Source organism: Plectropomus leopardus, chromosome 21 (genome assembly GCF_008729295.1).
Source record: "Plectropomus leopardus isolate mb chromosome 21, YSFRI_Pleo_2.0, whole genome shotgun sequence".
In the NCBI taxonomy this organism is placed as follows: Eukaryota; Metazoa; Chordata; class Actinopteri; order Perciformes; family Serranidae; genus Plectropomus; species Plectropomus leopardus.
In genome coordinates, this window is record NC_056483.1 from 11,699,110 (window position 1) to 11,843,288 (window position 144,179).

The 144,179-nt window shown below is 40.8% G+C and overlaps 4 protein-coding genes across 6 annotated transcripts; 1 reads left to right on the plus strand and 3 right to left on the minus strand.

Moving 5' to 3' along the window:
- Positions 1 to 10,228: 10,228 nt before the first annotated feature.
- On the minus strand, positions 10,229 to 15,688 carry prdm14 (PR domain containing 14). The gene is made up of 8 exons (XM_042510029.1): positions 15,079 to 15,688; positions 14,211 to 14,264; positions 13,928 to 14,088; positions 12,995 to 13,265; positions 12,703 to 12,905; positions 12,172 to 12,273; positions 10,902 to 11,121; positions 10,229 to 10,398 (listed from the first exon to the last, which is right to left on the minus strand). Exons 1-8 carry the CDS (start codon positions 15,686 to 15,688, stop codon positions 10,229 to 10,231), a joined length of 1,791 nt encoding a protein of 596 aa, XP_042365963.1.
- Positions 15,689 to 20,132: 4,444 nt separating this feature from the next.
- On the minus strand, positions 20,133 to 89,388 carry ncoa2 (nuclear receptor coactivator 2). 3 transcript variants are annotated; one of them, XM_042510086.1, is made up of 22 exons: positions 89,265 to 89,388; positions 71,788 to 71,873; positions 60,403 to 60,510; positions 58,721 to 58,893; positions 53,291 to 53,394; positions 48,895 to 49,072; positions 47,168 to 47,356; positions 44,238 to 44,339; positions 42,282 to 42,422; positions 41,404 to 41,551; positions 39,193 to 40,549; positions 32,665 to 32,863; positions 31,779 to 31,985; positions 30,952 to 31,155; positions 29,588 to 29,717; positions 29,117 to 29,291; positions 28,730 to 29,026; positions 28,236 to 28,313; positions 26,679 to 26,907; positions 24,443 to 24,620; positions 23,445 to 23,649; positions 20,133 to 21,707 (listed from the first exon to the last, which is right to left on the minus strand). In XM_042510086.1, the coding sequence occupies exons 3-22, from the start codon at positions 60,489 to 60,491 to the stop codon at positions 21,696 to 21,698; spliced, it is 4,395 nt and encodes a 1,464-aa protein (XP_042366020.1). In that variant the 5' UTR covers positions 60,492 to 60,510; positions 71,788 to 71,873; positions 89,265 to 89,388; the 3' UTR covers positions 20,133 to 21,695. The 3 variants fall into 3 exon arrangements, with proteins under 3 accessions (XP_042366020.1, XP_042366018.1, XP_042366019.1); XM_042510084.1 differs by having other exon boundaries at positions 26,436 to 26,907; XM_042510085.1 differs by lacking the exon at positions 71,788 to 71,873 and having other exon boundaries at positions 26,436 to 26,907.
- A 1,931-nt stretch (positions 89,389 to 91,319) lies between these two features.
- On the minus strand, positions 91,320 to 100,157 carry tram1 (translocation associated membrane protein 1). Its single transcript, XM_042510401.1, has 11 exons — positions 99,874 to 100,157; positions 97,563 to 97,626; positions 96,449 to 96,567; positions 96,246 to 96,362; positions 96,089 to 96,147; positions 95,363 to 95,447; positions 95,121 to 95,191; positions 94,833 to 94,937; positions 94,589 to 94,732; positions 92,983 to 93,134; positions 91,320 to 92,829 (listed from the first exon to the last, which is right to left on the minus strand). Exons 1-11 carry the CDS (start codon positions 99,994 to 99,996, stop codon positions 92,759 to 92,761), a joined length of 1,110 nt encoding a protein of 369 aa, XP_042366335.1. The 5' UTR covers positions 99,997 to 100,157; the 3' UTR covers positions 91,320 to 92,758.
- A 1,250-nt stretch (positions 100,158 to 101,407) lies between these two features.
- On the plus strand, positions 101,408 to 104,035 carry xkr9 (XK, Kell blood group complex subunit-related family, member 9). The gene is made up of 4 exons (XM_042510674.1): positions 101,408 to 101,496; positions 102,177 to 102,584; positions 102,852 to 103,069; positions 103,146 to 104,035. Exons 2-4 carry the CDS (start codon positions 102,283 to 102,285, stop codon positions 103,772 to 103,774), a joined length of 1,149 nt encoding a protein of 382 aa, XP_042366608.1. The 5' UTR covers positions 101,408 to 101,496; positions 102,177 to 102,282; the 3' UTR covers positions 103,775 to 104,035.
- Positions 104,036 to 144,179: the final 40,144 nt, after the last annotated feature.

Consider the following 144,179-nt stretch of genomic DNA (forward strand, 5'->3'; position numbering starts at 1 on the left):
ATTCTGCCAACTCTTCATCTCCTAATGTTATTATTATCACTACAGCTGCTGCAAGGATCCAGAGTTAGAATTGAACATCTTTCATTTACAACAATAATCCAAGGAAATGTTTGACATTAGAGGACCTTTTCAGCCCTCTTCATGCACTTTAAACAACAAAAATTTGCCACTTTTATCAGAGAGACTCATTTGTTTTTTTAGTTAGAGACATATCTTAATGTGATGCTTCAAGGTATCTCTCACATTGGATTTCATATTCTGCAGAAATATGGATCATTTTTTTATAAACAGCTTTTTTTCAAATATTTTACACAACAGAGACGATACAGATCAACATTGTTAAATACGTTAGTAATGCATATACTGTATAATGGATTCCATAGCTCTCTGTTTTTTTTGTAAATCACAGGTGAACTGAAAACTTAAAATTGTTTGCATGTATTTTAAGAATTCCTTGTTTCATGCCAAACTGTGTGTCTCAATTTTATGGTATAATGTTGTTTTCAATGAAATGATTTAGCATGTTTAAAGTGAAATAGGTTGACATGTAAAGGAATCTTTTTTTTTACAAAATACATTAAAAAAAAAAGCCACGTATATGTGTTATATCCAGACTGTGGACACTTAGCAGGCACCACTAAATCCTAAAGTGAAGAAAATACTTGCAGAGCTCTGCAGTTTTCCTCTGATGAATGTACATTAACAGAAATATAGACTGACTCTTACCGTATCTTGAGTCTGAGCCATTCTCAGTGAATTCTATTACCTCAGTCAATAAGGACATTGTCAATAAGTAGTCTGGAAAGTGTAGTTTGTATTAGTGAGGGTTTGCATCTTTTTCAAGTATTGAATATTTAGTAAAAATCAAGATGTATTTATAAAGTTGCATTATTGCATTTTTGAAATGTTACAAAGGTATAATAATAATAATAATTATGTTTGACTACAAAAAGCAGCAATGATTGCCACCACTAATTAATTGGCCTGGTGTTACCAGATGAATCAATGACCATCAGAAGATTGTCTGTGGCCGAGATGAATCTCATGTGTTGGAGATTGTTAAAAAAGCATAAACAGATCAATGCAGCTCCACTTTATAGGCTTGGATATGGCTTAGATATCCGTTCTGCTTGATGTTGGAGTGTGTGTGTGGGGCAGACGGAGCGTTTGGTAACCAAAGCTGTAACACAAGTCCATTTAGCATATGGCATTTTTACCACGGAGAGGTAAACACAGTGGGGAGGCCAGGAGAATAGTAAAACACACTGCTTAGGCCAGATCTCCCTGTGGACCCACACAGGGTGGACACACACAGAGGACACAGTGTCCAGTCCCAATGACAACCTGAGGTCACTCTGCTCAATACAGGAGGCTTTACTTTGTTTCTTTCCTAGAGTTTCAGTCTTTTCCTTCTCACTTTAATCTTGTGTCAGGCTCGTTAAAGGATAACTTCACGTCTAAAATAATCACCCAATAAAGATAGCTTTTTTTCCTTGCATGCTTCCATGTTGACCGAATAATCCAAAAACTGAGAAACTCTTGTTTGGGAAGCACTGAGCATATGACTAGATAAATGAGATTATACGGCATGAGTTGTGTGAGAATTTATAATCTTTTTTAATTTTTTGCTGTCGTCAAACATGGACCCCTATGACCTAAATATAACATGAATTTTCTCCGTTTTTGGATTCTTCGTTTACCAGAGGCATGCAAGAAAAACAAAGTATTCTTCACAAATTGTATGTTACACAGGGTGAATACTTGATATAGTAATTGTTATTTGGGGGGTGATGTAAACTTTAAAAAAGTAAAATAACCCACCTAATCACACTTTCTCCACCCACTATCTTAAACTTTCTTGTCCACAGTCCTTCATTCCTTCCTCTCTTTGGGTCACGGTGCATTTAAACGTGTCACAACACTAAAGGATGTTGATATCAACTGTCAAACCTTCAACCCTAATGGGGCTTTTTGAAAGTGACAATCTTAACAGATCAATGCACCCCTTAGGACTCCGATTACAAAGACTGTCAATGACCACACGAGGAGGAGAGGGGGAAAAGAAAACATGACACTAGAAGCATACGACAAAGTCAGCCGAGACATACCAACCACATACCTGCAGCTTGATTTACTGGATGTCTCAGGGTAACTTTGCTGCAGCCATCCTTTGTCAGCTCAGGAAACTCACAGGGCGAGGCTTCTGCTGAAAGAGCGTAAAAGACCAGTGGTGGCAGGGTGTTAAGAAGTTAGATGCCGGGAAGCAGCACTAAGGTGACGCTAGGCTAGAGAGAAGCCATAAAGGCCTGTTAGGGTACATTAGGTGGAGGAGAGGGTCATAAGGCTTCATGAATGTTTCAGCAGGACGGGGGGCATTTGTCTTCCAGCTCTACTGTCAAAAAGCCATCATGACTCAGTGTTGGGGGTGGGTGGCAGGTTGGGCTGCGGCTCCAGGGCCGAGACACTCTATTTCGCTGCGGCAGAGCACGCATACACAATCACAGAAATGCACCGAGAACACTCACACGCAGCATGACAAACCAACAGAAGAACATATACTCTTAGCTGCGGTAATGCACTCAGCGCCCGCCTCATCCTTCACAGTTTTCATCCCCATCACTGTCAACACACTTGCTGTTGAATCATTGCCTCTTTTCTCCTGGACGAGCAGCTTTAAGACCTTTCAGCATTACACTCGCTAATGTTTGGCACCATCGCAAAGCATCAGGTGCTTAAACAGTCACTCCAGCCCTGAGGTGGCTGCTAAACATCCACACCCCAGGGCCTTTCAGCCGCTTCTCCCCTTTGACCTATGCGGGCCTTTGGGAGCTGCCTGGGGTCACGGTCAATTGTCCCGTGAACAATAGAAGTGTAGCTGTGATAGCAACAGAGACTATAAAACCTGGTTGGTGAAGTGTGTTTTTTTAAAAGGCAGAGGAAGGAAGACGTAGACCCTGGAAGAGGAAAATCTGACCCTGACATCAACGTGCTAGCATAAAAATGTCAGCACTCCTGGTGGTTTCATACATGCCACGGCACACGTTGAAATAACCACAGGACATGATTATATTTTAAGTTTGGCCTCTGTTTAACACAGACAGCACACAATGCAAACTCTGAGCCGAATCATCACTGTCCCACGTAGGTTACGTTAACATTAACTGAAAGGCCTCACATGCAATGCTAATAATAGCACGCATATGAACGTTGAAACAAAAACAATAAAAAAATCACATTTGAAAGGCATTTGGGAAAATGCAAGCAATAATCTCCCAAATTATTTGCTGCAAAATCAGATGACAAGTTGTCTTATGTTGGGGATGAAGGTGAGAAGACGAAGGAACGCAAAGGCCAAAGCTACAGCCAGTGGTGGAAGAAGTTCCTGAGAGCCATATGGGCTACATGAGTAAAAGTACAGATATCTCATCAGAAAATGACTTTGGTAGAGGTTACGGTCACCTGTTGTGTCAGAATCACACGCACACACAAGTCTGAAATTATATGATGTTTACTGTACTGAAGAATCAAAAGAAATTTTACAATATTAAATTTATTGAAAGTAAAAATACATTTAATACATTTACGATTAATTACACTTGAAGAAACAAATGGTAATTTTTAGACTTTTAAAAACCAAAATCCTTTTTTTTTTATATCCCTCCCATTCCTTCAGTAGTCAGTCCATCCCTTTCTTCCTTCCTTCCATATTTTATAATAAATGCCTTGGAGGGAAATGTAGTAGAGTACAGATACTCCCAAAAAAATACATAATATAATAACATTACAACAAGTATGATTACTTAATAACAGCACACTACTGTGCTGCTGGTAGTAGTTCTGAGAGAGAGGTGACTGAAAGAAATGAGTCAGGAGTAATGGGGCTGAAACTTTGGGATGTCCAGCCCTAAATTACAATATCTTCCTCAGAGCCTCATGACAACACAGTCACAGCAGGACTCAAAATAAAAGCAAATAATCCCTGTCTGGAAGTAGGGCTCTATTGGCAGGTGACACTGCAGTGATAGAGCCACAGAGGCATTCTTTAATTTCAACGGACCACTCTGACACTATATGGTGGATGATCTGCGCCTTCACAGTGAGGTACGATGTGGAAAAACCACATCATGATATGTGAAGGAGATGTCTGAGGGAAGAGGCCTGAGAGAGATCTCAAAGAGCTTGCTCGCAGCAGGTGCTACAAATCAGCTGATAGTAGCAGGGGGCGTTCAAGATCACCTACAAACCACCATGGGTTTCACAGGAAGTAACACTCAACTTTTTCTGTATTTTTTTTTAGCTGTTAGCTCCCGAAATCAGTATTACAGTGATCAGAGAGGCTGAGGTGAAGCAGAGGAGGTGATAAGAGGAGGAGGGAACTAACTAGCTGATAAAGCAGTTGTGCTCTCTTGTCTCTGCGCTGTTAGCTTTGTTCATTGTGACTGATAGATATTGATGGATATGTGGCTGACCTCCCCCTTCTATCCATCACTCCATGTTCACTTGTGTGTTCAGATGCATATATGGGCATGCATGTGCAGATTTTTGTGCATTTGCTATATGCCCACACATACACCCCATGTGCATTTGAGGGCTCGGTTTGCAGGGTTTTGGTGCACTGTGCGGCTCACTCCTGTACTCTCATGATGGCCCGTGGGGAAATCAATCATCAGCTGTCCTGTGTGGCTGGTGACTTGTGCATTGTCCAGGAAAAAGAGATGAAGGGAACAAGGGAGGTGAGGAAAAGACAAGAGTGCTAATTAGCTAATCCACTTCAAGAGGGTTGAAATCTACCACTTCCTTCAATATGTCATACTCTGTCTGTTTCGGGCAGGCCACAATGTACTAAAGCAGAAGATTCTCTCTTTTTCTTCCATAACACACTCCGTACTCTTTTCCTCCCCCTCCCTGACAGTACACAGAGAAAGCAAACAGATCTCTATTTGATAGTGCGGAGTCGATGTCCTGCCATACGTGAGTCTTGTCCTCTAAGTGTTGGTCTAAATGGACAGCTTAGTTCGGATTAGTTGGACTAACAGCAAACATCTTTAGAGGCAGGGAGGTCACCTCTCCTGTGCATGGATGTGCATGTGGAAGGAGTACAGTGTCCATATGTTGTAAATCCTTCCCTCGAGGACAACACATGCTTCTTCCAGAAAGTACACACTCTTTGGCTTTTTAACATTTAAATCCCCCTCTGATCTATGTTTTATGAAATATCAACCAAACTGCTCGCAGAAAACTACAAGAAATAGATTTCTTGGGGTTACTCAGCGCTGCACTTTCACATCAGTGGATGTATGTAAGCAGCGTGTCTTTGCTCTGGCCAATAGTGTCGTAGCAGCATGTGGCCTGACTGTCCTAAAGTACCATTTTAAGACAGCCTTTCAACACCTCTACCCCACCGAGAGAAACATTCGCTTGAGAATAGACCCTGGCACAACAGGGGCAGCCAAAACCATGAGGCAACTGTCACACGGGAATTGCATGGCCACAAAGCATAACATACGAAATTTGCATTTGGTTCTTCTTAGCTGGGAAGACTGAATCTGGCTGCAATTTCTAGAAAATTATCTACTGAAAAATGCAAACATAAGGACAGAGGAAGAAGAAGAAAATGTAAGGGTGATTCTGCGTGTGAGGCAAGTAGTGTAACAGTTACTTCGCTCCTCGCAACCAAACTTCCAGCTTCATCACCCACTGGAATAACAGTTAGGTACATACAATAGCCTTGCGCATAAAGACACACAAATAGCACACTGAGAACTATTGTAAAGCGCAACGCATGGGGAGAAGAACCCTATAACACTTTCTAACATCCCGAATGACAATGCCAGATGTCAACCTACAAGCAGATTTACTCCTTTCAGCACCGTTGCATATGAATCGGCCGAAAAGAAGGGCTCGGCAGTCCGTCAGGGGTTAAATAGTTCAAACAGGAGCAAACAAATAGGTTTTTCTACAAGCATGATAGATAGATGGAAGCTCAGGTATACAGTAGATTCATGATGGGTTACTTTGAGAGTTGCTGGGGGTTATGTGGTGTGTGTGTGTGTGTGTGTGTGTGTGTGAGTGAGTGTGTGTGAGTGTGTGTGTGTGTGTGTGTGTCGGGGGGCGGTAGGACAAAATATGTTGCCCCATGGGACCACAGTGGAACCTCACACCAGCCCCCACAGAGAAGGATAAGGCCATCTGCCCTCCTCACTCATCAATCCCACCTAGAAGACACACACACACACACACACACACACACACACACACACACACACACACATACACACAGTGTCGGGCAGCAATATGGAGAGGCTTTGCAGACAGTGTTTGATCTGCCTTTCATCCAGGCAGCAGCATGCAGGCCGCTGAGCCTCTCTGTGTGTCTCGTGATGTACTGTCCTCTGTCCCAGTGGAAATCACTGGCGTATAACAACAGCTCCAACCTGAGGCATGAATGGCAGGACACAAGCTGATCAGCCTCACGTCTTAACTGGGGGAACAGGAGGGGGTGGGCACAGCTCAGTGGATCCATTCAAACTTAAATGACTTAACTCAAATGTTTCTTTAAAGGCAGAATCACACAGAAAACTCGCCATTGTGACACAAGCGAGTTAAAACTCACATCCAGAGTGGACGCAGCAAAGCTAAACCAGGTGAGAAAAGTATAGCCAGTTTTCTTCCCTAACCACTGCATTTACTGTCAGTGCACTCCTGCCTCATGAACAAAATAAAACCCAAAGAAACCAAGTCAGGTTTATATGCAAAGCACCTTTAAGACAAAAGCAACTTTTTAGTATTTTAATTCAGAGTGAAGAAAGTCATCAGGACATAAAAAGGCATGATTTAATGTAATTCAAACAAAAAATGACAATAATAGACCAGATATACGGTTAATAAGCATCTCGTGTAAGAGGTATGTCCACTACAACAAGCACCAAAAATAAGGAAGGGAATATTTATGTGAGCACCTCTGCAAAGATGGTACTTTGACATATTTTCAAACAGTTCACCTTCTTGGAGCATGGGCAGTTTATAAGACAATGGGCCACTAGGGACAGATATGCAAAAGGTCCCACCATCTCTCCTACATTGTAGATGCTGTATGTGTCTGTGCAGTTATTTTATGTCTTTTGAGGACAGTTTGTGTGTCTTTGTAGTCAATTTGTGTCTCTTTGTAGTGGGTTTATGTCTCTTTGTTGTCTGTGTGTGTCTCTTTGTTGTTGCTTTGCATCACTTTGTCGTCATTTTGTGTCTCTGTGGTTGTTTTATGTCTCTGTTGTTATTTTGTGTCTCTTTGTAGTCGGTTTGACATAAAAAAAAAAAAAAATTGAGAGCCACGGGAAGATAAATAGTACGAAAACGCCTAAGTGTGAATTCAGTGTCAAGACATGAGTCAGCTGAGCCTAAATGCCCCAAAAAACATCATAAGTATATGTTTTGGGACGGCATATAGGGACAGAGAGGAGCCAGGTGTCACATTTACTGTAAGATTTAACCTATTGTGCCAAAAAGTAGCAAGTTTTCAGAATTGCCCTTCATCAGTTTTCATGTGGTTTGAGGCAGACTGAGAGCTGGTGTGGTTATAGTTTATGAGTCCACTCAGCTGAGAGTCTGAGGCCTGTCTGGAACCAGAGGCTGGCCTCAACATCAGCCAGACAACAGCACACACACATACACACACACACACACTACACTGACAGCTATTAGGCAATCAATAGAAGCTAATACATCAGAGCATTTGACCACTCAGCTCCACTAGCTTAGCAGACAGAGAGGAAGAGAAGAAATCTATCAATCTTTCTGTATGACGAAATGCATTTTACAAGCATGAAGCACACAGGTGGTAAACCCATCCCTGCAGCAGCAATATCCTCCTCATATCAGCAGACATTCCTAATTGATCACAAAAACAAATTCACGTTTACGGGGTGACGTCATGCATTGTTTTGGAGAGAGTTATGGCCGTCTACTTCGACCTCAGAGGGAATTAACCTCCGCAAAGCCATAAAACTCATATCATTAATATCACATTAATATAGAGATTAATCTGATGGATAGCCCTCCAGAGGCTCTGTTAACGTGCCAGGAGGTTAAGTGTGAAATCAATCCATATAAACGACCTGGATAAAAATTCTTCCATGCCGGAGCTGTCCTAAATCAGCCAATCAGAGAGGCGCTAGTAAAACCACTCTTTTAGCACGGCTCGCTAACAATCTCACTATTTCAGCTCTGGCAGCTCATTCTCCTCTTTTCTCCTTCTGTCTTTCTTTTTGTCTTTGTGTCTCGTCCCATCCTTCTCCTCCACCCCTCTGCTCCTAGAAGGCCACAAAGGGGAGTATCCTCTCTTTTCACAACAGGCCTCTTACAGAGGCTCGGGGGGTGTATACATGGGAGGTGCAGGGTGATCTGCACTTGTTCAAGGATCCATATTTTGTCTATTTGAAGGGAGAGGGAGGCTGTTAAACATTCAGTGAGGAGGCGACCCCTGACCCTGAAGGCTGCTGTCCGTCCGTTACAGTAAATAAACAGAGAGGCTGGGCAGAGCTCTGAAGAAGAGCGAGACAAAACAAGAAGAAGAAGAAGCAGGCTGAAAAATCTGCTTTATCTTTTATCTTTCTTTTTTCAATCTTGCTTTATTTTTCTCCAGTGCTTGAATCTGTGTCGTAGCTCTTACTTAGCGCTGTCACACCACTGTCGTGTGGGACTGCATGCCCTCAGTGTGAAGTGTGGTGACCCCGAGGTTAAAGGTGACATAACAGAGCACTGAGACAAAGGCTGGACACTGTTTCTGCAGTCAGACCCCATGCTGCTTCCACCAACAGAACCAACTGAGGCTTTCCTCAAATTAACAGAATCTCACACACACACACACACACACACACACACACATCTATCTATCTATCTCGGGACAACACATGTGGGACAGTTGGTGACAGTGTGAGGGCAGATGTCAGTCACGGCGAGCTCCTTTGTGTGTGGAGCAATAGACCACCTCACTGCTGCACTCTATTGTCATTCATTTGGTCCAGAGGGGTTTGTTCATTTTGTTTTACTGTGAGCATGCAGCCTCCAATCCATCACTGGGCTCCTTAGAAACACAGCAGACAGAGAACGCACACACAAGGACACATGCACTGATTGGACTGATGGCGATAAGCGCACAGGGTCCATATTAAAACGCACGCACACACATACACACACACAGATGTGCATGCAACTGACTGCAAAATGTTAATCATGGCACCATCCATGGAGCATTATTTGAATTATTTAACAAGACTGATGAACGCTATTAACACTTTCAGAAAAATTTCAAAACAAAATGTAAAAAAATATGATGTGATATTATAGAGTGAATAAAATCCTCTGTCCCATTTATGATGATCTTATTTGTTACATTTCTAACAAAAAAAAATCATCAAATCTTACAGCAAAATATAATTACCTATAAAAACATTTTGTCAATTATAATAGACACTAAAAGGTCATGCAGTCCAAGGAGAACCGTTTTTTAACCAATTTATTTCTTCTCAACTGAGATTTTAATGGAAGACCTGCTCACCAAGCAAAACCAACAACCTTGTTCCCATGCGCTGATTTTTTTTATTTATTAGTCATGAAAAAGCAGACGCTCATAGAGAACAAACAAGGACACTTTGCCTTTGCAGCCTTACATTACAGTAAAAAATGCTAGAAATAAAGAGAGGGTGTAACATTGATTTTATACACAAATAGACTCAAATCTACACTGATAAAAATAGCTTTGCTTTTCAAGCGTTTTGTTGATGCAAGAAAACCCAATGCAATAATACTAATAATAATAATGATAATAATAATAACAATAATAACATTTTTTTTTAGTGTTTTAGGGAGTCACATTGGGTTCACAATACAATTGCAGTGTGAAAGCTTTAAGCCACAAAACAGACAACATATTTTAACATATTATAAATATATTTAGACACATTTTGCCAACAATTTAAATTATGATGAGCCTAAGTAAACAGGCCTATTATAGAACAACTTCTTTTTCTTAAGCAGCATTTACATAAAGAGAAAGCACGAGATCTTACCTCACTGGAGGCCTGATATAGTAAGCCTATTTTCGTGCTGTCACCAATGTGTTCCTGGAGTATTTCGTGATATCTGTACCACCTAAAGTCCTCTACGCATTACAAAACCCTTAGACTGCTTGTCTCTGTCAGGATTTACTGGAGTACAGTTTAGCTCAGATGGACTAGTTCCAGGGCCGATATTCTGGATTTAAAACTGTTAAACCGGCGTACTGACAGTTTTGTCCGGCGTTTTTCGGTGTTTTTGGATTGTCTTTCACCGGAAATACGGGTTCCTCCTGTAATCCACCCACTGAAGGAGACGGAAGAACTGTGCTGTCCAAGAGTTGCCTCTCTGCAAAACAAGAAAACAACTCAATAAATTAAGTTTTCCATGCGGAAACAATGCAATATTTTCCTGTTGCAGTCAAAATATTTATCTGTTTTGACAAGCTAAAGACAAAAAAAACTTACAAAACAAATTATACTGAAGAAACTAACAAAATAGCGTGCAACCACAATTACAAAAAACAAACAAAAAAAATTACACACATTAAAAGAAACTAGTCCCACATATCTGGCAATTATACATTAGGAGATTTATATTATTATGAGGTAATATTTGTCAAAATTGTATTTTACTTACTTTGCTGTTAAAATTCAATTGTGTAAATTACGCGCAGCCTTTTGTATGTTTCTCATATGACTTCAAATAACCACCTTTGAATTCTATCCATAAAATTAAACGGTAAAAAAGAAACTGTTCCCTGATAATAATGGTAAACTGAGAGGGGATCCCATAACTCCTATAATTATATCCGGGGGAAATCCAACCAAAAAAAAACCAGATTGTCTTACTTTTGTGACTTTTCATGTGATACTTCAGCTCCTGTTCCTCTTGAAAAGAGGCTCCGCACAGGTCGCAGGGATGGGGCTTGTCCTTGGCGTGGGTCCGCCGGACGTGACTATCGTGTGCGGCGTGAGAGGCGAAGGCCTTCCCGCAGTGCTTACACTTAAAGGGCCTCTCTCCGGAGTGCTGGCGGATGTGAGTTCGCAGAATACTGGAGGCAGTGAAGGCCTGGAGGAGAGGAAAAAGCATCCAGTGAGAACAATATATTTTTTAAATACTGAATTCACATTTTTGATGGCAATAACGGTGGCAGGCTTTTAACCACAGTTTATACAACATTAAGGCCCTGGTCGTTTATTTTTTATTTTTTTGTTTCCCAACTAGTTCAAAATATATCTGTATTTCTGTTTTTATTTTGTACTTTATTTTATTTTTAATTATCCCTACTTAATATACCTAATAACGATAATTTGGCAGAAGCCTAACATCTCATCGTTTAATGTCTTTCTGTAGGCCTAATTATTTCCGTTTTCTTATCTGCCGTGCCAAACCTCAAGCTCTTACTGTAACCATCAGGTCTCGTGCTTTATTGCCTAAATTGCCCAGATAAGGAGACGCAGGATCAGGTTAAACAAAAACCTTCTCCGGGTGCGTAAAAAGGGGAGGATATCGAGAAGAAAGGACAAAGAAACTTCAGCTCATTCCAGGGCCGTGAATTAAAAGTATAATCTCGGCAGACAAAGGGGTGGGTGTACATCTGGCGATAATTAGCATGTAAGTGTCTCGCGGAGCGTGCCCGTCCACGCAAACAATGATGAGGGGCTCGCGCCAAATGCACCATGAAACGAGGGCGAGCTGAATGCGCAGCGCTACTGAAAAGAAGAAGAGGAGTGAGGAGGAGTACAAGAAGGCCTGCAGGTCCTGCACTGAGAACCAGAGCAGGAACTAAAATCATTACTATCATAAAAAGCTATAATTAAAGCCTAATACTTATATTAGGGGGAGTTTCGGACACATGGAGACTTATGACTCTTCTGTTCAGCAGCATCAACAATGCAATATTTTTTGATTATATATTTATGTATTTATTTGTTTTACAATGCAACAAATTCAAATTTTACTGAATATCTTAAGACATTTTTGTTTAAAAGGGTACACAGCATAACATAACTCAAAGTTTCTTCTGATAATTTTAAAGGCCTTTACTTTTAAATTCGTAGCTAAAGCCCCAAATAGTAACGTTGTTTTGGAAAAAGGGATGAATAAATGATTGCTCACCTTATTGCAGTAGACACATTTGTATGGCCGCTCTCCAGAGTGCACGCGCATGTGTTTGTTGAGACTGGACGACTGGGAAAAACTCTTTCCACACACTGAGCACTGCGGATCAGACAAATATAAAATATTAGACAGAGTAAAAGTTTTGTCATTTAAATGTCATATTTTTGTAAGATAGGTGTTTTGCAAGATAAGCTCTCCAAAACTCCTTTAATTTTGTGAAAGATTTTATCCATATTATAATTGAATTTGGTTTTAGAAATATTTTTAAAATATATTATTATGCATGATTTTTTTTTAAAAAAATGAGTAATTTTGTTAAAACTATTCAGTTGTGATGCTGATTGAAGTTTAAGTGTTGCCACCACCTCTTACAGTAATGTGTCTTTAAAAGAGGCCTAATAAAACGTGAGGCTGCGGGGAGCTGTTCTTTCAGCACCACACAAACTTCAGCACGCGCCACTTTACTGGATGACGCACGGCTGTAATGATGTAATGGTCAACAGACACACACGCGCACTGCCCCAGTACCTTGTGAGGCCTGTGTTTTTCGTGAACGTGCAAAATGTGGATCCTCAATCTGTCTCTCTTCTCGAAAGATCTGTTGCAGAGGTGACAGGGGAACTTCCTGTCGCCCTGGTCCACGCAGCGCGTGTACTTCAGATGTTTGTCTCTGTAGTATTTGTATGCAAACACCTTCCCGCATCTGTCACACTTGAAACCCTCGCCGGTATCTGGAGGAAACAAAGAAAAAGTATATTTAGTATGGCGGTAAAATCGGTGATTATTAAAGAGTCAAACAAACAGGAGTTTAGATTCTGACCTTCAGCGGGAGGAACCACGTTGTTGTCCTCTCTGGGGTCTTTGAGGGTGAGAGGGATGCCCAGAAACTGCATGTAGCAGTCTCCATACCACACCAGCAGCTCCTGTCCGGGCCGGATCTCTTTGCAGGCCTCGTAGAAGATCTGACCCTGGATCTGCACAGCGATTAAGTTCTGCTCCTCCGGGAAACGAGCACACTTCACCAAAGACATCCAGTTTCCTGAGCCTCCCCTGCCGTCAACAAAATGACTCAACCGGCCGTTTTCAAACACCTGAAGGGGTAAAAGGTGTTTTTTCAGTATGCTGTAAAATCTGACAAGTTGATTTTACTTTAAAAAAAATCTAGGAAACTGATTGCCTTGAAAAATGAAAGTAACTATAGTTATTAATCTTAATTTTTCTATTAAATTTAAGTATAATTGTTAAGTTTACTTAAAATGTATGTTTACTTAATTTTGTGAATTTGTTGAAAATTAAAAATGACAAACTCAACCATTTTTTAAACGACGTCAGTAAACCAAGTTTACTGTGCTATATATGTATTCTGCTGGTTGCAAACTAGTCAGTCATATTTGTATATTCTTGCTTATATGTTGTATATATGTTCAGAAAACAGACTTTGCAAATCTCCTAACTTCACTATTGGCCAAATCCTCTTTGTTATGATAAAGTCAAGTCAGACTAACTCAGTTAACTGAAGTTGCTACACTTAGAAAGTAGAAGGAACAAAGTGATTTCACTTGTCATTTCAAGTTCCAACAACTTCACAAAATTACATTTCAAGTAAACTTATCACTTAAATATAAGCATGAATTAAGATTTAAAGTTACATTTACTTTACTTTCTCAAGGCAATCTGTTTCCAAGATTATTTTAAGTAGGATCAAATGATTAGAATTTGAAGCAAAATTTTGGGAATGATATCAACACATTACCTCCCACATCAGAGTGTTGTCATCATATGTTTTAATCTCGCTGGTGTTCACCAGTTTGCCTTGGAAAGGTCCGAAGCGTGTCCCTTTGGGGATGCTGCTTTTTTCTGTGAAAACTCCACAGTGTGAGACGTTTCCCCAAGCTGCCTGGATGATGGTCAACCCTGCAACATTGTGTCAAAACAGCGTCAAATCTCAACAGCGCCATCAGGAATTCAGATAAACAGGATTGAGGATGATTTATAAAAAAAAAAAAAAAACAAAAGAAGAAATTGTCAGGTGTTACCTTCTGGAAGTTCAAGTGTTTCTTTGTCCAGTGGGAGGATGTGAGAGTCAGACACTGAAAAAGAAAGAGATATTAGGAATTTTGGAATGAAATTAATGGATTTGTTTATTAAATTTCTGTGAGAATTTTAGCAGACAAATTGAATAGTATAATTTGATGAAAATGATGAGGAATTTTTGACTCATAACTGTAAAATCGGACAAGTTGATTTTACTTAAAATAATCTAGGAAACTGATTGTCTTAAAGTAAATATAACTATTAATCTTAATGTATACATTCATTAATTAAATGTTAATTGTTATGTTTACTCAACATGTAGTTATAACTACTTAATTTTTTGAAGTTGTTGCAACTTAAAACATGACAAGTGGAATTATGTTGTTCTCTGTTAGCAAAACCACCTTAGACTGACTTAAATTGATCATGACAAAGAGGATTTAGCCAGTGATGAAGTTAGGGAGATCTGCCTGTTCTGTTTTGCAAACATATTTAAGAAAATGCAAATATGACTGACTACTTTGCAACCAGCAGAATACAGACAGTATAAAACTCAGTTAAGTTGGAAGTTGCTGAAACTTGGAAAGAGTGATTATATTAAAGTTGCCATTTTTATTACTTACTTTTACTTTTATTTAAAGTTATCTGAACAACTGATGTAAAGTAAATATAAATTAAGACTAGTTGTATTTATTCCCATTTTTCAAGGCAATCGATTTATTTATTTTAAGTAAAATCAACTTGTTAGATTTCACAGGGAACATTTCTGGACATTTTTGCTTGCAGGATTTTAGTACAACAAAGGCCAAATGCTGTTTTACCTTTTCATACAAATTTAAATGAACATCCAGATTTAAGCAGAAGTCTCACCTGACTTTTCGGGCAGGGCCAGTCCGGATATAGCGTGACCCGAGCTGCGCTCCTGGCCGCCGGAATAACCGTACAGCACCATGAACAAGTCATCCTCAGTGAAATTAAAAGAGGTTTTTACTGGCGACATGTCTGCGCACCGGTGGCGAAACAAAGCGTCTTTGGGCGGCGATGAAGACGCAGATGAAGATCTGTCACTGGACGGGCTGCTGAAGTCTGAGGACAGCGGACCGGCGGCGTGCTCCGTCACCACCGCAGCCAGCTCCTCCGGTTTGGAGCACAGCGGGTGTCCGGGCAGCATCTGGCTCAGGTAGGAGACACCGGAGGCGCTCAACATGTGCTCGTGCAGGACCGAGGCGTGATGTGGGAACGGAGGGGCTCCGCCGGGCAGGCTGAGCGGCAGGGACGCCTGAGTGTCCGACACCAGGCGACCGAGGGACTTGAGCGGGTGAAGGAGACTGTGCGTCCGCGGGAAGAAGTCCATGTAGGGGTGAGGACCGGGGAGGGGGGCAGGGTAGAAGCCACGAGCCGGGCTGCCCTTCAGCATGCCGGCTGGGTAGCAGCTCTTGTCCTTCAGCACTACAGGGATGCTGGACAGGGACACCGACATGACAGCGGAGATGTGGAGATGTTTCCTTCACGAGAGAGAAAGAGAGGGAGGAGGGGTGAGTTATAAAAGTTTAATGCAAGAAATCTAAAAAAGGAAACATGACATCAGGAGAGGTTGACCACACCTGAATTGATTTTTTAAAATGTGAGCAGTAATCCAACCAGTGTAATTTACCCTTTAAAATAATAATAATAATAATAAGAAGAAGAAACTGTATCTTTTTTGGCACTAAGAATTTCTGGGCATTTACAAATTCATAATATCTGTAAAGACTTTACATTATTTTGGGAAAATGTGGTGTTTTCAATCACCCAAGAAAAGAATACAAATCTTTTTTTTTTTTTAGTAACGAATTTGAAATGATTTTAGCAAAGTACTTCATACATAAATGTAGCAACAGAAACCTTGTACTGTCGCTTTTCTGAAAGATAATGCACATTACAGGAAACTACTCACTGATTTTACATTTTGTTGTGTATGTAAAGTATGGAAGGAAAAAACGTAGTATATTTGATAATCCTCTAAATTAGTCCCACAGATCCTGACAGGAAATGAAGATATAATACCATGAAACTTAACAATAAGCTGTAAATGTATTATTGAGAACCACCCTTTCCCCTCATTGACAATATTTTCAATTAATCTACACTTTATAAAACCACAATTTCCGTTTCAAAACTAAAACCTTGCTCAAAATCTGGACTGCTGCAAATGAATATATCGAACAAAGCTCTTGCGTAAGTGAAAGCAGTCCACAGTGAAATTGGACAGCCGATTTTGCAATATTTCCAGCTGAGAGGACACACAGCAGACACACATCAGGTGCTCATCAGCGGCTGGAATATGCCGTGCTCTTTTTAGGAAGTGTTCACCAACCAGCCAGTAAATAGAGGGACAAACCAGGGTCATGACACTAATTAAAGAACAGGCGGCCAGAGCAGAGGTCAACATTAATGAAGCTTTTTATGGACTTTATAATTACCGTCACAGCAAAAATACAATAAATAACATAAAGACGTTGCACTAATATGCTGGCTGAAATAGCTATTTGTTTTATGATTAAGAAAAAAAGGAGTAATTTAACAGGAGAGGAAATAAAAGGTATAATTATTATACTCTGTGCGTAATTTCAAGCCTATGGAGTGAAAAAAACAACAATTTGACCATGTTCATCTTTTTTTCTTTCTTTTTTTTTTTTTTTTTTTTAAAAAAAAAACAATACTCAATTTGACATAAATCACAAAACAATGCGCCAGAATTAACTGAGTATATACAAAAGACTGTAATCCCCTAAATAAATGTGTTACAATAACTTAGGGAAAAAAAAGCTTACCTTGTGAAATAAATGAAAAATGATTCAAAGGGAACCTGTCTCACATGTCCACAAGCTTCCGTTTTATCAAAATCAAACGACAAAATCTCCAAACAGTGCGGGTATAATGCAGCTTCTCTAAACTTCAGTGATGCTCTGCAGGAACGTGTCTCTCTAGTTGGCTCGTGGTCATCTGAGGGCACCGACACTGTTCACACTCAGGTCTGCTGAAGATGCTCCTCAGCACCTTCTTCCTATTGGCCAGCAATCAGCTCGACCTCATGCATCTCAATGTCCCCAGAAGAATACATTTTCTCAGGGACAGCCCACCCCGTTAACCTCTAAACACCAGTCTGCTGCCACAATAAGGCCGATTGAGAGAGGGTTCCCAAACATTTCCATATGAGGACCACCACCCCAACACACACACACACACACACACACACACACACACACACACACACACACACACACACTGTGAGATCGTATCTGAGGGACCCCCTGTGGAGTGGAGATATGTGTTGTTATGACTTGGATGTGGTGAATTAGGAGGAGAGAACAGGAAGATCTGTTTATCAGATTCATCTCTCTACCACTGTTCCAAACTTCATTAAGAAAATAAGTAAAATAGAAATGATAATAATATGTAAAATGTAAAATGATAATTTGGTATATTTAGAAGGCCTATTTGTCGGCCTCTTCAACGTAATTCTATTGCATCGTTTGTGTTTGACTTGAATGTTATTTCTATAAAATCTCATATAGATGGGGGCGTTGCAAATTCGCGCAGTCACTGATAAATAATAAACACATAGGTCCACGCGCTAACTCGTGTGTATGTGACACTATTTTTTGAATGTATAGCGTGAACTTATTAAACATTTCTGAGGAAATGTGTAGCAAGTCTTTAGAAATTCCCAAGAAAGTAATTTCTACTTGTGCAATTTCTTGAGTATTATTAATATTTTATTTTTTCAATAGCCTACTATTCGTTTTGATATTGAGGGGGCACATATGGGGTGGGCAACAAAAAATAATTTTCTGCACTCTGTTGAATTTTTAAGCACCAAATTCACATCTTTTCTGCATCAATTTGTGGTGCAAGTGTCTTTAAATTGATCAAAACAAAAGGCCTCTGCTACTTTTCTGTTTCGATATGGGTTTATATTCGTTGTATTTCATGCTGTTTTAGTCTATAAATCAAAAATAGTTGATACCTGGATGTAAGTCTAGTTCAATAATGGTGCCTCAGAGGAAATAAACCAACAGCGAAACCCATCAGAGAGCGAGCCAATTGCTTCGTCATACTTTTTTATATGTTGAAAATACAATGAAATGTACATGGAGGCCTTTAAAAATCCCTTGAACTCGAAGCTCCTCCTCTCACTTTCAATCACATGAAATAAGAGTCACTGGATTAAATACTGCAATAACAGAATTCTTTATTTACAAGGCAAATAGCATCAGCGAAGCCATATTAGTTCACAACTTGCATAACTGTGGTTTTAACTTCTCTTGTATATCTAGTTTTGCATAAAACGCTCACACACACTAGGGGTACAAAGGTGGATGCAGGTATACAGTGTGATTCCTGTGAACAATGCAGAAAAAAAATATCTGGGGGGAAAAACACAACAGTAAGCTTTCTTCAGAAAGTCCATATAATATATTACATATTGCTTCAATATCCCTATGTGTCATATTTTCCATACAAACAGTGAGGAGGGGAAATGAAATAACAAGAGTCTTCAACCCAACACAGAACAGAGAGCGATGAGGAGGGACAGTTCGACTGTGACCGAGTCTCCTGCAACTGCAAAGTGTTGAGCGATGATGCACCCATTCAATATTGTACACAAGTCATTATACAAATTTATACAGACAGCGGTGTAATGTACAAGAACGAGAACGGACGAAATCTAAGGCATTATGCTAGGGTTTTTAGCATTTCAAGGTTGCATCTTAGCTCTAAGAAATTGGCAGACAATACAAAAGGGCATTTAAAGTTCTTCGAAACCAAAAGTTAAAGAGAAAAAATATTTTTTTTATGTTTAGTGGCCTGGATATTTCTAAAGGGGCAAAATCATTTATTTGCACCTGTCCTCATTATAAATGCTAAAAAATGCATTGCTACCACATGGCTTTAAATCTTTTTCAAAATCTTGACAATCTTTGGAAATTTGCAAAGGGCTGTGAATCATTCTTTAAAATGGCTCAAAAAGGCTTGTTCTGCACGACTGTATGATACAATCACAACAGCATTTATCAAAAAGGTGTGAAGGCCGACAGCGAGGCGACTGCGGGGCATCTGCGTTTGATGACAACCGAAACATTAAAGCAGACTTGTTCTCCGGAAGTTGACTCGCTGCGGCTTCAAATTCCATTTACACATGAGAGCAAAAAGAAGCAACAATGGGCGACTTCCTGTCTAAATGCTGAGAAGAGCATGGTGTAACTGCACAACACCACGTGGTCAACATGTCGAGATAAAACACCATCAATCACATCCTTAGGCCTTTAATGACAATACATTCAGAATGATTCTCTTCCTGCTTTACGCTGCAACGTCTACATTAGGACCCTGTTAAGTGACATCATCAGAAATTTCTTTTTTTTTTTTCCCCGTGGGCCTCAAAACATGCTAACCAACAGGTCGTTTCTCACTATGAAAATAAAAGCTGGTAGAATTCAGAAATCCAATTGAAAGGTGAGGATTATTTGGCTTGCTCCAAGTCTGTCCTGGGTTAAAATAGTTATAAAAAGTTTAGTTTTTTTTGAGGAAAATGTACTTTTGAGGTTAGAGACGATGACTTGCTTCAATCTTGTGAAGGTCAAACCAAACCCCGACCAGGGCACAAGAATAGCATGTCATTACGGAACACTTTATAGTCGAACTAACTGCCTGAGGTCATAAAATATGGCTAAGTGTCTGTCAGAGCAGGTCTGGTGAACCGTGCAGTCTTAACTCTGACCTCTGCGATAGAAGAGTGGCTGGAGGCTGAGAGGGCGTGTGTCAACAAGGGGATCACAAACTACTTCCCTCTCCAGGCCTCAGCCAGTGCTGCATAATCTAATAGGAACGCTGTGTGTGGATGTAGACTTTCTTGGTACAAACTGCAATAAAAAACTGTGTTTAATACTGCATCCAAACGTGGAGCAAAAATGTATCCTTTTTATTCAGGAAACTGTACAAAAATTACAAAAACAAAAACACAAAAAAACCCCAAGAGATTCTCAAGTAATCGTTATTGCTTGTTTACATCACACCAGGACAGTTTGCACCTAGCAGCTTGTATGAAGCATTTTTCACTCCAGACAACATAGAAAGCACACTTCTGTTATTTTTTTGAGTTATCGTATGGCTGTGTTGAATTTGTTTTTTGTTTTTTCATTTTTTGTGGTGTTCTATGCTAAAGGCAGAGAAGCAAGCGATAATCTGTACACTGTATACACAGCACACCCCCTTACGACCCCCTCCCTTCCTCCCGCCCCTGTCTGCATCGTACCAGAACGTCAGAAGGCTCCCAATCCACTTCCCAAAAACAAAAAATACTCTGCTTCAAGAGGCAGTTGTGACCAGACGGGGGAACCAAACCCTAAAGGAATAAAATAAATAGGAAAGAAATTGTTTTACTTATTGGTATGTACAATCTCTGTAATTCATTTTTAAACCATATATGATTTTGACATCTTCTTCTGAAACTACAGGACCAAAGTATAATCCATTATTCAGGTTAATAGAAGAATCTTCTCAGAAAGAATACAACCATTACTGTTAAAATTATAAAAAAAAGTGCCTCTTTCACACTTTTAGAAATCTTTTTTTTCTCTTGCTGCTACTAGGATAAACAATCATCTACAATAATTAAAATGAATCTATACAGAAAAATAAAACTTAATTTAATACACTATATAAACCTCTTGACTAGATTAGTCTAATCATACAAATCACCATTCCACTCAAACCATTCTTCTGCAGTGTTTTTCAAGATCAGTTTTTTCAACCATATCTTCATTCTACATCTTAATTCTCACAACAAGAAAAAAAAAAAAGAAAAAAAAACAACAACAACTAAAATAATAATAAAATAAAGAACAGCAAAAAGGCAAAACCGGCTAAGTGTTTGAGCTCCATCCGTGAATCTGAACATAACTTGGAGTCTTTGCTGCCATTTTGGAACTATGTGGAAATGTCACAAACGTGTGAGAAAAGAAAAAAAAAAATCAGTGTACGTCTTTTTTTTTTTTGAGATGAGATTGTAAATGGCCGCTGTCCACTGAGAGGAATACATTCATCAGAACAAGGGATCCCACCCACTGCTGCCCCCCTTGGGTCAGTGTCCCCCACCAGGAGGCCTACAGTAAGTCACACTACGGTGAATGCAGCTGGACAGGCAGACAGACTGGCTCATCACAAGGCTCTCCTCCAGGAGGGTTAGGCATGTTGGACAGAGATCCGCCATCCCTCCCCAGCACCTCTTCACTCTCCGGTGTCTGTTCGGGCCGGCCGGGCTCCTCCGGGACCGGCGAGGAGGCCCAGCTGGGACAGACGGCAAACTCGGGGCTGGGGAGACGGGGGGTCAGGGCACGGCCTGGCTGGTTCAAGGGGCAGTCGGTTGGTTACATGTACAATTTTTAAAGGGCCGACGCGCTCCTTGCACCAGCTGATCACTGAGGTTACAAACTCCATGAGGGTCAACAGTATTTCTGCGGAGACACAACACATATTCACTCACAACGTTTAATAAACACGCATTCAACAGCACACTTGAACTTGCAGAACTTGCTGTGCGAAAAAACTGCTAACAATTAGAAACTGTCTTAGAACAAGTCCGTAAATCTGAAAAGCCTGCGCTAATGGCCAAACGGTAAATAATTGAAATAATCTGAGTGCCAATATATTTCTATAATCCTGGAAGGAGGATAAATCAAGTGACAGATATACTGGGATGTTACAACAGTCTGAAGTGCAGACAATCAAACAGCAGCACCTTGGTTAAATATTCATGGCCCTTTATTGGGCTTAAAAGCATCACGGACAACAACAGTGCATTTCACATACCAAGCTAACAATACCGGAGAGACAAAGGATGAAGGATTAACTTGGTTGACATTAAATAATCACCAGGAACACAGTTCTGACAAAGAGAAAATATCGGTACTTCTACCCGATTTTCTCCGATGTCAGTTATCTATGTGTAAAAGTGATTTGTCATCTTGCCAAATCACATTTTATTATTCTTGTGTGTGTGACAGTTTGACAAATCTGTGACTCAAGTTTTACACGTCAAGCGAACCAGCTCAAGTCCAGACAGAGCAGCCTGTGAGCATCATACAGTAACGTCTACACGGTCTAAATGGTCTGGCTCTAAAGTGCCCGCTGCTAATTACATCATTGTCCTCTAAGTTCAAGTGAAGTATCAGAACTCAGGAGTTACGTAAACTACTGAGTAAATTATTCACGAGCGCGGCTGTTCAATAAGTGTACCCAAACACTTAGGGTCTTACGATAAGACAAACACACACACAGGCAGCCGGGAGTGCGGACAGAAAGAAAGGCGAACCTTTTAGTTTTCTTGGTCCCTCGATTACTGTGTAAAACTGTAAAGGGTCCACTTTGTTAACCTCTAAGGCTTAAACTCTGAAAGTGTCCGACTTCCTCCAAAGGGCTAATGTAAAGGAACACCCTGAGGGTATTACTGGGCCACTCCAAAACCTCTAATTCCATCTGGCCATGCTTAACAAAGTCCAACTGAGAAAAGCAATAGCCATTTCTCTAAAATTTAATTGTGGGTAATTTTTACTCCCACCTTTAAAAAACAAAGTGTTTGAATTTAGTGGGCTGAGACCAAGTTACATCGCAAACTCTCTTGTTCCCTGTGATCATCTGCACCTGGTTTAGAAGGTAGAGGGTAGATTTATTTACTGGAGGTTGCCAAAAGAAAATTGGGGATGCAGCTTTTGTCCGTTATGCCCCAAAGCTCTGGAACACACTGATATGATATCAGAGAAGCCACCTCGATAAATATTTTTTTAAAAAGTAAACTAAAAACTCATCTCTTCACTTTAGCCTTTAACTGCCGCTGAATTTTGCTTTGCACCTGCAGCTCTTTAAAATGTTCTATTTTTGGCTTTATTTTTATAAATATTATCTCAGTGGGTTTTATTTTCCATCTTGTGTTATGCACTCTGTGCATTCTACTTTTATCCTTTCTTTTACTTGTATTATGAAGTGGGTTTTATCCATGTGGAGATGCATTCTATGTGTTCTACTCTTATCTTATATTTACATTCAGATTTTATTATGTCTTCTCATGTGACGCATTTGGTGGATGCAATTTCTTTGTCGTGAAGCATAATGGGCTCCATTTCCTGTATAAAAGGTGCTATGCAAATAAGTTTAATAATCTTTCCCCACTGTGAGAATTATTGCCTGGTATTTACCTGTTCTTGCCCCATGGAGGGCAAGCCGGGTGAGGGCCCTGAGGCCATGGACGTGACACTCATCTGTCCAGCCATCTGGCCCATGCTGCTGGTTGCCATGTTGCTGGCCATGGAGACATTGTTGAGGTTCATGCCGTTGCCGTTGTACATGTTGCTGTTACTCTGCTGGGTGAACTGCGGTGACGCCTGCTGCTGTGAGAACATGCTGCAGAGAGGGAAGGAGACGAGAAAGACGATGAAGACGGGTGAGTCAAACATTTTACAGCTTTCTTTAAGAGCACTGAGGACAGTTAATGTGTGGATGGAATTCTTCTTAACCCTTAGTGCATTATTCAAGTCTGACATTTCCAAGAACATGTATATGGATCAGAGCAATTTTCAATGCTGAAATTTAACAGAAAATCTATTCTCAAATAATTTGCATTGGGCTTTGAGCTTTAACCCTTGGGGGATGCAAACAGGAAGTGTAAGCTACAACACGAAGCCTCTTTTTTGTTTACATTTCAGCAAAAAGGTGCTGTTAGTAGTATGCCAAATTAGAAATAAGCAGTTCCTGTTTACACTTTACTTACTGTTTACACTACAATTAGTGAACCAAAAAAAAAGAAGAAAAGAAAAACATGACGTTTCTATGTTTCTTAGGCAAGTTCTGCAGTTGGAGAGAATGTCTTTTTCTATGATTGTATATGCGTAAATATTTATTTCTATATTCTGTACATTTTCAGACTCAGATTTCCAGAATTCTCAGATTTTTCACTGAGTTTTATATTTTGGAGAAAAGAATAGGAGCAATAGTCCTGAAGCACACATATGTTTCCAGATTATCTTTTCCATACTTACCTGGATGTGGAAATTACTAAAATCAATTCCTTACTATGCAGGAACCCTGTATATAAATCCACAAGGGTTATCAGAGATATTAATATCCCTTACACCGTATATAAGGGTCTAATTCGACACTAAAGGTTTACTTGGAAGGAGGTTCCATCCATCTTTACCTGTTGCCTGCCATGTTGCCCTGTGGCCAGCCGTTCATGTCAGGGGAGCCCTGGAAAGCAGCGTTTCCTTGGCCCTGCTGCATCATTGGGGACTGTGTGTGGGCCATGCGGGGGGAAAGCAGGGGGCTCTGCGGTGCGCCGGGACCTCCAAAACCTCCATCTGCCTGTTGGCTCATACCTGTGGTGGATGCAGCGAGACAGGTCAACCCCACTGCACCTGCAGAGACTCAACTTCAAACCAGTTTAGTGGAGGAGTAACTGATAACATTCAATGTCATTTACACAAACATGCAACATGAAGGTGAACATTTTGGCGGAGGATGAGCAACTGAGCAAGCATGATGATTAATGTGACTGAAGACCGTCCATTCCCGTCTGCATTCAGGATTATTGACAGTAAAGTTAATATGTCCTACATGCATGTAAGCAGTGAACATGCAAGGGGCTAGAAAGAAAGGGAGGAAGGAAATGGCTTAGGAGAAAAGGGAAAGAGAGAAGTGATATCTAGTAGAAGTTATTGCTCTGTACAAACCCACCAGCCACAATCAGTTTAAGCAGTGAGAGATAAATTAAACATGTCATTAAACAAATCAGTATTACACTAGATTATCAGATTATATCCAGATTACACGCCACACTGCGAGACTGACAGGTGCAGCTTTGATTATTGCTCTGCCTGATCACAATCTTGAAAGAGTCCGGCATCAGTGTGTTTCCTCCGTTACACTTTGATTATTGTGCGCTTGGTGCCCTCTGGTGATGCAAGAGTGTAAAGCCAGGACACCATTTTGGACAGTGGACAGAAGTGTGACATTGTTTACATGCACAAAATATTCTGTTTTCTGCCCTTTCTCTAAAAAAGACAATATTCCTACAGGGCTGTTCAAAAGGCAAATGAAAATTAATATATTTCACTAACATTCCTATTCCATGCAGCCATGCATACTCTGATTAATTTGCCTGATGTCTTTTATCATGTCAAAATACATGAGAGTGGAACGGCTGGAGCTGTTTGGGGCCATTTTTCTTCTTTGTGTGAAAAAAGTTAGATTTTTTTCAAAGTTTTTCCCCGGTGGTGGACTTCTTCGAATGTGCAAACACAGCCTCCCTTTCCTAATTACTTCAACCTCTTCCTTTAAAAGATCAGTGTTGCAATATTTGTCCCATTCCTACTCTTGATCAGCGATAAATTCTGTGAAGAGGCAGCTACAGAGCCACCCTGCCTGTTTTTGGGTGCAGTGACCACACGGCCTTCTCGTTGGGGTCAGGATGTGGGGATGGACTACGACGCATGCTCCAGTGACCTGAGAGACGGAGCATATCAGTGTCTGGTGGACGTCCCAGCACACCACCGTCTATGTCACCGATCACATTAATGAATTCAGTGAGTCTGTGGCTGATTTCGTCAAACAACAAAAACACCTGCATCTCCATCTGCAAACTGGTTTGCTTGACAAGAACACACAGGGCTGACCGTAAACAGACAAGAGGCCGTGTGTTGCAAACTGCAGTAAAAACCACAGCTGAGATGCAAAATCTGAATACGCTGCATAAATGTCCAAAGAATCTCCTAAAACCAGAATAATAGCGTCATATCCCACGTCTTATTCAAAAATCTACATTCGGAAAAAGGCCAAATATCTAAACTGAATAACTGTTTACATCATCCCTATCAACTTAGGAATACTGTCATTATCTGAATAATAGTGTGCATGTAAAGATAGTTAATAGGAGTACATGATCACACTTCCTGACAACTACTCATTTGTTATGAAATATCTGAAGAGTAAAATATGTCGTATGACTCGGATCATTTGGTAGCAGCTGATTAAAGCAGTCATCAGTGCAGAACGTTACAAATCAGATGATTGCCGCTACTAAAAAGCATGAGATGCTGTGCAACTAGAGTCACATCAACGCACAGACACAATGGCACACACACACACAGGTTGTCGGGTGAAGTGTGTGTTAGGCTGGGGTGTGGGAGCGGTACCTGAGTTGGGAAACTGAAAGGCACTGTGCTGCATTTGGGGGCTGAGTACGGCCCCGTACTGTCCGCCCATCATGTTTGTGTTTCCCATCATCATCTGTGAGGAGGAGGAGGAGGTGGAGGAAGAGGAGGAGGTGCCATGCATGTGGAGCTGAGGGTTGGGGGGGAGAGAGGGCAGGCTGGGGGAGAGAGGGGAGGAGAAAGGGCTGGTAGGGGGAGGTGGCGAGGCCAGGCCTGTACTGGTACCGTAGCTGGGCGGGTAGGGGAACTGCTGGGGGTTGGCCTGGGGGATCCGGGGATTACTCATGCCTCCGGCGGCCATGTTGGGAGGCAGGTTGAGGCCCTGGGCCCTCATGGCCATGCTCCTCTGCTGCTGGACCTGCTGGGCCTGCTGCTGCTGCTGCTGCCTCTGTCTCAGGTGATTACTCAGCAGCTCCCGCTGACGCTGTGCCAACATCTGAGCGTTGATGGTCCCCTGCAGGTAGGAGGGCAACGAAGTGTGAGAATAGAGGAACAAAAGAAACAAAAACAGTGCCACGGAGCTACCTTAAAGATATACTATGCAGGATATTTCCAAAAATTACAATGAGTAGATCAGACTCATTATAGCAGTAACCTCTCTAAATCATCACGTACAACCCACTAGAAGTATGTGATGGTGTAGTTTTCTACAGAGACTCTGCTCTCTGCCTATATTTTTTTACTTCTTAATTTTTGTGTGTGGGACATTTATGGGTGTGTACCCATACCTTACCTTAGTGCCAAGGTAGTACTACTACTATGACTACGACTATTACTATGGCTACCTTTGTTTATATAGCACCCTTAAAAAACAAGTTTACAAAGTACTTTGACAAGAAAGAAAAGTTGAAGCAAGAAGGGTTTTTTTGCTTTGGCAATATAACAAGGTAACTACCAATAAAACTTAATGCAATTAAAAGAATAAAAGCAGTAAACACAAATTATTATTATTATTATTAATGATATTACTATCATTAATCAGTATCAAGTAGATAGGAAGATCAAAATCAAACGACTAATTCAAATAGCAACCAGGTGCCAGACTGTAGGCAGCAGTCATCGCCTGTATATAGTACGGCAAATTGATGAAAGTGAATCTGGGGTCGGCTTTTACTTTCACTTTTGCTTGTGAGCTTGTTTACAAACAGTAACTGACAATCCTGCAGAGTACACCTCTCAGTCAGTCTACAACACAACAAACAGAAATCAGGGCCTTAAAATTTATTCAAGACATCACAGGGTTCACACACATTTTCATGGATAGGATTTCAAAACTTTTCAATGACTTTTCAAGGATTCTTAATATTTTTTTCTCTTCTTGTCCTATTTGTCTGGCATTTTTCAAACATAGCACATTCAAACTCTATGCAAATAGAATTTCAGGCATGGTATACATGAAGAGAAAGATGGAACCGAAAAATGGAGAATTGTCACATGTTGATAAGCATTAGAGCGACGTTACGTCAGCAGCTACAGTAAGTAAGTACAAGTAAATTTGCCATTATGTTACATTACATGGTGGTTTATCCACAAAAGAGTACTGTAAAAATTTCAGTACACGCAACAATATTGCCATGACTTCTCCAAAACTTTTGATTACTTTTAATTCCATGACTTTACCAGGTCTGGAAAACGCAAATGTAAAATTTCTTGACTTTTCCGGGTTTTGCATGATCTCAGGAAACCTTGTCATCAACAAACTAAATACATATATTTATGTATTATTATACATAATGACATGTCTGTGCATGTACAGATTACGTGACAGCAGCGGTGACCTACCTGGTTTGGAGCACTGGCTCTAAGAGGTAGGTTCACATTTGACACACTACTCATCTGAGTCATCATGGGCTGACGGTTCTGGTGGGACAAGAGACAGAAAAAAAGAGGTTGAGACAAACTCAAGTGAGTTGAAATATCTTTAAAATCCTTAATTCCTGAAAATCTTAAAGACATACTTCTGACTTACAGCAAGCAAATTGTTAAACAAAAATACAAACAAATCACAAGAAAAATCCAACAACAAACGTGAGTTTAAATTATTTTCCAGTCAATGACTTCAAAGACCTGCAGACCTGCAGGTAGACCTACATGTCCCATCTATGTCCTATGTGCTCAGACAGAGAACCTGCCAAAATGTCAACCTCAAGGATAATTACTCAACTCCTATCTGCACACAGCTACAGATCAAACAGTGGCGTTACATCAGAAAGACTCGAGAATCAAAGGACAGGATCACTTCCAGCACTGTCATGCCGGTCTACATGCACGTGTACCTGCTGTGACTGTAGCCGGTGCTGAAGCTGTAGTCGTAGTGCGTTGGGCTGGTTGGGGACGACCCCAGTGGGCCTGAGACCGGGCCGGGCCTGCATCCTCATCATGGGGTAACCCGGGCGTGGACCTATCTGGCCAGACATGGGGTGGAAGCCTGGCTCTTGCATGGGGGCACCAGGGTAGCCCCTTTGGGCCATGTGGGATGGCGGGGGACCAAATTGCTGGGTGTACATGGGAGGCTTTTGGTCTATCATCATGGAGGGGTCCTGGGGGAACTGGTCTGGCTCCAGTGTTTGATTCTGAGACAGGCAGGCACAGAAACAGATATAAAAATGCAAAACTATAAAAGATAATAAAAAGTTACAAAGAAACAGTAACAATTATCTCACTTGTTCTACCAGAGCTGGGATCCCCAGAGCACGATCAATCTCCTCCAGACCATCAAAATCTTTTAGTGCGGTGTACAGCTGGGACATTAGGGCCCCCTCGTCTACTGCACTGCCATCACCTGAGGCGAGTCCCGTGCTACACAGCAACTCATCCTGGGGCGCAGAGTGCACCGGCCTGAGCAGAGAACAGACAGACAAGGTGCTTAACATATTATCAGAAAGACAAATTTCAGTCCAGTATTAGTTTATAGTAACATCTTGAGACCTAGAAGTATCAGTATCTTGTCCCCCACAGAGGACAAATCTTATTTTCTGGGCTCAGGAGGTTTAAAGTCTTTGAATAGAGATCTAATTACAACAAAAATACACATATAAGGAAGTTTGATTTCAAGAAAAATCTTGAGTAGTGAGGCCAGTCAGAGATATTTTAGCATTATTTCTATCATGGTAATTTGCATGTGAGTATCTTACCTGGTCTGATTTACAAAAGCTGTCTGGTCGATGGGCATCATGCTGTCTGGCCAGGGGGCTGTCTGGTTGGGTGGAGCCTGTTGTTGGGAGAAATGGTGGCTGACCATACCAATGTCCATATCAGGTTGAGCTAATTATGGAGAGAAAACAATATAGATTAAAGCATGCTATGAGATAATCTGGCAATCCAGATGGTCAATATTCACTTTTATAACACATTTTTTTTATAATTAAATTCAGGATCACGCATTAAAACAGGGTTCCTATAGCTTAAGGCAAGTTACATTCAAGACTTTTTTAATGCCACTTGGAATGAAATTTAAGACAAATTTCACAATGCTCAAAATTGAAGAAAAAAAACATGACCCATTACAATAACTTAAAATTTGCCTAACTTTTTGTTGTAACATAAAAATTAACTTTTTTGGTACTGTCAATGTGAAGGGAAAATTCATAAAATCCTACTTCCCATGTCTGAGACATTTTAATACCAATTAAGGCCTTCGATTAATGAATTCAATGCATTTTAAGACTTTTTAGGACCTTTGGGAACCCTGTTCAAACACACAAACTTAAAAAAATATTAATAAGAATATAAAATAAACAAAAAGGAAAATAAAATCATAGATAAAACAAAGTACAGTAGACATAGTCGAATAGTAATATAAAAGTAGACAACAGTTCAAAAATTATATAGGATCAGGCATAATTATACTCCTCATCTGCAAGTGAGTCTCTGCAAGACATGAGTGATCTTTTCCATACAGTACAATTAAAAAAGATAAGTGTTTGCCTGTCCTTCAATGTGTCACTCCAATGATTACATATATATGTGTGTGTGTGTGTGTGTATATATATACACACACACACACACACACACACAAATATTTATATATATGTGGCCTAATAGGTCTTCAGCCAGAACAACCAGCACACAGTGTCGCATTAGATATTACATTCATTCCTTGAGTGCTATGCTATATTTAGCCACTGGGTGGCAACCTTTTACACTCAAAGGCAATAATAAAAAATGGGTGAGCTGAGGTCTTTTCATTTGTGCCTCACCAGTCCCTCTGCACCATAGAGTTTTAGAGGTACTGAAGCTCATGATTCAGTTTTACTGTGAATCTGTAAAATGTCATTTTTTTTCTTGAGGTTTCTGTATTAAAGTACTTTAACAATCAAATTTCTCTCTCATTAAAGGCTTATCTTTTCTTTAGCGCCGTCATATTCTTATAACAGATTAGATGAAGAAACAGGGATTATTATTATGGGTCAGTTTGAAATCTACTTTATAATGTCATCTAGTTCCTGCATTTAAAACTCCATGTGAACTGTGTTTTTAGGGCACACTGAGCTCTCACCGTTTGCCATCATTGGGGATTGGAGCATCTGCCGGGGCCCTGGCTGGCTGTTGGGCCTCATAGGCGCACCGTTCGGCCCCATCCTGCCCTGCATGGGACCTTGCTGCCCGGGGCCGGACGCTCCCAGAGGAGGTGCAGAGGCTGAACCCACCCAACCCTCCTGCTGCTGCATGCCTGGCCTCGGACCACCTGGAGCCATCAATCCTGGAGGAGCAAACACACAAATGGAGACATGAGAAATGCCTCAGGATGGACCTCAATGAATGTCCTCTGTCCCTGTGATGTAGCGGTCTAATATGCCAAAAAGCCATCTACAGGGGGATGTTTGAGGAGCGCTGATATGTAGGAGTGACAGTGAGAGAAACTTTATGCCAGTGCGGGTGACTGAATATTTCCTGTCACAGGAAGTGAGTCACCTTGCCATGACATGGTATGTAACAGGCTGAAAGCAACATAGAGGGGAAAAAGGTCTTTCTGCAGTAATCTGAAAAAAAAAGCAGTGTTGACAAAATCATTCATTGTGATGTAACTGTGATAAATACATGTGATTTTGCCATTGGAAGATTGCCAAGTGGGTATCACGCATCAGAAAATGAATTTCTTAAATGAATTTTAGTATTTTATACCAAGTTCTTCATCAGTTTAGTGTTTGTTTTCTAAATTTGGTGTTTACACATTCTTCTGTATGTTTTAAGTCCATTAATCTTATACAAGTGTGACTATAAGGAAGCCCGTCGCTCTGTGGGTACCAGAGGCACCAGTTCAGTGTTTCATTTTGTTAACAAGGCGCATCACTGTGACCACAAAAGCACGAATGTCACACCCACCTGTGTTGACCAAACCGGCCTGATTAGCCATCATGCCGTGACTTCCCACCATGCCTTGCTGCTGTTGCTGCTGCATAATCGTGTATGGGCTAGTGGCCCTTATGGGGTACTGTAAAGAGGGCTGCTGGGGGGACACATTCATGTCCAGAGACACGCTCCTCACAGGTAGACCCCGGCCGGGCTGACTCGGTCGGACACCTGTAAAGTCTAAAGGTAGAAAAAAATGGTTTTAGCAACCCATGAAACACTGGAAAATTTAATAAAAAAACCCATTAGTTCTTTCTCATTTGCATTACTGTCTAGTAGAGTGGTCGAGTGCATCAAATAAAGACTTAGCAAAACTACAGTAAGTCCAAAACATTGCAAGGCAATTCAGAGGACTTACATTTGGAGCAACTGAGCAACTGACATTTAACAAGTACATTGGTTTTTAAAAAGAGGTTGAAGAAATACCTGATGGTACAGAACACCAGCTCCTCTCAAACAGGACATGTTTTGTTAAATAATGCCTGACTATATCATCATTAATAAGGAACTCTGCTTTTTATTTTCTCAGTCACTGTATGTGCGGTTTTTAGTAGTGCTGCAATTACTGTAGAGCTTTATCAAATGAATTTTTAGACAGTGAGGATATTTGATGTCATTGTTGGAACTAGCTCATTTTTTTCACTGTTATTCTTTTTTTTCTTTCGTTTTCCTGTTTTCTTGTTATTTGTTCCTTTTTGCTTTGGGTAATGCTAATGGGGGATCAAATAAATAAAATAAATAAATAAAAATAGTCCAAATGATTTCAAGTCTACATATTTACAACGTTATGACCTCATTATGGCAGTATTTTCTGCAAAGATTTAATATCATGTGGACTTCTAAGTAAGTGTGGACTCACTCGCTGGGCTCATACCAGTCCCGATGCCCCTGTGTTGCTGCTGTGCGGCCATGGCAGGATTGGTCTCGGACATCTGCAGAATGTCATTGATGATGTTCTGTTTGTCCATGGGACTGGGCAACGAAACGGGCCGTGGCTCACAGAAAAGCTGCGGCTGAGCATTCTGCAGGTCGTTCAGGATGTCATCCAGTTCCGACGACTGGCGAGAACAAAACACACACACACACACACACACACACACACAGAGAAAGAGAGAAGAAGGAAGTGTGAAAACAAGGAACAGATGAACCACTTAGGCCTCCATTTAGAAACCAATTGCTGCTTTACCTGCAGACAAACAAACACAAATATATGTGTGATAAAGGCCATACGCATATACCGAGAGCACACCCAGTCTGTAAACACTACTACACTTGGCATGAGGAGTCTTTATCTGCGAGATGGGAACAGCAGGATTGGCCTTGTTTATAATACAGCACTAACCCCGGGATAAAATGGACCACTTTCCATCAAATCTAGGCCACACTTCACTTTGACTTAGCTTATCAGACACATACTACTCCTCGCACACCGGCTGGTGTCCTCGAAATGTACAACTGCTGCTCTTTTTCTACAGTCTTTAAACACATATTTAAGAATGACGTATTTATAAGAACACTATTTTTGTCTCCACTGTGAAAAAACACAGCAAAGATGAAAAGATGTGCCTCCTGGAGCTGATTTCTATTGAGTAAAGTGAGATTTATAACTCTGTGTTGAACAGATGCCGTAGTTATGGTGACATGCACCTCCGCAGAAACGGTGATGCAGACCTTCGTTTATTTTTGTAAGCTGGGAATCATTTCCCTCAGTGGAAAAAAAGCTTTTATTAACTTTTATTTCACAAAGAAACCATACATTGCGAAGACAATAAAGCTGCCACAAATGGCATTTTATGTCTTGTCTGTGATTTATCCTGGGTTTGTATGTGCAGAAGAAAGACCTCTAGCCACTAGGCTAATTTATGCAATGTAAAATGTCATAGGCTAATGCTAATAATGTTAGCATGTTGTATTTGTGCATGGTGACTAATATAATGTTGAAAACAGCTAAAGTTATGTATAACTCAATATGGTCAGCCTCCTTATCAATCATGTCCTAAACATATGTACTAGCTACAGTAAGACAGCAAGTTTACGACCTATGTGACTAACCATCCTATTTATTTATGTATTTTCTTTCTTAATTAAACACCCATTTATCTATTTGTTTGCCTTCTTCTTTGTAGGTGCTGTTGTTGCTATTTTTGCTTTAGTTGCTTTTGTTTGGCTGTTGTTTTTTGTTTCTTGCTAGTTTGTCTACTGGCTTTTTGAAATTGCTTGATGGGTTGCATAAGTTGCAGGCTATTGTTGTACTGATTTTCATTTTACTTGTAAATAAAAATAAAAAGAGCATGTTGTATTTGTGGGGAAAATGTGAGCAAAAAGCAATTGTTTTGTCTGTGAATCTTGAGTTATAATAAAGCTGATTTGTGTACTTGTGTAAATGTTTAATGTGTGTTACGAATCAATCAAACTTTACAGTACTTCATAAAAACCCCACCGCTGACGGGTGTTTTGGTGGTGTAACAGCAGAGTGACACAGACACACCACCACACAAGTATAAACGCTCACAACACCATAGGCCACTTGTGTAGAGCCGATGCGCAGCTATGAATCCGCCTTAACATGTGAGAGCAGCATGAGGCGACAGATTGGTTGGTGCTACGGTCTGAACTGCTCTCTGCCCCCCTACTGTAAACAGCTGGACTGAGCCTGCCCAAAACAGCCCAAGGCTGCATTCATACACAGCTGGGCTTTGGACTATCTGGCTCATTTTTGTTTAGTTTTTCACACAACTATCTTAAACAAAGACAAAGCCATACTGGGATCTGCTTTCACTTGCTGAACTAAAGATCTGCTGCAACTATGACTAAAGATCCAAAGTCTTGAACATTTTTTTTTTGTTTTAGGACAATACCACAGTGTCCTCTCTCAAAATAACAGAAACACCTGAATAATGCAGTCTGATAAAACATGTCAACACTCAAAAAAAAAAAAAGAAAAAAGGCTGCAGTCAAACTGGAACAGAAACATCAACATTTCTGATCATATTGCTTCTTAGAGAGATCTGAGGGACTTTAAGTAAATAAGCTGCACTGGCTGTAACTATCCAGGAGAGTGCAGCACACTTGGAACCACTGACAGCTCCTGATCGTGACATACTGTACAGCAGGAAAACGGCACACCAGCCACTGTTTCAACCCTGTACTTCAATGTTCTAAACAATTGCACGTATCTGTAAGGCATTTAAATGCTACTACAGATTACATGGCTGCCAAAAATGCCTGACAGAGTGGTTATCTTAGGTGGCCAAGGACTAATGGACTGCATATTGTAAGATGTGGGAGAGCTAGAGAGAGTAGCAGAGTAGTGAGGGGTGGAGGGGGGGGGTTTGGCGGTGGTGGGAGAGAGAAAAGCCCTAATGAGGTCAGGAATGATGTAATGCTCCTGTACGCTCTCGGTTTGCTCTTTTCCTCCTCCTCTTCGATTCTCTCTCCTCCCACTTTCTATTCTCTCGTCTTCTCTAGTTGCTTTTACCCTTAATGGGTCCCATTTCTATCAATCCCTGTTACTCTCTTCTTTGAATGCATGTTAGCGCATGCATGGCAGTCCTGTCTCTGCTGCATCTCTACTGTCTTTGGTTAAAACTGCGGGGACTGGTAAAACCAAACCACCATTATTAAATATTTTGTAAAATCTGCAGATAATTAGTTAGATTATTGACATTAGAACATTACTCACGCTGAAAGAGTAGCTAAGGACACAAACTGTACATTACGTTTTTGCTTCAGGCATTAACTCTTTATTTATCCCCACGCCCAACACAAAATTAAGCATCGTTAATTGGGAAAAAAATAAGTGATAAGTTTTTTTGGTCCTCTTTAATTGGGGTTGCTTACTATACTTACAGAATAAAGATGCAATTATCAGCAACACTTTCACGTAAAGGGAACATTTTATGGTGCTTTGACAATGCCTTATACATTTCAAGCATGTGCGATACAAAGGGGGACTCACTGTGCACAGAGTTGCGTGCTTAGGAACAGCAGAGGCTGACTGTCTCACAGCAGGGTGGCGATGAGGCTCTGCCAAATGTGTACTCTTTTTTTTTTTTTAAACTTGAATCTAGGGCTCAACTTAAAGCGATCACGTCTGTAAATGAGCAAGTTCTATTCATTACAACTTCCTGATCCCAGTATGTACCCTAATGCCAATGTGGACTTAAGGGCAGAGCCTCTCTGACCTAGCCCATGCCATTTCATAGGAAAAGGAACTGAGAATGAGGGTAAGTAAAGCAGAACTGCCTCTGTCAAGTAAGGCAAAAGCAAAAGTCATTTCACTCCAGAATCATGCTGGCCTTTTGTCAACAGAAACTCGGCAAAAATCCATTTGCCGTCTGAAAGAGCTGAAATGGCAATTTTTAGGATGACTGCAACATTACCTGCAATCCTTACATACTGCAATATCTGAAGGTTGTAACTGGATAGTACTTCTTGTTTCTTCTTTGCTGCTGGTATTTATTATGAGATGAATATCATTACATAATTTGCATTAACTGATTTGTGCTGATATCTAGGGGTTTTAAAAAAGGGAAAGTTACACCGCTAAGGGAAGTTAAAGAGCAAATCAACTTATGTTGCAACACACTGTTTGATTATGTGTTTTGCAAGACTTGTAATAATAGTTCTAATAAATCTAATTTTTTAATGGTCACATATTCCCTGATATATCCAGTGTAACATGCTTTCATTGTGTTCTGATTGGCAGCGCCTACTCCCTAAGTAATGATAGGGGGGCATTTATTTTAATAGACCAGTTTTTAAATAGACTCTTGACATATACTGTACATGTAAGGACCTGCGTGATGTCTGATACAGTAGGTGTACAGTAGGTGTGCCTACTACTAGCCTTTGAGTGAATGGAAATGACATTTCGGCATGCAGCTTGAAATTACAGGGCTTAACAGTAAGGATTGGCAAATTGTCCAGGGCAGGTAAAATGCTATTTCAGGCTAGTAAATCTAACAATGGAAGGAACAATGGATGTACTAAATGGATGTATTAAATTAGAAGACCTGACTGTATTGGAAAAGATATATATATATATATATACCAACTTACTCCTATTGAGGATCACTGAGGAGCTGTAGCTTTTGTGATCTACATCTGGAAAATGTTTTTTTAATAAAAGAAATACTCAATATTGAAGTAAGCTGCAGTGATTTCACATGTTAAAGTAATGAACAAGTCATGCTACTCTGATGATTGATGATAATTTCACAGATGTTACTGATGTGATAATGAAGAAAATAAGTTTCCTGTTGAGTCATGATACATTGTAGATTAACGTGAAAATGAAACATGAACTCAACCATTAACATTCATTAAAATAAGGATAATACTGTTGTGGAACTAGGTTTAGTTTTAGTAGGCAGTATGTCTACAAGACTCTACTGTCTGCAGGAACCACAGGAGCAACACAAGTAAATCACACAGATGATCCTGCCTGCCATAGGGCCTTGATCAGACTAGATGAGCATACCTATAGTTCCTTCAGCCATCAGCTGAGCCACTACTACGGAGATCTGCTCTGATTTCTCATTTAGCTCTGCTCCAGCCATCAATTATTCAGCCCTCAAACAATCATGAGGAGGAGGAGGGAGGGAGAGGCAGCGAGAAAACAGTGGGTGAGGTTAGTAGAGAGAAGGATGAGTGGACTTTTTAACTAGTACAGTCAGCTTTCGCACATGGCCGAGCAGCAATTCACCAGTAAGAAAGAGAAACCCACTTGCACACATGTAACGGCTCTAATGAAGTCTTAGTTCACATCCAACAAATGCTCTTGTTCTGGATTGAAAACCACATTTAAACTTGAATAAGCCATCACTGTTTGAAACCCCAAGTGCTTTAATCACTGTCTAACTGTGCAACCCAGATTTCACCAATTTCATTTGTACTGTCAACAAAAGGCAGGAATTAACCCATTTACTATGCAATTTAATTTTGTTGTACAATAGCTATTTCTGGAGAAAAAATAAAGCCTTCAGGATCATGGCATACATATTAAATCTCTAAATTTCTTTTTCCCTCTATTGTTTCTGGTACGTTGCTTGTTCTACAAACACACCACTCCCTCTCCCCTCTATCTCCATGGTAGCAGAGAGGACATGCAGGAGCATATGGCTCATCATTTTCACTCTGCCTGCCGAGGCTGGGCTCTCCTGGGGGTATCTACACCTCTCTCATCTCTCCTTCTTTGTTCAGTTCAACAGCAGCTCTTATTATCCATCCAATCACCTTTTTCTCTTCTCCATGTGTACCCAAGTGGCAGAGCACATACTGTACATACACAACTAGCATGCATAGCTGGCTGACACCGCTGTCCCTCTGTCTGCATGAGAAAAAAACGGAAAAAAAACCCCAACACACTGTTTCTATAGAAATGTGCCACAAAGAAAATGCGAGACACATTGATTTTTGCATGCTTCTCAAGCATGATTTCTACAAAAAAATCTGACTTTTGTTAACATTACTGATGCACAAATGGTATGAATGTCAGTTTAAGAAGAGGGAGGTTATGAGAGAAACACAGACAGCAAAGCATGCAAGAGCATTTATGTACTTTTGTGCAATTCTATGTAATTCTGTGGTTACACAGCGATGTGTGTGACAGAACTACATATGTGTCTTGAACCTGTGTTTAGCAGAGCGCATCATAAGCAGGTTTCTTGTATGAAAGGTTATGAGTCTCATCAAACACTGGCTTTCTTTCCTGCATTAGAGAACCAGCAGGCGGAAACCTCTGCTACGCAGAACTTTTTACCAGCAACACTCTCCCTGCTCACTCCCCTTTTAATCTTTCCTCCTCTTCTCTCTTTCAGTGCCAGGCCTGACCTGAGCTCATTGCCAAACCTGAGGATTCTGGCCAAACGCAACCAGGATCAAATGGCTGGAGAACCACAGGGGTTCCTTCCAAATGTCACAGTTGTTTGAAGCTGGCGGATAGCCTCCCTCAGCTTGTACTGCCAACACATAGGCAGTGAAAAGACCAGATGTGTTTATATCCGTGAATAAAAAACATGCGTGGTGTCTTTAAGTGTATATGACAAGACTGTAAATCTTAATTGGACTATATATAAGCCACGAACGGTCTGTCTGACCTCTACACTGCCAGACCGTTGTGTGTGTTTAGCTGTAGCATCCTGTGTGGACATGGGACTTGGAGGAGCCAACATCTGCTACCTAACCCAGATTAACGCTCAGACAGAGAGGGGAGGCAAGTGGAGCAGTGCAGGGCGAAAAACTTTTCGCAATGGGCTAAAGAGAAGGAGGTTACAAAATCAGTTTTAGGGCAGATCTGTTTTTTTCATCATTTCAAAGCTGCAATGAAGCATTCAGTAAGCTATTTTTTAGTGAGACAGTGAGAGAACTTTTTGTAAAGACTAACCTGTTCAGCCCTGTCGTATCCTGTGTCTTGTTTCTCCGTCTTGACAAGAGGGTGTTTGCCCCCTTCCACCTTCACCTCCCCAGGCTCCAGTTTAGGGACCTTGTCCTTCATTACAGTGTCATCCTTATCCAGTAGGTAGCGTAGCAGGGCATTGTCCTTCTTTTTGGGGCTCAAGGGCTCCTGCTTTGTAGCAATTTCTCCTCCAGAAGCTGTACTTCCCGTGCCCTGGGCTTGATCTTGGCCCAGCTCTTTGCCTGTTGCCTCTGCAGTGAGTTTGGCCAGGTCTACTGGAGACGTACTGTTCTGAAGCAGTTGGTGGAGGATCTTGTGTTTTTCCTTGAGGGATGTAGCATGAGTGTTACCCCCAGTGTGCCCACCTCGGACCCCAGTCCCAGCCTGGTCCTTGCCCTCACCTCCTGCGCCAGGTGACAGGGGCGTCTCCAGAGGCTCTGGCTTGGTGGTGAGCAGTTGCAGTAGCTTGGTGTGGCCCTTGTTGTCATACAGACGATTGTGAGCGTCATGGCCCTCTGTGGGCCCTTCCCTCTCCTCCTTGGGCTCAGCTAAGTTGCTCTCTGCCTGGCCCTGGGTGTGCCCCTGACCCACCTCGGTGTGAGGTCCAAATGAGTCCCCTGCACCACTGGCAGTACCACTGCCTCCGAGTTTTGACATCAGATGAGTGTTCACCCCTGACCCTGGTGTCACACCAGCTGGGGAGCCTATCTTTCGATCAGGAGACCCCAGTGTGTGTGCATGAGGGGGCCCATGCCCGTGTCCGACACCGTGGCACTCACTAAGGGCCTGTAGAGCTGACAGAGAACTGCTAGTGTAGCTGTTAGCATGGGTGCTAGTTGTGCTGCTACTACCTGCACCTCCAGGCCCTGCACTACACATCCCTACTGGGGAGGGTGAGTGCAAGCCTCCAGCTACACGAGGGCTGCCTGCCCCCCCAGGACTACCGCGGTGCCTGGGCGACAGCATAGAGTTCTGTTGAGGTGGATGGGGCCCACCAGCTGGGCTGGGGCTAGCGCGAGAGGGGCTGTTCATCCTCCAGTTGGGGCCCTGCTGTGGCGGCTGCATGCCCCCAGTATGGTTGTGTGGTGGGGGACAGCCAAAACGGTAGCCCTGCATATGACCCCCCATGGCTGCTGGTTCTCTGGGGCCAGCCGGGCCTGGAGAGGAAAAAGGCGTGCTGTTGCTGCTGATGGTAGTGTCTTGGCCCTGAGGCCCTGAGCCTGGCAAACTGCCTGGGGTAGGAGGAGTCATGGAGGGAGTGGAGGAGTTCATTGGTTTGGGAGCCATCCCTGTGGCCTGACTGCCAGGACCCATGTCCTGGCCCATTCCACATACTGTCTGCTCCCTAGAGGTTAAAAACAGACACACAAACAATACAGCTGATTAGTTCAACAGTTTTCATTACCAGAAATTTTCTGTAGAAGATAACAAATACAAAAAATTGGCCGCTGCGAGCAAGGTTCCCACAAGCTTAAGGCAAATTAGATTTAATACTTAAGAATTAATTTTTTTTTTAAATGCCACCCAGGATGTAATTTAGGACAAATTTTACAAAAACCAAAAATGAAGAAGAAAAAAAAAGAACACATATTTTTTACTTAAGGGTTAAGGTAATTTTTGTCCAAGTGTTTGGTACAAATACCATTCCAGTCAAGTGAAAAAGTTATATCGGTCAGAACTGGGAAATACCATTTGTTGTCAAGTTTTGCAGACAATTTTGGTCTGTTCTCACTCTGCATGTTGGATTCCAATGACTTAATTCCCGTCATGACGAGTTCAAAAAGAGGATTTGGTCAATAATTATTTTTTCTTAAAATAGATGTTACCATTTATTTTGACATTTTACAATTCAAAAGACAAAAGACAGGGCTATTCCTGCTGTTTTTTTTATTTTAAATATTATCCTTTTTTTTTTGGAAACTAATTAACTATCTGTACATACCACAGGGGGGAGGCGTGACAATTTGTTTAATTTGTCTTTTTTTTATTAAGTAACCTTTATGTATGATTTTACCGTGACCCTATTCCCTGAGACCCAGACCAGTATCAGGCATGAATTGACATTATATCACATCCACACGGAGAACATGAAGCCATCAGGTTGTGCTGCAGGGCATTAACAGGCTAAAACATGTAACCAAGTACATGCCGCAGATCTGTCTCTCTCTTCCTGACACAGGTGTAGGTAAGCAGACATACCTCTGAAGAATGTGCAGGGACATGTAGAGCTGGGGTTCATTGGTGGCTGGTGAGCGCACCAGTTTGCTCTTGGTGTGCGCTGACACGATGGTGCCGTCAGAGAGGGAGAAACGGTAGATGGGGCTGAATGCCTGGCCATGGCGCAGCACTAAGGACACATATGCACTTATAAGAGTAGATGGACAAACAAACCATTTCTTAACAAAATTATTAGATGTTGGTGATTCATGTGCATACAATAATAAACAACTTTCTCTGCAGGGTCCATACAGACAGGGCCAAGTGAAATTCAAGGACTTTCAAGAACATTTTCACTGCCAAATTACAATACAAAACTGGCGCTAACAGCTGACCCTTCTCCGGTGTTAGTGTTCTGCAGGCAGCAAAACATCCTGTTGTCCAATATTTACTGGAGTTTACAGCCCTGTTGGCACTCATATCACTGAAACAGCGTTACAAAATAATTGCAAGCACAGCTGTTCTTGCCTCCGTAGTTTGAAACATTTATCTGTTTGTTTTCCTCTCAGTTACACTCAAGTACTTTTTAAAGGACCAAATGAAAAAAAAAGTCAATGTATTCCAGGACTTACATTTCTGAGTGCCAAATTGAAGCACCTCAAGCGCCTTGTATTAACCCTGTCTCTGCCTATTAAGTTTTGCTCAGGTTCTGTTGTCCGTTTGTTATTGTAACTGGAGTGAAGGTCTCAAAGCAGAGGCCTGCATTTTACCATTAGCTTTGGTTAGAAGGGACCCATGTTTTGACCTATAATCAAATCTCCATTTGCGGTCGCCTGACAACCGCATCATGAGATGAAAAGAATTAACTATCAGGAGCCAATCATTAAACACGATATTTTTTGCAGTAAGTGGCAGATTACCTTCCTGCTGATGTCTCTTTGCAAAAGACATCTCTCCGTCATTCTGCAGGTGGAACCTCTGGATGCAGCGCCTCACCAGATCCTCCCAGCCCGGCTTCATGGACGCCCGCAGCAGACTTGTATCCAGGGATGTTATCTTACCTAAACACAGAGGACCGGATTAGCGAGGCCTTACACAGAGATGTAAGTAATGACTTCTATACACATATACAAACCCACACCAGATGGTCTGTTGGAGATTCAATGCCTCTCTCAAACATAAACAAGTGAAGCAGCTTGTTGATCAGAATATGCTCCTTGCTTGGCCACTCTGCTGCACAACAGCTCTGTGGTTTGATATTGATTGAAGAAATACTGAGGATTTACTCTATTTACAGTTTCATTACAACTTGGCAAAAGCCTCAGCTTTCTTCTGTGCCAGTAAGGCACTGAAATCAACTGTGGAGAAATTCCTGGCTACAAAAGATTAGATAGGCAAACACAAGTACAAATACTGTCAGTTCAAATTGTAAGATTGCCATTTAGGCATGACAGGTAGAGGGATATATTTTATAAGTCAGCAGGGGAAGTTAGACTCAACCATCCTTGGAGCTCAACAAATACATTCATGCTATGTGTGTAAACACGCACGCATACTCACTGGTATCAGTGTAACAGTTGTCCCTCACCATGTTGCAATTTAAATGGAGGCAGTGATGCATTTAAAAGGGCTGACAAGCAGACTGCAGCTTGAATGACAGCCACACGAACTGACTAAAGACTTGTCACACAAACAGTCATGACGGTAGCACAACACAATATCCAGCAAGGTCTTATTTTCCCAAAAAAAGAAAAACATCCTTCTCTGAATCTTGAATAGAAAATCAGGATGCGTATTTTATCCAGAATGTGCAGCCTCGACAAACAGGCAAACAAATGTAGGCATGCAAACATGCACGCCTACAGAAGTCTGGGTGGGGAGCTACTGTAAATTACTATATGTCACCAAGTAACTATGAGCGTGGGTTTGTGTATGTGTCTGTGTGTGTATGCCACACAAATGGTTCAAGCACATCAAAGACTAGGTCAAAACACAGACAGTCGTCTGCATCTACACACCGGTGATCAGACCAGTGCTACTACACCTCCCAGTGTGCAGACAGAGGTGCGAAGTGTCAGCTAATGTATTTGATCTTAAGGGCCTTTTCCAAGGATATAATAATCTTTAAATACCTTAACTGTCGTGTGAGGAGATTTATGGGCTGGTGACATCATGGGATAAGGTGGGGCTGAAGATGTGCCTCCATAAAAGCACTATATCATTTTTTGAAACGCAGGTCAAAAATGTTTTAGGGGACTCAGGGATTTAAAATTGTCACTATGATTGGTATGACCTATTAGCATTTACTGGACAGTGTCTTTCAGTGGGCTGAGATTTTTTTTTTTTTGTCAGTGGGAAAAGAAATCAAGTTTGCTCCACAATGACAAAACTGTAGTACAGAATTTAAATAAATTTGTATTTAGAATATTAAAAAATAACCTAATAACCTGCGCCCAGATGATTTATAAGCCTCAAACTCCTACACTGAATACATGGAAAGTTCAAATGATGGAAACTATTGCATGCGAAAAGATGTTGGGAAGACTGAACTGGAAAAATGAAGGAGCAGTTAAGGAGCAGTGGGACAGATTCAGTGGATTCATGTCTGAAAGGGAACAATCTGACACTGATGACGGGGTATAGCACACTTGTGATTGATGCGTTGCAGTAATACCTGGCACATTACTGTGGTATTAATGTGTGTCAATACCTGTTAGTTTACCTGCCTGTTTGTTTGATTTTTTAGATGTTGTTGCCTCAATCTGTTTCTGGTTTTCTTAATAAAAAGTCAATAAAAATGTTGATTGTTAAACTTGCTGTGAATGTTTTTCGCTATATCAGTTTGTAGTTCTCGGCTGTGAGAGTGGTTCATGTACCTTGCAGGTCCTGGCGCGTGGTGAAGCTCTCATGCGTGGGAAGCATGGGTCTTTCCTTCATGGGCACCCTGCGAGCCACACAGATCAGGCACGACTGAAAGTCTAGAGAGAACAGAGGGAACATATCGGGGAGAGAAAAGATGAGGTAGAGGATGTAACAAAGAGGACAGGGCAGAGACAGAAAGGATGAAGGGGGATGGGAAAGGGGAGGAGAGGGGAGGATGGGGGCGTAAGTGATAGAAACAGAGACAGGGAAAGAAAATGAAATGCATGTTATTCCCAGGCAGCATAATTAATACAGTTATTAATGAGCGTGGGGATCAGGGCTCCGCTCCTTTCATGAGGAGGAGCAGCTATCGCTGGCAAGGGAAATGATGAAGTGTGACCTTTTGAAGGTGTGTGTGTATGTGTGTGGGTGCATGCATGCGTACGTGCGCTGGAGTGCGTGTGCGTCTCCGGCTGGTCTCACCTACAGTGCCATCTCACACTGATGACACCTCCCCTGGCCCGACATTAAAGATTGCCATCGCTCAATCATGACAGTTGCCTCTAACACACACACCGATGACACCGCCAAGTCCAGGACTGGGGTGACCCCAAAAAGTCTGCCATCCAACTTTCCTGAGCCAGTAATACCCACAATCCCACACATGTTTCTGGCAAAGAAATGCATGCCAAGGCTGACACACACAAACACACACACACACACACACACACACACACACACACACACACACACACACACACACACACACACACATTCCTCATTTTGACTTGTAAACAGAGCCTCTTGGGTGGTCTGGCCCTTAGATCTGTGAATCTCTCTCAATTCTTTTGCTTTCCCTCTCCGTCCTTCCTTCCTCCCTTACTTCCTCTGTCTGTCTATGGCTGGACAAATTCCTGCAACTGTAACCACTGATCCTGCCACTCACATACGCATATGCACACATACACACACAAGCACAACTCTGGCCACGGTCCTAGTCACTCTATTTGCCAAAGTATGGCTGGCAAGCAGCTGGTGCACAAAGGAAGCCAGAGAAGGGAAAGACAGGTTGAGAGTTGGAGTGAAACATTAGCATTTTCACTTATTGTCTAAATTAACCACTGAGTTACAGTTTGGCAGTGGGAAGTTATGATTAGTCATCAAAACCACTGAGCAAAAATGATTTAGGTGGTTAAAGTGTAGAATAATGCAATTGTTTTCAGTGCATTACGTATCAGTGCTTAACGTTTTTGGATAAAGGACAGTCACTTGTGATGGACATTTCCTCAAACTACAGCATCTCAAGTTCCAGACTAAAGCCAGGAAAACTGCTGAAAAAGCTCAGTGAACTCTCAGTGACTGAACACTGTAAGGACAGCAGAGCCAACATACAATTTAAAACATTTCCCAGGAAAGGCGAGCAGATGTTTATACTAGTGGCTACCCCAAACGCAGCTCACATATGCTCCAAAAACATGTTCGGAGCGTTGATATGTTGAGAATTATTTGAAGGCAATCAAAAGACCCCTTTACTGATGTAAACAGCTACACCCTTTCCTCGGAGTCATAAGCCCAGGTTTGTGAGGGATGTACATGAATTATAGATAAGCTTTAATGACAGCTGCCCAGCCTCTCGTCTCCCTCGTGTCACTTAACTTTTCATGGATGTAAGCTGAGTGGCACCAGAGCTGCTCCTCCTCAGCTGCGTATATGGCTTTTCACATACAAAGCAAAGACAAAACTTAGCAAATTCTCAATCATCTTTTCTCAAAAAAATCGAAAAGATAAATGGCTACAACTTGAAATCATATCTAAAACCAGTTTCCACTCTGCAGCAGTCACATTCTGAGGTTTCTTACACCCAAAAAAGCAGCTTAATGTTATACTTTGGGATACTTTGGATCTTTTGAAGTGGGTTTGTATGAAGTACTTATCCACAGGCAGTGTGTCACATAAAGTAGATGGCAGGAAGGAGTAATGTACTGCTGTTGAGGGGTCAGCAACAAAACTCAACATCAGTATCAGTTTAAATGTATGCTAAACTTTTGAGTTTTTTCACCGCTTCATCTTGCCATGACACAGCATTTTTTAAAGGGGAATTAAAGCCGTTATCCTCCTCCTACAAGCCTAAATGCAACCTGTGATCCTACAGTGTGTCATTGCTGGAAATTCTCATGTAAAAACTAAAACTTAAGGTGGTCATGCCTTCTCTGTGCAGGCCCTTCAGTGGTAAAGAACATTGCTTAGCTTCTGTTGTGGTACTCCAGCCTGCTTCTCTAAAAACTGTAGGTAATAAAATAACAAAAGATAAGTACCTCATACAACCCCACTTTAAAAGATCCTTTTAACTCTTGTCTTTATCAAGGTTTCATGACAACATAAGCAACTAGATTTCTTATTCTGTCAACTTTTATTCTGCTATCCATTGAAAACCGCAGCAATCAATCTGATGTTAGAGCTACTTATGATTTTGTTGTAGATCTTGCTCTGCAAGACTACTTTGAATTTTATCTTTTTCCCATCTAGACACCTTTTTTATTGTATACTCTGGTGTTCAAAGATAATTTTAGGCTGATTTTAGCAATCTTCCACTCCTCAGTCGTAATAGTTTGTCTCTTGTCTGTACTAACGTGAATGTGAATTTGCAAGGTCTAACAACTTCGGAACATTTCTCACAATTCAGTCTTCTATTCTTAAATTCTCTAATCCCAAAAGGGTCGACAATTGCTCTAGATTTAATCATAAACATAAAAATATGAGATGGCCAAAACTGTGTCTGGTGCTGTACATATAACAGAAAAGGGGGCACTTCAGAGAGTCTCAACAGATCCCAGAACTAATCTTGTCCAAGGTTGATTTGTAGCATCAAACTTTAGTTTTAAATGAACCTAAGACTCTCTATCCACTCTCTTTTCCCACAACATCGTCCCTTCATCTTTCATACCGTCTCCTTCCTCCTTGATGGATTTCGGCTCTGAAACGGCGAAACACTGCATGGTCTCGTATTTCTGCTGCTGAGGCTCATGCTCGTGCGGCTCGTCCTGGTTGTCGCTGTGGGGATTGACCAGCATTCGACAGTTGAACGTGTGACTGTTCCTCCTCGGACCGTCACTGGACCATGGGACCCCATTCACTGTAAAGCGGCAAGAAGGGGACAGGGGAGATTTACAGTGTGGCCTCCTGGGGATTTTATTTGATGAATTTTTTACTGCAGCCAAAAGTGAACAACAAAACAGGGAGCGGCGATGAGCGAGCCAAGAGAGGCTACAACACTGCAAGTGAAAGACATAATGAGAGCAAGAAAGAGAGAATGAAGGCAGAAAAAGTGTAAAAAAGGAGAGAGCAGTTGCTGGGTAGAGATCAGTCATAATGAGCAGTTGGAACCCTGAGCCCTGTGCCATCTATCCACAGCCATGCATCACAGCCAGGCCTCCATATGCATGTCCTCTAAAACATCATTGCCAATCTTTCTTCTTCTCTCCAACACTTACACAGGCGCGAGCAAGCACGCATGTACATACGTGTACGAGCAGACGTGCACGCACACACACACACAAAATAAAAGAAAAAGAAGAAGAGACATGTACAGTCACGCACACAACTCATTTAACTCTAGCAAACTCCCATCACACTCCATCTGGTTTGTGATCTCATTCAGTGCATTGATAATCTCCCAGTATCTGGGACACAGCCCGCTGATCGTTTCCAGGGTACTCCGCTCTGTGCTGCTCTCCCACCCAGATGGCTGGGCACTCAGACCTCAATCCGAAGCACCAGGAGACAAGAGGAGAGGAAGGGGAGAGGGGACTTAGAAAGAGCTCCTGGTGGGGTGCACTGACATACATTAAAATCACCTCTTAGGAGACGTAGAGGTAGGAATTGGAGGAGGTAGGAATGAAAGAGGAGAGAGGAGACTAAGAGGGCAAAACCGGAGGAGAAAAAGAAAAAGGCAAATGTCTGTCTTTCGAAAATATATGGCCTGTTTTCATTAGATGAGCAGTGCTAGCGTAAAGACAATGCTTTTCAGAAAGGATAGGAAATAGGAAAGCGAGAACATGAAAATGGGAACTTGGTGAGGGTGAGAATAACACACAAAGCGCAGAGAAGGGGAAGGAAGGGCATGAGATGAGAATATATGAAGGGAGGGATGCTGCTGACAGGGGAGAGAAGCCGAAAAAGGAAGTTAATTAGCTGAGAAGGGAGGGAGGAGGAAGAGAAGAGCGAGAGCAAATGTCTGGGCTGAGCATCAGCAAAAGAGAAAATGAAGAACCTATAGGTTATATGTACCGTGCCAACCTTGTATATAAAGCTTACATAACACTTTGTATTAGCCAGCTTTCACACACCCTCTCCATAGCAGTTTAAATGTAAACATTTAAGCATTTTAATTAAACTGACAACACAATCAGACAGCCACCTACAACTGTATACAGGGAGAAGAAGAGAGGTGAGGGTGTTAAGAGACAGAAGATGCATGCTATGTAAAAAACAAGAGATAGAGCCGGGGTGTGAACAAGCGCCTGCTGAGGTATGAGTGATGCAACATAGAGGACATACACGCGGAGTCGGGAAGAGCGAGAGAAAGATGTGGAACACAAGTGACACAGCGAGACACAAACTGACAGGTGGAAAAAAGCAAATGCTGGCAGGGAAAAGAAGCTCGAGGCTAACCGAGGGATTTGGGCAGCAGGTTCTTGATGAACTCAGCGTGATCCCCGACGTGAAGCACGCTGTAGACACTGGTGTTCATCAGCTCCTCCTGGTTGTAGCGCAAGTACTGGGTCACATTTTCAGACACGAACACGATGTTACCCTCCATGTTCACCACAAAGAAGAAGCCATCCAGGGCCTGCGGGGGTGAAAGAGAGAAAAGTCAGAGAAGAAATTAAATTAAGAAAAGGGAAGTCTCATTTCATTTTTCACACTGACACAAATCTCTGACAGTGAAATGGAAGCAAAGGAGGAGAGTGAAAATATGTTTGACCACCTGTATTTCCCACTAATACTGACTGATAACAAGCCGCTACAACACTGCAGCTGAGCAGGTCAATAAAAGCCTAATCCAACCATGATATGCTTTTCTCCGCTCATAGATTATTGGGATAATTTCACTGTTTCAGCCTCTCACATCCAACACTATGAGCTAAATTTAGTACACAGCTTTGTAAATTGCTAAAACTCCAATTATAAATGCAGAGGAAGGTGTTTTGCAATCTTTTACTTTATGTGTATCTTTGGTTGCGGTTAAAAGAAACTCATTTTAAAAATGTTAAAAAAAAAAATATTCAAGGAACTGGTTTGTAAATAGCTGGTTTCCTTATTGTTAGCTTATTTTCTTTAGTGTGTGCCACTTGTGCCTCTCGTGATTGAGCTGAGGTTACTGTGCATCACCTGGCATGCACATTCACTACTGAAATTTTCCTATTAAATTGTGTAGATGTGCAGCAACTCTGCATTGTGTCTAATAAGAGGCAATTAGTTCAGTGTGTGCTGGGCAGATCAATCACTCCTGCAGATGCTCAACATCAGTGTTGCCGATAGAAAGCAAGATAAAAGCATGTGCCAGCAGCGATTGGAGGATGTGAAGGAGGAGGAGCACTTAATTGAAAGAATACAGCCCCAGGTCAGCCATTACACACAAGCTGGTGTCAATTAGGCCATCAAATCACCCAGAGCCCTTAAAAGGGAATTCTGGTAGTTGTAAAGCTGTAAAATCTGGTGTCAAGATAAGAGACGAGGGACTCCTGCCAAGGTGTTTGCTCCACACCTCTGCTTCGATTGTCATTACCAACATACCGCACATACAGTTTACAGTACATGGCTCTATATTGATTTAACATAATGCTTATTGGGAATAGCATATTTAGTTGTCTCACCCTCCTGCTGATACAGAACACTGTGTACACCTATAATCATCTGCCTGTCTCTGTAACTACGCCGCCTAACATACCTACACTCAACCAGCAGGCGCAACGTCACACATCCCAGGTTACACATGATCACACTGGAACATAAGTTTTCCCTTGCCTGCATTAACACAGCACAAGCTGAAAATAGACTTAAGGGGATCTCATCTATCACTGCGTGAAGCGGCGTGTTCCAAAACGCAACATGGCTATGCGAGTCCACCCTGTGTGAAGAAAGGCCATGTACTGGACAAGTAGGGCAAACAGAAACAGAGCAAACACTCTTTAGTGCCAACTCCTGCCTCCTTCCAGACACTGTTGAATAATGCTGTTGGTCAATACCTTCATTTATAATGCCCTGATTAAATACACACTGTAGAGGGGACCAAAGCCGATACAAATGAATACACTCTAAATAAATACACTCTGAGGCACCATACTCCCCATGTTCCATTTTACACCTAACCTATTGTCTTGATATATAACCCTATATTGCTTAAACTCCCATAGCAATGTACAGTAGGTAGTAAATTGTTATAGCAGAGGAAATAGGGTCTGGTCAACTCCCATCTCCCCTCTGGGTATTACTGTTATTTATGATATGATAGTGGTGCTTTGAAAACAGGGTCTGTCTTCACATAAATCCTTGCTAAACACGCTGTATTTTCAGCATGACAAAGCATGACTATTTTGCTAACAACAATTCAAACAGGCCTCTTGTAGGGCTGAATATAAAATTTAGATATTTTTTGGTACAGATAGAAACGTGACCACACTGCAGTGTTTCCCACAAAATTACTGTTTTGTTCTTTGTGTCTGTGTGTTTTTTGTACCGTTCTGTGTCCCCTCTCTAAATCTCAGTGTTTTTGTGGGATGTGAACTCACGCAGGAAGAACTCGTCATGAGGTCTTTTTTCCTCAGCTGCAGTTTGTGGAGTTTGAGTCACGGGATGGATAATTGATCAGTCGATCTGATCACAGCTGGTCAGATTAGATCAATGGATGAGAGGACAGGTATTACAGAAGGGAGTAAATCCAAACTTTTAGACCCAGCACAATGAATGTTCAAGTTTCACTTTCACTGCATCTGGTGCTCTGCGGCTCCCTTTGTGCCCAGAGTGCGCTATGTGCTCCAAGAGTGTAATGGTGGTCCAGCTCCAAAAATTGAAAATCTGTTTGTGGGAGCAGATGTTTTAATGAATGAATGAGTGGAGAGCACTGCACTGAGTCTTGAAAACTGTCAAATACGTAAATCTGGCAACAAATATCTGACTAGATTTGTACTTGTTCTTATGAGTACTAATTTAAATGACAATTTTGCCAATTTCAGGCTGTATTACAGCTACTTGTGACTGGACAATGCTTAACTTTTGCTTCTTTGGTTAACTGATCAGGGTTTTGTAAATATACTATTATATTTTTCAAATAAGGATATCAAAATAAGCATTGTTTTTGTATTGTAATTAAACTCTGGCATCATATTGGCACTAGTATTGGAAAAAATTCAACATACTCTGCTCTGGTCTCTTCTGTTCTCTGATAATGTCGTCACACCACACAACAGCAACCATACAGAGCAATCTACCAGGAATGCAAACTACATGCCACAGCAGTCATGTGACAGAACAAGACTTGCCCCCAGAGGGTTAAAACAACTGTGCATTAATGTTTTTTCACGGCCCTCTCCGTCTTCCTACGCTTGCATGAGAGTAGGCAGCAGAGAGCCTTGGAGGAGGGTCACGGGGCGCGTGGGTGCATTTCCTGCCGACAGCCATTCTCCTCAGAGCATCCTGTAATGAGCCAGGGCTGGGGGACGGGCAGAGACGTGGCTAGAGCGAGAGGGTGTGAATGGCCGATTGCTGTGTTTTGGGGCTGCTGACAGATGGGAAAGCATGCAGGCTGCACCGGTCTATATTTAGCCGCGAGTTAGTATGTCGATTCAGTGACGCTGGACCAGGAGAGCTATAAATATTCCATGACAGGACAGATCTAGAGGCAAATGAAGAGAAGATGGGGAGGGAGAGAGAAAAGAGGACTGAACAAGTAAGAGAGAGAAAGGGAGGGAGGAAGTGAGTGAGAGGAGAGGCTCAATGGACTGATTCATTCGCCAGGCTGTTGCTTTCTTTCCCATTATACGTAAGCACTTCAGTGGCCCTCCACAGGACAACGAGGCCATTGCTCCGCTCGGTGATTTACAGCCAATCGGGGGCAGATACAAGATGCTGGCAGCTTTTGCACCACACAGCTACACTAACACACAACCACTACTAACCCATTTGGGATTGTTTTCTGTGGATAGCACTCTTCATTTTTTACCAATCATGATTTAAAGAGAAAAGTAGATCTAACGCACACCGAAGGCGTTTTTTTCCCTTTGCGATTAATTTGCATGTAAATACATTTTTTTGAAATGTTGTTTTTGTCATTAGTACTTTCACACGGCAGGGTTTCCCACACATTCATTTTTTTGTGGCGGCCGGCCACAATATCAGCATTCACAGTCGCAGTTTGATTTTCTAGTTTTGGAGCTGAACTGCTCATTCGGAGAGCTGTTGGAAAATACATACATAAACACACACACACAATAAACTGTAAGGATATATATATGTCTATATTTATATTTATACACACTTCAATTCAATACACACATGGATTCTAATTCTGTGGGAAACGTTGCAAAAAATGTAAATATTATGCATTTAAAAAGCAATATTTAGTCTGAATTTCTCTGAACTTTTGCAACCAATCCAGCTCCACTCCTTGCTTTCTTTCCTTTCACAATAAAGCCCTAGACATATAAACTTCCTAACTGTTTATCAGAGTAAACTCAAATTCACTTACAGCATTTTGCTAAAAGGAAACTAAAATAAATAGCTTTCAGTAGCTTCGGCTATACAACTTACCTCAGACAGATTACCAGATGCTGCTTTGGATGTGAATTCGCATCACTGCATTAAATGTTTTATTAAAAGACTGAGGCAAATGTTGCAAATTTGCATCCCTACGGATATGAGTAGCTCTGAAGGAAAATATTCCCAGGCAAGTTCTTTTGCACTTTTGTGTCATTTAAACGTTACGCCCCCAGTGTGTAAAGTATGAGTGTTCAGTGTGTGGTAGTTTGATATGACACTATGAATAAGCATGAGAACGCCCTCTACCCACCTCCAGCATCATTGGTCCCAAGGCATCTTTGTCAATCACACTTTGGCCTGTTGATGAGACATCAGCCTTCTGTACCTCCTCCTCATTTGCTGCTGCAGCTTTTTCTGTTGACAGGAAAGTCAGTGACAAAAGTTTAGAGGCAAAAACAAAACTCTGATCAAGAGAATAATAGTTTTAATTTTATGAATTTAATGTCAACATCCCTTATAGTTACAATAACTAAGGTGTTGTTATGGGGAACAAAACTGCATCACAAAACATAACCCCAAAACATGCAGGTCAGAGAAACAATTTTCGCTTTTGCCCTAAAATTGGTCCATATACTTTAAAGAGGTCACTTGTTAACAAGACTTTGAACAAGTATCTTTCTACAAAGCAAACACATTTTGTTCCTTTGTCAAAACAAGTTGCCATGGCTCAAACCCAGGCACTGAGCAGCGAGTGAGAGTGAAAGGTTGCTGTAAATGACTGTGTTGGAGCATGCGGTGACCACACTGGTGGCAGCTGCTGGATGGCTGCATGTGCAAAAAAAGAAGAAAAAAAAAAGAAAAAGGCTATTATGAAAACACTGATACTGTGTAAACAACTCATGCTCCAAATAGAGCTGTAAGTTGTTACTAAGCGGTAAAGCAGAAAAGGCAGACCTTAGAAATATTAAGCTTTTTCGATTTGAGGTAAATAAACACAACTCACAGTCATAAATGAAGAGACAGGGTAGCACAAAATTGTCACTATTACTTCAACAACACAGTTCTCAACAAAACATGGGTTAAATATTTAAGCCAGTCTGATATTTGTCAAAGCAGTTTGATCAGAGGTATATGACCATGATTTCAGAGGGACATAAACTATGAATAGTCATTTGAGAGCCTTCATTTTGAAGCGTTTCTATAGAACCACCAGGAGAGAGACTGCCTTTCTCAGATAACTTAGCTGGAAGTGTCCTCCTGTGACTGCATACTCCTACTGGATTTCCAAGAATGGATATAGAGAGTACGACTTGTTGCTCATACAGGTACTTGTAATCTGCAACCAAAACTGGACCTTCGTAAAATACATTTGCAGTGATTTTACGAGCTTTGCAAAAATGTTCCAACATGACGAGCACCTTTGAATCCACTGCACAATAACCATTAAATTGTAGTGATTATTTGGTTTATTTGGGAGTGAAAATCAAAATATCCTGTGTGCTCGTGTACCTGCACTATGGTGTTGCGCATTTGTCCATGTGAGTGATTGGGTTAATAACCATGCAGAGAAGCCTTATGTTCAGCGCGTAGGCTGCCCTACTTTTGGAGATGATGATGAGAGGCGGAATATGAGTGGGCTGTTGGGGGGGACACATTTAACTGTCGCACCATGCCAAGAAGAGGGCTGACCATATGGTGAGAGAATGTTGTGGTGAAAAGCAAACAAAATCATGTCCTTCCTCTCTTTTTTTGGGTGTAGATGTGTGAACGCTGACACAAATGCAGGTTTCCCCCCCTGCTCCGTGGGCTCGTGAAACACCACACAGGCCCACATTCATCTCTTTCAGCATTAATGATGTGTGCATCAGCAGGACCTCTCCAGGCCCAGCGGGGCCCAGTATACCAGCACAGCTGCCCTGGGTACAGACCCATCACTCAATGTCAGTGCAGCCCTCACTGGCTCTCTGTCCGTCTGCACAACTGTGCCACAGATAGAGGGAGGGCCTGTTTATTTATAAGGGTTATGTCTGGTAATTAGGGCTGCAACTAACAATTATTTTCATTATCGTTTAATCTACCCATTATTCTATGGATTGAAGGTCCAGTGTGTACAATTAAGGGGATATATTGGCAGGAATTAAATATAATAAGCATGTTTTCTTTAGAGAAAAATCACCTGAAAATAATAATCGTTACCTTAGAATTAGCCATTAAAATCTCGACAGGGAGCGGGGTCCTTGTCTACAGAGATCCCTATGTTGCACGAACATGTTACTACAGTGGCCCAGAATGAAGAAACCAAACACTAGCTCTTGAGGGGGCCGTTTCTGTTTTTGTGTCTGCTATAGTAGTTACAACCCCCTCCGCGATGAGAACATCAGACAATCATTGATTTTTTTTTTTAATTTGAAACTGGTTTATTCAATGTTTTTACCGGTTTAAATTACCAGGTCTGTTTGTTTTGGAGAGGAAGAGACGTCTGCTGATAATTTGGCTCCTGCTAATAACCTCCTGAGCGTCTGGATCTCTAGTTATGAGTAAAAAAGGTGAGCACACATTAGCAGGTGCTGAGCTAAAGGCTCGTCTCTGACGTGCCAAACAGCTTCGGAGAAAATCTGATTTGTAACGTCAAACTACTTTATTCAGTGTTTTTACACGTTTTAATCACCTAGTCCGTTTGTTTTGGAGAGGAGGAGACCTCTGTGGATAAATTGGCTCACGGTTAAAACGTCCTTAAGAAAGAACATTGAAGGAAATCTAAATGTTAAATTTTTGCAATCTACAATCCTCAATTCAAGATGTCACTAAATCTCACACACTGTTCCTTAATAGTGAAATTCACTGTGTCATTTCCCACAGCCCAAGATGATGCCTTCAAATAGCATGTTTTATCTTACCAACAGTTCAAAAACTACAAAACCTTTTTGATCATCGTGTGAGAAAGAAAAGCATCAAATTCTCACAGAGGCATGAAACCAGCTTAAATTACTAAAACAATTCTCTTAAGACTTAGATAGTTGCCAATTACCTCTGTCAATTGAAATGTTGCAGCTTCATTGGTAATAACTGCTACATAATCTTAAACATCTGCCATATAGTTCCTCCATTTTGTCTCGCTCTTATTTTACATGTAGGTATGTAGCGAAATTCTTCACAAATGTATGATGAATAAAAATAATGTACTAAACTATCTCCTGGCTGCAGCTCAGCAGCTTCTGTATATGTATTGCTGTGTTGGCACGAGCGAGCAGTTAAGAGTGTAAAGGAAGCTGTTAAACTCTCGGCTATGCCCTTATTTTACAAGTGCTATAAAGATATCATAACTCAACATATTGTCTATTAAGATGCAACAAGCTGGAAACTGAAATCAAGCCAAGCCTGTGATAGTGAGCACACAACTCCACCCTGATTTCAATTAGAGAAAATGTATGCAGACAGCATGAGGAACAAACAGGGATGAATTAACAGCTGTCGGTAGGAGGCCGCTTTTTTCAAAGGCCATCATCGCTGCGTTGCACTTCTCTGCAGGGCTGTGACACCCATCAGTCAGAGTTATTCACTCACATTAGTGTAATTTAATACATTCAGTAACGTCACCATAAACTAAGAATATCTTTTACATAGTAATGATGCTCTCGGGGGGGGGCAATAACAGGCCTATAGAAAAGAGAGATTGTGTGCTACAAACAATACTAAACAGATGGCAGATGAGATGCAATGAAAAGGACAAATGGCGCTCGCACCATGATGTAACATCTACTTTAAGCATAAAGACGTCTAAATGAGCTTTCAGTGAATCTGGTTCAACAAGTGCAACAAGAATTGATGCCCCTCTGAACTGTGCAAGATGAAGTGCAGAAGCTCTCCATGTTAGCTATAAAAAAGGTGTCTCTTGCTGGCCACCGAGGTCAGGAGAACAAAGCAGAAAAGCAAGGACTGTTTGGCCCTTCCTTCAGTGGTTGCTGTACAAACACAATTATGCCTTCAGACGCAGGCAGGGGATGTCACTCTAGCCTAGCGTAAAAAAAAAAAAAAGGAATGGTTGGAGGGAGAGAGGGTTGAGGGGAGGGAGGGAGTGAGTGTGGAATAAGACAGTAGAGTGGGGGAGGGACGGACAGACGGTAGCCAGAGTTTGTGTGTGATTTTTGCATCACATTGCTCACCATTACATAACGCTTGGCTCTGTGAGTCACATAAAACAAGATGACATCATCAGCCGATCTGATTCATGTACACCTCAAGAGGGCCACTCTTTGTCTACCAGTCACTCAGCTGCTTTTCTTCTATGCACGGTCCAAGCTGTTTCATGATTTAGTGTTCGCCATAATGTTTATCTCAGGAAAGCTACAACCTTTTTTGCTATGCTTGGATCTGTAAGAACAGAGAAAAAAAAAACTTGGACTCCATTGATCTTGGTCTGACCATCCAACAAGAAAAAAGTAAAAAGACAGACCTCAACTAATTGCTAAAGATTACTAAAAAGGAGAAGCTGGCAAATACATCTACACAGTCTGATCCCTTTGCCTGATGTTCTGGCTCTGGATGGAAGTGGGAAAGACCTGCAGCCAACAAAAAAAACTGCTCCGGTTCATCCACATTATATGATGAAGTGATGGAGAGACACTAATAACATTAATTACTGTGTGTGGAGAAGATCCCAAACAATAATATTTGTGCCATTAAATCTGTTGCTTCTGCTGGCACCTGTGGTTATCTTGGAGCCTTTCAAACCACAAATTTAGTATATTCGTTTTTAGTTAATTTTGCTTTCATCAGCCTGACATCCACTGACTTGCAACTAACTGGTAAATTTTTGTGAAAAAAAAAACTAAACTAAAATGACATGAAATACAAGAGGCCTCATCTTTTAGTCCAGTGCTCCATTGATTCAGCGTGCACTTTAGCGCCAAATTTCAAAATGATATCCATTTAGATGTTGTAAAAATGGTTTCTGATGTAAATGTCTTTTTTTAGTTTATTTTCAGATGGCTTTTTTGATAGACGGGCAGCTAGCCACATTAACATGCAGAATCATAGTGCCCACTGCCCACCCTCCTGTCTCCACTAGCTAGCTTTTGTCACACCGCCCATGGAGAGCGGGAGCTAGTTCATTCACGATTTCCACTTGTGACATTGCAACAACTCCAGTCTTACCCTAAATTGACCCGGTAAGAAAAAGGCTTCTTTTTGAGCTGCAAAATCCCTTGAGTGTAATGTTAGCACCACAAGCCATGTTGACACTGCTAATGGTGCTAACAGAGCTAGCAGAGATAGTTAACATTGAAAGGAGTTTGTGGCTCAAAACTGAGTCCGTTACTCACTGGGTCAACCTCGGGGGAAGACCGGATGCTGGGCACAATGTTTTCACAGCCACGCTGTTGGGTTGGGAAAGTTTTACTAGCAGTAATCACCAAATGAGTGGTGCCGTTAGTTAACTCTGACCAAACCTGGATGGCGTGCAGTGCAGCAAACTGAAAAGTAGTAAAATTTGCTGACATGCGTAACCTGTCAGATATATTCTTTTCAGTTAACTGATTACCACTTAAGCGTTTGCAACCCTAATTCAAACCAATGTCAAACGCATCTGGTCTTTATTGAGGCTGGGCTTGGTGTATATATTGGTTTTATGTCTTAAAAACCTGAAGGGAAAGATTGCAGATAAAAAGCTTCAGAAAATCAGTCAGCTGAAAGGTAACTCGACAGACGGAGAGAAAGTGTCAAAAATCATTACAGGTCGTACCTTGCTCCTTTATTTGTCTGATCTGTTTCACAGTTTCCTTCAGGATTGCACATTTGTCAGGCTTGACATTGAAGTTGTCGATGTCATTGAAGTTGGCGAAGATCAGCTCGGCGAGCTCTTCGATGTATTTGTTCTCATGCTCGCGGTTGCGCTTCTCGTTGCTCCGCTTTGGACTGCAGAGTCAAAGAGAAGACTGGGTGAGGGAATGCAATGAAGAAGACAGTAACAGCAGGAGGGATGAAAGTAAAGAGGTTAAAGTGTGCGTAAACGTATGTGTGACAAGAGCAATTCTACCACAATAATTGAATGAAAGAGCAGTAAAAAAAGAACCGGGAGCAGGGCAGAAAAGATCAATCTACAAAACTACAGCAGGGTTGAGCATTCGCACACATCTCTGGACATGAATAAAGAGCCCTCTCAGTTTCATAGCTGCCAAATGACACATCCACTGCAAACCCTGGCACAGAGGAGAGTCAGATGAGGGATAAGGCTAGGGTCAATTATTCTCCATATGGCTTGAAATATATCTCTAGGCCTCTTCTTTGTGCCAACATGGAGCACTGCATCAATAAAGAAAACCCCCGTTCTTGAGTGCTTGTCTTCAGATGAATTATGCAGATTTATTGTACAGACTTCAACAGTGCTCCGGGGTTTTCTGCCACAATAGCATACAGCCATTCGTGGTAACCACTAGGATGTTACTGTACAACATATTTTAAGTGGCTGGAGCTTGACTTGGAGCATCTTCAAAACTCTGACATCATCTTTGTTTAATGGGTGATGGATGGTTTAGCAACAAGCATTATTCCAAAGTTACTGACCACACACTTGTGACGGAGAGGCTGACTCTAGAGCCGACCTTTGTTGCCCAGAAATGACTGTATTTCCCACATATTTTTCTTTCAAGTTTACAAGATTAAATGACCACTTCATCCAATATTCAAAAAAACAGATTTTTTCTCTTAATTGCAGTGCTACCTGTCAACCTCGATTGTTTGGATCAAGAGTTGTTGAATATCAGCTGTTGAGATGTCTTCCTTCTCCTGAATATAACTGCACTTGGCTTGAGGTGCTCAAAGTGCCAAAAAAAACATTTAAAAAACTCAACATCAATATCTCTTTTTTCTAGAAAATTACCACCAAGTTACTCAAAATAATCCCCAAACCTTGTTGTGAGCAGTTTCATGTAGGAACTATTTTCTCTGTACTGAACTACAGCAACCAATTGTATCTCCACGCAGGTGATTAGGTTGCATGTACTGATAGCTCGTGGCATAAGTGTACATCTACTGCTAGTTCATTTAATACCTCTGACTTCACTGATGTCACAGCTCAGCCGAGGAAGATGCCAATAATGTTTACATCTGGTGCTGTCACAAGCTCGAGTCTCTCGTTAATGAGTAGAATATCTTGCGTAACCAGATCATGATTTCTGAAAAGACACATTACCATCTAGTTCCATATTTGAGAGAAGGTAGACATCTCGACGGCCGATAACTCCAAAACTAGGCAACCCACATCAAAACAATCTGAATGGATAAATAAGCACTACAGGTAAGAGGTATAATATGTTTTTTTTAAATATTTGGGGGTAAACTAACTCTTTAAATAAAGTTAAAACGTCTCCAAGTGGGAGACATCTTTGGGAAAATCTGCCTTCTTGCCCGGGGTACAAGTCTTACCTGGGTCCTAAAAGTTCGGCAGAACATTCTTTGCGTTTTCGCGACTCTGCCCTGGCAGGGTCAGATGAGTTTTCACCGACTCCACTCATCCTCAATGCATATCAGCGTCTGAAAAATGAACAAACAGAGACAAAAACTGTTTTAGAAATGTAATGTATGAAAACATTCAACATCTGATGTACCGACTGCAAACTCCAACAGCAGAATGATGCGGAGACCACTTATATGCTGTAGGTGTGTACGCATGCCAACACAGGCATCTGCATACAACACACACATTCACACAATCCTGCGCTGGGGGCACAGGTTGATCCACTCCAGGAGAAATGAGTGAAAATGGAGCAGAGAAAGAGATTCAATCATTTCTCTCTGATGGTGCAGCTCTCCCCAGAGACACTGAAATGAGAACACGGCGCTTTGCCCACAGCACCAGACTGCGCGCTCAACCATGTACCAAGAAAAGCCCATTCGTTACACGATACCAAGCAAAGCCAGCTCGCAGTAAGAGCAAAGCAGGTTTATAATCACAACATGTGTCCGTGTTTACTGCGTACCTCTGAGAATGCGTACCTGTAGTAATTTGTAAGTGCCACTCAAAAATGAAATGTTACAATAATATCCTGTCTGCTCTTTCTGAAATGAAGTGACAGAACATGCGATCTTAGTCAGTAAAAACTCTTGTTGTGACTGTTTTGTGCAATCCAAAGTGACAAGCTGGCTGAGGGCTGTTTCTGCTTCCCTGCAATTTAATGCCATCAAGATCGGGTACAAATGTATGTGTTCTTCATCTTCATAGTACTTCACAACTACGTTGAGCATCCATACCAACATACTGTATATTTTATTCTGCTCCTACTCTTGCCCTGCGAGTCAGCACAGACTGAACTTCATGCCACTTAATGAAAGACAATCAATTATTGATCAAAGTAATTTCTTATTAATCACCACCACATCTGCAACAAAATTTGATGGTGGCTAATGGATTTGGATTTCAATATCGGGCAATATCTACTGCATCGAATATGTGAACACTTGTCCAAAACAAATGGTGACATTTAAAAAATATATGTATGAAAATTATTTCTTCTTACAAGATGTGTGATGTGCAGCCCTATTTGCTTTAGACAGAGACAGAAAAAGAGACCAAGAAGGGGAAAAAAAGAAAGTTTTTTTTAACCCCCCCCGCACAGTGTACAGGCTCGGGGCAGGCTGTGTTGTGATACACTCACAGCCACTCTAACCATGGAAACGGCTGTGACACACACCGCTCACTGCTCAGCCATTACATAAGGCATAACAGAGTACAGCGCAGCACAATGTAGAGCAGAGTGGAATAGCATAGCTTAGCACGAGCACGCTAAACTAAAAAGGGAGCTAGTGACCATGCAAACTTGAGTCTGGCTCCCTCCTGGCCTGGAGTGACCTACTTTAAGATAATGGTAGGGTCTGCTCTCACATGGATGAAGTCAACGCTGTGGTGATTGGCCAGAGAGGCAGGGGAGACTCTGAAGGGTAAAATCCATTTCCACCCTTCTGTTGACAAGTGAGTACTATTGGCCTGTACAGTGTATGTACAGGTAATGAACACAAACGTCACGGTGCATGTGTCCTTGCATTACGCTCTTCTGAATGCCATCAGGGTGCCTTTATGCTGTGGCACTGTGCTGTCCACTGAAATTATAACAGTCTCTATAGCAGAGGTTATGCGCTTTTATTAATGACAACAGAAACAGGCCATTAAAACTCTCATGGCTAAGTGGCACTCTCTGTTCCTATTGGTTGTAACTGAGCTTTCCAGCACAAGTTACCATGGGGATTTTAGACCTGATTGGTTGTGCTTGTCCCGCTGGGCCGGATATGATTGGTTGCCTTCGTCTCCTTGACATGGCAGTAATGATGGGTCAGTGTACGTTGAGACAAAAAAAGGGAGACTGGAAGTACCAGGCACGTCTCAATGACACCAACACAGACAGTCAGACAGCCTGGCAAGAAGGCTGGCAGGCCGTTTTTGTTGCTGGGGAGTCCGGTCTTTGCATAGGCAGACTAGTGAGGGATCTCTAATCCTAGAAAATGCTCCACATCTCTGGGCAGCTATAAACAGCTGGGCACTGGTGTTAGCACTTACTGTACAGAGCTGTGTCACTGAGTTAATTATCAACATCGGCCACTAGGGGAGACTTCGTCTTTGAACTAAGCTCAAGCCGTCCTGCCAAGGCTCTCACAGGCCACAGAAAGCCCAGAACTAAGTGAATGGTAACATTTTTCTTCAATGTTTCTTTGTTTACAGGATTCATACAGACAATGTCAACTCAAATTCAAGGACATTCAAATACTTTTTCAAGCACCCACCCAACCTACTGTAAAGGATGAAGTTTGTAAAGGCCTTCACGGGTCTAAAATAAACTAATTATCAATTAACTGATTAGTATTATTCACTGATGTGCAGAAAAAGAGTAGGAGACAAACACAGAGTGCAAAGTATGGCACAACTGTGAGTAAAACTTGTGCTTACTGCCGACGCTGCTCTGGTATCAATGTTTGGTAGGCTAGCGAAACTACCTGGTGGTGACTTATTACTTGCGCAAACACTTTGGCAATCTGAGCTCACAGCACTCATATGGCATCAGAAAATAATAGCAAGCATGGCCCAATTTTAAATACCGTTCTTGAAATAATTTACAGTTACAGCTGTGCAACCCAGCAAGTATTGTGTCAAATTCAAGTATTTCAAGCATCTAAAGCACCGTGAACAAATCCTGTGTTGAGGACACACTCTCTTCTCTTTCTATAACACGGGCTATAGAAGACACTGACATTGACGTTGATACAGGTTCTAAAGAGTTAAACCGTGGGTTGAAAAATGTTTAAAAGGAAGAACACTTTGTTTCTACTGCCTATTGTTATTTAATTTACTACACTTTGCTCCAGTATTATAAGGGAAGAAGTATTAAGGGGGAAAACACTAACCAACTGCAAACCATTGAAAAAAATGTTTTTTTACAGCTACATTAACGCAAAACTAAGCAAGCATTAGCTTTAGCTAACATGCAGATACACAGTATTAGCATTCGTCCTAAGTGATTGGATTACAAGTTGACAGCTTAAAGTACAGGTGTGAATGAAGCAAACGTGTCCTGGGCCATATTGGAGGACCACCTACTCAGCTGACAGCTTTATTATCTGACTCCCAGCCGGATAGGCAGATATTCTCTTGCGGCTTTTAGACAGGTTAGACGCAGCACTAAAGGACCATCCTGCTCTCCTTCAGTCACGCAGCCATGTCGTCTGCCTGGTTAGCACGAGTTAACAGACCAGCAGCATCAATATTGTAATGAATCAGCTGATGTACAGAAAGGTGAACAGTGCCAAAGAACTAACAACGCTCAAGACGGTCAGGTTTCGCCGCACTGGAGCATGTGTGTGTGAGTGTGTGGCAGATAGCAACAGAGCAGCTTCGATGCAGCAGAGCCATGTGCCACTAAATGACACTAAAATGCAACAGAGACTTTTAAAAGTTTAATTACCAAACTATTTGGGTTCAAACATTTATCCGCCAGTGCTGCTGATGGCCTTTCAAAAGTAACTCGCAAAGTGAATAACCTACCCACATTTGACACTTAGGGGCTGTTAATTTCTGACCCTGACTGGGTTACTTTAGGGTGTGTGATGGTCAGTTGGTCCTGTCACTGTGTGTTTTCAGGCGGACTTTCACCAACTGTCCCTGGCATGGAGCTCACATTCCCTCGGCAGTAGTCTTCTACCGATGATATGTACGTGTCTATTTGCATACAGAGCTGGTAAGTGAGGTCCGCCCACAATTGGTCAATCAAAACGCATGTGAAGACACACTCTTCACATACGCCAGGTGTGAACAGGTTTGAAATTACCTCTAGGCCATCTTAAAAGCTGCTGTTAGATGGCTAATATGGCTGAGTATAAGTTCTTGCATGTGTAAGAGACATCCATTGGTAAACCTGTGCTGTGTGCAGATATCATTGACTCACAGCAATGTAGGGTAAGTGGGGGCTGGGTAAGTAACCTCATTATATGTAGAACTGATTGGCATATTCTGGAGGGCATCTACCAAATTTGCAGTTCATCAAGCTGTCAGCTCATTTAGTTCATTAGTATCGTAAGTTGAGACATATGGCCCATCAGTCACTGCGGGCTACCTTCTGTTAGTCATAGACAGTGTGAAATCATTGTTCACACAGGGAGGATGAATCAAAGAGATGCTGCTTTTGAATAAATATTTAAAAACTCAACCAGGCTTGACTATTGAAGGCTTCTACTTCAGCTGCTCAGACCATATTTACGTTAGAGTATGAATGGGTGCAAAGGGTTAAAAGTAGAGGTCTCAGATATTCAAATTTTTGGAAATATTCAAGAAAAAGTCTGTGTGACATCCTTTTCTTAAAAGAGAGATGCACTTGAACTGCTATCTGCAGTTTGCTGTTGCTGGCAGAGCTTGGCACGCTGACCATCACTGGGAAAGAACATACTGAGGACCTGACTGGAAATGACGCCAGGGTCTCGAGGTATATTGGAGCAGATAGCCTTCCATGCAGTTGTTTTTGCTACTTTGAAGTTGTGATGAGCTTAGATTTCCACTGTAGTAAACACCTCTACCCAGACTCCCCCTCTTCCCATCTCTCTCACAAAAACACAAGCTTATAAGACAGCAACCATAATTGTATGTTTGTGTGCTGACAGGTCAGCCCTGCCAGCGTGAACTCAACACCTCTCACTTCATTACAGGTTTTCATCTTCATCACGGCCTATCTGTGTGACCGACTCACATGGTTAAATGAAGGGTTGTGTTATTAAACCACTGCAATGACCGCAAGTCATTGATGATTTTCCAATATTACAGCCTGTCTATTAGAACGATGCACTACAAATGAGATTTTACTATAAAACTACACAATAAGCTAGGAAATATGAAATAATATTTACTTTAAACTGCATTTTACCACACGGCTACTCACCAAACAAGAAAACACTACACACAGATAAAGACACAAGTTAAAGTTTGAAAAATCAATTGACTTTGAAAGCACTAGGTGCACTTGGGGGAGGTGATCATAGGTGTGTGTCATTGCTTATGTCTTGGGTGTCACAAGAGCAGACTCTCCAGGACTGAGCTGGAGCCAACCAGTCTGGCGAGGGAGGAATGCAGAAACAACTAGGAGCTGCTGCTGCTGCTGCTGCCCGGAGAGCTCGAGATGACAACGTTTTCCCCATGTCAAACTCAGCTGGTACAACCTGTACAAGACACGCTGTAGCCGACTGCAATAAACACCTCAAACACACAACAAATTAAACCTTTAAATGCACCTGTGCAGCTGAGAGGCTGTCTGAATGACATGACACAAACTGTTTCAACTCACAGAGGGCACACACTAGCGGGTAATATTACTCTGCAATGAAGGTTTTGGCTAAACAGTGACGCCAAACGACGTGGTGACATGGTGCTGCTGGCTGCAGGGGGACTCCCAAACAGTCAGGATGGCAGTATGTTGTAACTGTTCAAATTTCAGAAATTCACGGTCAAAGGTCGACAGATGTGGAGCTGCATCACTGCAATGTCATCTCCCGTTTGTCTGTTTTACAACATGTATGACAGAGACGGAATAATCGTTTTTATTGCAGCAAATTGTCTCTAGAGGACTAAAAAAGTATTTGATTTTGTTATTTTGGTAGACTACCATAAGCTGAAGTTGAATTTTCATTATTAATAAATTATATAATAAAAAGTCGACACTTACTGTGTTGATACAACATGGCCATGCAAGATATCGCCATACAAAGCTGTTATTGTTTTTTTCCCCAACTCCTAGAAATCCGATGCTGATTTTGAAAAGTGCAACAGAGTAAAGCAAAGTGTATATTTCCTGATGGCAATAAATTAGACAATCATTTCTAAAACAAAAAAGTAACAATTACTCAAAAGCAAATATATGTACTTTTGGGCTGTCAAGCTGTACCTATTGGGTGTGACTATAATGGTCTCTTATGTGTAATAATTTAACTATATAATTTATAAAGATATGTTCATATATTATCATTTTACAGTGTTTGTTGTGTCAGCCAAACCCAAATTAATGATTTCAGATTGGCTGTCATTAAAAACTAACAAAATCGGTTGGTAAAGATTTTGTTTTACAAAATATTTTTGAATGAATTTTCCATATTGTGATACACTTCCTGGCCACTTTATTAGGTACACTTGTACAGTCTATTACAATCCAGCACATCAGCAGTGCTTCATATTCTGCACTTGGAGAGTTTGTAACTGACACTTTTTAAAAAGCTTTTCAAGGTTTGGGATTGTAAATGTAACATTGCTATTTTTAACGTAAAACTGATATAATTCAATTTTAAAGGTGAACATAATAAAATGGCCAGTGTATGCTGTATTAAAAAAAAAACCTTCATTTATATCATGATACTGATTTCAGCCATATCACCTAACAAAAAAAACAAATATTTCTTCCACATTAGATAACTATGTAACGTGTTTCTTAAAATACACAAAAAAACACAGTGTAGCTATAACGCCCCCTTCTCACGATCACGTTTGATATTACTCAACAGATTTTCTTTAACAAAGTTCAGCTGCCATAACCACACAGTGAGCCATGCACAACACCAGAGGGGGGGGGGGGTTTAAAAAACACTGAATCACCCATTCCAGTCATAGTAAAACGAAGAGGAAAAAAAACGACTGCAGAGAGGAAAAAAAAGAAATCAGTGTCTGATTGCCAAGGGGAGAGGGCATGTGCCAGTGTGCCATTCCTGTAATCATGTGGGTTAGCAGGGCTTTGATTATAAAGACACACCCAATGCTTCTGGAACTCAGAGAGCACTGGGCATGACTGTGCATTTAACTGCATCAAAAGCTATTGGGGAAGTGTTTGAAGTCTCCTGCACTATAATAATGAGGGCTCTTCCAGAAAGTGCAAACCCACTGTGGGGCACTGAACAATGTCTCGCTGGTGTGTAATCTGTCCTCACATAGCTTCTTGGCACAACAGGGCCCGAGAGAGAACTGGAGAACAAGAGCGCACCAACAAAGACTGCTTCTGGTGGACTGCAACACGGACCATTTACTTCCCCCAAAGTGAAGAGGAAATCATGACGGGGAGGGGCCCAGAGGATTCACGTCTTCTCATCTTACCTCTCAATATTTGCGAGGGTGAGAAGAAGTGTGGAGAGAGCCAAAACACACAGAAACACGAAGGAACCATGTCAGATGGTATTAAAGACAAACATGTATTTAAAAACAATATCAATTTCAACAGAACCCAACTTGGGTGGGGGTCTGCAGTGAACTCTGGCCTCGCTGACAGCTGCTGTTACCTTGAACCAGATGTTCTGATATTAGGTTTGGGTCAAGGGGGAGGCATAGGGAGAAGGAGGGAGGAATGTGATGACGGATTGAAAGAGATTAAGAGCAATATGAATTTGAAACCTTGAACGCTGGGTGAATCTAACAAGACCTGACTGACTCTGACTGTATGGAGGAATCGGATCAATGACACGGAGCGAGCTAAGGAGAAAATGAGAGTCCAGATACAGTAAAGGAAGATGGGGAAACAAAGGGAATAAAAATAGGTCATGGGCCTCTTTCATAGGGAAGGTTCACTGAGTGTATGTTGTTGTGTTCAGTAGACGTTGGGTGACATTGTTCAGAGATTTCAATCTGTAAATGTATGTCCATAATGCATGTCTGCTGAAGCACAGAATTACATTAAAAAAGGGCATAAAGTTAGAGGTTCGTTATGCTCTGCAGGCTGTCTTGTCTAGCCATTTTCAGTCTACTCAATGCACAATACACTCACATGATGTCAACAAAAGGTAATATTCTTACACGCATTTTACTTATTAAACAGAGAATGAGAACCACAACACCTTCTGAATTTCTGTTTCTGTCTTATACTGAAACTAAATGACTTCTGCATAGTGGAACCTGTTTGTTTTTTTTTGGGTGCCCATGTTACCATGTTAGAGCTGCCACACTGACGGCATGAGCAGCGCTGCTCAGCTGTGGCACATCAAGAGAAACTGAATCTCACTGATTTTTCCTGCATCAAGTGTGCACCTTTCAGCAAAGGCAGATAGTGAAAATGGTCTTTTGGAAATTATATTAACTCTATACCCCCTTTTACTACAGTTTAAATGTCTTTAGACATGAAGAAATACAAATGTGTCTGTTTTACGCAACCTTTCCTGTTTCTGTTTCAACATAAAAACCTAACAGCGTTTCTGTCCACAGCATCCCTTCAGCTGATAGCGTCAGCAAGCCCCCAGTTTGGAGAAGAAGGCAGGAGTAAAGCTAAGCAATGCACTGCTGTGGACAGGGGCTGCGGAAAGTCAACATCAGTTTAAGTGTACACTACAGTTTGGCGTGATGACGTTCTGTAGTCTCTTTTAGCTAAATGCTTGCAACTGTCTTTTTTAAGACACATCATAACAGCATTTGTGAGTAGGGCATTTATTAACATATTTTATGTCTTAGAATAAAACGTGCAAGTCTCTTCAGCTAGAGCTTTTTTAAGACTTCTAACCAAAAACCCATTCTAAAAAATGGACTTTGACATGAGGGAACCTAAGGTGCTGAAATACTGTTAAAACAGTCAGTGCTGTTCAACTTCTGTCTGTGGACATGTTGCTATGGTTTTTGACAAAAAACGTGTTATCAAGTGGTATTGCTAACAAGGCTAACCTGGCTCGACCAAGTATTGTTAACAATATCTTGGTTTTCTGACTTCTTGTACTGGAACAATGTCAGCTTGCCTGTGATGTCATTCCATAACTTAAATAGAGCGTAGCATATGGATAAGTATCTCTCACAACCCGACCTGAAAAATCTTCACTCCCCCTTTTACTCATTTCTCTCATCAATCTCACTCTCTTTCACATGCCTACTTCTGTGGGAAGTTCGGTTTTCAAAGTCAGCTAAATGACATTAACATCCAATAATTATCTAGTTATTCGGTACACAAACAAATCGATCTTTTTCAGATGTTCAGAAATTCTGATGAAAACGCACAAACTGCTGTTGACATAGCAGAAAAAGAGGTGTGCACCTTGCATGCTACCAAGTCCCGCTCATGAGCTTGTCCACTCTAGAATCACTGCAAGGTAATGGCTCTAAAGTGCCGAAGTGCAACCCAGAGCCAGGCCCCCCATTTACTGAAAGCTGATCATGCTCATGAATCTTTAACACTGGCAGTCACTTCAGGATGTCGCAGGATGGGAAGGGGAGGGCTTTCTGTATAATAAGCACAGAATGCCGGGCTCTGGCTGACAGAGAGATACACGGAGAGGGGAAGGGAGCTGGATTCACAAGGGGGAAGAAAGACAAAGAGTCAAGGGATGGCAAAATTGATTAACTAGTATAAATAAGCACCTCTCCTCAACAATCTAGTGAACAATTGATCTGTGGCTGAGCGCACTGGCTGAGGGGAGATTCAGATGTCAGATGTCAAAATTACCACATATCAATTTGTGATCCCTTATTTTAGTGCGCCCTGGGTTCCCTAGCTGTCAAACACATCGTTTTACTGCGTTAAAATGCGGTAAATTCCTCCAAACTCATGGGTTTGTGAGCAAGTGTTGTTGTTCTGCGGCATGGCGCAAACATCCAGCCAGCATTTTCAGTTAACGATGCCAACACACTGACAGTCCAAAGCTGCTTCGAGAAAATGAGTAAAACTAAAAAAAAAAAAATGTATTTTTCAGCGGCACTATGGCTCTACAGTGTTGCTGCTGGCGTACACATTTAAATAACTGTGTTTTTCATGACACTCAGCTTTCAGATATCATACTAATCACCGCAAAACACTATAGAAAATTTAATTAGCTTTGCCATTTTACTGCAGGTCAACTACATTATTCAGTGTCAGCTATGTAATGTAGGGAAATATAAATATTGGATTCAGACTCTGAACACATACTTTACATCAGATGACTCACACTGAGGGCATGAAAAAATAGTATTTTTTGCACTTGCACAGGTATTTTTTGCACTTGCACAAAAGTGCATTAAAGCTACAGTTGGTGACTTCTATCAAGAATACAGTTTTTTATGTTTGCTGAAACATTTACTACATCCACATAGTATAACATGAAACAGGTAATCTGTGAAAGATAACAAGTTGCTCCTCCTCATGGTGCTTCTAATAGCGTTTGCTTAACTTAACCGACAAATCAGAGCCTCGGAGCCTCTAAAGCAGCTGTCAATCATATCAATCACGGCTTCTGAAGTGTAGTCAAACTAGGCAGTGTTGGACTTCAAAGGTTTTCAGAAACATATTTTATTATACTGTTTAGCTGTTTAGCTCTCTCCACTGACCCACCAGGCGCCCCTGATTGGATGTTTTTGATCATGGACTTGGACTCTTGCAAATGCCATTAGAACCACTATGTGGAGACAGCAGGACATGATCTTTTTCACAGTCTCGTGTACTACTTTGTGGATATAGTGACAGTTTTAACACATTTGACAAAAAGTTATCTTTATAAGTTACCAACTACACATTTAATTCAACTGAAGTCCATTTAAACTAACTAAAACCAAACTCAGCTAATGCAAGCTGTTATTTTGAGACCACTCTGATGGTGTTGTAAGGACTGTTGGCATTGCAGTAATCCTAAAAGACACATTCTAGCCAACACCATCTGAACTGTAACCTGTAAAGTAAGAGAAACTCATAGAAAGAAAGGGGGGTTACAGCAGTTGAGCTATTTTCAGACAGGAAGGATTAATACTGCAGACTGATGGGACTATTGGATGCAACCCTTACTTTGACAAAACATCTGGATATGGACACCACTGGGTGCAAAGAAGAAGAAAAGTCAAGAAAGAACTGTGTGGAAATAGAGCAGAGAACCAAGCCGACTTCTTTTCACACAGAAAAATTCAGGAGATCCTGTAAACAAAGTTCTCACTGTGTGGTTTATCTGAATGGAAGTGGAAAAATGCCTAGAGGTTTTTATATCAAAACCACTATCAATGCTCTACCCTTATATGAGAGAAATCAGCTCAAATGCAGCCTCGAATACAAAGCATGTTTAGGGTGCATTTAGCCCAGTTTATAGCATAGACAGGCACAGAAGCCAATAAAACAAACACTGCAGGAGGGGATATGTGGGGTTGTTTTTTATGGAGACATAAAGATTAAATCTAATCTTTTTTTAAATAATAATTAAATGAGTAATGATCTAAAAAAAAAAAAAGTTTTTTTAAAAAATGTTTCAGATCAGATGTTTGCATCATCTGCACAAACTGGTTATTTTGTGTTTGGACCGAGTGTCTAATTGACACATTGCACAGTACAGTTGCGTAAAAGGAGAGTTGGCTGTGGCTATGCTTCTCACCTTGGTTTCAGTCCAGAGATTCCCTCAGGCCATTGCAGCAAGACGGTAATGCTAGGAAACCTTTAAGCATCATCCGCGTCTCCCTGCTGAAAGAAACAACAGCAAAATTGGGATGTACAGTACACAGTGTGAATCAGCACAACTCTCATCACAAAGGCAGAACAGTGTATAATAACGAAACGCTTTAACATTGTACTGTGCAATGTCCTGTGCCCTTTCTATACTCTGACATTTACATAATGAAGTGAAGATGTAATTATGTATTTACAGCTACAACCAGGTCGTCTACGGGTACCGGACACTTGAATATAATGCTTTTTAAAGCCTTTTAAATATCGTTTCAAATCAAATTTAAAGACAGATATTTCAACAACTCATCCTATTCTTATTAAAACATTACAGATGGGGCTTTTTTGGTTATCATAATAGCTTAAGTGTTGTCTTGTCACGATTTTAAAGGCAGCATTACAGTGATGCAATTTTCTTACCAGACTGTTCTAACTGTACTATTATTTGCCTTTACCTACTTATGCATTAGATCCATATTACTGCTTCTGTGTTCTGTGGTCTCACTGTAATCTGACATTTTTTGCAGGTCCGTGAATACAGCGCAGCAGGTGGACTTCTTTTTTATCTCCTTCAGCTGAATGTCACTCGTGAGGTGGATAACTGATCTGTTGATATGTTAACAGCAGATCAGATCGATAGATGAGAGAAGATATTTGCAGATTTTTGTAAGTCAGTGAAGCAGAATGAACAGTTTAGTTTACTTTTAATGCTCGTCTCTGCCTATACTGCATTATAAATAACCTATATATCTATAATAACCAATAATCCTAATTAACAGTCCAGCTCCATTAAGACTATGGTGGGACAAATTAGACTATGGTGGCCAGCCATAGTCTTAATTATTAATGGGAAAAACTGCAGTATTAGCACCAGTGGTAGGTTTTAAAATTTGCAACATTAGAAGCATCATGCAGAAGAGCTTGACTTATTTTGACAAAATAAACACATAAATAAAATAAATAAATATGTTAAAAGAAAAAATCTGATAAAAAGTTTGTGGAAATATAGACCTTAGAAATTTGAGACTACTAAATTACTTTAGAATTTAGAACATTTTCAGACTTTTTAAGGACCTGCAGACAACGTGGCTGCAACTAAAAATTGTTTTTATTATCAAATCATATACTGATTATTTTCATGGTAATTAACTTGTCTAAAGTGACAATTTTGCATGAAAAATGATTAATTAGGCCTAATTATCAAAACAGTTGCCTATTGTTGATCAACTAATTACTTGTTTCAGCTCTAATGATATTGAAGACATTTTTTGTTCTTTTTATTTGTACTGCTCTCATTCACTGTTACTGCACAACAATGCGTCATAAAATGTCCACATTTTGAATACCGCAATACCCCACAATGATGCCACTCCTCACACAGACCCTTGGCTAAGGACATGTCCAGCTCCCACATCTCCTTAGAACTTGAAAGAAGTACTTAGAAAAGGATCCTTCTACAAGGATGCTTAGGTGCACTGAAACACTGATTGGACAGAAAATGATTTAACCTCATGCTGTACATGTTTTAGCATGGTCTGCACAAAAAGCAAAATTACTGTTATCTCCTTTAGTGGATTCAAAGCAAGATCTTCATAGAAAAATGATAAAAACAAGCATACAAATCATACTGGGAGTTCTCGCAGCCAAGCCCCACTGAGTAATGTTTACTGACTCATGAGTTTCAATACACAGTTGAAAACAGCTAATTAGAAAGAAAACCTTTGAAAACAAGACAAGATGCTGTACTTCTGTATTATGAGTGTAATCAGTCGACAGAATGCAAAATGTCCACAAAAATGTCAAACCAATTTTAATTAGTCAACTAAGTGAAAGTATCAATGTGCTTCAAACTCACAACACGTCATCTTATCTTGCACTAACTGTTTGCATTAAGTTAGCAATGAGCTGCAAGTTAAGAGTCTACAGGGCCTTTTCATGTCCTTGGGGACCTTAAAGCCTATTACATTGTGAAACACAGTGTGCCTTTTTAATCAAGGCTCACAATTAATTAGACAGGAGAAAAGTTTCAATTTGAAATCATATTCCCATTTGAATAATTAGAAAATGCAACTCAAAAAAAGGACACTTGTAGGCTATTTGGCTACACTGAAAAAGCTCCTGATGAGAGAGTTTCGGTGGGGGAGCTCGTCTTGTACTACATGTAGCCTGATGAAGCGAGAGCTGGCCGGCCCCTCTTGGCCTGGGTGATTTCTCCCAAATACCTGCCAAGTGAGCCAGCTGAGGAATGCATTCACGTGATGTCATGTGCTGACATAACTGGAGAGTAAACCGATTCCCCTATTGAACCCTGCACAAGCCCGCAGCTAGGAGCTATTCAGAAAGGTGATATTAAGTATTCTGAACTGCTGCACGCAATAAACTCAAACAGCTGAGATCTGTGATGAGTCAGGGACGGTGACCGCTTACAGTTAAAACATGGCATCTTGACAAAAACTCTTTTTCGCATCTGTAAAGGACTAAAAGGATATAAAGTACGAAATAGCTGATATGTCTTAAATGCTACAGTCAATCTTATCCTGTTAATGAAATTTCATTACTGCGTATTTCTCAACTCCACCTTCCTCTTTTCCCTTTCCTGCATAGCTGTTAGTTCTCATCCTCTGGAGGAATTTCCTCTGAGCTTTAATGCTGTCACATGCTCCGTCTCAGTCCAGCCCTTGATCTGGCGACTGAGTGACAGAATAATGCAGGGTGTGAAAACACTCCATTGAGCTTGTATCATGGTAATCATTATTAAATTGCCAAACTGGATCAAAAAAACTTCCAAGTGATAGATTTTTACAGTGAAGTGAGGCTTTTCTTTGTTTATCATTTTAATTGCTAGAAAGATCCACTAAATGATAGCGATTTCCTTCCAGCAAATCAATCAGCGGTACAACAGGAAGAAATGAATCAAAGATAGCGATCATGCAACAAAGAAAAATACTGTTCTACAAGCAATACTGAAGCATCCGTACACCGGGTTACATCAACCACTTCTACTGACTGCTGATGTTGAAGCATGTTACCATTTTTATCTAATCTGATTCTAGGGATGGATGATATGGCCATACATAATATTGCAATAGTTTTAGGCAATATTGCGATACACAATATGTATCTCGACATTTTGTAATCTCCTCTAAACTACTAAAATAAATAACTTCTGAGTTAGAATAACTTTAAATAAAGTAGCTACTGATAAATAATAAAGTTAAATAAAGCAATGTCTTAATAACCTTAAATTGAATACATTTATAATAAATTCAGTTAAGTATAGTTATAATAAATTCAAATAAAGTGCTGTTATAGAAAAGTATTGATATCACATTTATCTAATTGCTATAGTAAGACAGCAAGTTATTTTCTTTCTTAATTTAAAGACTCATCTATCTATGTTGTTGTTTTCTCTGTTTTTGTTACATGCTAGTTTGCTTGCTGGCTTTTTCAGAATGTTGTTATGATAAAACATTTAAGCTGTTTCACTGGTGCTTTTATTCTGAAGCACCAACTCGTCTTGGGCTGGAAGTGTTGATGTTTTTGCTGTGAACTTAAAGCTTACGGTCAACAGAAGCTGTAAGCACTTGACAGAACGTTGAACTGTTACTGCGGGACAGTTAAACATGAGGATTTATTCACTGAGAGCTGGAAACAAATCAACAGATCTCCAGTTCATTTATTAATAATATTTGCAAGTTGCACTGGTGCTCTGTGGTCACAAAATGCCACTGAATGGTCACAGCATGTGACGCATTGAGTTTGTGGGTTTGTGTGTGTTTGTCTCTTGGAGAGGGAGAGAGTCAAAGGAGAGAGGGAAAAGACATGAAACAAAGTCTCATGCCGGTGGCTTAAAAAAATTGATTTGACAATTTACACTCAATGTCATTTTATGCATCCAATGTGGAACAAGCTGCGATACATTGAGTATAATTGATATATTGTCCGCCCTGATCTGATTCATATATTTCACATGTAAGCTTAATGCCCATTGTGAGCCATGGAAAATGTCAACTATACAAGACTGTACCAAACAGACTCTCACATATTAGACCAGCTGAGCCATGCCAACACTTCCTGTGATATTAGGGGTGGGGACCCGCTGGTGACATTAGTGGTGTGATCCAAGACCAGTGGCAAGTCACACCAGAAGTATGCATGCACATATGCCTGCATGCAAGTGTGCAATTCATCTAGACATGCTGGAGCAGAATACCTCCTCGGGACAGACTTGAGGAGCTTTGTATCCTTAACGGGCTGTTCTACTTGGCACAGAAGTGTTGAATGACACATGGTGTAACCTAAACAAAAACACACAACCCTGCCAAGACTGTCACTGAGCTTCAGCAGCAACATTAATTGAGTTTCATGTTACCCTGAACACTGGTGTGACACAATCAATGCATCTTCTTGTAAGCATCTTCTTGTAAATTAAAGCCTGATCCAAAAAAAAAAACCAATACAAATATGAAAGGTCAAAATTAAAGCCAGATAAATACACACTACAGAACTTCTCCAGGACCTGACACAGAGTCATGGGAGTATTTAATTTGCCCAATACACTCGCAGTCCAACCATCTGTTGGTATTTAAACAGAGGTCAAAGATCATCAGGTTAAAAGTTCAAGCTCCCCTTAAACAGAGTGCAGCCGATTAAACCGTAACAGTTTGATACGCAGCACAAAACCTCACATCCTCCTGAATGTTTGTGACAAAACAAATGAAGTGATTAGTGAAATGATAAAAAAAAACAAAACTGAATGACAGAGATCAACAGATTTCACCTCCAAGTTCATACAGCTGTGAATGTGCTTATTCATCAAGACAACAAGCATTTCTGTTAACAGAAGCAGACTGATCGTGGGAGGTGGGCAGAAATGTTGCCCAAAGCCAAACCTTGGGAGTAGTTTGTAATCCCTTCTTTCTCCCAGAGTTGGCAATGGGCTCCATCTGAGTAAAAGGCTTTGTCACCCAGGTTGGGCTAACAAAGCTAATGAGCTGGCTAATCGGGTTCAGATAGGACAAAGGGTAGATAGTTCATGTGCTAGAAATTGACCATAATGTCCAGGTCACAGAGGGGCTAAACACCAATGGAGCCCCTACTGGGTGCCTTTTGAATGGCCCACTAATGGCCTTCAATTCAATAAGAATCAAGGCTGATGTCTATCCTAATGAAAACACCTGGCTTTTTAGCTGTAGTAACACCAAGGTTTGGTCAAGAATCTCTTTAAAACTAATAATCAATTGATTTTTGTCCCCAGAGGTGGACGAAAATCAATTTTACCAAACAAGGATTTCTTCTTGTGTAAGTGACAGGTTGACAAAGTATACATGTTTCACCACAAATGGGTATGTGACAGCTTAAAACACTAAGAAGTATTATTTTATAAGCAGGTTTAAACCCATATACTGACCACGGCACCTGCTGTAACAATCTTAAACTAATTTCCTCAGTTTTGCCCTGGAACGAGGCACCTGATACCGATTTATGTCAGTGGTGATGCTCTATAGCAAAATGTGGAATGTGGTTGTACTGCATTTCTCTGGGAAGATGTTTAACTTTAAAGCAGAACACAGGTAAAAAAAAAGCTCCTCTAAACAAGAATGCCTTGATAGACAGTCTCAACAAAATAGTGTTGGACTTTTGTGTGCAAGATTGCAAACACTTACACAAAATAACATGTAGAGTATCGATCTACATAGACAATGGCACACTTGTGGTTCCAAAGGGTGTATTCAGAAAGTCAAAATCTAACACATTTCTATTATTTATAGCTCAACAGCATGTACAAAAAGTTAATTCTGTCCCAGACTAACCTCAAAGCATGGTCATTTCCATGAGTAAAGCAACCAGCTTATGCAAAAACATATACATCTGGTCTGTCAGCTTCTGAAACAGTATCTTAATAATGTTTGAAATGAACTTTTCTGTCCACCTACCACTAGGGCTTGTGGATTCCAAAAATCAACAAAATCAATTACATACACCAAAAAGCATTGTATTTCATGTCTACAACTGCTGGTGGGCCATCACAATAAGAGCATGCATAATATAGTTCCACTACAGAAGAGACTTCATGGTCACTAAAATTAGGTGAGGGGAAAAAAAGTGGATATATATTTACGTCTGTATCGATTATCGGCCAAATAGGTTGTTTTTATATTGGCAAAATGTCCAATATTGTGCAACCCTACCACAAACACAGATTCATGAGGTAAAAACAAAATAACTCACCACTACTTTTGTGTGGCGTGTAAAAATGTCAATTTAAATGTCTTCTTTTACCAGTAATGAAAAGACGGGTACGAAGAAGGGGGACGCTGAAAATATGTACTATTTTGACAGAAAATCCGGTAATCTTGGTGACATCAACATATACAAAGATTCTCACATTGAATGCTCTTTTATTACACTCTGGCGCTATGCCAGCGGATTTCAATGGGCTGCTCTAATGCAGATGCAACCCTGTGCCAGGTGCCCTCACATCTGTTGCTCAAATAGCAACAGCCAGCTTCCTTCAGGTGTGACCTCAGGGACAGTAAACACAAATGTGTACATACCTACCATCATGGGACAGCTAAATTGTGTTGTAAAAAAAAGATGAGTCATAATGGCAAGAGAAAGCAAATGTGCATGTAGCTCAAACAGCCATGGAGATGCAGAGTTAGAGAGAAAGAAGGAGTGGGACGCAGACAACAATTTATGTGTACAGATGATTACATCATGCTTTTAAAATGATTTGGAGCTCATCTTGTGACTGGTACGCATGTCAAACGCATATCCTATTGTGCCTGTGTATGTGTGTGTGTACACCATCTTTTATTGCCTGTCATAGTTTGTAAGGAATTAGTTCCCATGGAGGCCTGAGGCTATACAGTGGGAGCAGATTCAGGATAAGGAGGTGCCATGTTAGCACAGAGGGGAGGGGAAGAGAAGATCAGCTGACACAACTATGTCACTTTATCAGCCGCAGACTGAGACAATGTGACAGGCCAGACTCACAGCAAATGCACATACAGTGCCTGACCAATGTGCAAAACACAACTATACCAACGTGCTTCAGTTTGGATTTAAATTAGTTAGAGGGCAGTAGATGGGACAAAAAGAGGTCCGTAGTGTTTGTCTGCTCCATTAAACCAACATGTGAGAAGGGTAATAATCTGTAGAGCACGTTTAGGGGGATGACTTTTAAACCCCAGCATTACCTGATTAAGAGCACTGCTGCTCTGACAGTGGAACATGTAATTGGACCAGACAGAGCAAAGAGCAAAGTGAAGCAGCCTTCCCTCCCTCTCTCTGTCGCTCTCTTCATTTACACAGTCCTCTGCTGAAACACTCGGTGACAGCCAGGTCAGGCAGACCCTACAACTATGGCCATTTAACCTTTACTTAGCAAAGCAAGTCATTGACAGAGTCACTAATAGGAGATAACGGTATGTTTTTTCAGTCTGGGCTCTCTGAGAAATAACAGATAAAAAATGTAAACAGAAAAAAAGGAAGTGTTCATCACCTCTAGGGCTGGACCCGAATATTTGGCAATTTGAATATTCGCTAATAGGGTAGGTATTCCATTTTAAAATTTAGGGATTCAGATATTCCTTCTTTTTTCTGGTAGAGGACAAATGTCATTTTAATGTTTGCGAGAATAAATAAATAATTGGCCTGCATCTTAAATCACGCTCCGCTTCTGTTTCACAGAGCTTTGTAAAGTTATTATGAGTAGTTTGCAGGTATAAAATAATATGTTCACGATGATCAAAAGTGTAACAAGCTGTGTAATGTCACAAAAAGCACACAGAAAGGTCAAAGCTCACCAGGAGTAGACCCCTTTCTTGCAGCATAGTGCAGACAAACTTTATATCTTCCACAGTAAGGACACTTATCACTTTAAATAATTGACTAATTTACAACACTGGACAGAGAAATCTGTATTGTGTAACTGTCAGAGTTTTTTTACTTTGCTAACTAAACCTATAAAGTGTCACCTCCTACCCTTACTATGACAACTATGTTGAGAATTATCAACAGGGTATTATACTAAGATTAATAAAGGCTGACAGCAAGCACACTTCACTGTTTCCATCCAAACTAGCCACTGACCACTGATGAAATCCTTCCAGATCAAAGTCTGGTCTTCATTTCAGACATAGTGACATCTATCTGGCTGGGTATCCTGCTGGCCATGTCCATCTATTACATAATGTTTAACTCTGAGTGATGACCGTATAATGGTGGTGAGATGAGCTCTGGTGACATGACTTAATTCCCTCATATCCTGTCGTCATTTCTATTAAGAGTCAAAGAACTCCACCCCTACTCAAAGTTTTTAATTTAAAATATTGCTTCTGCAGCAGGAGCATCAGCGTAACATCACGGCTCTGCCTCTCCTGTGTAATCTCCTCTCCAATGAGTGCCTTTGTTTTGCACTCCACTGCCAGATGAGATGGGAGGCGGTTTTGTTTTGATGGCCCACATCTTCAGGTGCCAAAACCACAAATCTCTGGAGTAAAGGCATGAATGGAAGCACTTTGACATGCAAACAAACACATGCACACTCACACACTCCATGTGGGACACATATAGGTAATATGGCTGTTCTGTTGGAGGGTGGGGGTGTAATTAAATTATGCAGAATTTCCATGTTAGCCTGGATCACAAACACAGTCATAATTAAGTTAGCATTAATAGCACAAATACACGAAAAAACAAAAATGACAGGAAAAATGTTATGCAATCTTTCTGAAAAACTCAGTAACTAAAGCACCAGGAATTGCTTGTTAGCAGAGACAAAAATGGCCTTTAGGTTACTAACAAAGTCACCATCATTATAAATTTGATTAAAAAGAGCTGGTCTTTTAATGTGGTGACTGTGCTCACAACATCTAAATGTCTGAAATGTATGTCATGCACAGTTATTTCTGGGGTAACATGGAAAAATGCTTTTTTCACTCTCTATTGCTCATGAAGTACATGACCTGCGGTATTTTATCTAATAGAGATAATAAAAACTAAACCCCAATGTAACATCTGTCATATTAGCATGTAGTGTCTGTGTAGTCATAGAATGGCATTGCTTTTGCAGTGTTTGCCACAGAATTAGAGTGTATATGTGTTGGTAGTTATTTTGTTTTTTTAATGTGTGTGTGTCCCTCTTTATCATTCTATGTCCCCTCTCTAAATTTGGAGGTTTGAGCCGTTCCTTGAAAGCAGTGCACTCAGCAACAGTTTGGATAATTGATCTATCTGTCCACTCAGAGGTGATCAGAGCAGAACGACGAAGAGGAGCAGTTGCTGCAGAGGCGACTTAGACCCATTTTAGACCAAACAGAATGAACACTTAGTTCCACTTTCAATACGCCTGAAGTTCTGCTGCTCCATCTGTACCTAGAGTATGCTCTACGTTCCGAGAGTGTGGTGCTACCAAACCCGAACCGTATACATATTTCAACAACGCTCTTAAAATAGAATATCTATTTATGTTGGCAGGTGTTTTAAACATGGCAGGCCACCACAAAAAATAATGTGTGCGAAAACCTGTCTTGTCTCCAGTACATGCCATAAAACTCTGTTACCCAAAGACAGATGATAGAGCCATACTGTTGCCTTTGGATGACATATTCCTGCATTACAGTCAACACAGCAGGTGCAGTTTATTTCTCTTAATTGCTCATCCGTGCAAAATAGAGCAAACGTTGAACCCTCATGTTTGCTTGACCTAGGTGTCTTACATGATCTTTAAAAAAAAACCCAGGGATCTGTACACATGGATCTAGAGCAGTGACCGTTTAATTGTATCTGCCACATCCACTCTTGCGGGTCATGTCAGAATTAAGACCACAAACCAATAACAAATCTCATGTAACCTCTTATCACCACATATCTTGGTTTCAGAAAATCCTGCAATTTCTTTAGTTATGAATACTGCATTTATCATTAAAAAACAGAGAATATTCTGATTACATCATCTCATGAGGGAAAATAACTGATACACTCGATACACACGATGTATTTATCAGGTGAGGGGACATTTATGATGCCATGCTGGACTTAATGACTAATTGAGGAAACTATTACTAGATTACCTGTTAATTTAAAAACATAACTTGTAAGATACGGCTGCATGTCCATCTGGTAACTTAGTGCACAGCTGATTTATATGCACACCATGTTCACCTATTTATACTGGTCGTTTCACTCACCATTTATGGTTAATTGTGGGAGTTAACGGGGCGTGTTATGAGGCTCATGAACCTGTGCAACATTTTATGTCCTCAGCGATTAATAAAAGGAAACAAGTAGCTCAGCTGATGGGGATGAGCTTAATTTAGCCATAATATTAACCTACAGTGTACCTAAACTGCACAGTATGGATGGAAAACATAGGTCAGCTAAGGAGATTCCCTGCCCTGCTGAAAACAGTAAAGATAAAGCAAGCAAAACCATATTATAGGTCACTGAAGGAACACTGCTGAGTCAGCAGCGAGCGAGAGACACAGAGAGAGAGCGATGAGAGAAAGGGGGAAAGAGAAATCATGCTGGTCAGAGTTTGACCCTCACAATGTGTACAGAAATGAAAAGCCTGAAACTGAATCCCCACATTCCTCTGGCTTTATGACAAGTGAGTGAGAAATGCTGCTGCTCTGCACATGTCGTTGCATACTACCTCAGCGCAGCCTGCGATGGTGCCGTTTACCTCCATTCCAGAATAAGATGGTATACCAGATTTTTCTCGGGGCAGATTCACGCCGCATATTTTTGGACCACCCACCCAACTCCAGCAGGCAGCTTGCTCAATCCAAGTTCTCTCTCCCTCCCTCGGTGCCAAGGATTCCACCCTGGGCAGTGGGAAAGGTGCCAACCACATGCTAGCACCCAGTGCCACAAACACACTGTGGCAGAGGGGAAAGCAATTCACCCACACGCACAAATTAAGACTTCAAAGCACACACCCTAACCTTTATGTACAACTCCATCCTGTCATGAATCAATTGAGAGGATACCATCTTGCTCTTTTATGATCTACCTTTGTCATTCTTTGAGGGAAGGGGGAGTGTTTTATTCCTTCCCATAAAGCACTTTACAACCTCTGTTTTTAAATAAGTACTTTTTAAATTGTATAGTATATTACCACAATCAAATGACTGTGGGAAGTGGTAATAAAAATGAGGTACAGAGTGCATATTCAAAATAGCAACAGTTAGATCTACCATATTGTACAGCTAAGCAATACCAGCCACACAACACAAGAGAAAACAGCTGCAGAAGCACTGTCACATAGTCATGTGACCTCTGTTGTCTCCTCTGTTCAAGCCAAACTGGCTGAGGGCACCTTCTTAGCAATGAGCAGTAGACACCACAATATCATTTAGCTTGGGAGATCAATATGCACTTTGCTGTAGCTGACCTACAAAAGTGGAGAAGCGTGGACCGTTGAAATCATTGGATTGCCTGTGAGCCTCGAGATCCTTAGAGGCCCGATGGAGTCTCAATGGGAGTAGAGCAAAAGGCAGCCTACGGTGCGATGTTACAAATCTCTGTTTTAAAAAAACATTACAGATTCAAATAACTAGCCATATCATTCAAACACAAACCAAGGAATTACCCCACCTTAAAAATGATTAAAAAACAAGTCAAGGACATTTCAGCAGTGCATATGTTTAACAATATAGAGCTTGAATGTTCCTTTTGAGAAGCACACTCTTCCACAGCCATTCATCACAGACTGGACCTATGGGCAAACACTAGGTGCAAACAGTAGGTGCAAACTAAAGGTGCAAGTTATCCAAGAGCAAATCTAGGCTCAATTATTGGGCTCAATATCATCAGCAAACAACTGTGATGTCATGGGAATCCCTCCTGTTGATCCTGAGCTAACAGAGTAATTAAGCTTATAGGCAGCACTTTTCTTCACTGATAAATCATCATCTCTTCACAGGCCCACCAGGATTTCATGGACCTCTTTTGGGATTGGTGCAACCTAAAATGCCCAATTTCATCGCAGCTTGTCCAAAAAACTGTGATGCATGTTCCAATATTTTTGGGCTTTTTTTGCAATTAATTTGCATGAAAAATAGTTAAAAATCAATGGCATCTTGCTCCAGTCAGAATAAAACCACACTTTTATGAGTTTGTGATTTATGCTACTCTAACTGTACCACTTACCATGCATATTTAATCTAATTAACCTTGATCCTTTAAGCATGTGCAATAGATGCACAGCCTCTGTTATGGTTTATACGTCTTGTCTGGTGGCATTTCAGCCATTCTCCGGTTTTGTTTGCAGTAGAAAACTGTTAATCGATGACTTTCATTCATATCACATATCATCACACATATCACATCGTTCACAATAATACTGGTTTAACTTTAAATTTAAGAAAAAGTCATTTCTTATCTGTTAAATATCAATTTTAAACATATTTTAAAAAAAGGTCAAATTGTGATAATAACATGCGGACGTGTAAAACTTTATTTTACTATATTTTCTTGTGTTTTGTCATATCTTAAAGAATATAAATATCACAAAAATCCCCTGAAATATTGTGATATTATTTTAGGGCCATATTGCCCACCCCTAGAGTTTAGTGATGTTGTGTGGGGGACTGCTGCGATTGGTGAAACTCACCGCAAAATATGAAGATTGGTCAAATTTGCAGAAAAGACAAAATGCAGGGTCGCAAAAATTCACGGGGATTGGTTGAATTTATATCAATTGTTTGCATCATCACAACATCCTGGAGGGACTGCTTTAATGACAAGCGCTGCACTTGGATAATACTGCGGTAAAACAAACAAACAAAAAAAGATCACATTCAGACTGCTGTTAACAAGAAAGGACCTACTCTTAGCACAGATAGATGGGAAGGCTGATTTGAGGTCAGCTACACAACACAATGACAACATGCCTTGAAGCACAGAGGGAGTAAATACTCCGGCTCCTCCTCTTCTATGTCAAAGTCCTCTCAGCTTTCCATCAACCATCTCTGCCTCGTGTTTGACGTCTCTCCTCCGCCGTTTCCCCCTCCTCTCTCTCCCTGTGCTGTAAAAACCTGGCCATTTCCCCACAGCTCATCCCTCACGCCCACCCAGGACCTGTCACACTGCTGTTTCCATGACAACACAAACGCAGAGACAGCAGGGTGAGATGCCCAGTGAGACAAGGCAAACAGATACCAGGGGGAGTGGTGCATCATGTCAAGAATACACTGTTGTCCTCATACAGCATGTGATGGACAGATAACACAACGTACTCTGATCTGTTACATTTAAACTTGACAAGAAGCCACATGGTTTCTTGTGTGTTTGTTTAACCTGTCTAATCGAGCAGCCAAAGTCTACCTTACTGTTCGATCTCTATTGTCATTTTCTAAATGTAAAAAATGTAAAGCAGGGGAAATGCTAATAATACCAATGTTCCTCGTGTGGCCTGATCAAAAGAGTCTTCCCTAACAGCAAAGCAGCCCTTATAGTTTCTCCAAACATTCAGTCTTTGAATTGAATTTGCAGATTTGAGCGAGGGCAATAATCATTTGCAACATCCGTATGAAAGCCTAAATTTCTGCCAGCCTCTCAGCACTGGCTGTTGTCATTTGACACGGCTTTTAAAAAGAAGCCCATGAGCACACATTAAAGAGTCTGTGTTTGACAGAGGGGTATGGCGTTGTTCAGGAGCTGGATGCACTAAGTGGCAGAGACAGGGATGTCATTTTCCAGCCTGGTTCAAATGAGTCAACTTAATGTTGTCAGCGAACAGAGTGTACGGAAACAAGAGAAGTGGAGTAGTCAACTAGTAAAACCTGATATATTTAAAAAGGGATTTGAATCACAATTTAAACATAAGTTTTTCTTATATTGGTAAGGTGTCCTTTATGAATGTAATTTGTATACATTTATAATTTTTAGTGCTTGTACAATATCAAGATTATACTAAGATGGCACTTCTTAGACTAAAATTTGACTTGTCAATTAATATCTTTTTAAAGAATATTTAAATAAAGAAACATGGTAGTGAGTTTGGGGAAACGTTCATGTATTCAGACTGTTTGTTTTTGCCAACCAAGGGTCCAAGCCACAAAGGCTATTAATTTACTACTACTAGCAGTAGACAAGAACATTATTAAAAACGGTAACACACAACCACAAAATGTGGCATTTTAGCATACATTTCAACATAACCCACTGATCAGTTTTGAAAACTGTTTTCTTTTATTTTTCTATTGAAATACTAATCAGCTGACAGATCATTTTAGCTGTAAATGGGTTTAAACGCCTAGAGCTGATTTTTTGAAGACGTGTTAATTCCTCTGAAAACTGCTCATGATTTGAATGGGGCTTCTATTAAAAGCTTGAAATAAGTTCAGTTGTTATTACAAGCCTAATGCCTTAATATTAATGGGGCAGAAATACCTGGCCACCATGTGATTTAGCTATATTCACCTCAGAAACTATGTGTTGTGCACTGCATTCACTTGGGATACACAAAAACAGCATTGCAATTGTGTAGCTAGATGAGACTCCTGATTTTGTATACAAATTTTACACTATTAATCAGTATTGACTTTGTTTAATTCTCAGGGCAGCCTCTCCACTAAAAATTGAATCACACAAAATTAAAAACATAAAAAACTGATATGCCGAATCAAAGACAGCCTTTATAGTACCGTTATAGTACATTCCAGGAAGACTCCAATACACAGCAATTACATAGTTTCATCTGTGTTTTCACAGGTTTATTTAGCCTATAATTTATGCTTAAATCAAAATATAATTAGTGTTTGTTTGCAAAGATTGCCTCATTACAACACATGTGAAAAGTCTGCATAAATCACAATTTAGCATCTGACATCAATACAGAAATGTAATTAAATCCTATATTATTTTGGGCTGGAGTATGAAAAACTCATATTAAGACAACAGTGACAAACAATTCAAGAACTGGCAGCGTATGCTACAGATCAAGGGTCAAATGATTACTGTATCACTCAGGTGACGCAACAAAGCGAGCCTATCACAGGGCAAAAGTCAGTGATTACAAGATGAGAGGCCTGTCTGCAAGTGCACTGGAAAAATACTGCTCTGTTTTATGGAATTATGAACACACATTGAACATAGGGCAGGCAAACCAAAAAAGAGCTCAACGACAATATAGAAAGATGGGTTTGTGTGAAGGAAATTACAGGGTTGAATGAGCCCAGACTGAGAGAAAACAGCCAGCCAGCGAGATGAGGGCGAGACATAGAGGTAGAGATTGTTTCCGAACAATGTGACAAGCTGGGCATTTTTCTGTCACACACCTGTTGCTATAGCTGTAGTTTACAATGTGTTCGGGCAGATAATTACATCTAAGGTAACACCTGTTAGACTTCCTGTGCCAAGCCAGTGTGAGAAAATCTCCACTCAGTTATCCTTGTATAAACATCCACATACTTTCATACACGCTCACATGAATTCCTCTACTGTCATCATGCAAACACAGTTGTTTTATTGCACTATTAGGTCGAAATGACATGAAACACATTTTTCAGTGTACCAGCCAAAGGCAAAAGCCCTGTTTTATGATCCTCCGAACACACTAGTACATGTAAGACCTTAAATAGTACATACAACAAAAGCTAAATACTGCGTACTGTAGGAATGCATGACTCCATCTGTACAGGACTGCATTCTTTGTGACTAGGGGAGGGCGGTCGCAGGCGGCAATCGTATGCTCTGTGTCCTCATCTAACACACGCAAAACTAAAAACAAGTCAGTTGTGGAGGAAAGTTTACTTGTTGACTTGTCCTGTCTTCTAAGGACACAAAGTTTCAGTCAACATCTACAAAAAGACACACTATGCCTTGGAGATAAAATGCTGCTCCGGCTGACAGGAGGAGTATGTTTTAAGTGTTAACAGACACCACATGTACACACAGGTAAGAGGGAGAAATGTATTAATTTAAACTCATCGATTTACTTGCTTTTTTTCTCTTTCTGTTGATGAAAAATATGAACCACATACCACTGTTTTTTTTTCTTTTAAATTCCTTGAGAGTTTTTGCGCATGACTACGGGCAGATCTGACTGAAATCCATCACATCACATCTTATCTTCACAGAAGACCTGAAGTTGCAGCCAAACCGCATCAAGACAACAAGTCATGTTAAATCTTATATCAGTGATGTGACACGCGTGCTGTGCACCATCAGGTGGGCAGAGTGATGCAACAGAAACTGCTCAACTGGTTCCACGAGATGCGATCCTCCAGCATTACTGAGAGGAGCGTTGACAATCACTGAAATGGCACAAGCTGTCTGCCTGTATAGTCCTGAATCAGTCAAGCAGGAGTAGCCCTTAAAAGGAGAGCACTGCACTCTCAACACGGGCACAAAAAAGCAAGACACAAGTCAAAGCAGCCCCCCCCCCCCCCCCCAAATTACATGGGTGCCTTATACTTACAGAGAGCATCGTCTGTATCCATTTAACAGTCCTGCCTCTAATACAGAATGAAACCTGCCTCAGTGCCAAGTAGTTGTTCAGCCACCTGATTGTGTTAAACATAATAATACGCTTGGTGACGTTTTTGGAAAGCAATGCCACAACAAACTGCAAGCACCGTTTTCCTCTGTCAAGGTTGAGCGTGGAGTCACAGTCTTGGTTAACTGCTGTGGACAACTTTATGAATACTTTAGTCAAATGTTTTGAAGCTACTGGTTTACACATCACAGCTTGGCTGTTAACTAGCTTGGTAGTAGAGCACCTCGACAATGCATAGCCGAACACAAGGGAAACATTAGTTCAGCAAAAAAAATGAGAATGGTCCCTGCACCCCTGAACAAATGCAGAAATTTCGTCAACTTACCTAACGAAGCAAGTGGCAGCAAGACATGCTAAACACCACAACAAACATGGTTAACAGCCCGCTCAAACACATGGTGGTGAAAACTGTCCTGACTCACTCGTATATTCTGACAACGACGTCCAACCAGTCAGACTAGCCTGCAGCTAAACAGTTAGCATGCTAACTACGCTCCTGCTGTACTGGCGAACTTCGTCCGGTGTTGTGTGCACGGTCACCCGCTCACTCAGCACAAAAAACAATGACATATGAAAGTATTGTGCACGCCACATTTCACTTTACATTAAACGTACACGTGGCCATATCACCAGTGGGTAAAAAAATGCTGACAAACATTGCAATAACTCGCTTGCAAGCTCGCTGTCGGAGCCGTCTAATTGAGTTTGCTGCAGAAAACAGTATTGACACAGGCAGCGGGCTTAGCCAAGAAGCTAACGCTTGCTAATAAGCTAACGCCGAAGCGATAGCCTGTGCCAGACAGACACACAACCGAGATTGAAGACCTCTCGCATGGATTTCACAACGAAAACAACACGTCCCGTCTCAAGAACAAACACCAACACGTGTGGCTACTTACGATTTAATACTTTAGGCTGTGTCCTCGTTGTTAAATTCCGTTTATCAGACGCCGCTCTGACCTTCGCGGTAGTGAAACAACATTTCTGCTGGCTAACTGTGCCGCCATGTTACTCCTGCTGTGCAAACCAATGCTGAGTGTTTATCTGGCTGGTAGCTGCTATCCTCCCCCACACCAAACCACATCACGGGGCTCCAGCAGGATCAACTCAGTTACCGCCGGGGCTTCGCGAGCAACCCCACGGCGATTTACCTGTTAGGATTACGCAGTGGTTGATATTTGAACGAGCTGCATTAATTTACTGACATTTAATCTGAGCATTACTTAAAAACACCATCGTGTCACGACTGTCAGGAGCTAATGTTTAGATATATGCTGTTTCAGAAGGTGGGAAAACTATGACCCTTATCCCAACTCAGGTTTTCCACTATATATGGAAGATGTATTTACTTTTTTACTTAAGCTAAACTACTAATAGCAGCCTGTAAAAATAGTCAGTGAGAAGTAAAAGTCGTGCATTAAAAATTTTACTTTAGTAAAAGTAAGTATAATCAGGAACATGTAGCTACTGAAAGTGTTCAAAGTAAGAGTGCCCAATTCAGAAAAAAATATAAATAATAATTTAAAAAAAAACACCCAAACAAAAATTATAAAAACGCAATAGAAAAACCACACCAAAAACTCAAAATTATAAAAAGAGAAACTAACCCCAAATTCAAATGTTGTTTTTAAAAGCCCCCGCAAAACTGAAAATAAGAAGCCCCCAAACCACAAAACTTATATATATATTTATATATATATAAACTATATATATATTTAAAATTAATAAAAAAAGAAGAAGAAAATAATCAAGTGAAGTACAAGTATCAAGTGAAGTACAAGTACCTCAAATTTCTACTTATTGTAGGCTATAGAGTATTGCTTACCAACACATAGTCTACATTTAAAGTAATAAAGATTTATGTCAGCCTATGAAATTATATGTGGTAGGTAGTTGAAGTGTCCCATAAACACATCTCTAAAAGTTTTACATTTAACCTTTTCATTTTAAGAGACCGTTTGATAGTGATGAGAAAAAATGTGCAATAGCTGGATTATTTTAAACTCGGTTTAATTTTGTTTTCTATTTAAAAAAACCATTTTAAGCTTTATAAATATTACAAATAAGCGTGTCCTACTTATTTAGCTACCTTGATTTCCTGTGTGGTCAACTATCCCTGGATCAAACCCGCAGGACAGGCGTTTTCTTTCAGTTAAAATCTGTGCAACACCGCCACCAGCTGGTCGACAGGTGAAACAACAACAGGGTGGTTTGTGTATGTTTTCATGACTAAGAGGAGGAGAGGACACACACTCCATGTAGACACATTCAGCCCATGCATATGTTATTTGTGCAGGTTTTTCTCGCAGGCTCTCCTGTTTGTCTGTTTATCTAAGGGTAGGACTTGTTCAGGACAGTGCTACACAGTATAAACAAATATTTGTGTGCGTATTTTATGTGAGGAAGGCTTTCAAACACCATTCACACCTTCAGGTTGGGTTATAAAATGTACAAAGTAACTGAAAAGTTAACCAAATAAATAAAAAAAAATGACAATAGAAGTAATTTAAACATTTTATTACATTTTTTAAAATTACATTTTAATTTATTTAAATGATGTGATTTTGGAGATTTCTAAGGAAAACATGTCTTTCAAACCCACTTGCGAGTTTTTGAGTTCTGATGGTATTTAAAAGAAATGCAAAATATAAGAATTTAAAGTTAAATGTCTCTCCCTTAAGAAAAAAAAAACAAAAAAAACACACCTCTGTCCCCAGTGTTTAAAATCATTTGAAGTGCCTCCCCAGTTTCGCACCATCCCCTCCCCTCTCATAAATAATGATCAGTGCCCCAATGTTTCCTCCATTTTCTCCCTGTTAAAGTTTTCTCTTTTTTTCCTTATCTAATTAAGGGTCTAATGATGGAGGTGTTGTATGCTACACAGATTGAAAAACCCTTTAAGCAAATCTGTGATATTTGGTCATACAAATAAAAAAAAATAAGTCTGAGGCCTCTTTCTTTTTCAATAAAACATTTTATTCCTTTTTAAGATAAACCCTCAGGACAAGTTGAGAAAACCACATACACTGCTGATATACTGCCGGAGGCAACCGTGACTCACTACTGTGTACCTAAAATTAGTTAATGGGTTTATTCTTTAGAATAAGCCAGTGTTACCTAGGTGATTGATTCTTACAATACGGCTGACTGCACTCCATAGCTCTCTAGGTTCATTTTATGGCATGTAAGTGAAAGGCATATATCAACAGTCAGTCAGGCTCATTTGGCACAGTCTGTCATGGGTAAGGGGGGAAACAGCCAAACAAAATATGGTTTTCTCATCCTCAGCCCGTGCTTTAACAACAAATCATTCCTGTGGACATTTTAAAGGAAATCTGTTATATGCAAGGCCGAACAAATACAGTGAAACCATTCTACTTAAACATCAAATGAAGAGGAACCGTACAAGACAATGATTAAATCAAACTTGCTTAAGGAATGTTTTATCTGATTTTTCTGTCCATCATCATAACACTCAAAATTAATACGAGGCGTGTTCAATGACAGTGTTAGGCAGAACCGCAACAGAGTATGCATCATTTCATTGCAATGTTCGGTTGTGATTACAAAGCTGCTCTGACCCCGATTATTAAATGCTACATCAGGTTTCTACGTCTTTGCTGGCAGTTTTGCACAATACTGAAGTGTGAATCTACTTTACAGTATTACAGGGTGACGCTCCTGTTTTCCTCTTTCCTATTTCATCCATGTATGGATATAAAAACGGAATACTTCGCTTTCCATCTTTAAGTGTCTGTGAAAACGAACAATGTCTTGCTGTGTGAGTTTAAACAGTCTGTGGTGTGAACCCAGAGATTCTAACATGACAGTGTGCAACCGTCAATGATGGAAAAATAAGGGAAGGAAATTCATAAACTCCATACAATGTTTACAGAAATCCCTCAGAGGGACAGGAGTCGGTCGCAAAGAAGAGGAGCCTGGCTAGCACTTATAAATACAAGAGAAAAATCAATCACAAGCTGGAATATACACTATTTGGGGAAAAAAGCATGAAATGACCTGACTTGGGAGAAACATTTAACACTAAAGTCATCGTTCCTGAAATTGTTAAAATTACACACCCTGTACAAAACAATCTGTATCAATAGGCACTTCTTAAATAAGGTCTCTTTTTTTAATAGTTTATTTTCGGAATTTGCTTTCTTTTCTTTTGAGATGGCACAGCAGAGCAGTGATTCTTAAATCAAGGCGTGCTGGACGACTGGCGGCAAGCAAAAGCTAAATGCATTCTGGCCCTTGAAGTCCAGCTGGGAGGTCGGTCCTGTGTGGGAGCTGAAAATGCATATCGTGGTCGAGGAGCTGGAGGAACTGTTGGTTTGGATACAGCCGCGGAGGCACGGGGGAAGATGGTTCTTTGAGAGGGGGAATGTGTTTATGATGACTTCTCTTTTCTTGATCTTGGTGAATCAGCACCGTGGGAGTTCACTCCATTTACTCCATTGGCTTAAAACAAAACATGCATTCAATTAGTTTCATTTGAAAAATTCATTGTGTAATGATGTGATTTGATTTTTATAGCTTGGGTGATGTTTAGTGCTTGGCAAAAAGAACACATTCATAATCATGTAAATGCACTCCACAATTTATGCTCGTCACCTTTGTCTTTCTTTGATTTGCTCTTGGAAGGAACTTGTTTCTTTTTCAAGGTCTGAGCTTGAGCATGCTCTCTCCACCGGCGCAGCTGGAAGTTGATAAATTTCCACATCATAAAGGCCTGAGTGAGGCAGATGGCAGCCAGGACAGTTATCCTAATAGAGAATGGAAAAAGTTAATAAATCAAAATATGATGAAAGCCGCAGCGCATGTGTGTCATACAGGGATCCTGCTAAAAATTAAATACACATTTAAACCTCCCTCCACACTCAGATACTCAGTAATATCCAAAGCAGCCCATTATATTAACATAATGTCTAGATATATCTTACAATCCCATAATATGTTTCAATAACTCCGCTAAACAGACACGAGGCTGTGTGCATAATCAAAGCAATATTGATGTACTGTGGTTGCATTTCATTATAATTTATTGAAGCTGCTGTGGGTGAACAACTCTCTTCCTCTTCTACAATGGAGCCCTTCCTGTATGATTGTTGGACCTCGGCGCCACACACCGAGTCTACAAATAAGCTCTTTTTCCCTTATCGTAAGTGGCCACATGATGCTGACAGATCTGCCCGATGGGAATTAGAGCACATCAATAAAGTGAACAAAAAGTGTGCAGCACAATTAGTAACTCTAATAATGCTAAACATATATTTCAGAGTGGATTTTTTTGAGATTTGATAAATGTAAAAGGGTAACTGGTATTTTTCAACATGAACTCTATTTCCCTGCATTTTTGTGTCTAAATGACCGATGGGAACAGTGTAACCACTCCGGGCAATTATGCACCGTCAGTGTGCATCCACTAAAAGGGCTTGTTTTTGCCATTCGCAGGTTCAGATTATTATTCAAAGTGTCTGATAACATAAGGAAATTCCTACAGAAACAGACCTTTTTGTAAAAGACTAAGATCCTTTCTGTTTGACTAGTAACAGCCCCAAAATCACTATCAGCAAATCCACCAGACTCCAATTAAATAAACAGTCATTTTGGCTTGTATATTGTTCGCATATTTTCACATCTAACTGGGTGAATTAAGGGTTTATTTCAACCAAACCAGAGCTGGAGATTTTTGGAACAGTGAACCAATGCGATTGTTATGAGTTGTATTTTGTTTGTGTCGACTTTAAATGAATGGTGTTTTCAGATGATAAAATTAAAGTCTTTTTAAATGGAGTCTGGGGGGTTTGTGATGGAGATTTTGGGGCTGTTAATGGTTAAATGAAAGCGATCTGACTCTAAAACAAAAGTTTCTGTCTCTGTAAGGATCGATTCCATAATGTCAGTCGCTTATATTAATAATCTGGGCCCATCAGTAGCAAAAACAAGCACTTTTAGTCAACTTTAATTGACAGTGTGCAATTGCTCATTAATGTTACATTGCAATATGTTTTGCGCTCTTGCTCAATACTGGACCAATTTCGAAAAATGTTGTCTCCATTAGACACTTAGACACAAAAACATGAAATAGGGTCCAGTTTTAAAAATAGTTAAGTAACCCTTTTAATTGCAAAAAGGCTATTGGTTGCAGATTTTCAGACCAGAATAAATCCAGTTAGTAGGATAAAGCAGCGCCGTTTCCCTTCTCAGACACACTTACCGAACAAAAATAACATTAAAGTTTCCTGCAGCCAAATCAAAGCCTTGATTCTCAGCTGTGGCGAGGCCAAAGCCCACGGTGAGGACGGACAAGGACAGGGTGAGCAGCCGTCCAAGGACAAACAAGACGGCCCATATGGTGAAACTGGAAGAGGAGAGGATGACTTCTCAGCATCAGTAACTCTTAACTGGTAAAACATTTCACACGATGATTGGCAGACACCATTCTGAACGGGAGAACTCACCCAGTTTGTCTGTTCTCGTTGCTGAAGTAGATCAGGCGGGAAACGTGGAACAGGAGCTCAATAAAGTAGTGCAGCACGAGCAAGACCAGACCCAGACGGTTCAGACTGAGAGACACAAGGACACACGATTTCCCTTCATTACAACCGACAGGAACAACACGGAGAAGGGCAACCACTAGACACCACTAACTTTCTCCTGAAGGGCAGTGTGTAAACGCAGGAGAAATGCAAAATGTGTTCCTCACAATCACACATAATTTTAGGGCTTTTGAAAGTGCCGGTTCTTACTTCAGAATGTAGGCGCCTGCAATGTGGACCAGGTACAGGGAGATGTACACAAGCTGGCGTGGAATATCTTCCTAAACAGTAAACACAAAGAATGGGAGGCCAAAAAATGGTCAAAATATTTACTCGGCACATGGAATCAAGCAAGGAGGGTGAAACAATGCAACATAACCAAGGAAGTCAAACAGGAAGTAGCCTTAGGGTCCAAACAGACGGTACAGTACGTCTCACACACACACACTTACTTTCTTTGTCTTTTGGAAATAGAGTTCTGGGAGAGCGTGTAACCAGTAGCCCAGCTGACAAATGAAGTAGAATTTCATCTGGAATCTGAAGAAAAAACAGAAGTTCAAACATGCTTCACACACATTTTGGACAACATTTCAAAACTTTTCCATGACTTTTCAGCGACCCCTTCTATAGTAGTAATAATAATAATAATAATAAAGCATTCTTGACACACTTGCCCGGCGTTTTTTAAAATGATCTGAATCAAGCTCTACTGACACATAATTTCATGTACCTGGCATACATTAAGGAAGAGACACAAGACAAGAATATGAATAAACATACATGGTGTCCAAAACGTCTCACATTGATGGATATTAGAGGTACGTTTCGTCAACAGCTACAGAAAATAAATTTGCGGCTATGTTACATAATGCAGAGGGTTCTCCATGGAACATTACTGTAACACTTTCATAACACACTACAAATCCAATGACTTTTCCAAAACTTTCAATTATATATGTATATATTTTTACTAATTCCATTACTTTTCCAGGCCTGGAAAAACAAGATTGGGAGATTCAATGACTTTTCCAGGTTTTCCATGACCGTGGGAACCCTGTTTAAAGTTTTTGAGTTTAGAGCTACAGTTAAAGCTCTTATAAAATAAGAAATAAACAAAATATTGACAGCCTTTCTTGTCCATTTAAAGAAGTGAGAAAGACACATCATCACAAACTTACGGCATCAGTGTGTGGGGATAACCCTCCCAGAGGCTGACAGGATTGGACAGGAGGTTTTCCTAAGGACAAAGAAGCATTTAAATGACAATAAATTGACAGTTTGGGGGCGTAAAACACATGTAAACAAGAACACCGTTATTTCATCCACTGTGCGTACAGAAAGCAGGATGCTCGTGCCCCAGCCGAAAGAAAACAAGTAGAAAGCGCTGAGCTGGCCCGACTCGTTGAACTTGCTGTGTTTCGTTTTGGAGAAGTGCTTCTTCCTGTTGATTTTCTGCGAAGACAAACAAACAATTAATAAAAATGGAGAACTGTGCGTAAAGATTAAAGCCTGTGCGTCTGAGTTTGTGTCTCACTTACATCCAGAACGTACTCCTGGATGATGGCGTGCATGATGATGGCAACCAGCATGTAGAAGAAGGTGGTGGCCAGGTCCTTGATGCCATGATGGAAGTGGTTCACAGCGGTCTCTTCTGGGCCTTCGGATGAATAAAAAGAGGTCAGACAGAGTCAACACAATAAGCAGGATGAAAAAAACAATAGATGCACCCCTTAATATGAACTGCTGAGCCATTTTAATCAAATTCAGTCCACTGATTCACACGTTTGATAAGTTCAACTCCTGAGGTGAGGTGTTCAGATTAACGAGTCTATATTGTGCAGCATTTCACGAAAGTCACAGACTGTCTGAGCACATTCATTTTCACACAGACCCTCCTCTGACGTCCTAAAGTTACATATTATCCATACAGCCTCCGACTGGCTCTCTGTGAATAATGTGATGGATGATACAGGAACATTTCCCAGCAAACAGTTTGAGAAAGCCTGTGCCATACTCCTTTTCTCATGCTTTATTCAACCACATAATGAAATCAGTCCTATCATTTGTGAAAGTCAGCACACACAGAGAGAAAATACAGTGGCATTATTGAATTTGTTTCACTACAGAGAGATTTAGGTGCTGCGTGTTATTTGTATAATTAGATACACGCTGTAAATAAGTTACAGAGTTGGGTACGTGGTCAAGTTTCCCAGATAAGAACTGAATCACCAGCTGGCAGCCTGCAAACCTGTGACAGAGTATGAACAAGCTCCGAGGTTGTTCATTCCTTTTAGCAGTATCTGAAGTTGGCAGAGAAATTGTTAACCTTGAAACGACTTGAATTGAGAGGCCTATATTACACCTTAGCCCAAATTCACCCGGCGCAACCTTGCCACAAGAGAACTTTATAAATCAGGCGGACTAAATTTAGCTCCAAAGGGAAAAAAAGGAGCTCTCAAATGGGTTTGTGTAAAGCCACGCAAGTACCGCTCTAGAATCCAAATGAGAGGCTTCCAGCAGGACAACTCGGAGAAAATACTGCATTGTATGTTGAAGCAAAAACTTGCAGTATTCATTTTGACACATCACCTGAAAACATCTGTTCTCACTACATATATGTTGATTTAATTCTTGATTCAATCATTAACTTACCGTTTGTTGATATGGTGACATTGTATTGGACAGTTATGAATAACACTGCAAACTTTGAGGTTACCTGCAGACATAAAAATATATATATATTAGTAATGCAAGCCTGCAGAAATACATTTTACCACAAAATCAAACAGGGTTACTTGTGTTTATACACAGAGCTTTGAGCACTGCATTTATACATCAAGGATTCCCAGAAAGAAACATCATGCAGTGACTAGAACTGTGACTAACATGTGAATACTGAAGTTAAGGTGGCACAGGGGTTTTAAAGTCATTGAATGTTTTAGTTTAGCAATATATGATAGCAAGAATCAGATCAGACAAAACTGTGAGGCCATATGGGAATTATGCAATATCACTGTAACATCAGAAAAAGGGTGATGAAGCAGCGTTACTAACTCCTTCTGTGGAGGTGGAAGGATTTAGGGCTGCGACTGATGATTTTTTTTCCATTGTTGATTACTTTTTTGATTAATCCATTACTTGGTTAGTATATGAAATGTCAGAAAATGGTAAAAAGAAAGAAAGAAAGTAGAATATATTAGGGATGCACGATAATATCAGTCATCTGTATCGGCAGATATTGTCTTTAAAATGAAATGTCAGAATCAACCTACATGCTGATTTCTGCCGATTTGACAAACCGATGTAATATATATTTTTACTGACAAAGTGAATATGTACAAAACATCAACCCTAAATTTAAGTGTATTTATTTTGCGCAATGAATCGATATTACATACATGAGAAAAGCATTGTATTTTACATCTCCATCTGTTGGTGGGCCATCACAATAAGAGTATGCATAATATGATGTTAATTCCACTACAGAAGAGACTTGATGATCACAAAAATTAGGTGGGAAAAAGTGAATAGAATCGGTATATATATCTGTATCAGTTATCAGCCAAATTGGTTGTAATATTTTGGGATGTCAAACATTGGTTAAAAAAAATCCCTAGAATTTTTTCCCATAGCTATAAGTAACTTTTACTTAAAAAACAAACTTTAGAGTGATTTATCAATTATCAGATTAGTTGGCAATAGTTAATATTTTTAATAAATTAATTAATAGTTAGATCGATAAAGATAGAGAAAATAGATAGATATATAGATTAGTTAGATAATAGATTAATAACTATGATTAATCATTGCAGCTCTAGTAGAAATAGAATAAATAGAATAATTAAATTGAATATGTATTAAAACATATCAGTATTATTAAACTATATAGGGTTGATATGATTGATATTTGATGGGCATTTAACAATGATCCAAGTAAGTGTAGTTTTTGGAGGGATAGCGAATAGCACCAAGATAGCTCAAATAATGTTAAAATGGGAAGCTGCTTATTCCCCCTTCAGAACAAAAGAAGTACGTGGCCACCAAATTTAAATTAAAAAACGCACAAGAAGCATTCACTGTTTAAATAAATGTCACAAATACCCCTAATTCTGAAATTATTCATGCTGCCTTCACAATACAATAAACACGTTGCGACAGCTGTTCTCACAGGAATTTTACTTTGTAAAACACAAACAGGAAGTAGTTGAAATAATCGCTACATTGGCGCTAATGGCGCTGTTTTTTCACATAGGAAGAAACGTGCGTGAAATGGAGCATAAATGTGTGAAAGTGGACCAGCGTGCAGCACAAACGCGATCGCGCTGTGTGAACAGCATCATGTTTTCAGCCCGCAGTATTGAGACATTTAAAACGCAGTTTGGCTCCAAGGACAACTTTCAGTTTGCGGGTTTGTGTGATGACAGCCCTCCGAGCCGCTGTATGATTGCCACGTAACACATCTACGTACAAACTAAGCAAGTCGAGAGCGTTGCACAATATTGTCACAACCGATGTCTATACAATGATGCAAACGTGCAGGGCAGCCTGCTGAGATATTTCTGGAAATAATGTTGCACATGAGAAACTTTGTTTTTTTTTGTGTGTGATCGCACCGCGGGCCTGTAAGACGAGTGCTTTGAAATATCGATTTCAATATGGGAAGCAGCCAGATGGACTTTAGTGTCCGCGTTAATAAAGACAAAAACGCATTCAAGACTTATTAAAAAAAACATAAAACAAGGCTTCCCTGATGAATCAGTAATTTTGTGGAATAAATGCAAAAAGCGAGGCCACCGTGCACTGAAAACTTTCGATCACGGGAGGAAGTAGTGTGAAGAATAGATCAGCCATGTCACTTTCCAAGAGAACAGATGGGAGTCTTGGGCATCTTGTCTCCGCGTCGCCCGTCTGGAGAGCATCTCCACACGACCCACAATTCATTCAACATGTGGACGGGACTTACCTCAAACATGAGCCCGAGAAGGAACACCATAGCAACACAGGAAACAATATCTGCATGGTTCTGGATGACAAACTCATGGCTCAGCACCGGCGGGTTCTTGTTGGTCTTTTTTCGGATCCCCATGTCGACACGATTAACTTTTGCTCTACGCAGCGCAGATGCAGTCGGTTACTACCAGATCTTGATGTTATCCTTCTGTATGAGGACGCTGAAAGCTGCCTGCTGCTTCCTACAAGCGAAGGGCCAGGCAGCGATTGAATGGCGTGTCACTCTTCTGCTAGTGGGAGGGTCCACGGAGAGAGAGCCCCAGCGCCTGACCAACGACGCGCTTTTACGCACAGGAGAGAAACAGCTGGGGCTCTCTATCGCCGCCTAAAGGCTCGGAGTATATGCGTTGATTACATTACAAGCCTTTAGATGCATTTTCCCTCGCTAAGATCTGGCATGAGATAGACCTATCATTTTCTAGAGTTACTGTTCCAAGTTAATTTAATAATGTCATGCAAAGAGTGTCCATATTTGACATAAATTACAGAAGGTTAAACTCCTCGAAACCTGGACTGACATCAGTTTTTCTTGCACTGTGTTCAGATACCTGCACAAGTATTTAAACCTCTGAACCCTGATTATGAGTCAGTGAGCAACTTGGCAAGAAGTGTTCTGCATATTGTAGGAAATTAGTAAATTGGAAAAAAAAAAATCTTTCCTAAAAAAACTATACTTATAATTTTCATAGTTTTACATTTTAAATTATCTTAATTTTTTTTGTTGTTTTTTTCCCTACTTTTTTCTTCTTTATTTTTTCTTGCTAATGTTCTCATAATTTTCTCATACTTTCTACTTTATCTTGGGTTTTTTTGATTGGTTTCTTTTTATGTTGCTCACTGGGTTCGTCCTATGTTTTATAAAGAAATCAAGCAAATTTGCTTAGGTCTCAAAGGGTTAAACAATGTTGCTTTACCAATAGCTCTGATGTTTTGGGAATACCAAAGTTGTTTCTTGTCAAGAGTTAGGTAAGAAAACCCATACCACCCAAATATGAACAAGAGATACATTGATCTTCTAATTTACTATTGGCAGGAAAGTAAATAAACATATTTTCCAAAATGTTGATCTATTACTTAATTGGAGCATTTCAAGTCTACATTTCTGGGGTTTTTGGAAGGTAATGGAGTACAATACAGTGTTCCTGATCTCTGATGAATGTATTTCCAAGCTTACTGTAAGTGCTTAGATTACAGGAAAACCACTGTGTGAGGTGATACGTCATCATTTCTGTCCACAGCAGTCAAAAGACACACCTGTCTTCGTTTCACACGCTAGAATGAAGCAATACGTGTCTTTAGGATTCCTAGGTATTTCAGCATTGGCTGGCTGGTGTTTAAGGCATCCAAGAAATATATTTTGTCTAACAGGGAACTTAAAGTGTGAACTGCTGACACCCACACAGACACAAGATCTATTATGTCATTTCATTTTCCCAGCATGACTATATCCGTTCAGCGGGTTGTAACTGAGGTGGAGCTTGTCACGAGTTCAAAGAAAAGGAAAGAGAAGTGCAGCATGCAGAAGTGTTTGCCTTAGTGACTGTGCACAGCTGTCTACCATGGGAAATATATTGCGGTAAGTGCAGATGATGATGATATGAACTAGTAATTGTGTAGTTTAAGACAGGATATGCTCAAATAGGGATTTCTATTATGAGCTCAGAATAATTTATAAAGATTCTTTCTGAAAATTTAAGAAATTAACACAATTTATGGCTTTATTTTATTGACGTGAGGGGGATATGATCATATTATGGGACAAAATTGTTGCTATCTTGATGTTTTTTCCCCTTATACTAGCCTTCTGTCAATTATCTATCTCAAATGACATCTCATAAAACAGTTTAAAATGGTGTTATTGTTATGAAATAGATGATGTAGTTAGTCTGTCATTCTATGAACAGATCTGAATGAAATTCAGTGAGAGGTTTAAGAAAAACACCACAGTAAATCTTATATAAGAGTCCTGAATGAGCATCATTTATCATTTCACTATCGCTGCCGATAACGTCATTGATTACTTCTCTATTACGTTTGTAAGCATGTCAATTATGAGGAGTGTTTATGACAGGGATCAAAGTGCAGGAGACTGTGACACAGCAGCTGACTGCAGTCACGATGCTCTTTAAAACTTGTCATAAGAAAAGATTTGTGGTAAATCTGTACACCATTTCAACGTAACGTTTGTACATGTGAAGAACTCTCTGTCCCTCTCATGATACTCATGAGTTTTATCACATTGTTACGCCTTCACAGACTAACCAAAAGTGGAACCTGAGCTGCTGACGCCCACCATGAAATTGTCACACAGCAGCTTATCTTCAGAGCCTTCATCACAGAGCGAAACCTTTGGTTGATCAAAATGCTTCAACCGGAAAATCAGTACACTAAGCTGCGATGGCTTTTAACAGTTCTTGGACTGTTATTGTATGTGGTGGACATTTGGACAGATGTTGGACTGGCACTGAGATATTTTCAGGGGAAACAATTTGTGTGGACTGGCCTGACTCTTGTGTTTGTTCTGGCTGGGCTGCTGGTGACGCAGATCTTCAGCTATGCCTGGTACAGGGACGACATGAATGATGAGGGAAAACCAACCATATCAGGCATGTCAAAGGGTGGACTTGCTGTCCTGCACCTGTTTGGCATGGGCGTCTTCACCAGGTAAGACTGTGTTGAGCCCTGTACGATATTACATCTGCAGACGAGCTGCACATGTTGTTTGTAATAAGGAGTGCCTGCAGTGACTGTTCGGTATGCTAACCATGTACAATGGCATGTTATTATGGAATAAAACTGGAATAACTACTTTTAAGCTGCAGTGGATTTGCATCATCGTCTGTGCAGCAGCAAAAGATAACATGCTGACAAATGTTCTACATGGTGGCAACATGTCTGACTTTGTTTTCATTGTGTTTGGCCTGTTGCTAGGTATTATCACCTGCTGAAAAAAGGCTTTAAAGTTGTATGGATCCCAACAAATTCCTATGCAATGGAGGAGAAGATAGATGTGCACCACAATCTGTTTTGCCTGGCTACGGATCTGAGCATGCTCAAACTGTTTGAGGCTTTCCTGGAGAGTGTTCCCCAGCTCCTTCTGCAGCTATACATAGTGCTAGGCCTAAATGAGAGCTGCTCTGTGCTGCAGTGTAAGTAGAGGCATAAAGTGACATATTTATGAGTTTTATTGTATCGGTATTTATTGCATATGTCCATTTCTTTCAGATTTATCCATGGCGTTCTCCTTCTTTAACATTGCCTGGGCCCTGGTGGACTATCGCCGCTGCCTGCGTAGATCCCTCCCCCATGTAAAGGAGATGCCCTCTGGCCTCCCCACAGCAGTCTACCTCCTCTACAAACTCTGCACCATCACCAGCCACATCCTCAGCTACACTCTCCTGCTCATATTGAGCCCCTACAGCATAATAGGCCTCACCGTCCTCTGGCTGCTGGGGACAATCTGGACACATGTGCTTAAAACAGACTTCTGCTCATCAAGAAAGTTTGAGTTTCTGTACCGAGCAGTTGTTGGAGTCATCCTCACATTCACCTTTTTCAACGTGAAAGGAAAGGACATCAGATTAGCCATGATTATCTACTACTTTTTCTATGTTGTCATAAACATTGTGGCTCCTTCACTGCTGGCTTTAATAAAACCAGAGTTGCAGACAGCTGCGTATTTGCTGCCAGTCAGTGGTTTGATCTTTGGAGGTTCAGTGCTGGGGCTGGTGTGTCTCGTGCTGTACTACCACCAGCTGCATCCCAAAGAGAAGTGGCAGGAGCCAGACGAGGTGGATGGCCTGGGGAAGGAAACACACACCACAATGAGAATAAGGAACTTTTTGCAACCTTGATGATCTATTTACAAGCTGAGATAAGGCTGTGATCCTAAAACTACTGAACAATTTGACAAAAAAAGCAACATAGAGTCTTTACAGAGAGATGTCACCTTGATATTGTGCTCACTTTTTATTATGCACTAATGCTGCTATCAGATATTTACCATATTCTGAAGAAACATTGCTTTTTCATTACTGACACATAAGAGAGCAATGAAATGCAACATAGCTGAGTGTATAAATGACATTTTATTTATTCTTGTTTTAATAAACTTGTTGCTAAATAACATATTTATTCTTGTCATAGTGGACCTTTTGCATGTTATATATCACTGCAACTGAGTCTGTCCCATTTGATAATATTAAGTAATTTTAATAAAATCTAAAATATATTTTAGGATCAAAACAATTCGATTTTTCTAATTTCTGTAAGAGGTGAGACCAAGTCCTTTTTTTGCAAGTCACAAGTAGAACGCAAGTCTTTGAAATCAAGTCCCAAGATCTGAACTTTGTTTTTCGAGTCCTAAACAAGTCATCAGTTGTTCTTCACCAAATATAATGCCACTTTTACAACAGAGAAATAATGTATTAAATTTACAAAATTATGCTTTTTAAAAAAATTTTGCATGTATTTGTTAAAAACACGTTTTTGGGAAGTTGTTGCGTCTCTGTCTGTTGGCATAATTTTTTCCAACTCGTGCTCAGTAACATAATATGAACTGATTTGTGGGAAACCTATTAAATAGCATACTTTTAAACCTGTGAGCATGGCGGAAGGTATCAAGTATTTTCAAAAGTTCAAGAGAAGTCACAAGTTGAGTTTCAAGTCCTTTGATGTTGTCAAGTAGAGTCCAAAGTCATCAAATTAGAGACTAGAGTCTGACTATAATAACAATAATTGTTATCTTGTATCTTTGCAACTTCTTTTCTCAGTTCCCCCCCGACACCTTTTTGTTATCAGAGTGTACAGTTAAATATACCTATAAACCAATAATATTTTCTAACATAACTCAGCAGGGTATGTATGGACAGATATTTTCTTTAAGCCTGTAACACACATTTTCAAACACACGGTGGTGGTATTGTCTTAGACCAAGACTTCTCTAATCACTTCAATGTCCTCTCCCTTAGTATTTCGATGCCAAGTTACATATAACTCCATGATACCTCAGTGTTTTAAAACTAATCATTAAAAATCTAATACACAATTGTATGGTCTATGTGATACATTCATTATTTAGTCTTTTTTTTAAATGAGATGTATGTTGATTGCTTTTGACTCCAACCTAATTCTTTCTTCCACCTATAACCCCACTCACCCACCCCAAAGACAATGTCTTTATTTTAATTATGATGAAAAATGACAACTTAATTGATCCATACAAATTAATTAGAGTGCAGGATGAAGGACAATTTAACAAGACCTGAACACGATTCAAGCTCCTGCTCAATGACAATCCAGCAGAACAGATGCTCGCCAGCTGAGGCTTCAAAATATTGTTTCTACTTTTCAAAGAGGAAGTCTCACCACCGGCATCATCTCACTGACCTCAAATTAAACTATAAATCCCGGCTACTACTCTGATCTTTCTCATCCAAATCCTCAGAAACTCAAAGGTGGCAAATAAACATTTCTCCCTCCTCTGAAATGATGGACACAGGAGTCATGGATGAGCTAACTAGAAATAACAAACCAGTGCTAATTTTGTTTTGACTACCAGCAAAATATTGTGAGTCAAGCCGGAGAGCTGAGGACGCCGTTTCTCCCTGGCCAGAGCAGGGGAGGGGGGATTGATGGGGGTGGCCGTGCACGACTGGCCCAGTGTGAGCTCACCTGGGAGGAACGCTGACAAACCGCAGGGTCCAGAGAGCACCATGCTCGTTGGCTCTAAAATAAACCCAGCCTCCCTCCTCCTTCCTCTCTTCCTTTAATTCAGCCAAACTCTGAGCTTTTTGACTTGTTTACTCCGAGGGGCCACTTTAACTCTCATCTGTCAGTTGTACTCTGTCAGACGCACTCCATAAAACGACAAATTTAAGTGAAGGACTTGTGTTGGAGAGGAAATGAATCACTGCCAGGTAGTTACCACACAGAATTCAGTTTTACTGTAGAGCTGCAATGGACAGACTTGAACTCTTTGACTCTTATCTGTTAAAGTCTATTTGTGCATTTAGAGCAGGCAAAGCTGTTTGTTCTACATAAACAGCTACAGAGTAAATACAGCGCTGATTTAGAGTCGGTGGTGGACGGGAAAGTACATTTACTTAAGTGCTGTACTTGAGTAGTTTTTCAGCATTTGCACTTTACTGCTTGGAAACGTATTACTTTGACTCCACTGCATTTGAAAGACTTGTACTTTTGACTCCACTAAATTTCTATGAATGCTCTCGTTACATTTGCTGTGAAGTTAACAGATGATATTTTTTTCTTTTCTAAAATGCAAAAGAACATAAACTGCAATCATGCAGTTCTGCGTGTGGTATGTATTTTAAAGTGGTGTTCCTGTATTTTTTCCCCGGGCATGAATTGGGCAGCTTTGGGTAAAGACGGGGAGAGAGGAGAGGTCAAGCTGTTTCACATTTCTGGCAATGTTGAGTAGCATTTGACAAAGCGGCCTGCATATTTTAGTCCAGATTAAAGTTGATAGTTGTTCAGATTCTTCTTATTGTTAATGTTTGTTTCAATTTCAACTTGTAATCCTCTTCAGATTAAATAAAACAAAATGATGAGAAAAAAAGAAGTTGAATTAAGATAGCCTACATTTTATGACTTGTTTACTTCGCTTAACTTGCTTCTACAAGCAAATCAGTGCATTCAATAGTTGCTATAGAGTCTTTAGGTTCTGTAAATGTATTGGGACAACATACAACAATGTGCTGAGATAAAATAAGGGAAAAGTAGGTTGGATACTTAAGTTTTTGTTTACAGTAAGTATTCCAGTACTTTTACTCAAGTAGTAATTTGACTTACCAACTTTCACTTATACTGGAGTAATATTTGACTTAAGTTATAGAGTTGTGTACTTTGTCCACCACTGTTTAGTAGATGGATAAAGTCCCAACATGATGCTGATAGCTTACCTTTGGAACCAGGGGGAGGATATAGCACCTGTAGGCAGGACACATCATTAGGGAGAAAATAAAATGACTTCATCCTTTGCATTTCAGATGATGGATGCTCCCCTCTCTCTCCTCCACTGTATATTTCCTTGAGTTCAGAGGACTAATGCGATGTAAACCTGCCAAAGGGACTTTTATTGGGAGAAGATGCATGTGTCCTGGGCTGCAATCCTAAGCAGTCTCTCCCTCTCTGTCTTCCTTTTGAGCTACACAGACTTTTGGCTGTGACTCACCACTGATAGCGCTGCCAGGGACCAGTCACAAGCCATTGGGATGAAACGTGGTGAGTAAAGCATTACCTCCCTCTCTCTAGGAGAAAACAAGCAGAGAGAACTCTGGCGTTGACAACCTCTCTGTAATTTCCACTTCTGGCACTGAGAGCTTAATACCCAGTAATCTCTCACTCTGATCTCACTGTAATGCACCTCCAGAAGAGCTGGAGAGCATGGTGAGAATCTGAGAAACTAATAGCAAATCAAAGATGATGATACCTGACAGTGCGAGATGAATCTCCAGAGCACTGCAGGCCTTCATTTTGCTCAACCAAGGACAGAAAACATACACACACACAAGAGGACGAATGTGCAAACACAAACATGTGTAAACTCACATTGCCCTCACTGTCAGCGGCTTGCTTTTGTCTGATTGAATGGTGCTCAGCGTCTACATAAACAGCCTTGACCACTGACCTCTCTGTAACCATCGCTAGCTTTTCACCAAATCTTATCTTTTTGTTTTCCATCACCACATCCTGTAACAGCCGGTCAGGAGGGGGGCATTCCTGGCAAACGCCATCCCCACAATTTGTACAGACACAATAAACCCGGAGAGGCAGGCTGTTTTTCATTAGGGCTTCAAAGTCCATATAAACCATGATTAATGAAGTCCTGAGATGTTGTATGTCTTTAATTATTATGACTTGACTGCTGCACCAGTGCCGCAGATGCATTAGCAATGTTGGCGATCTATACACGTCTGCCTGGCTCGCTCTGACATGGCAGCTTCGTCTCGTTCTTGGAGAATTCCCCAAATGTGGAGGTGGAGGGCGGGAGGAGAGGGGAGTGATAGAAGCCCCCCCTTTTTTTGCAATGGCACAGAAGTTTCTTTAATCACTGTACATGCACTCTTACAAATGAGTTTGGGCAGTGACAGATTGGAGAGCAGGCTGAGGATAATTACATGCAGTGGGCTGGTGTGTGATCAGAGCATGGCATTGCGTTACCCAGGGGGCTCTGTAAATAAAGTCCTCATGCAATGAATGAGGATATTGTAAAAGTGCATTATGCTGGGTACAATAGCCCCAGCATTGTTACAATATGGATCGAGAGTTGGTGTAGTATGACAAGAGCTGCAACAGGGAAGTCAATCTAGGCTTAAGCAGAAAATATTGTGGATGAGGTCAGTTGTTACCATAAATCTGACATAAGGCCCCAATTACCCACAGTAACTAGTCTTAGAGTGAATTAGCTTCATGGGATACCGCTTTATTCTCTGGGACTTTAAAGGGACCCTACCATGGAAATGTATGCTCTTGCTTTAAATGTACCATGTCCAAAATTAATATATTATGAGGGCATCTTTAACATTTGAGTAAATTTAGAGCCTCACCCACAAAATAAAGCTGTATAATATTGTGTGTGAGACTGTTTTACCAATTTAATAGGTACATTTTAGGAAACATGATCAAGGTTACTGTTCTTTATTCGACTTTTCCAGGACTGGAAAATATGATTTGGAAATGCCATGACTTTTCAAGGTTTTCCATGGCAGTGGTAGCCCTGTTTGTGCCTTTTCTGCATACATTTATGGTGGAAATGTTATACATTTTGTCAAAATAAATACTACTTTTATGCCTTTATTGGTGGGGACAATTGCAATTATTTTAAATACTAAGGGGCATGTGTCCCCTGAGTTGGCCCCTGTGATACATACATATGTGTAAAAATAATTTTATTGGCCAAATTAATTCACAGTTGGCCAAACCAATGCAAGATAAATGCAAAGTTTCAACATATCACAAGTCCTTGTGACACTCAGATGAGAGTCGTCTTAGAAGGACTCTCCACTTTGCGTCTTGTCCAGACAGTGGGACACAGAGACAAAGAGCAAAGGAAGCTCATTTGTATAATCCTCATTTAGTGCAGCCGGTTAATGTTTCACAGCCATGGACTGAGCACTAACATAATAGTGCTACCCATCCCAGCCCTCACACACAGTCTCTCTCACACAGACACACACACAGATAGAAAACAGAAGCCATGTTTGTGTTGGGCACGCTCCCACAGCACACAGGATGATGGATTATAGAGTGTTCCTGTTTATTTATGCTGCGCTGGGTAGAGGAATATGGGCAAAGACCTCATGCATACAGCCTATGTATGGCAAGCACAATCAGCCGTAAAATAAGATTGCATATTATGAATGAGAAATGGGTTCACACATACATACACATGAAACGCACTGGGCTGCACACACAAACACACACCCGTCTTTTTGCAGGGGAAGCTTGTCTTGATTAACCTGGCCGGGGGAACCCGACATGTTTTCCCTCTTACGTCATGGCCCGGTCCCTGAGTGGCTCAGTGGAAGCCATCAATTCTAGTTTGTCTGCAGTTTGTCTGTTTGAATTTTTTGTTAATCTGTATTTTGCACTGATGGCCTGTTGGCCTTGTGCGGGAAGTGCTGAGTGAAGACTGTTGTGGTATTTCTTACTCAGACACTATACATCACGCTGTCTTTTTCTTTCACAAAAAAACAAATTTCTCAGTTTGACCACCTTCATCTGTCCGCTGACTTAAAGAATGAAAGTTTTTTTAAAGAAAATGTTTTACTTCGCCACAGATTTTATGCCGAACAAGAGCTGGAGAAGAAGGGGATTATCAGTATGATCCATGAAAACAGTGAGGAGGTGCACAAAGCATCTGTGACTGTGTGACTATGAGGGACAAATGTTTTTCTCTCATACGGCTACTCTGTGAGCTGCGTACACCACAGCTTATCACCCCCTTGACAATTTTCTGTTTCTCCCAGTATCAGAAGGCGCATAGATCTTGAGTGGAGGAAAAGATGCTATGCCTGATTATAACAAGAGGTCAGGTCTTTGATGCTGGTACGGTGAAATTTGTTATATGTTAAGCCAGTGCTAATGTGATTATGGACATTGATCCATTAAATCTACTGTAAAAATGCAGCCTGCACCAGTTTTGAACTTGATACTGGGCAGAAATATGAGAGGTACTGTGAAACATTAAAGACGCTTTGATGTAATATTTAACCCATCTGCAGCGAACGGGGGGAAACGTCCATAAAACGCATTTTGGGCCAGAGTAAGAGGGACAGGCCGGTGTGAGAAATGGGATGTGTGATTTTCTCTCTGGTCTCTTGCGGTGCCGTTGCAGTGTGGGCATGAAAAGGGGCAACTGCCTGTCACGATTACCCCAGAGGACGTTTTATCAGGGCAATAAAATCAGGCTCTGTGTGGCTAGAGTACACTGTGGAAGTCCCCCGCCCACCAGGATCAGCCCGAGTCTCAGACTGTCACCTTCACTCCTCTACTGCCATGGGAAATAAGTGTTAAGTTTACCCCAAGTTTGCCCTTAATGCAGAGAGCAGTGAAGCTTAGAAGAAAGTTTTGGCTGATTAGCAGACTGCCTGACGAATAGAGGATTATAATGTCTTGATTTTTTAAAAAATCTCTACCTTAAAAAATATAACCAAGTTTCATCAGATCTGCTCTTTTTGCTTGTTTCTTTATTTAAGAAAATAATAATTGTCTTAATCATAGCAATTAAATGAAGGCAATCTCCGTAGGTCCCATTGTCTGTTAATGTATGAATAAATCTGGATACAGAGTTGTAGGCTGGGCCTGCTCATTTCTATAAAAGTGACAGTGTGGTGCATGAGATGGAAAAAGCACAATTGCTGCAGTATGAACCCCTTATATTCTGTATCGTGGGACCCATAGAGCAAACGCACCAGAGACTTAAGGCACTCAAGCGGCTAACTTCCAGATTAGCTGTCTAAACTGAATAGATATAATATGAATTCATCTTCTCTTCTGGACTTTTGAAATGCTATTGAACCAAATAAATCAAATCATAATAGCAAAACAATTCATTTCGCATCTCTTTCACAATGCACGTCTATGGTAAAAAAAATTGTGCGGATCCCATGGCATCTTGTGATGGACCCGGGTGTTGTAATTCCACATTTAGCCACTATGTAAAATTAAATTCGGCTCCCAGACCTGGTGCTGTCCCTGGGGGCTTGGCTTAAATGTGATGTCTTACGTTAGCTGTTCAGTTGGCTGCCTTTCTGTGGCATAGATTACCAAACCAGAGTGTAGTTACTGCAGACATGGGCAGCAACTCAAAGCCAGAATGCAGTAGCTAACTACATAACCAGAGTTCACTGCGGTCTGACTCTTCTTTTTCTTGGCTCTGTTTTGCAGTAATAGTAACTTCAAATTTCAAAAGCTGTTTTCACAGAAATTCTAAATTTGTATGGCATAATATTTTATATAGTAAAACACATATAAAAAGTCTCATTTTTGACCAAATCTGTACTGTGTTTTGCCACTGCTTGTTGCCTAGACATGATTTTGATCATCACTTCATACCTTTAAAATACTGAGGATGCAGAGTGTAACTGAGGACTTGAACCATCTCTTTACCAGACCATGAGGAAATGACTTAATTTAATTGTGGGTTTGCAATAATTCCTAAGAGGCTATCCTACTTTTTTTTTCTTTTTCAAAATGTGTCTTTCTCATCTTTGTAATTGTAATTTGTTCAGGACATTGGATCTGATCACATATACTGTCTGAGACCACCACCAATGCACTGTATGAGGTAGTCTTTAGTTTTATCTGATTTCATGAAGCCTGCCATGAACACTTAATGCTGTGTAAGTGATATAATGTTGCACTAACAATGCCATATTGTCTTTGATTGAAGATTTAATGATTGATCGAGTCTTAAGCAGGACTCAGATGATTAACTAAGTCCTGCCACCATGGAAAATCTTGCCAATGAAGGTCAAACTGGCAATATATATTAATTGTCCTCCATCCAAGAAGACAGAAATACAGAACTGGGCTCAGAAGAATGCCAATGTCTGTCCATGTTGATTTGGGTTTCAAAAAGCTGTCAGTATGGCGTCTCATTGGGATGTCCACAGTGCACGGCCTTTCACTCCGGCCCATAATGCAACAAAGGTGTGGTGACTGAGTAATCTCCTTAAACAGGCTCCCTGGCAAAGCCACGGGTTCACTCCTGGGCCCCAGAGTCTCAACCAGAGGAAACTGCACCCCCCTCAGATCCCAACTCAGATAAAGCACTGATGACATCACCGTCTCCCCTAATTTTTTTTCTTTCTTTTTTTTAAAATCCCAGTGGTCCTCCCTTATTAGCATGTGCAGTGTAGCGGGCAGCGGGAATAATAATGTGTTCTCCCTCTCACACTGCCTGAGCTATTCGGGTTGAAACCACAAAGCTCCAGGCAGCGGCCAAGCTAAACAATAGTCAAGGGGAAGATGGTCAAAGCATCACAATTAGAGGCAGTTTATTTTGTATGCTGCCCATGCCAGAGGGATCACACACACTATAATTTGCGCCAAACATGTTTGAGAGTTTATGTTGCTGGAGAAATCTGTGGAAACTTTATGAAGGATTCAGATTGAAGAGTGCGGTCAGAGGTGATGCTGGGTGAAAGTTGACCAGCAGAGGGGAAATGACACAAGCACTGTTTTAAAGGGAACATCTACTCGAGCTGGATGAAATTCAAGCTCGAAGTGCCTAAAAGGGCAATAGGGAACTCAAACAAACTCTCCTCTGCTACCTAGTATCAACAAATTATTCAGCGATAGGAGCTCTAACTTTGACTTATGATTATTATTGATCATTTTATGAACCGTGTGAAGCTAAAGTGGAGTTTATGCCACCCGTGGGCACTGTCCAGGCCGGGCTCAACCGTATATACCCAGAGAGGGCTAGGAGTTCAGGCAGGCACATGTGGGATTTCCCCCCACAAACACACACAAGCACACTCAAGAGTTTCACCACTATTATAAAGCTCTGTTGAGGATTTTTTGGCTAGTGTACAGCGTGATGATTATCAGTGGCGTCATTAGGCTTGGGTGTGCGAGGCTTTATGCCAAATGTTTTATAAATAGCCCCACACTAAATATATAGGCTACTTTATTTTTAAAAAATAAGAACAATAAATAAATAGATAATAAGAATAGGCCTAATAGAAAAGGTACTTAATTAGATTTCACCACTGTTAACATAAATACAAACATATAACTATTTTTTAAACTCTAGTCTATTTTTAATAGCATTTGTAAATTGTTCAGCACTTAGTACTAATTACTAACCACTTATTTTTCTCATCACAATTCATAAATAATTTGAAAGGTAAAAACAGTTGACACAAATGACCCTAGTGTCCTCAGTTTCTAGAAACGCCCCTGATGCTTTTGTTGGTCTGAATGGACTTCAGGTTCATTATGGTGCTGGTATATTAAGATGTGTGTGTTTTTTTTAATTTTATTTCTATCATATCAGAAACAAAATGCAAATGTAAGAATAATCACACTCTTCACTTGCTGTACACACTTCTTGAAGATTAATAAGAGTAGATATGACATTTCTACTATGGTAATTTCCATAAGAATTCCTTGTGCACACAAATGATGCATTTCAGTATCTTCATCACTGATATTGTTCTGATATTGATCAAATGCCCAAATAAAGTACTATATGAATCCTTTTATACAGTGAGATGCTGCTATTTAAGCATGTCACTGCCTGATATACAGCCAGTAGATGGCGGTATATATACATGGAAGTACCATCCATCGGTGAGGTTTCAGGCCCCGGCCTTCCGCGGCTCTCAGTCTCGGGCTGCCCGTGTGTGAGCGCGAAGCCAGCGGTCAGAGAGACACCTGATCCGGCCTCATTACCTTCATCACCACTCCGCAGTAATTAGCCCTGCGGCCACCGCTCAGACAACTACTGTCCTCTGCCTAATGAAGTTTTTAGTGAAGACCTTTTAGTGTAAGAACTGCTTTAAGACAATAAGCCTGAAACGCGTCTTACTTTGACTGACAAATGTTTGACGTGCACAATAAACCTCACTTTTTTATTTTTAATTTTTATTATTTAGCAACAATATCCAGAAATACAGAGATGGATTAATCATCGAAATGCTTCAGCAGAAAACGGAAATGAATTCACTGGCTAATCTAAAAAAAAAATGGGAAAAGAAAATCAAATTAAACACTAAAAGAGAAAAAAATAGAATTGACTTTTTTCCCCCCTTGCAGTAATGTTACAATACGGATCGCTTTTTCAAAGCTTTTAAATATAATAAATTGTTATTGGCATTGTTAATGCGTGTTGTTATAGCTTATAATCACGATGCTTTAATATAAAGTAAAATTTCAAAAAAGTTTTAAGGTAAAACGCCAAAAAAAGTTAAGTAAAATGATGATTTAATAGTAATTCTGAAAGTTTGTAAATTACACAAGCAGCTATTTTATTTTCTATTTTATTTGAACTTAAGTAGTTTGTCAATTAAATTAATTTAATTCTTCTTTTTACTCACCTTGTCATCTGAGTCATTAAGTTAATTTTTGCGATATTTTAATTAAATATCATCTCAGGTTAATTAACTTCTAAAGTTAGATGGCATGGACAAGCGTAGATATGAATAGTAGATATGAATTTCTAAAAAAGAATACTATTGTTGTCGTTGTAATTATTATTATTTAAACAACACATTGTGGACATGTCGAAGAATCACGACATTTTAATTTAATATATATAATATCTAAAGTTAGGTGTTTTATGCAGCATATTCAGGATGCTTAACTGCACGAGTTTAGATTTCATTTTCTAGGAAATTGTGATCATTATTTTTGTTATTGTTATTATTATTATTTCAACAATACATTGTCGACATGTCGAAGAGGCTGAATAATTTACCACATTATTATCTATCGATTGAGTGAACAGAAAAGAAGTGATCCGCGCGCAGCTCTCCGGTGTGCAGCAATATGGGCTACAGTAAATGTCTCACTCACAGCAGCGAGTGATCAATAATCCCGGCGGTTTGGGACAGTGGGGGCAAGTCACATGACGGCAGATTCCATGAGAGAGGCAGCAGGACAGGGCCAACCTTGACACTAAAAGGACTATTGAGTTTCAAGACAGCGAGAAGTTCAGGTTTCATACCTAAAATGAAGTGGCCACAATTAATGAAACCGGAAAATTACAGTTTGCTGTTGGGTGTGTGCAAATGGAAGCTGTATGGCTGTAAAGATGCAGAAATTTGTAATTTGTTTTCGCAAATGCCATAGAAAATACACAAATTTAAATGTTTACATTGTCAGATGTCTTACTTATTATTTTGTATTTATATTTTTTAATGCTTAAAAAAATTCTGAAAATCAGATTCAAATTCCAAGTGAAATTTAAAGCTCCAAACAAGTTTAAAAATACAACAACCACAAACCAAAAACAAAACCAATGCAAAGCCATCAAATGACATTTCACTTTTGTTTCACGTTCAACACCGTCCTGCCTTCAATAATGTTCCCACCTGTCCTGGAAAGTGATAAAGCTCTTCATCTCACTCGCATGCTTTGCCAGGAAGTGACGGCCTAGTGCTCCTACTTAATGATTTCCACAGGATAGGCTGCGCATGACAGACGCCAGAGAATCAGCCCTCATCACAACACACACACACACACACACACACCAATACTATCTATCAGGATACTACACTTGGTCCAGTGCGTCTCAGTCCTGCCTGTGTTTGTATAAGCTTGATTTTCACAACTGGAAAGTAATAGCCATCTGCCCAGGCAGGCTGGAGGGGTATCATGTGTGAGCAGGTAACGGACGGCTATTAAAATCACACACACTTGCTCCCGAGCTCCTCTCACTCTCTTCCTCTCACATGCACACACACATACATTGCAAGTGACTAGAAGAGACAAGGAGAGAGGAAGAAAGACAGAGATTAAATATAGTGCAGGCGCCGGTCTGTCAGAAACTCTAACGCTGGCAGGACATACCAGGCAGAGGAACATGACATTGATGATGGTGATGATTTATAGGTGTAATATTTGATAAACTGACAGTACAAGAGGTTTGCTTCCGTTGCAGAGGCAGACACGAAGGTGAAAGTGTGGCTGATATAGAAAGATTTTTTGGGATTGTACAACAGATGCTTATGTAGGAGGACAGAGCCAGACAGACATAAATCCAGGGCACAGACTGACAGGTGAGTGGAGTCAGTCAGGTCCAGGTTAGCTGCATTCCCAGGCCTCGTCTCTCCTCCAGGTAGTGTGGGAAGGGCCCCCTCTCGGCCCCTGCTCAAAGGGCGTGTGCGACCCCGTGATGACATATGACCTCTTCAATGGCCCTCCCGAGCCGCATCTGTCATTCCCCACAATCCCGCTCCCATTTTCATCTCACGGTAAGCTCCAAATTACAGGAAAGAACAGTGGAAGCTTCCTCTTTCTACCAGACAACAGTACAATCTCAGTCAATTTCAACACGGTGGATTTATGATAGGAACAGGTAAACCAGATTCATTTTTTGCATCATGTCAAGTCAACAAAAATGTTCATTTGCATTAAATTTCTTGTAGATTTGAAAGACATGTTTTGGATTAGTTTTCTTATCCAGCAAGTGAAGTTGTGTATTTTTACTGAAAAAGACAAAATTTCCAAATGCATTACTACACTGTAAAATCTGAAAAAATCAGTTGATTTGAAAAAAAAAAAAAATCAAGGTCACCGATTACCTTGAAAAAATGTAATTAAATATAACTACTAGTCTTAATTTATGTGTACTTTATATCTAATTGTTAAGTTTGAGCTATATATCTGTATTCTGCCAGTTGCAAACTAGTCAATCATATTTATATATTCTTAAACATTTCAAGAAAACATAACTTACAGATCTCCTAATTTCATCAGTGGCAAAAAGTGCTAAAACTTAAAAACAACAAGGTAAGTTCAGGTGTCGTGTTTAAGTTGCATAAACTTCCCAAAATTAAATAAACATTTTAAGTTAACTTTACAATTAGATATAAAGTTAACATAAATCAAGACTAATAGTCATTAATTTTCCTTTTGTCAAGGCAATCAGTTTCTAAGATTATTTAAATTGAGATCAACTTGTCAGATTTTACAGTGTAACTTTTAAAAAAAGCAAATTTTAACATCTCATTTATTCAGAGGACATAGGGAGTGTTCATTCATTCCCCCTGCTATCTGTAATGGTCTAATTACCCTCTAAAAGCTTCTCCATTGGCGTCTATGTAATGAGGCCCCTGTAGACTACAGGTTGACATAAGACTGCCTTCAGCTTACCCCTCATGCACCTCAACCCCCCCTCTCTGCTCTTGCCCCATCCGGCCTCGATGGCCCAAAGCGACCAGCAGCGGTCCATCTGCACGGGGCGAGCGCAGACGGAAGCCATTGAGGTGGAACATACAGGAGAGGTCCTGACAAGATAAAGATATCAGGAGCAGACAAGGGCAAAGGAACATATTGATGGAGAGGGCCTCTCTCAGGGCACGCTGACACCAGATACCTGCTATTTAAAACAGTGGTTTCGCTTGCTCATGGATTTGTCCATGCTGCAGTGCCATAACCTAACTGGGAGGGCCACGAACTCTCTCTTTCTCTATCTCTCTCCCCCCTCGTCCCTCTCCATCATCTCCGCCTTAACCCTCTTTTACACAGTGTCAAGCAGACAAACACAGTCACCCCTATAACTGCTAATGCGGCCGACACAAGGCTCCATCTTTGGCCCCTAATGAAACCAGAATATGTGTTATGGAGTTCCAAACTGGATCATATTAAAACGATCCTCCCCGACTCTCTCTCACAGACTCTTCCTATTCAGACTTAACCATTAGTGTTCTTCCAGTCTTTCAGTGCGACAGGGGCCCCAGCTCAGGCTTGTCTGGCCAAGGGCCAATGCCCCTCTGAGGACGGATGCTGGGATCCAGTCTATCCATTGGCCATGCATTGTGTGGAGCCAAGTGACAGTGAGTGTTGGGCAACAGCTGAAAGACGCTGGCAGTATGAGCCTGTGTGGGGGGAGGGTTCAATTTGGCTTTGAGTGCTGCCTAAATCTCACAAAAGTGGAAACAGTATAACACAAAAATGTAGTTGTTGTCTACAGCAGGAGTTTTTGGTTCCAATAGTCTGGTTTCATTTTGGATCTTTGATTTTAGTTCAAGAAATGTTATATTTTCTCTTATTTTAATGAGCAAACACTGTACAAAATACAGCAAATGAAAGAAACAGATTTTTTTTTTTTACAGTAAGGTGAAATTAAATTAATTTCTACATTTTGAGGGCATTAATAATTATGGAAAGGGCAATTACTGCTAGAAATGACTGATCTATAATTCATTATTCAGATGAAACTATCCCATTTTCAGCAGTCATTACTCCAACGTCCTGATGATAAAATGCTGTTGTCTCATACTTGATTAACCCTTTGAAACCTGGATCAACATCACGTTTTTGTGCTGCCTTTAGATGCCTATCACAAGTATATTTAAACATTTGAACCATGACCATATTGATATCTTTAAAAAACATGGAAAAAAGGGCAATGAGTAACTTGGCAAGAGGTTTCCTGCAACTTGCAAGAAATTAGTATGTTTTGATTTTTTTTTAAGCTAGGGAAAAATTAATAAAAATTTAAACCGTAATTAGATATTTATTATATCTATTCAAGGTAATTTTTAAAAAATATAATTATTATAATTTTAAGCAGTTTTTCAGGTCATTTTTTATGTTCCTACTTTTGTTTGTTTATTTGGGTTTTGGGGGGATGCATCCATAGTGAAAAGAAGAATCAGTTTACATCAAGAAAACAAACTCTTCTGTGTGATTCAGTTTTTTTTCACTGTTTGAATATTTAAGTTAATTTAATTTGTCGAAGCAAAACGTATGTTTCATTTTATCTGGGGTGACAGAGATGAAATGAGGTAGTGTAGTAGGTAGGTAGTGTTGAAGTTTTATGCACCACTGTGTGCCTTTTCTGCATCAGTGTATAAAGTTAATGTATCTAATTTTGTCAGAATAAAAGTCCTCTGCTACTTATGTGTTTTTAGTGGGGGTGGCAAATGCACATTATAAATATTGAAGGGGATGTGCCCCTTGTGCCCCTCCCAAATATAGTAGATTTGTATTTGTATTTGGTTCTCAAGGGATTATTATTTCTATATTTGTTTTTTAAAAGATATTTTATTTAAAAATGTTTTCAGTAAGAAAATAGACACAACACTGAGGCAGTTAAAAAAAGGAAAATTATCTGCCTCCTCCCATTGCTCCCTACAAATGTAGGGGAGAGAGGTAAAAAAACACAAACAAAAAAAACCCCAACGTAAAATAATGTATTCTGCTACATATATATATTTTTATATATGTTTAATGACGTTTTGTATTATACACTCTTATTTTATTGTTTCACCTACCAACCACACATCTTTCCCTCTCTCCCAACCCATTAACCAGCGCCATCCTTACAGTACACTGGCCTTTCCTTTCCTTGCCCCCCCTTCCTTCTCAGTGACTGGCCCCTCCCATGTCCCAAAGCCCATTATAGCCCCTATGGGCCTGACTCTGGGCCCAGCCTGACCCTTCTGGTGATTTATGTGGCCCCAGTAAGCCAGGTCTATTTGAGGGCCCAGCGAGGAATGAAAGTGTTAACAGTGAGTGTTGGGGAAGGTGGGCGCTGAGGGGAGAGTTATGAGTTTTCTCAGCTGAGCGACCAGCTTTGGCCTTCTGCCTCCCCACCTTTTTACTACTCCTGCTCTCTCCTCCCTCTTGGAAGAAAACAATGTCAGAAACCCAAAGCTGGTCGCTCAGCTGAGAAAACTCATAACTCTCCCCTCAGCGCCCACCTTCCCCAACACTCACTGTTAACACTTTCATTCCTCGCTGGGCCCTCAAATAGACCTGGCTTACTGGGGCCACATAAATCACCAGAAGGGTCAGGCTGGGCCCAGAGTCAGGCCCATTCAACATGAGGCAGGTCACTCACTGTCATTGTGCTGTGAGTTATCTCTTTATAATGACGCCTCTTGGCTGTCTGTGAATGTGTGTAAAAATGCGTGTTATCCAAGAACTCCTCAGCTTTAATTTTTGGACATTGAGTCAAATTAGAGGAATTGTTTTTGCTACTTTTGGCTGAGAGCTACATTAGCTCACCATACTCCTTGTGGTGCTGTTTATTGTCTGATTGCATGGCCTCCCATCTGTGGAGCTCGGGCCATGTAGCTCCTGATCACCCCTGTCCTAACGACTCCACAGTGGGGGTATCTGGAGAATCTCAAATCCCAGACCTGAATCTATACTGACACACACTCTGCTCCTATGCTAATCATGATGTTTAGGAACCCTGAACCAACAAGGGGGTCGGGACGGGGCTGGACAGGGTTTGGGTGGGAGGCCCGATGAATTCCAGTAGTATTGAAACGTGGCAATTATCAGCATTAGCCTGCACCCCCGACCCAAACCGCCAAAGTGAGCGGAAATGGCAGCAATCAGGCCCGATTTCCCTCAGAGATGCTGGATGGGCTGGACACACACATCCCAGAGACATGGGCCCTCAGTCAGGGAGGGGAGAACAGCACCAGATCCCTGCAAGCCCCTTGACAGATGGGAGCTGAGCGGGGCAAGTCCCGGGGCTGACAGCAATGTTGCCAAAATTGCTCTTGGATTGACTAACAATTAAGATATCAGAAGAGATCACGGCAGCTCACTGACAGCTGCTTCAATTGTTTGCACCTGCTCCTCTGGTGTTCTGCACATGTCTGGCATGGATTAGGGCCGACTCGTGCTGGCCACATTTCACCTTTCCACAAGTGATTTACTCCAGAATCATCCTCCTGCCTCACTAGCTTGTTGAACACACCCTGTGGCTGCTCTAACGTTAGGAAGACGGGGGGGAAGGAGGGAGGGCGAGAGGCGTAATGGCATCATTATCATCATCATTGTCATTAGCAGCATTGTTGCATGTATCTCTTATCTCTTCTTTGGCTTCTGTTTAACCCTTTTTACACAGAGATCACACTATAGGGCCAGTATGAAGTCCCTTCTTTATGCAGCCTTTCATTTTTACACAGAACCAATCAACAGTGGCATCATGCTGCTCCAGTGCATGATTTTAGACAGCATGCCGGCATCACGGAAACAGAAGAGGCGTGATGTTTAATACAACAATTTCTGCCTCTAGCATGACATATAGCATTCGCGTTTTATTTTTTTTCTAAAACCTGTTTTCTCTTTTTTGGGGGGTAAATTTCAGGTCATTTCTTGCAACTCGTAACTTGCCTGTGTTTTGAAAGAAATCAAAGCAATTTGCTTAGCTTTTGAAGGGTTACATCTCCCTTGGTGGATTGCACACATAACACACCATCAAAACATCACACTCGTCCCACCCATGACCTTGTCCTGCTGCCTGTCCTTTTTACATAGACCTCAACTCGGTGCTGTCACTATGTCTGTTGCCAGCTCAAAGGTGAGACAACTCCATTCTCCCATTGCTCGATTGTTCCTTTTATATATTTCAGCGAGGTGGCTTAACGTTGTGATACTCCCGCCCTGTGTAGCCAATGTAATAGGGGCTTTTAATAGCTATAGTGGAGTTTTAAGTCTGAACTATACATGATACAAATAAGAACTTGACATACAACTGCTGTTTGCTGACATCTCTATCTGTTGTGCATGGTCTACCTCTCATGTGATATATGTATAGCATTGTGAAAACCCAGGGGTGTTTCTTTACATTGCATCAGTGGCTTTCCAGCACACTTGCAGTAGATCTTGATAAGCCTGTGAAAACTGAACTCTGAGTTTGAAGCTCTGGTGTGATAAAGAAAGCCTTTGTGTTGTGCACTGCTGCCTGTTGGTACCCTATCCCACTGGGTTAGGGATGGATGGATGGACAGACGGACGGATGGACAGACTGATAGATGGAGCAATGTTGAACCGGTCTGCCTGAGCTTGGCATGTACCACATGTTAGGGTGGAGTTTGCTCAGGTGCTGTTGTGATTGGTCAAGCAGGGATATAATGTCATACTGTATCTTTCCTTGGTGAGCATCCCTGTGTTTTATCCTCAATAATCTGTTTGTAGAGAGAAGGATGAGAAGTAAGGAGCACTTGGGAGGACGGGGATGGTCCAGAGAATATATACACATAAATGGATGCATGAGCACACATTTGTGTATTTGTATTTGTGTGCATGTCTGATTATAATGCATGCAGTTCAAACAGGGCAACTCTCTCCTATTATCTTTCCATCGGCTTTAGGCTCCATTAAAACTGCCCTCCCCTCAGTGCACAATAACACCAGTATTCTCTGTGTGCTGTCATTGTCCAGACCCATAAGGCACGGTTGCCCCCTTTTTTTTTTTTACCTGACAGAAAGCTTCCTCTTTGTGTGTGCATGTGTGTGTACCACAACAGTATTGCTTATGGACCTGTAGACAAGCCAATTACAAAAGTATGTCCCTAAAAAAAAACAAGAACAGGAAGGAAGGATGTAGAGGTGGCAGCCGGTATACCCCTCCCACTACCACCTTACACAACTGCATACACACACAAACACACACACACTACACACTGAACACACACACACACCACTCCTCCCCTTGTCTGGCAGGGGGAGACGAGGCCAGTTGTACCCAGTGCCAACCCCTCTGGAGCCAGGCCAGTCCCGCTGGACCCTCTGGATCGTATTCTGGTGTGGGCCGTTGTGGCTGGTTGGTCCCACTGTGAAACTCTAGCTCTGTCTCTGACACAGTACAGGTATGTCCCCTGTGGCCCAGATTACCAGGGGACTGTGTAAACAGCCCTGCTAATCTGAGGAAGTATCCTGTTGGCATATTTGCGAAGCCTGCCTCAGCGACAGGTTTGGTATTTCATTTAGAAAGCCACTGTGGGCATCGGACGACTGACAGCTGAGGGGGAATTCATACAGCAAATGTAATGTTTTAAATTCAGATAAGTATCACTTCAGAAATGGAAAAAACTGTTATTATTTCTTTACAAAACACTACAAAAAACAACATTTTGAACAAATGTGTGGATTCTCCATTTTCATCCCACTTCTTAATTGTGTCTTTGCATATGAACTTAACGCTCTACATATGAAATTAAATGTAAAATAGCAGTCATAATGGCAGACTTTATCAAACTAATGTTTTCATGATGACTGAAACTGGCCAAGTCATGTCAGACAATCTAATAAAACAGGAGTGAAAACCAATAAACAACTAAAAATATGCAACCAACCACCATTTAAAGAACAATGAATCGCCTAAACATGTTAAGATACATAACACATTAAAACAGGATTGTTGTGGAACTTAAAATGTTAACTGTTCTGGTATCAGTCTATGCACATCAGATAATTAGCAATATTAACTGTAAAATAAAAAACCAAGGTACATCAGTATGTGATGTACCTTAGCTTATATACTGCAACAGCATAACAGAATCCCTAAAATTTAGTCATAACTTTTGGTTTCAGTGTGCCACCCCAACATTTTAAGCAGCCCCATCTGGCCGGCACCATCTACAATCATAGATGAAAATTAATATTAGCAATCCTTATATCATATTTGTTGTCACTGACTTTAGACTACTCTAACATAATGAGGAAAGGCGGCGACAACCCTTCAAATGACCTTAACCGAAATCTCTGGATCACCTGCCTTCCCTTTTGTCATGGAGAATTCGGGTCCCTGCATCTTTAAGTCACTTTAATCTGCTAACAGCTTGGGCTTGGGCCACTTGGTCATTTCTTTGGCCCTCTTTCCATTGTCCTATATGTCATCTCCAGGCAGACACTGTTAAGATATTAATGGCTGCATGATGAGATGGCCTCCTTACAAGGCTGCCCTTACTGGATAATTGATCATGTAGTGAATGACATGTTGTGGTTCAGGTTTAGGTCTAGCTGCTGCACCAGGGAGACATGATCAACTTTTTTCTTTAAGGCACACCTTTGCCTCTTTGAGGTAATAACTTCATTGTCGCAGGTCGACATATTAAGATTAAGATTCGATAAAAATGACATAGATGGGAAGAGAACAATGTAGCTATAAATGGTGAAAAAAAACAGAAGTTACTGGAAAATCCTGAGAGACGTAAATCACACATTAAATAATAACTCTTACTGGGGAATACAAACAAGTTTAAAAATCTCAGAGTGGTTTCTTTTTCTGCTGCAGCGACTAATCCCAGAGCCAAATGAGAGAAGTAATGAGCATTCTTTTCTGACATGAGTGTGTTTATAGGAGCGCAACTCTAGCATGTAAAGAGAGACGCATGGAAGCACTTCTCTTCCTTGGAATAAAGTAATTAAGGATCTCTCGCCCATTTTTTCCCCCTGCCGCTCTCAGCCAAAGAACGTAGCTTTCTGCGTGTCGGTCGATCATCGCCGCAACTTGACATCCTGACCTGGACATTTAATTTATTGATCTTCATTTTATTCAGATGTAAGGACCCTTTGCTCTTTTAAATTAATCCAGGTTAATTTGGCAGGGCCCCCTATCCCACCCAGCATGAATGGGCCCTCTGTTGGGCAGAGCTGGCCCTGGCCACCCAGTTTTATGGGAATCTGCAGTGAATTAGAAAATCTGTCAATGCGAGAGGAGCTGCGCAGTGCGGATATGCCGTGTCACTCCACCTGTAAAAGAACTGCTCTTTGTCCATTATCTCCCAGGCTTACCTGAGGAGAGTTAACCTTGAGGTCAATAACATCTCCATGGTGTTTCATGACTGGCTGGGCCTGGGCCGGGGGTCTGAGGAGAGCCATTGTTAACACGGGGGCTGCAGACCCACACTTCCTCCCTCTTTGGCTCTCCCCATCAAATACCTCTGGGAAACAGATCTGTAAAGAGCAGTGACGGGAGCCATAAAGATGTGATCACTTTCACAGGAAAGAGCAGCCACTGTACCAGTTTGTCTTCATTGTGGTTAATAGAAACGGCTCATTTCTTTAAATGAAGTTACAGCATCGGAGTATATTCCCCCTGGATGTCAGCTCTTGGCATGCTGCAGAACTTTTACCTTGAAACCTTTCTAATTCAGTCTCATAATTACACATAATATATAACTCTAATACTCTATCCACGGACTGCTCTGTACCCCTGTAACCAGGGATGTGGAACTTTTGGCTGTGTGCTCTCTTCCTCGTATTTCCCCTCTTGTATATTATTCATGCTCTTCTCTAGCATGGTCTTTGTAGTTAAGCATGCTGGTATTCAAATCTAAGCATCCCAGATTGGACTATAATTTGCCTGTGCATATCTATTGCTCTCCCCGTAATCATCCACATGGTAGAAATAATTGTAAGATTGTAGGAAAGTTTTAGGGAGTTTGCCAGGCAAATAACAACTATTTTGTCACAGCAGTGCAGCATTATTTCTCTCAATCCCATCCCTGCTGTGAGTAACAGGAAAGATATTTATCTTTACAGTTGCCAGAAATGGATTTATGATGACGAAGAGGAATAAGCTGACATGCAGACTAATTAAAAAACGTATTTAAGGCTCAATTATGACAGTATAAACAATCGGAGTTTATTGTCTGTAGCGTTAAGTAGATTATTTCCATTTCTGTGTCTGCAGGGACCTTATACAAACTAACGCATAATCACAAGTCAGTTGAGGGTGTCTGTTTTGAAATGCTCCTCTGTTTAGAGGGAGCCATTTGAATAGGATTTGACCTGCATGTAAATGGTGGGTTGGGAGAAGTTTACATTGAATGCAGGCGGGCAGGTGCAGAGCACAACAGAGTCCAGGTGTGCTGCTACTGACAATGACACACATCTACACTGTGTTGTTGCTGTTTGTCTTCCAGCTGCAAAACCAGAGAAATATGTAATTTACCCTTCTAGAGAATGACTTGTTAATTTAAGTATCATTTACCTTGCTTATTGCAGCGATGCTTTAAACTTTTTAGCCCGTGCAGAACTCTGTCAGAGCACACGAGGAACAAAGGATTTGCCTAATTTGAGTGGATATTTTCAAGTCAGTCAAGCATTTGTCAACAGAGGCCAACAAAGCGAGACAGACAGCTCTGCGCTACGCAAGCTGACAGCAAATTAAACAGTGCTGGACTGATTACCACTCGCTGTCCAACACGGATTTATTTTACCAAACAAAAGCAGAGACAAATGTCTTGCATTGAGGTGCTCATGGGAAACATGTCTTTTTTCCATGTTAAACACAACCATGCGTGCTGCAAGCTCCACTGCTGCTAATCAGGTATCGATCCTTGTTGTAGAATAGATGGCCCTCTTTGCCTTTGCTTCTTTTCTTGGAAAACTATGTTGTCATTGCATTCACTAACAGCCCCAAGGGGGTGGTGTGGAGGCGAGGGAACGTGTTGGGCCAAGCACATCACCTGTTCCTCAAACCAAAATAGGACACAACTTGAGATTCAATTTTAGCAGCCAGTGGGGCTAACTGAGAGCAGCGACAGGGGTGTAACGACTGGTGATGAGTGATGATCACAGGCCCTCACTCACAATCAGCAGTCCCTGGTGGCCTCATTTCACTATACCTGCCACTTACAGTGGTCTGTCATCAACTGTGGACACTATTAATAACCCTGGATATTTGGATTTCTGTTCAGGCCTTATTTGAAATTATCTTCGCAGCAGAGGAGGTTATACTGTTATTTGTTTGGGTGATGCAGTTTCTGTTTTATTCCCTTTGAGTCTGTGAGGTTCTAAAGAGGTTTGTACCGTCTGTGCTTTCATATCTGAGATCATCTCGCTGGTAACAATGGAAATTAGACCATAGCTGAAAGGACAAGACAAGCTAAGTAAAGCAAATCCTTTGAAAAAGTAAAAAAAAAAGCTCCTATTTCCTGCAAAATCTGCACCATAACATAAGATTAAAACCCAAATAATCAAACTGGGCAGTAATCAAAATCACAAATCTTCCTCAAAGGGAGGGACAGATCCTTTTCGTTGATTTCAGCAGCTGCATTATACTTTTTTTCCTGCATTCAATTTGCGTCTTGTCTCGCTGCCATATTAAAACACAATAAACCACAAAACAAATATTTGTTTTTCTCTTCTCCCTGGAAGGAGAGGGCTTTGAAATCCAAACCAGCCGCCTCGTAGCTCAAATTGGGGCTGTGAAATCTAAAGTGACAAAGCATTTTTCTCTCTCCCTCTGAGTCCTTGTCCAATTTTTTTTAACCTGCTAAGAACAGCAGATGTTTCACTTTTTCATCATTTGGAAAATGAATACCTGCCTTTTTTCTGCTATTGTATATTTAATCCTTTGTGAAGGCTTGTGGTTATTTGTGGTTGTAATTAGGCTGTTTCCATTAAGGAATATTACTGCTAAATAGATCCATTACTCTAGACTCTACTTCGTCATAGGAAAATGCCCGACCACCATAGTGATTGGAAGGAGGCCCAGCCTGGAGCTCAAAACAGAAAAGACTCACACCTGAGAGAGACAGAGGCAAAATTGGAGTGCCGTCTTGTAATCTGAATCCATTTTCTGCTGCTTATATCGGTCTAGGTCAAGCTGGCTACAGGCTAAGCAAAAGAGCTATGATGTCCTTCTTCCTAGCCATGTACTTCACCTCTTCCTGGGGATCCTGAGACATTACTGGGCTAGTTAAGATACAGTATGCAAACCCTCCAGGGGGTTTTGGACTGGGACCTGGTACAGGATGGCTCCCTGTAGGATATCTCTGCAGGGAGACATGCTGATCAGAGTTCTAGTTCTGCTGGAGAAGCCCCATTACTCCAACACTGCACATTCATAACATTTAAATCTGTTCTTTCCCCAGTACTGAGATGGACAAGAATGATTTAGTTGTCCCATCAAGTTTGTTTTAAAGGTGGATTCAGCAGTTCTGGAGAAAAGGTGCTGATATTTGAACAACATCCAAACAAATACACCTGTCCCATCAGTGCTCCTTCAGAGGCTCAGTTTTACTGTCCCTCTTACTTCCACTGCCTTTCTTTTTATACATCAATGGCATTTCCCTTTCCTTTTCACAAGCACAGCACAATAATGTTGTGCTATATTTTGTTTGTATCCCATTCACAGAGCCATTGCAGTGTATGAACGGACAGTAAACAGTTCTTAAGGAGATACTCACTGTATTTGAAAAAAAGTGTATAGGATTAAATTTGCAGTGTGCACCTCGAAGGAACACACACCCAGGAAAAGCACATCTATCATCAAGTCAAAGAGGGTAACATTTAGCATGTACAATAAGTGGGGCATTATATAAGACACACATTGTCTTTTTATGGTCTGTGTTGAAAACTTTGACTCTTTTCCTCCCCGTAAGGATCACGCCAGCATTGACGGAGCTTACGGCCTGCAGCGTTTTTTGTCACTGATACAGCTGGGCTCTCCCATAAATGGGTGACACTGACACTAAGATGTCACCTGGACTTTGTTTCTTAGCGTGCCTCCACCTTCCCACCCTCGCCCCCTGGGGTGATTCCCAGCCTCAGCTCCTCTCACTCCTCCCTTTTGTATTCAGAGACTAAACAATGCCTCCCGAAGCCTCAAGGCTATTTTTACACCTCTGAGCTTTGTCATCCTCCCTCCTCCCTCTTTTGGCGAAATGTACAAAATGACAGGGCCGATCAATTGCACAAAAATATTTCGGAAACTTTGGAATAAGCGCATGTGGCCCACAGGGCTGTCCCACAAAAGACTGAAGGCCTTATTGTTGTTGTGCGCCATTATGGTGGCAGCCCATAGCGTGACAGCAGTGTGACAACAGCTCCTTTCAGATTTAATGCAGAGTGACGTATTGTTGATAATCACGAACAGATTGAGATCGTCCATGTTGCTTGTGTTAAAGAGTTCTGCAGTTGGCATACGTTATAGGGAGAAAAACCCTGTTATTATGAATATCATTCCTACAGTGTTTGATTTAGCTGATGGGAAGCACCCTCCTCAAAAATGAAGTATTACTGTCCATTATAACCAGAACGAGCTTGTTTTTCTAACTATGGTAGGAGCGGTTTTGGAAGGTCTTTCGCAGTATGTTCAGTTCAAATCAGTTTCCTAAAAGAAACATACAACTGTGTCACAGTAAACCAAGAATCCTCTGGCTGATTGACTGTGTTTAACTAAGAACCTCAACTCATTAGAAAATAATGCACTTCCTTAGATTCTCCAGTGAATTTAATAAATGCTACAGAAAAACATGCCAGTCCACAGTTTACTGGTTATGTGTCAGTGTATGAATTTGGCATTCGTTGCCTCTAACATTCTGCCCTGTCAGTGAAGCGTGCCCATGGATCTTTTTCTTCATTGTTATTAAGTGTCTTGTATCCTTTCCCTGGTCTTAACCGTGATGACAATGCTTTCCAAATCCCAATCATTTAGAATTCTGTAAACAGACCACTGCTTTCATGTGAGCACAAACTACACAGTGAATACCCTCTAATAGCGCATATCAATTGCTATTAGGACCAGGGGAAAAAGAAGAGAAAAGAGGAAAAAAAACAGGGGGGTCCGATTATCCCTGAGTCTCTAACAGTCCAAATAAATAGTACCATGTGAGTGATTTGGCCCAGATGGACACCCGAGTCCAGGGGAGTTAGAGTTGTCCAAAAACCATCAGAGTTTAGGAGGGAAGTCAGGGTACCTGCCTTACCTCAGCATCCCCTCATCATTAAGGGCTTAGTGTCCCAAATGGATTTTACAGTCGCTGCTCTGAGACACATGCCGGCATGGAGGCTCGGAGCCGCTCTAGGCTGCACAGTCCAATGAAAACCACTTGTGGAGTCAGAAGTGCACTTTTGAATGAAGGGGAACAGTGATCGCACAGTATTACACCTTTATTATTCGAAAATGTTGGCAGAACAAGTTTAAAGGGTCGGTTCATCCCAATGACAAAAAATATGTTTTCTCGTTTAGCCCTGGTGGTATACTGCCACGTAGATAGTTGTGGTTTTATGTGTCCAGATTTGGATATATATCTATTTCTGAGAATTCTGAAAAGACCCAAATAGACCAAACAACTGTGACATTGTGCTAACTCTTCCAGGCAGATAAATGGCAATTGTTCTGAATTGGGGAGATTTGTAAAATCGGAAAACTTGTTTATTTCTGTTGCCATTTTCAGCTGTAGCTGTAATGTTTATGTATACTACAGGGTTTCTCACACATTCCTTTATTTGTGGCAGGCTGCCACAGTTTAAAACATAGCACTATTGAAATAAATACTGTATATACCATGCAGTTATTCATTGCACTCTGGCCACTGTTGTCACAAGTGTGTTATCAGTGCAGAACACTAGGTGCAGTGAAAGTGAAACGTAGTCCTTCATTGTGCTCGGTCTAAATGTTTGCATTCACTCACTCCACACTCTGCTGCTCCTCTCATTTATCGATCTGATCACTGCTACTGAGGAATATAATATAAACATATGATTTAGCTATTTAGCTACATAAATTTTGATTCTGTGGGAAAAGCTGTACTGTATAATTAAACACAGTTGTCCAACCTAACTAATATTTCTGCTATGCCTTTTTTATGTTCTGTGTTGCTTTTGCTAGTGTCTTTTATAAACCAAACTACTGGCATGGAAGCTAAGCAATATACTGCTGTATGCAACACACCAAAAAAAAAAAAAAAAAAAAAAAAAAATCACCATTAGTTTATGTGTACACTATATTTGGAATATTTTCACCACCTTACTCATTAACCAATCCAGGCTGCAGTAGACAAGCAACTCTCATTTTCTAAAATGACGGAGTCTGGTGGCTTTGAGATGATGGCTTCAGTTCCTGTCATAAAGGGCTGCATGACAGTTAAGTGAAGTGGGGAAATAATATCAATACAGCAGACACTAAATTTGATAATGATTTTTTTAGGTGGCTAGAGGCAGTATTTGCTCAGTGGTGTGTCATACAAGGGTTGTGTACCCAAAAGTTATGATAAACAAGCATTGTGAGTGAGCCTATAAAATAAGAAGAATGGAATTATCTTGTGGTGTTCACAAGATAAAAAAAGAAAGTTACATTTAAACAAGACTAAACAGTTATGTTAGTGTGAGGCTGTACTTAGGCACAGCATGCTAATGTCAGCATGCTAACATTCTCACAATGTATGTTAGCATATGCATGCTCACCATCATAGTCTTGTGTGTTAGCATGCTGATAAGTGAGCACAGCTGAGGCTTTTGGAAAAGTCATTTTGCTGATATTTGGTCATAAACTAAAGAATTAGACCAGTTAAAATAAACCTGTGCAACAAATTTGATGTGTCATGGGCTGGCTTTGAGGCCATGACAAATGAGGGAAGCACATGTGGGAGTTAAAATTAAAAGAAAGGAATATTATCTAACAAAAGTTGGAGCTAACAAAAGACACTGAGTGAAAAACACACCGCCAGACAAACTAGAGTAATGCAAAAAGTAACTACAGCCAAGAGAAAAAACATCATGATGTGATGCCAGGGAGAAGAAGTCTGCCAAGAGAAGACCAGGATGGGGCGGGCTTTATAGGAACCTGGAGACAGTGACCAGCTGCCTCCAATTCCCTCATTGAACCTCCAGCTCAACCAGCCAGGAACCATGAATACTGAAATCAACACATTTCATTCCCGGTGGAAGCACAATGTGCTGCACAAAGTGTGTGGTACAAGTTGCAGTCACATAACAAGCTGTCAACGGACTATAAAACCAAATCAAATCCATAAAGAATAAAAATAAAACTCATAAAAGGAATTAAAACTGATAAAAAATATATATAAAATAAAAGAGGATGATACATATGAATTCAAATAAATGAAAGAACTATAAATAGAATAATATAGGATAAACTGACCAAAAAAAACAACAACACACAAGTTAAAAAAAGAGCAAAAATAGATAGACCAATTAATCAGTAAAAGTAATAACACACCTAAGCTAAAACCAGCAACAAAATAAAATAACATAAAATATCTTCAATTTAACTGTCAAGCTGGCTCATAGCTCACAAGCATATCAAAGCGATATTAGGGCACCTGACCGTGTGAAGCCTTAAAACAAGCAGTACCATTTTAGAATCAATTCTAAAATTCACAGGAAGCCAGTGTAGTGACTTCAGCACAGGTGTTGTGTTGTCAAATTTCTTTGTTCTGGTTACAACACAGCAACAAGGCAATACACCCAAGCCCTGGCAGAGGCCCTGGGGCTGTAACACATGGCAATCCAACCAAAAGTTATCAAAAATCATTAGGATCTTTCAACTGAGAAGTATGAATACTATGAATACTACTACTGAAACTACAAAATTCCATGGTAACCTATCCAATAGTTGTTGAAATATTACACTCTGGGCACTTTAGGCTGCACAAAGACACACAGACTGACAGTACCATCCCTTGAGCCATACATGGCTAAAAGATTTAACAGAACAATGCCTTTCCAAAAACATATTTTGGACAATTCACAGACCTTACTATGTGCAGTTAGGAAGAGGTAGTCCCTGTGCATCTGTTGACAGGGAGGTCTGTGGATTATCTGGAGTAACAGGGATGCTGTGTCTGGTAAGAGTTGTTTTCTGTCTGTCTGAGCTGTTTCTGGAAAAACAGAATTTTTCAAATGCAAATTTTCACGACAAGTGAAATTCCATTCACCTCTGTTGCACTGGGGTTGAGTCAGAAACAGCACGAGCAGATCTTTTAAGAAAAAAAGAAAAAAACAAAATTATCTGCATGACTACATACTCTCGAGGTGAGTGAGAGGTTATGTATTTCAAAATCAGTGTGAACTCATTTAATGTTCAGAATAGACAGGGCATCCGACAGAATGAGTGTCCTGTCAAATCTTCCCATCAGGGCAACGTCTGCCTCTACAGTCGGCCTCATTTGTGTGTGTAAATAAGTCTGAGCCACGGCCACACTGGGCAATGGAAATGAGCCACAGTGTGTCAACATCCAAGCAGCAATTTGGATCAACTTGCTCTTCCTGCCCCGATTAGGATTAGGCCACGGTGACAATGCTGACGGGATGACTGGACGGTCTGTCAGCCTCTCACTCTCTTAGTTTGATAGTTTTATTTTTATGTGTCTGCCTTTAGCTTGCTTAAAAAAAACTCTTGGAGAGACATTAAAAATCAGCCAACATCTGTCTACCTGTCAGCCGCGCTGACCTGCTGACATAAGTTTTTGTAATTTAATATCACAGAGAAAACGTAGTGACCTCGTGTCGCCACCAGCCTTCTGTCACAGTGTTGGGAGGGAGTGTAGCGAGGCCAAGTGAGTCCAGAGAAACTGCGTCCTGCTTCTTAGTCATGGGCCTGTATGTCTAAATGCAACAGCACATGGAAATGTTTGCAGTGGAGCTGACCCCAAGCTGCCCAGTCAGTCCTGTTTGCGGGAGATGGAGCCTGTCTTTTATCAGTCCCCATTAGAGGGGACAGGGCTCGGGTGTGAGTGTGCGTCGGTGTTTGCATCTGTGTGTGTGTGTGTGTGTCTTGCTTGAGCAGCCACATTAATCTCCATGAGTGAGTGCTAGCAGGTGTTAACCTATGTCACTCCTAATCGCCATGGCAACAGAGTCGTGGCACCTGGAGGTGTCTGTGAGGCTGTCATGTTTTGATCATGCACACACACACACACACACACACACACACACACACACACAATACAATATAAAGTGTGACAACATAATTGCTATTAAAATAATTTTGGGAGATATGCTTATTTGCTTTCTTGCAGAGAGTTAGATGAAAACATCGACACCAATCTCATATGTTTCCTAACATGAAGCTGAAGCCAGCAGCCAGTTAGTGAAGGAATAAAACTAGAAACAGCTAGAAGGCTCTATCTAGACGTGGGATCAAGTCATGGTTTTGCAAGTTACAACTAAGTCTAAAGTCTCTGCACTCAACTCAAGTCCTAAACTTAGAGTTTTAAGTCCTTAAATCGTAAATTGAAAAACAAGTTTTTTGAAAAGTTACTGAGCTGTTAAGCTGATGTTAGCTAAGCATTAGCTCAATATCTTTTGTTAATATTATCCTAGACTTACTATTTTTTGTGTGACTTCATGAAGTTGGAAGTTGTTTCGTTTTCATCTGTAATTTTTGACCTGCACGTTTTCCATACTGCAATCTGTTTTTTGTCGACCCCTCCACTGTACGCAAACAAAATTTTCTGTGGGATCATTTCTTCAAACTGGTGCTCAGTAACATAGTGTACATTCTTCGTGGTTTTCTCCTGCAGCTTAACTGTAGGCTTTTGGATTGGTTTAAATAAAGATCTTTTTTTTGATAAGCTGTGGTATGGTCAACAAAAAACCCCAAAATAAAGCATGCAAAACATGCAGGTCGGATATTACAGGCAGACACCGACCAACCACCAACTCTGATCAACATTTAAAGCTGTACAAAAAACACTAAGTTGAGGCTGATATTAGCAAATGTATGCTTAGCTAACATTATTATTCTGTTGTTAAAATGTCTTTACACTTGGTTTATGACTTGTTTGGGACTCAAAACTTTAAGTTTAAGACTTTGGGTTTAACTTAGGACTCGCGTGATTTTGCCATGGACTTGACTTGGTGCTTGTCAGTCTTCACTTCAGACTTGAATTGGGACTTGAGTGCCAAGACTTGAGACTTGTGATTTTCAAAAACAAAAACTTGGTCTCACTTCTGTTATCAAGTCAAAATGCCCAAGTCCTAGTAACATCAAGTCAATGATGTTAAAGTCCAAGCCGACTTGCAAGTCAAGTATAAAACCATTCAATTTTTGACTCAATCTGACTTATGTCCAGTTGTGTGACTCGATTACACTTGAGGTAACAAAATCCATCTATTGGTGATTTCAATAGCATTAAGTAAAAGAACAAAATAAAAGGTAAAGAAGAAAAACAATTTTATGAAAGATTCAGTCGTCTCTTGGAATAATAACCGACAAAATGCAAGAACAGCATCATTTGCTCCAAGGGCAGCATCAATTCATCCTCTGTAGGCTCTTAAGCACATGATGAGACTATCTTTTGGGATCAACTTCAAAATATCTTCCTTACAGTGTAATCATTTCAGCTGAGGTCAAGTACTGATGGTTTTCGGGAGAGCTCTCTTAATGCACCCTTAAGTCCTCTGGCTCTTTGGCTACATTCGTCTGGCAGACAGAACTAAGCGATGGCTTGTGGAGGAAATGCTCTGGGAGGACTCTGGGCTGGAATGCGGCGCGGTGCGCTCCCAGAAGGCCGTGCTGCGGAGGCCCCAGTGTGGCTGCCACACGCCGTGATTGCCAGGGGTCACTGCCCGAGCCCGGACCCTTCAGCTCTAGACTCACAGTGCATGATTTGGGGTTCACATGTCAGAATTTTTCTCCACTTCTCGGCCAACAACCCCCAACCATCATCCTCTGGGGACTGTAAGAAGTCGGAGGATGTGTGCAACTGAGTGTCAGATAAGCACATTCAGATCGGAGATAGGAAAAGAAAAATTAGGAGTGAGATAGAGAGTGACACGGAGAACAGTGAGCTGTGTTGCAGCAGCGTTGTTTACCCTCTGAAGGAGGTGATGGTGAAGCCGAGCGCGGCTAGCTAATGCTGGGTGGCAGCTCTCTGAGGCCGGGCCCCCTGGGCTTTCTGTTGGCTGGCCCAGCTGTCATTTTTCTAATGATTTCTTTATTTTGCAGGAAGAGCTTGTCGCCAGGGGAAACGCGCCACTTCCGGCATGGGGAAACCCGACGCTGGGCCAGGCTGACGCTACGGACCCGCTACGTCTGCAGCCACATCACAAGGGACCAACACACCCTTTCATCCTGCCCGTGTTTCTTTGCTTTCTTTCGCCCTCTATCCACACAGTCATCAGTATCAGCCTTTCTTTTAGAGCTCCCATTTGTCCTCGGGGGGTTTAGCTTTACTTCTCAGTAGTAATAGTTTTCTTTTGACTTCTAAATGATTATTTAGGATTCCATTTTGTAGCACATAACAGTGTTGCTGATAAGATGTAATGACTTTTGTAAATAGCAGCATTTTCCAAAGTGCATCATATCCTTTTAACCCTTTGAAACCTAAGCAAATTGGCTTGATTAATTTCAAACATGGGAAGAAAGCAATGAAAAACTTAAGAAGAAATGACTGGCATTTTTGCAAGAAATTAAAACAAAAAAAAGGGCAAGAAAATGACCAAAAAAACACAATAAAGGGAAGTCAAAAACAAACAAGAAAATAACCTGAAAAAACTGCATAAAATATTTCTAATTATTTAATTATTATGATAATAGAATAGTTTTCTAGACATTTTCCCTAGATTTTTTATTTATAGTTTTTTAATATGAATCTAATTTTTCAATTTATTTTTAAAAATCTAATTTAAATTATACTTTTTAAATTTTTTTAAAATATTTTTTACATTTTTTGCCAAGTTGCTCATTGTCTTTCCCCCCATATTTTGCCCAATTTGTCCAAATATTGTGAAAGGCCTGAACTCAGCACATGAAAAGTGATGTCAATCCAGGTTTCAATGGGTTAATTGTTTTTTGAAAGGCAACACTTTAAGACTGATTAATAAACCTATTATTTTGCAAAATTGTACTCAAACCTATTATTAAGCATGACTGATTTTTTCCGCTGTTTTTACGAAATGGTTTTGTAACTTCATGGCAGATAAACATACCAATTTCAATCATAATCGGACGCATTAAAATCTTTTTGACCACATTTGAACCTTGCGATTGATTTTGTAGCGTATCTGAAATCCATTAGTGATTTTGGCCCTGGACGGTGGGATCGGGGGTGAGCGGGGTTACAAGCCCTGATCTCACCCTGGTGAAGCTTCTCTCTGAGGGCGAGCTCCCTCAGATCCCCAGAGCCCTTGCCTTTCTTCCAGCCCCTCCATCAGAAACCTTGAGAGGGCCTTGAAGGAAAGAAAACCCCCTTCCCTCCCCTCCCTCTCTCTCTGAGCCGAGCATAATCAGGCCCAGCCTCCCAATCATGAAACCCAAGTTGAGCGCGACTTACAGCAGTTCCCCGTGCTTCTCTCCAGGCCCCTGCTGCTGATTGTTCCAGAAACAACAGATGGAAATTGTGAGCGTAAACATGTAAATATTGCAGGAGTCATGGCTGAGAGCAGCGCGGAGCAGAGGTCCTCTCCGCCATCACAGGGAAGCTATTACAACATGAAACGGAGCAAAGCCTTCAGAAAACAACCACTTTGTGTCAGAAGTGATAGCTGTCAGGATCCAACACACAGAAGCATAAACACGCACACACACACGTAAACACACACAGTCCAACCAGACCGACATAAAAGAAAGACTGAAATCAAGCGTATGTGAATGGTTAAGGCTGAGTCAGTTTTTGGTCGGTCTAATCTGATGAACAATGCTGCAAACAAAGAGGGGGATGACTCAATTCTGAAAAGTCAAATTATCAGACGGAGTACTTCAAACAGACAGAAACCATTCATTATCAAAGATTTTCTAACAATTGAAATATGTTGTTGTGTATATAAAAAAAAAAAAAAATACATGACCTAACTAAAATGGAATACTGTGTATGTGTGTGTGTGTCCTTTATGCAAAATTGCTCTCATTTTAATAGATCTTAATTGTGGTTGAGCAATCTATACAGGGGCACCTGAGAGTCAAAGCATGCAGCACAGTCGAAATGTAAACATTTTTGGAGACTGATTGGTATCCAAACCGCAGGACCGTTACCTGTCAAGTCCGAGCAGCGCGTACTAACTTGATGAGATGTGTGTGTGTACGTGTGTGTGTGTGTGTGAATGTGTGTATGTACATGATTATATATGATTGAAACCGAGGCCTGCTCGAGACACTAAAAAAAGCTCTGGTTAAAATCAGAGCGTGCTGCTCCGCTCCAGACTGACAACGCCATCGTATAATCTAAATTCTCTGAGATTTCATTTCTGACAACGCAGAAGAAAAAAATGTAAATGAGCAGAGAGCGAGTCTTGATGAGACAGGCAAATGTTGTTTTTTTTTTCTAGATTATATGATGGTCCCAACCTGGGAGTTGACATTTGAAATTGTGTGTGTGTGTGTGTGTGTGTGTCTGTGTATGTACATAAATATATATGTATATATATTTATATATACATGTATATGTAGACATAACTGTGGGTGGCAGACATTTGCGTTTAATTTTTTAAAAGATTTTATAGACTACAAATTGAGTGAAAACTCAAATATATAGATTTATTTGTAATTAAAATCATCCTCCTTTCTGAAATTATCATTAGTAAATGTAATCATAAAAACAAACTGCAAGTTTGATTAATAACGACTCTAGCCTTATGGTTAACTGCATACCTGCTTTAGGTTTGCATATTTGTGTAGTGTCTTTTATGCTGGACTTACTATGATAAATAATATTTATATTAGAAAATGTGTTTTCAAATTTGGAATATTTTTCGGAGGGTAGGAAGGGGGCAGACCCCAGACCCCAGATTCGGTCCCTCTCAATGTTGAGTCATGGCTAAAGCCTTGCATTTACCAGATATGTTTCTGTCGACTGTAAAATAAATCATACACGACGTTTTGGAAAGCTGTCTGTCGTATTATTAGCATTAAACAGTGCGCCAAAAGTCAAAAGAGTTTTTTTATTTCCACAGATTGAAACCTTGAAATCACACTGAGAGTTTCCGTCTTCAGCTGTGACTAAACGCTGCTCACTACATAGCATTGCCATTGTGTAGTCTGTGAGCTCCACCATTAAAGCCCAGTGATTGACAGCTGGGCCCGGCCTGGAAACTCTGTTGGGGGCTCAACACTATGGGGAGGCTGCCATTGATATCCGTTGTGTAATTTTCTATTGGCAGGTGGGTGATGGCTGTGATTAAATCTGGGCTTTAGCCCCTGCCATCAGCATTATTGTGTCGGGATTCCCCGAGTCCCTGCTCTGAGGATCCTCTGTCACATTCTGTCATGCCAGCTTTGGACCCTGCCAGCTGGCCCCGTGGCATGGCATAACACAGACTATGCTAGCCCCACAAGGGCCCCCGCCTATGCTATCTCTCACACACACATACACACACTCTCAATCATGCCCTCTCACTCTTTTTCCTCTCCCACCCCCCATCAGCCACCATTTAAAGCCCAAAGCTGTCATCCGGCAGCACTGTTTTATTTATTTTAGTCCTCTTGAGCAGTGCATCTGTCCATCATGCTTTTGCAGATCAGCTGGGCACAGCCACTGATGGCGCAGCAGGGTCACACCAGGTTTACAATGTAATTTGCGTGGGCCCGCTACGTGGGTGTTAGTGATTACTGCTAAACGTCTGAGACGTGCAGGTCTGCTCTTGGTGGGCACAGACTGGGACAGCGGCTAAAGGTCAGGCGTGCTAAAACAGAGACACTTCCTATTGATGTCTGACTGGAGTGTTTGTCTAAGAGCAAGGAGGCGAGGAGAGCACAGCCACTCTCATTGGCTTTGGCTGAGGCCACTTTACTTCACACACATAATTGGAGAGGCTTCAACACGAGTTTGAATCATCTCTGGGCCGTCAACATCATAATTACCCCATTTGCTGTCCAAACACTGACAAATTATTCTGAGCTAATCTGACCTTTTCTGAAAGGGCAAATACGGTTGATTCAAATACAGAGACACAAACTAATAACTGCAAATAACTAAAGAAAAGTAGCTTGATAGTGAAGAACTATCATAACGTTAGTCTTTCTATTTGATTGTTTGCATGGTTTTATAATCAGCTGTATCAATGTGTGTATGTGTATTTAAAAATCAACAAAGCTTATGCAACAGAAATGATTTAAAGTTTTTTGGATGTGACCAAGAGATTAACGCAGGGACATGACATGACCCTGCATCATGAACAAATTGCACATGGGTAAACCATGTGCAAAGTAAGTTTGCTTTCTTTTCCTTTCCGTTTTTTTTTTTTTGTATCGCCTTCTTTTCCAACAATAGTTGTAATTTTAAATTATAACACACAAATGCAAATAAATATGCTTTCATTTTTATACACAAATCAAATATGTATTGAAATATTTTAAGTTTCTCAAGTATTAAATTATTATATAAATGTAATCCAAATGATATATTTAAACCTTTTTAAAAACCATATACTGAATATGTAATATACAGCAGTATGCATGTCCCTCTTGCATGTGTGCTGGTGTGTGTTACCCCTCACAGTTACATTAGAATATTATATTTCCATACGGCTCAGCTTTCTCTCATTTTGTGTGGTGACTGAGGTGGCTGACTGATTCAAAATTAGCCTGCGACACGTCAGGTGCGTACAGTATATCATCAGCGCAGTGACCTCTTGAATAGCACACCTCATGCTGTGAATGTGTCAATATTATGAAGTGCTGTCATCTGATCTAATGGGGTCCATGTCAGTGGACAAGCTGTGACCCATGCCTACACACACACACACACACACACACACACACACACACACACTGAGGGATGGAGCTTGTGTCGCCCTGCCTATTCCTGGCTATTGTTTTAACAAAATGGTTTACCCATGTGCAATTTGTTCAATGCTGTGTATGACTGGAGACGTATCTGATTACATTTTTCCTCGCAATAAGACTGTGGCTTACGCAGGCGCTCAGTTGACAGCAGCGTTTTCCTTCGTATTTGCAGATTCAGTGACAGCGCGCTTGTTTTGTCAACTCTAAATCCGGGCCAGAAAGTGAAAGGTATTGCAGCGTTTGCCTGTCTTTCCTCCGCCTGTCTTTGGAGCAACTTGTAATGCAATGAGCTATCTTGGAACACACCATTACCCCAGATGAATCTGGTGTAAAATCACAATCTGTATGTGTGTGTGTGTGTGTGTATGTGCACCCACGCCGTGTGTGCATTTTCATGCTTGACTGCACATGCCTGTAAAAAGCAACAAATGCCAAAACACACATGATGTGTGTTCAAAGAGGGCCCGTCTGTCTAATTTCAACGCCGCCGACATTCACAAAGACGTGGAAAAATAGATGTTGAAAATCATCATTATTACCGCTTGTTTTTATTTCATCTGCTGCAGCACAGTGTCTGCCATTGATGTTGCCTACATCTGACTCTCTTTATTGTTTACCTTTAGTATCTATATCTGTTTACCTTGGGTGTGGGTGATTCCTTTGGGTGCTTAAAATGATTTCGCTGATGACCTCATCCAGTACACACACTTGTCAACTGGGAACTGGAATTCATACAGAACATTTTCTGTTTTTTTGAAAGTGGATGTAAATGATATATTTTCTCACATAGCTGAATAGTCTGGAAGTCAGGAGGGTTGTCACAGAGGTAGCCAGCTCAGCTCAGCTGGCTCTGCTCACAGACATGCATGCTGGCGGCGTGCTCATCACAGACGGTAATACTGTCAAGTGGAAGGGTGTCTTTGTGCCACATACCGAGGCTCTGACGTACACTTATGATGTCTACAACTGACACCGATCCAAACACATCAGACAATCACATTCATAATTTGTTAAATGCGTGAAATAATTCTGAATGATTTCCTCTCCACATACACACAGACTCACACACCGGCTGTGTCTGGGACTCTGCGAATCCCAACGGTAAAAAGCCACATTAAAGGTGAGTGTTGTTATTCTGCCTTCAGTCCTGCTAGACTCATCAGTTATCCTCTATGGCCTCCAGGATGTCTGCCATCCCCTCCCTCCTGTTTGTTTTTAGAAAAATCTCAAAGTAGGAGTATGGAGTGGGTGCGTCTGACACAAAAGTAAAAACACATCTTTCATGTCTAAATAAATCTGACAAAGAAATGCTTTATGAACTGCCACCTGAAGGTAGTCCTAAAAGTCGTGGTGAGCAAAGTGGCCATAACGTTTAATCCAATTGGCTTCCTAACCGTCTTAGCAGATGGTCGGCTGTAATATGAAAGTTATTCACCCACTCACTACGGCAGTGTGTCTGTTATATCACCATGTCCTGTTATTCTTTATGGCTTCCATAGGCACTAAAGAGGAGAGAAGTTATTTTCTTTTCATTACTTCTCTCTCTTGGGGGACTGCGAGACTTGGTCCAGCTCTTCCCCTTCAGTCCAGAAATTCTTTTCAATTAAAGGCCTATCCTACCAGATGGTAGAGACATTAGGCCGGTGCTCTGTTGATGTGCTGCCCCTGCAACCGATGGACAGCCATTTCATTTACCAGGCAGTAAATCTTAAGGCACCTAATGCCCTGCAGCATAGGCCCGCCAGCACCCGACAACACACACCAGCCCAGCAAAAGTGTAACGCGCCGCACTGAACTTTTTTTACAATCCTCCGCTCTCTCAATCACACATGTATTGTCTTTGCCACGGATCAATTAAAAGGATGAGGTCTAAAAAAAGGGGCTCCATTTGTAGAGTGGACGTCCTCTAAGAAGCGAAACAGCAGCAGAGAGCATTGGAAGCGTGAATAATTTATCCCGAAACCCTATCACAGTGTTTGTATCAGTTTCCATCATAAAGCTTGGCGAGGGAGAGGGGGTGGAGGGGAATACATCAGCCCGTGTGACAGGCTCTGCAGGGAGGGTACAGTAGAGGGTCTTCTGGGCAACCACATACACATAAATCCACTCGCTGTCACCGGAGGAAGAGGATGAGAGGAAATGGCACAGTGAGAGCGTGGCAGACGGACTTTGCCAAACCTTATACGATGAAAGACATTTTAAAGAGCCTTTTTTACATTGGCAATCATAGATTTTTTGAGCTGTAAAGGCCTTGGTGATAGTTTCATGTCTTTTATGGCCATAAACCTCCTGAATGTATAAAAGAACCTCATCAACAAAAGAATTTACAGTTTACAATTTACAGTGTATTCTTTGTTTTACTGGGGCATGTGAAAGCACATGAAACACTAGGTGATGCAGATGATTGCAGCGTTTTTTTTTTGTTTTCTGTTTTTTTTTGCAAAAAGTGTAATATCTGCTGCAGCTGCTGCAAAAATATACACGGAGAAACTTCTGGAATCACGATTAATTTCTTCCCCACTTAATCCAGACTTTGTTTATCAATGAGCGGTATGTTCTGTATGTGTCAAAATAGACACCGCATACTTCTCACAGTTTGGGGAGCTGGAATGAACTTCACTGTGGTGAGATACCTGTAAGAGAGGCTATCTCTCATCGCTCTGTTTTCCTTTGTGTTCTTACAGACATGATCATTTTGCATTTGGGAGTGATTCCATAATTCATGTACCAGACAATGATTACTTATCAAAGGAAATTGCCATGGATGTTAAATTTTGCATATATATTTTTGCTATTTCTTTTGCTTGCTTGAAATATGATGAGAAGCAGAGATGCTCGATGGACAGGGAGGCACTGCCTGTTATGCTGCTTTGCTCTTCTGTATAAAAGGCACGATTGCTAAATGGGGGAACGGAATTGTCTCGCATTAGAGCCAACAACAGAGATAGTAACAATGCTGCATTGAGGTCTGTGTTAAAGGGACAGCTGGCAAGACAAGATCATAAGCGGGACAGTTTTTTATCAATGCGTTCTCATCCCAAATCATCATATAATGCCACTTTGCAGTGGACTTCAGCGTCTACACATTATGCTCCAGGTATCCTTCTGCGTCTGCTCTTTATGCTCTGGGATGCCGCTATGTCAACATAACCACATGGTGGGATTACGCTGCACATGGTTATGTGTAGGCAACAACAGCACATGGAAACCAATGCTGGGACATCAAAAAACACACATGCTGGCACAGATGGTTAGGATGTGGCAATGTGAGCACAGATTAGGTTAGGTTTCGGGGAAGGAGGCACATGGTAAGGTGTAAAAAAACATTGCACATGGGAATCATACAGCGAAACAAACAGCAGACTCCCACATGAAAGTCTGGGGTTTGTTGGACCCATCCATTTAAAAGCAGCTAGCAGCAGTTAGTAGCTTGCTTAAATAAGAACAGCTGCTGTAAATGCCAAAAAATGGGATAATAAAGAGATTAAGAAGCTCCTTACACTCCGAGGAAAGTACAAGATCAGCTGAGGGATGGTAAGTGATTGTTATTGTCATGTTATTGTTTATAAAGCGCTGCAGACACAAGTTGTATGCAACATGAGAGGCAGATGCTGTTGTGTTAAAGGTCATGCCTGTCATTCCTCCTTTGCTTCTGCAATGCTGGCACACTATCTACAAATCACACAAGGGAGCTGCATAATGCTGACATGGTTCTGTGTAGAAATGCAAAGACTCTGCATTCGTTGTTGTAAATGCATTCTGCGTAAAAAAGGCTATAGATGGCAAAATGCAGAAATACATCAGGTTTGTCTTTCAAAAACACGCAGACATTTTCC

Bases quoted from the DNA above. Each gene is read 5' to 3' on its own strand.
- prdm14 (XM_042510029.1), bottom strand. From the start codon at position 15,688: ATGTCGGTGTCCCTGTCCAGCATCCCTGTAGTGCTGAAGGACAAGAGC. The intron at 12,906-12,994 runs GTCAGAATCTAA...TGTTTCCTCCAG, and splicing joins CGTGGTTCCTCCCGCTGAAG to ATACCGGCGAGGGTTTCAAG. The intron at 10,399-10,901 runs GTAAGACAATCT...CTTGTTTTGCAG, and splicing joins TCACATGAAAAGTCACAAAA to AGAGGCAACTCTTGGACAGC.
- ncoa2 (XM_042510085.1), bottom strand. From the start codon at position 60,491: ATGAGTGGAGTCGGTGAAAACTCATCTGACCCTGCCAGGGCAGAGTCG. The intron at 58,894-60,402 runs GTAAGACTTGTA...TTGACTCTGCAG, and splicing joins GCCGAACTTTTAGGACCCAG to TCCAAAGCGGAGCAACGAGA. The intron at 41,552-42,281 runs GTAATCTGCCAC...ATGTGTCCTTAG, and splicing joins AAAGAGACATCAGCAGGAAG to TGCTGCGCCATGGCCAGGCA.
- tram1 (XM_042510401.1), bottom strand. From the start codon at position 99,996: ATGGGGATCCGAAAAAAGACCAACAAGAACCCGCCGGTGCTGAGCCAT. The intron at 94,733-94,832 runs GTGAGTTCTCCC...CTCCTCTTCCAG, and splicing joins AACGAGAACAGACAAACTGG to TTTCACCATATGGGCCGTCT. The intron at 92,830-92,982 runs GTGACGAGCATA...TTTTGTTTTAAG, and splicing joins CAAATCAAAGAAAGACAAAG to CCAATGGAGTAAATGGAGTG.
- xkr9 (XM_042510674.1), top strand. From the start codon at position 102,283: ATGCTTCAACCGGAAAATCAGTACACTAAGCTGCGATGGCTTTTAACA. The intron at 102,585-102,851 runs GTAAGACTGTGT...GCCTGTTGCTAG, and splicing joins GGCATGGGCGTCTTCACCAG to GTATTATCACCTGCTGAAAA. The intron at 103,070-103,145 runs GTAAGTAGAGGC...CATTTCTTTCAG, and splicing joins GAGCTGCTCTGTGCTGCAGT to ATTTATCCATGGCGTTCTCC.